The sequence below is a fragment of the Myotis daubentonii genome, chromosome 2 (genome assembly GCF_963259705.1).
Source record: "Myotis daubentonii chromosome 2, mMyoDau2.1, whole genome shotgun sequence".
NCBI lineage: Eukaryota > Metazoa > Chordata > Mammalia > Chiroptera > Vespertilionidae > Myotis > Myotis daubentonii.
The window spans coordinates 1,826,576-1,962,136 of record NC_081841.1 but is presented as its reverse complement, the minus strand read 5'-3'; the positions used below and the strand labels follow the sequence as shown (position 1 = coordinate 1,962,136).

At 61.1% G+C, this 135,561-nt stretch overlaps 5 protein-coding genes and 2 long non-coding RNA genes across 16 annotated transcripts; 5 read left to right on the top strand and 2 right to left on the bottom strand.

Annotated features, from left to right (window-relative positions):
- Positions 1-6,071: 6,071 nt before the first annotated feature.
- On the top strand, positions 6,072-12,501 carry LOC132226873 (uncharacterized). The gene is made up of 2 exons (XM_059681368.1): positions 6,072-7,270; positions 10,072-12,501. The coding sequence occupies exon 1, from the start codon at positions 6,273-6,275 to the stop codon at positions 7,182-7,184; it is 912 nt and encodes a 303-aa protein (XP_059537351.1). The 5' UTR covers positions 6,072-6,272; the 3' UTR covers positions 7,185-7,270; positions 10,072-12,501.
- Positions 12,502-32,716: 20,215 nt separating this feature from the next.
- LOC132225527 (collagen alpha-1(III) chain-like) lies at positions 32,717-48,151 on the top strand. The gene is made up of 5 exons (XM_059680625.1): positions 32,717-33,221; positions 34,360-34,735; positions 43,292-43,490; positions 45,132-45,211; positions 47,802-48,151. The coding sequence occupies exons 1-5, from the start codon at positions 32,717-32,719 to the stop codon at positions 47,986-47,988; spliced, it is 1,347 nt and encodes a 448-aa protein (XP_059536608.1). The 3' UTR covers positions 47,989-48,151.
- A 19,265-nt stretch (positions 48,152-67,416) lies between these two features.
- Positions 67,417-111,351, top strand: PPARA (peroxisome proliferator activated receptor alpha). 3 transcript variants are annotated; one of them, XM_059681365.1, is made up of 8 exons: positions 67,417-67,567; positions 68,567-68,723; positions 94,532-94,770; positions 101,097-101,257; positions 103,230-103,368; positions 104,755-104,957; positions 108,712-109,159; positions 109,851-111,351. In XM_059681365.1, exons 3-8 carry the CDS (start codon positions 94,563-94,565, stop codon positions 110,096-110,098), a joined length of 1,407 nt encoding a protein of 468 aa, XP_059537348.1. In that variant the 5' UTR covers positions 67,417-67,567; positions 68,567-68,723; positions 94,532-94,562; the 3' UTR covers positions 110,099-111,351. The 3 variants fall into 3 exon arrangements, with proteins under 3 accessions (XP_059537348.1, XP_059537349.1, XP_059537350.1); XM_059681366.1 differs by lacking the exon at positions 67,417-67,567 and adding an exon at positions 67,709-68,014; XM_059681367.1 differs by lacking the exon at positions 67,417-67,567 and adding an exon at positions 68,064-68,192.
- On the top strand, positions 102,329-103,194 carry LOC132225981 (uncharacterized). Of its 3 annotated transcripts, none has more exons than XR_009450992.1 (3): positions 102,329-102,455; positions 102,568-102,589; positions 102,881-103,194. It is a non-coding gene; the product is annotated as an uncharacterized LOC132225981 (long non-coding RNA). The 3 variants fall into 3 exon arrangements; XR_009450993.1 differs by having other exon boundaries at positions 102,859-103,194; XR_009450991.1 differs by having other exon boundaries at positions 102,329-102,477; positions 102,859-103,194.
- A 390-nt stretch (positions 111,352-111,741) lies between the features above and the next one.
- LOC132226871 (uncharacterized) lies at positions 111,742-116,502 on the top strand. Its single transcript, XR_009451078.1, has 2 exons — positions 111,742-113,766; positions 113,943-116,502. It is a non-coding gene; the product is annotated as an uncharacterized LOC132226871 (long non-coding RNA).
- A 223-nt stretch (positions 116,503-116,725) lies between these two features.
- Positions 116,726-121,813, bottom strand: CDPF1 (cysteine rich DPF motif domain containing 1). 6 transcript variants are annotated; one of them, XM_059681359.1, is made up of 5 exons: positions 121,790-121,813; positions 120,800-120,901; positions 119,108-119,220; positions 118,414-118,525; positions 116,726-117,463 (listed from the first exon to the last, which is right to left on the bottom strand). In XM_059681359.1, the coding sequence occupies exons 3-5, from the start codon at positions 119,218-119,220 to the stop codon at positions 117,317-117,319; spliced, it is 372 nt and encodes a 123-aa protein (XP_059537342.1). In that variant the 5' UTR covers positions 120,800-120,901; positions 121,790-121,813; the 3' UTR covers positions 116,726-117,316. The 6 variants fall into 6 exon arrangements, with proteins under 6 accessions (XP_059537342.1, XP_059537343.1, XP_059537341.1 ...); XM_059681360.1 differs by having other exon boundaries at positions 121,786-121,808; XM_059681358.1 differs by lacking the exon at positions 121,790-121,813 and adding an exon at positions 121,487-121,789.
- Positions 121,814-124,800: 2,987 nt separating this feature from the next.
- On the bottom strand, positions 124,801-131,992 carry PKDREJ (polycystin family receptor for egg jelly). The gene is made up of 2 exons (XM_059680617.1): positions 127,339-131,992; positions 124,801-127,224 (listed from the first exon to the last, which is right to left on the bottom strand). The coding sequence occupies exons 1-2, from the start codon at positions 131,886-131,888 to the stop codon at positions 124,980-124,982; spliced, it is 6,795 nt and encodes a 2,264-aa protein (XP_059536600.1). The 5' UTR covers positions 131,889-131,992; the 3' UTR covers positions 124,801-124,979.
- Positions 131,993-135,561: the final 3,569 nt, after the last annotated feature.

Here is a 135,561-nt window from a genome sequence, read left to right as displayed (position 1 = left end):
AACTTGACTCGCGCGCGCCGCGGGCCGCCGGACGCGCCGGGACGACCTGGTAAGCGGCGCGCCTCCCGCCCGCGCCCGGGGCGCCCGCGTTGGCCGGGCCGGGCCGGGGCCGGGCGGGGCTGGGGTTCGGGCTCGGGCCGGGAGGGGGCGCCCGGGGCGAGCGCGCAGGCCGCGTGGAGCGCACGGCGGAGCCCGCGCCCCCGCCCTCGGCGGCCCTCCCGCCTCCTCCGAACAAAGACTCGGGAAGTTGGGAAGGGAGTCCGCCCGCATTTTCCCGCCCCCGCGGCCGGGGCTGGGCGGCGGCCATCAGGGCTCTTAAAGGGGAAAGAAGCGCGCTTTCTCCTCTCCTCCCGTCGGGCGCGCACCCCCTTTGGTTTGTGGGGAGGAGGGCACCGGTGCCCATGGGCTTTCAGGCGTGACCCTCGGAGGCCTGGGGTCCCGGCAGGAAAGGGACCCCCCCCCCACACACACACAGAAGGGGCCTGGGGCCTCCATGCACTTTGCTCCTGACCTGCCTACCTGCCTGCGGGGCTCCCCCTGGCTGTCCTGGGTGACCCCCCTGAGCAGGACCCCAGGTCACCCCCCATCGCTGCCTGGGGCGGGCGTGCCCGGCAGCTGCGGTGCCCAGCCACCCTGAGGTGCGTGGGACACAGCATGGCACTGTGGTCAGGGCCTGGGGAGGAGGGGTGCCCAGCACTGTGGGCCATGGGTGCCTCCCCCGTCTCCTCCGAGTGGCCTCTGCATCCACCCCTCCCTCTGCCTGAGACAAGGCCTCTGTCCTGTGTGTGTGGCCTGACCCCTGGGGGACAAAGAGCCCCGGAGCTCTCAGAAGGCTTTGGGTTTAACTGGATGGTCCCAAACACAGCAGGGACCGCGTGGCTGGCAGTGGCTGGGTCCCCAGCCTCGCCAAGGCCATCCCTAACCCTCTGTGCTCAGTCCTCCTCAGTCGGGGCTGTAGGGCAGGGGATGCAGCGCCCACGCGGGATGGGAAGGCATGTGCCAGGGGGGCCTGGGCAGGGCGCCACCTCTGTCCCTCGGTCACTCTGGCAGGGCCTTGACGGGCAGCCGATGGGGCCGCCAGCCGGTGGGCCATGTGGAGAGATGGCGGGCTGTGGGACAGAGAGCCAGTCCCTACAGGGAGGCCGCAGGCCAGCTGCTGCCAGCTGCTGCCAGGAGGGGGAAGGCCTAGGGTTCCAGAGCTCGGGCTCCAGAAGGAAGTCCGGATTTGTGCCAGGTGTTCCCAAACCGGAAGCCCCGCAGCCACCCAGGAGACACATCCTGGGGTTGAACCCAGCCCGTGGCCCCCAGTTACACCCCCTGTACACAGGTTAGTGTGGAAAGAGAGGCAGGTTCAGGGTGACCCTGCTCGAGCTCTGAGGTCCCGTGGGGTGGGGGGCACAGGGAGCTGGCAGAGCTTACACCTCTGCTCCCACATGGTGCGGGGGGGGGGGAGTGCTCGCTTCCGCACGCTGCGTCCTCAGGTGGCTGAAGCTGGCCTGCCTCTTCAGACCAGGTCCGCGTAATGAAGCTGATTTGAAGCTAGACTCTCCCTAAAGTGAGGTATCCGATTGCTCCGTCTGCAAATCCTCTGGGAAGCCCACATGCGGAAAGTGGACCTGAACTGGAACTTTCCTCACCTCCCAGGAAGTGGAGTTGCTGCTAGTTGTGAATTGTTGCGCCGAAGGCCGCTCTGCAGGGAGCCCGACCTGTGCCCAAACCCTCTCTCGGCCTCCTGCCAGCTGGGGGCCCGCGGTGAGCGCCCTCACCTGCCTCACTCATCAAATGGGCTTAATAGTTCTGACTCAGTCAAATGATGTGAGACCTGTGTGAACCCTTCATGTGGCGCTAGCACCCAGTAGGCACTCAGTGTGGCGCCAGCACCCAGTAGGCACTCAGTGTGACGCTAGCACCCAGTAGGCACTCAGTTAGTGTGGCGCTAGCATCCAGTAGGCACTCAGTGTGGCACTAGCACCCAGTAGGCACTCAGTGTGACGCTAGCACCCAGTAGGCACTCAGTTAGTGTGGCGCTAGCACCCAGTAGGCACTCAGTTAGTGTGACGCCAGCACCCAGTAGGCACTCAGTGTGACGCCAGCACCCAGTAGGCACTCAGTGTGACGCTAGCACCCAGTAGGCACTCAGTTAGTGTGACGCCAGCACCCAGTAGGCACTCAGTGTGACGCTACCACCCAGTAGGCACTCAGTTAGTGTGGCGCTAGCACCCAGTAGGCACTCAGTGTGACGCCAGCACACAGTAGGCACTCAATGAATGCTGGCTGCAGCTGGTTTACCGTACTCTAGGTGAGCCCAGGCTCCTCTAACACGTCCCCTGCTTCTGGGGCAGCTCAGGACTTTCTCCCTCTCATCTCACGTCATTTCAGTTGCTGGCCTCTCCCCACTTTGGTGTTTCTTTTCTTCTCCTAAAAGAAACTGTCACTGCCCCTCCCCGTCCCAGGTTCTTCGAAGTCCCTTTCCGCTCAGAGACGGTGGCTTCTGCACAGTGCTCCCGGGGGGGCCCTGCCGTCTCTGCTGAGTGTCCCCAGAGAAGAGGAGCTCACCCCTCTCTGGCGCGCGGCTGCAGAAGCTGACGGAGGAAGCCCCCGGTGTGCCCAGGTCTCGCTGGTGGGACCAGATGTGGGGCACACAGGTCCCCTCTGGGCGGCAGCATCTAGTTTACTGGGGACGCCACCTGCCTGGTAAGAAGGTCCTGAGCGCTGGGTGAGGCGCTGCTTTCAGGCTCCAGGGAGAGTGCTGTGCGTGGCCGAAGCGTGCTTCTCCAGAGCAGGCCCCTGTCCCGTGCTCGCCGGCAGCCCACGTAGCCAGGAGGAGAGAGGGACTCGGAATGGGAGATCAAACACCTCCTACCACCAGCCGCGCTGCGTTTGGGACACTGGGGAGCCAGGCCGCGGCCTATGGAGCCTGGGGCTCTGGGCTGGACCCGCTACGGATGTGCAGGGCCCCCTGCCAAGTAGAAATTCGGAACCTTTTTGGTTCTTAATCAAAAATGATCAAGAATTTCAGGAGGGTCCCACTCGGCGCTCTGAGTGCAGGGACGTCCTGCGCCCAGGCCCACGTGGCTGCAGGTCACGGAGCCCCCACCCCACCCCCACCCCCACCCCCGCAGGCCCTGCCCTCGCACGTGTTCCTGCCGCGTGCGGCCCGGAGCACCACAGGCAGCTGCACTGAGGACATGTGACTCTGCTTCTCAAGGATTCTCCCCATCGCTGATGTCACGTGCTAATTTTAGAACATTTTCAATCCTCATAAAAGAAGGGAAAAAGTTTTCAGTCACCTGTGTCACCTCCCTCAGAAATCGCCGGTGCCAACATTTCCCTCCGCGTCTAGGAAGGGCACGATTTGAAACAAAATGAGCATCTTAGCATCTTATTATATGCATCCTTCTATCTTCTGCTGGTCCCACTAAATGCTGTACTACGGCTCATTCCCTAAGTCCGGAGAGCCTGTCCTGTGAGTCGATTTGTAATGACTGTTTAGTATCCCCCTGGATGGACTTCCTTAACTATCTTCTTACGATGGGACGTGGGCTCCTTCCAGCGACTTCCGGTCCTCCCTGTTATAAACAGCACTGGCAACAACATGTGTGTGCACGTTTCTGCTGATTTCCTCCGGGAGGGAAGGCTGATAGGGAGACCTATGGTTCCGGAGGCTTCCGGGTTGGTTCTGAATTCCACCTGGGCCAGGAGCTCAGCCCCGCCTGGCATCCTTTCAGTTTTGGAGAAAAAACCAACCCTCCCCCGAGCTGACAGAACTGGGAAGTAGTGAGTGCGAACCACGTAGGCACCTCCGGCTAGCCACGCTCACAGCCACCCCCTGTGGGGTGCTCCCCAGGCCCTTTACCCACCAGGAGCAGAGGCCCTGGCCCGAGGACCTCCGGCCGGTCCTGCTGGGGGCGGACACATTCACGACGATGAAGCGGACGCTAGCCCCGCGTCCCACCAAACGATGGCAGGATCTGGGTGGGCTGCCTCGGCCTGTCAGGCTGCGGCTGGAATGAGATCAGCTTAGCTCAGTGCCACTCATGGGGACGCGCAGTAGTGGTGGCGAGGAGAAGGGGGAGGAGGGGAGAGAAGAAGAGGAGGGGCAGCTGGGGGTGAGGTCAGGATTGGTCCCCTTGGGAGAGGTGGGCGTGGCAGGGCATCTGGCCACCCGACCGCAGGCTCCCGAGGGCAGGGATGAGGGCTGCTGACCCCAGCTCAGTACCACCCACTGCGGGCGAGCAGCACAGCCCCCCTCAGAGGCCTCCACAGGCTGGGGCTGGGGCTGGGCAGGGCAGGCGAAGCGCTGGTTTGCAGCTGCTACCTTAACAAAGTCCACCGATTTCGTGCCTCAAAGGTGCGAGCTGATGAGCATGTGTTCACGGAGGTTGGGCGTCTGCAGTGTCTTGTGGCAAAATCAAGGTGTTGGCCGACTGCTTCTGGAGGCTCCGGGGTGGAACCTGCTTCCTGGCCTCTTCCAGTGTCTGGAGGCGCCTGTATTCCTTGGCTCATGGCCCCTTCCTCCATCCTCAGAGAGGTGTCTCCTCCTCTGACCACAGCTGGGAAAGGTTCTCCACTTTTCAAGACGCGTGTGATTCGATTGGATCCACCTGCATCACCCCGGCTGCTCTCGCAGCTCCAGGCCCTTAACCTCATCCGCCGGCAAAACCAAGGAGGATTGTTTCTGAGGAACTTCCTGCCGGAGGCCCCTGGGGCCCCACCCTCTGCTCATCTTAAGGGCAGGGGTTCTGGGAACTCAGGCAGGTTCTCTGCTCAGCCAGGAGCTGCTCTTCCTCACCTCAACCCCACGGAGTAGGCACGGTGGGCGCCGTTATCCCCATTTCACAGGTGGGCAAACTGAGGCCCAGAAAGGCCGGGTAATTTGCTCAAGGCCACACGGCTGGCAAGGGGCAGGGCTGCGCCTTGGTGATAGCTGGACCCTAAATCTAGGGCTCCATGGTGCCACTGCCTCCTGCCTCTAGCAATACCAGAGTCCCTGGCTCTCCCTGGGCCCCAGCCCTTGGTTCTTTCCAGAAGGGTGGCAGGCCTTCCCGCCCTGTTCCCAGAGCAGGCCTCGATCTCAGGGCAGAGGGCGTGGGCAGCCCTGGGTGGGGGCTGGCTTAATGGGGAGGGTCTGGGAGCCTCCCCGGGGCAGGGCCTCCCTGCAGCTGCACACGGGGGGGTGAGGGTGAGGGTGCAAGGCCAGTCTGTGCCCGCGCGGGAGCGGCCGTGGGTCTCCTCGGTCCAGCCCCCCAGCGGGAACTTTGGGGCGTCTCTCCCAGCCCCGGCACGGCACCCTCGAGCCTCTGAATGAGAAACCAGGATGCGAGTGTACATGGGGCAGCATTTGAAGCTGGGGTGGCACTCGATACACGAAGGCGGGTGAGGGTGTGCACCCCGAGGCTGGGGGCAGGGGTAGTGCTCCCCCCCAGCGGCCCCCTGCAGCCCCACTCCCGCCCGGCCCGCGCCCGGCAGGGGAGGAGTTAAGCTGCGCGGGCACCTTGGCACAGCGCGCTGCCCAGAACATCCGGCTCCCACCCCCACCGCGTCTCTTCCTTTTTGCCTTTTCCCTCCTTAATTAATCATACACTGCTGCCCCATTTAAATATGGAAATGCACGGCCGGAGACACGCTAGCCCTGCGCGGCGGCTGTCCGGCTCCAGGGTGGGGGCACCGTGGCATCGCCGCCTCCCTTCTGTGTGTGTGAAATTACGTGCACAAAGGCGGCCGCTGATCTGAGTGTGTGAACTAAATAAATAAATAAATAAGGGCTTTTGTTGGGGCTCCGGCTCTCGCACATGACTGTTTTCGCTAAACCGCCCATGCTGTCTGTGTCTTTATGGGACTCAGGAGACGGGGGAGGCCCCGTGGGCCGGCCGGGCATCTGGGCCTCTCCCTCCCCTGGCACCGCCGCACCCCTCCCTCCTGCCCGGGCTGGGCTCCCAGGCAGCCTGGCATGGTGCCAGGCTCGCCGCGCGGGCAGCAGGGTGGGGCAAGCGGCGGCAGCGGAGGACGTGGCCGGGCGCCCTGGGCTCAAGCAGCACCCCAGCCGGGAGGCCGGGGCCCAGAAGGTGAGGGCACCCGGGTGGGCACAGGGTGGGCGCCGGGCGGGCAGCAGGCAGTGAGGCGGGCTGGGCCGGCCTGCAGGGGGAGAGCGCTGGGAGGGCTGGGCACAAAGCAGGTCAGTGCCAGGCCGGGCTGCTCTCTCCCGGCCGTCCTCCCTCCCTCCCGCCCTCCCTCTGGGCCCCCCGGGGCCAAGGGGAGGCCAGCGAGCTCACATGGGGCCCAGGCAGGAGGGCGCAGAGCTGTGGCCGCGGGCAGGCCCGGCGAGGCGGGGCCCAGGGCTGTCAAGGAGAAAAACATCCCAAGGCCTGCAAATTGCTGCTCTCAGCTTTTTTTTTTTTTTTTTTTTAACTCCTCCTGCTTGGGAGGAAAAAAAAAAAGCAGCGCTTCCTCTGGAGGCGGATGCAAAAAGGATGCAGAATTTTAACCATCTCCTGCACCGGGCTTCCCCAGCGGCCGGCCCGGGCCTGGCCTGGCGGCACACGGGAGGCACTGGCCTGAGGCCTCTCTCTGGGACCTGCTGCAAAACCAGGCCCACCCACTGCCCCGTCCAGAGGCAGGGCCGCTGCAGGGGCGTGAGGACCGGGGCCGGGTGCCCAGGCCTGCACAGAGCTGCCACGCGGTGGGCCCCCAGGCGTTGTCACGGTCACCTCTGGCGTCACCTTCAGGCGTGCTGGACCGTGTGGTCTTTTGGTGTTGACCGCGGTGCCTGGGCATCTGGTTGGGGACCCCAGCGCTGTGCTTGGGGGGTCCTGGTGCCCGCTGACTTGGAGCCCCAGCCACGCTGGGATCCTGGGCCTTTCTCGTGGCCGGTTTTGGTGTTTCAAAAATCATGTGGAAAGTGTTTTGGTGGCCGGTGGAGGCTCCACACACTGTGCATTCAGGGCAGAGCTTACGGGATAAGTTCCTGGGAGAGGGAGGCCATTAGGTCACCAGAGAAAAGATGGATGAGCCCCAAGTACAGAAGTGGGGGCGGGCCTCCCTGGGTTAGGGTGCAGAGCAGCGGGCGTGCGGGCACTGGCAGGTCGGTCCAGGGAGGCTCAGTGCCCCGGGCTCACAAATGTTTTCATTTTAATGTCTCTTCAAGTCAGAAGAAAAAACTGACTGTAATCATAATGAACACATAATGGTGAATTCTGCCCGGATTACACCCATCTGTCCACCGGTGCAGCCGTAGATGTTGTTAGTATAGTGGAGGCAGGGCCCGGAATGGGTAAATGCTGAGTCTACAAAAGTCGTGATGGGGTCTCGGGCTGGTCCGGTCTGTCCCGGGACCAGGAGTCAGATCTGGGGGCCATCTGGGTGCCCTGTGCATGTGGCCTCTCCGAAGGCCAGGACAGGCGGACACAAGGCCCTCTCCCGTGCGTGTTTCTGTGCACACACGTTTTCCAAAGCTCCCCAGACACGTGTGTGTGAGACCCAATTCCCGAGAGAGGGCTGTGGGCTGCGTGGCCGCCACGGCCCAGGACGCCTGGCCCTGGGTGAGGGTTGTCACTGAGTGCGGAGACAGGGTGACACCGTCCAGCTCCTGTCCCCTGGGAGAGAGCAGGCTGCGAGGCCCGTCCCCACCCCCGCACCCACATCCAGCACAGCTCCCAGAGAAGCAACGTGAGCCGCAAACACAGCCGCAGCCGAATTTCACATGTGCCAGATGCTGCGTTTTTTCAACAGTAGAAATAGGTGAAATCCACAACCCTAATACCATGTATTTAATCTAATTCACATCCAAAATAGCATATTTCAGGATGTAATTAATACCAAATTATTGAGGAGGCAGTTTACATTTTTTTTTTTCATGTCACGTCTTTGAAATCCGGGGTGTATTTTACACACGCATCACAGTTCCCCGCGGACTCCGCGCTGCGAAGGCCCAGCGGCCTGGTGCTGTGGGGGAGGCTGCGCCCTGGGCGGTGCGGGTCCAGCCGGTGCCCACGGCCCGGAGGCGGGAGACAGCTTTCTCTGCGTTTTTTTTTTTTTTTGCTGGTGGCCCTTCGGGGCCAGGATAGAGGATGCCCTCCCTGGCGTGTGCGCCTGGCCCCCCTCAGCCGAATGGGTGGGTGTTGAGGCTGCAAGTCTCCAGGGCGAGGGGGGCTGCTGCAGAGGGTTCTTTGCGGGGCTCCCAGACGCCAGGGGGACGGGCACAAAGGGCTGGCTTCAGGGCACAATGGTGGGGCGGTTAGTCACAGTGCGGCGGCGGCCAGGCACACAGAGCTCCCTGTGTCTGCGCCGCGGCCCCAGCGGCTGCTCCTCCCGGGGCTGCGGCCTTTTGTCTGCACCCTCCCCGCTGGCCCATTAACCCCCTGCTGCCCACGGCCTACCTGGCCCGCGGGCTGGGGCACCCTTCCGGGGCTCGGTTCCCCTTGGCCACGCCGGCCGGCGGCGGGCGGGAGAAGCCGGGCTCGGGCCTGCAGGCTGTCCCTGGCCTCGGGGGAAGGAGGCTCTGGGGCCGGGTCGCCCCGCGCTATCTGCGGCTCCGGGAAGGGTTTTCGGGTGAGCGCGAGCCGAGCGCCGGGCTCCGCGCACCATCTCCCGGGCGCCTGCGAGCGAGCGATCGCCATGCGCGGGCCCAGCGCGTCTGGAAACAATGAAAAGCCCAAACTGTGAAGGCGAAGGAGGGGCCCTGAAGAGGTGCCCTCGCTCGTGTTTTAAAGTGAACAGACTGATATAAATATTTGAATCCTGTGCCTAGATAGACGGAGGAGAGAAAATGAATTAGTCATGTCCCAGGCCCGTCTGGGGACACTGGGAAAGCAGCTTCTGCCCCCTTTGCTAGTGAGCAGCCACAATTAAAACCTCCGCGTCCGGGCTGCCGGCCTGGAGTCTCAGAGACGGAATTAGCTGTTTGTTGTGATTTGACAGTTAAATTATTAACACGTGGAGAAGGTAACTGCCCCCCCCCAAAAGGTAGAAAACACACGAACAGTCTCCTTAATTTAAAAATGATCTGTGCCGAGATTCCGCACTTGGGCCAGCCCCTGCTAAATTAAAGTGACATGTGGTTTTATTTTAGGAGGCAGGGATGGTTTGCTGTGCCCTGTGTGAGGAGGGCAAGTAAAACAGAGGGTTGTTTTTTTTTTTTTTAAATGTGACCATCTACTTAACGGCTTAAAAATTCCAAATGCCAGACATTTTTTCTTGGAGGAAATTAATGTCTCCTATTTATCCGTCTTACCTGCTGATTACATTCTATCATTCTTTAGTTTATAATTTAATCCTTGTTTAAAACCGAGGATGTCTTTGGAATCTAAAAAGCGTAGGTCTGTTTGCTCCGGGGACCTCGGTGCCTCCCTGCTCAGAATCCCAGCCCCGAGCCCGGGGCCTGTCCCCTCGCCCGCCCGAGGCAGGCGGAGCGGAGCGGGCCTGTCGGCAGCAGCCACCGCTGTCCGCAGACGGCGCGTGATGGGAGGCATATGCTCCGCTCGCGCCGTTTTGCTCTGATTTATTTTAAACCGGTTACGATGATTTTAGCACAAAGAGGGGTGTATCTGACTTGCATTCTGCGAGGCCTGGGATTTTCAGTCTGAGGACAATTCTTTTTTTTCTTCCCCCAAACCCAAATTTAGAAATTGCCTTTTAGAGTCGAAAACAGCACCCTGGCTCGCCTGGTAACTCACTTTAAAAGAAAGAGGCTTGGGATCAAATGCATTTGATTTGTAGATTTCTTCCCATCTGTTGTTCTCCTGGGGCTGTAAATGGCCCACTTAAAAAAATAAGATAAGGCAAACATGTTCGCTCCAGGCCACCCGGTCCTGCTGGGGACGTGGGCCCCCGGAGGCCCGCGTGAGTCACCGTCCTCTGCACGCCTGGCATTCGCCTGGCTCTCCTGTCGGCGTGGAAAAAAGACAGACCCTGCCTGGCTGAGGCACCCTCACGCCTCTGCCCGGCCACTTCCCCGGGCCGCCAAACTCGGGGGCATACGTCCCCGTATGTGAAACCTGGGCCCTGTATAAACAGCATTATTTCAAAGCAAACCCCACAAAATCTTCACTAATTGCAATTCCACCCTGGCTGCAGGCACCACCTCCAGGAATGGGGGAAAAACCCCTGGAATGCAGGAAACACACTTGCTCCCCCGGGGAAATTGTCTGCCCTGCAGGAAGGTGCCTGGACTGGAGGTCTAGAAGCTGCCGCCGGGACGAAGACGCCAAGCCTTCGGTTAGGTCCTGGGCTTGTAAGCGAGACCCCCAGATTTCAAACGAGAAGGAAAGGGTCTGCCCCGGCCCCACATCGGGGCTGCGGCAGGAATATCGCAGCGGCAGGCGGCCGACGTTTGCACAGCAGAGCTGCCCGGTTTAGTTTTCTGTCTGAAAGTGTTTCTCTAAAGAGGGGAAAGCGCTAGAGACACGCAAACTCCTGTAATCATCTTTATAACTTTCCTGGCAACACAGGATTGTAATTATTTATGTAAACTCATTAGCAGCAATTCACTTTATTCGCAGAATGGATTATATCTATTTGACGTCTAAGAAATACAGTTGTATCAGCAATACGATCGTTTTCTAATTATAAAAGCAATGTGGGCTCCTTGTAGGAAATTTGGACAAGGCAGAAAAAGGCATGGAAGGGGGAACTGTTCCTCCTCCTCCCAGGAAAGTTCTGGTCACGTTTGCGCGAATCGCCTCCCCTCTGCCCTGGATTCCCTCGGCCTCTGGTTTCGGATGCCTCCACGGTGCGCTGCGCTGGGCCCCCTACCCTCCTGGTGCTTCCGTTCTTTCCTGCCAGCTGCTCCTCTCCGGCCCTCAACTGCCTTCCTCGGTCCGGGGGTGGGTGGGGTGGGGGGACCAGGCACACTGCAGCATGGCCCTGAGGCAGGACCCAGCCCGCGGGCTGATCAGGGCGTGGACGGGAAGGCGCGCTGCACATGGCAGACTCCAAGCATGGAGATGGAGGGTACGGCGAGGCCTTCTCCACGCAGGACAGAGCGGAAGGGGGTGGGGGGGGGACGACAGAGTGACAGTCGGGCCTGAGGTTTTAAGTCTCAGCAAACAAAGAGGCTTGGGCCAAATCCCAAGTACCACTTCTCAGGCGAGCAAAGTCTCACCCGCGCTGCACCGCGGAGATAATGTTTCCCAGGTGCTGGGCCTGGGCCTGACCTCCACCCACCCAGCGCCCCCGGGGTTGGTGCCAAGCGGCTCGGAGGCAGGGAGGCAGAGCCGGGCCAGCACTGATTCCCAAATGCGCGCTGCAATCAGGCCTGTGCCTCGGCTGGTCCCACAAATCTGTCAGGCGAAAGTTCCCGGCCTCTGGGGGGGGTTGGGAGGGAAGCAAGCTGATTTCCATACGGCTTCCTGGACTAAGTGCGATCCGAAGGGAATTCTAGAATTTCCAAGTTCATTCTTGGTCGGATTAGTGGAGCCTACAGGGATCTGCCTTATCCCCCTTAGAATAACGCAATGGCTCCAGCATCCTAGCAACAGATAGCACTGCAGACAAAGTTTACAGGCAAAACCGTGGTTGTCATGTTAGTTATAGCGGGAAAAATACTTCCGCGAAATGAAAGCTGGAAGAACAGGGAAAGCCCGGCTAAATTTCATGTAACAAAAGAATGAAATATTGTGCCACTGTTAAAATGCTATTGACAAAGCATTTGTAACAACATGGGGACACAAAACTTTGCAAACTGTAAATGCAGGTGTGAATTATGTAATTGAATGCCCAGGTCAACTGTGGGGAAGGAATTACAATAGAATATTATTTCTGGATAATGGCACGTAGGTGAATTTTTCTTTTTCCGTGTATTTTATACTTGAATTATTTATATTTTACACTTACTACTTAAACGGTCTCTATCTTAAATAGCTATCTTTATATTTTACTCCAAATTACTTATACTTTAGACTTAGCTATGCCTTCTCTAAACACATGGTGTTTTTATAAGCGGGGGGAAATCTCTTTAAAGGCTTGTGAGTGGAAACATAGACAAATGGCATATTTTCCTTCAGAAGTTGCGGGTAGATGGCACTGAGCAGAAATATTCATTAGGCCCACAAATAGGTAGAGTAAGTAAATATCATACGTTCCCTTAAAAAAGATTTGCATATAGGTGGCTTATTCATCAAACAGGACATGGATTCCCTAACCAAACATACGTGTTTGCACAACCACAGCGTAAAAATTCTCAAGACGTTTTGTGAACTTAAGGAGAAATATATTTGTCCCCCAAACAATAGCATTGAGAAAGGAAAAAAAAAGAAAGAAAGAAAGAAAGAAAACGGCACTCCGCTTCTTGGCTCCGTGGTTAGACTTTGCTTGAATGCGAGTTTGTACTCTCCGTGTGACTGCTTGTTTTTTAGGGGCCATTTAAAAGTTCCTGTCGGAGAAGTAGATAGAACGTGAATTCATGAAGCCAGATGAAAAACTGTAGTCTTTAGGCGGAAATTGTAGTGGTTTATTTATATATTCATCATTTGTTTTCGAAAGAAAGAAAGAAAGAAAGAAAGAAAGAAAGAAAGAAAGAAAGAAAGAAAGAAAGAAAAAGTAATTTTTCCCCAGCAGCACTTCTCAGGACTTTCGTATCACAAAATATTATTCCGCACCCTGAAGTCACTCGCTGACTCACAGGGTGCCTGGCCGTGTCAAGACAAAAGGTGGGCATTAAAAAACAAAAAACAACAACCCATAACGCTACAGGATTCTGTGAAATGGAAAAATCTGTTTCCGTGTAAAATATCCGCCTTCAAGCAAATGGCCTTTGCTTCCCTGAAAAACGAACGCCCAGGACCGGCGGTGCTGGGAACAGTGCAACCTTTAAAAAATGAGGAGTCAGCAGATACCACACTGTCCCGGGCTGTAAAGGCCCGGCAGCGGGGGATGCTCTGAGCTGCCCGCTCGGCCGCCGGGCGGCGCAGGTGAGCGGTGCTGGGGCCCCGGGCGGCCCCCCAGTTTCCCCGCGGCCCCGGGGCACGGGGTCTGCAGCGGCAGGCCAGCCCGCCTGGGCGGCGCCAGGCTGGGAGGTCCCTCGGCCTCCGGGGCGCGACCCTCTAATCCGCTTTAGTCACTATATTGTGCGCTTCGTTCGGCAAAGTAAACAACACGGCCAACAAAGCAGCGGGCGCGGGCCCCCGACTCCCTGACCCTGGGTCGTGCCCTTTGTTCGCCCTCAATGCGGCCGCCCGCCCGCAGCTAATTGGGGCGCGTGCTGCCTCCGAGGACTGGGACCTGGACACGGACTGGGGTCCGACACGGGCTCGAACTCGGACTCGAAGGCGGAGCGCGGCTCGGACCGCGGCGCTGCCTCGGACACGGACACGGACACGGACCCCAACCCCAACCAGGGACACGGATTCGGGCTCAGACCCCAAGTTCGGACACGGACACGGACCCCAACCCCAACCACGGACACGGATTCGGGCTCAGACCCCAAGTTCGGTCGGCGGGTAATTGCGGCGCGTGCCGCTGCCTCCGAGGACGCGGACGCGGAGGCGGACCCGGAGGCGGACTCGGAGACGGAGACGGGGACGGACAGCGGCCTCCACCGAGGCGCTACCTGGGAAGCGGACCTGGACTCGGACACAGACCGCAGCCCCGGGCTCGGAGGTGGACACGGTGTCAGACACTGATCCGAGCTCGGACCCCAAGCTCGGATCCCTCGTAGTCGGCGGCTAATGCGGTGCAGACACGGACTTGGACGCGGATACAGACCGCGGCTCCGACCGAGGCTCGCCCCGGGACAAGCACGTGAACTCGGATACTGGCGGATGTGGACGCGGACTCGGGCCTGGACCCAACCACGGGCTCGGACGCGGATGCGGACCCCAACCACGGACGCGGACCTTACCTCCAAACTCGCACGCGGACCCCAACTCCGGGCTCGAGCAGGGACTCTGAGCCTAGAATGCGGCTAATCGCGGCACGCGCCCTGCCGCTGCCGACGCGGACTCGGAGACAGACGGACTCGGACCTCACTCCCGGACTCGAACGCAGACCCCAACCCCGGACTCGGGCACGAACCTCAACTCCGGACTCAGACGCGGACCCCAACCCCGGGCTCAGACGCGGACCCCAACCCCCGGCTCTGACGCGGACCCAACCCCGGACTTGGACGCGGACCCCAACCCCAGACTCGGGCACGGATCTCAACTCCGGACTCAGACGCGGACCCCAACCCCGAGCTCTGACGCGGACCTCAACCCCGGACTCGGACTCAGACGCGGACCCCAACCCCGAGCTCTGACACGGACCTCAACCCCGGACTCAGACGCGGACCCTAACCCCCGGCTTTGACGCGGACCCCAACCCCGGACTCGGATATGGACCCCCAACCCCGGGCTGAGACGCAAACCCCAACCCCGGCCTCGGGCACGGACCCGAAAGCTCGGATTGCGACTAATTGCAGCATGCGCGCCCGCCGCTGCAGACGCAGACGCGGACTCGGACTGGGACTGAAGCTCTACCCGGGACACGGACATGGACTCAGACACAGAACCCAGATCTGGACTCGGACGTGGACCCAGGGTCGGACACGGACCGAACCACAGATACGGATCCGAGCTCGGGCTGTGGCTGTGGTGCGCATGCGCGCGCGTCCCCGCCTCTGCAGACGCGGTCTCGGGCTCGGATACGGACAGCCGCTCCGACCAAGGCTCTACCCCGGACACGGATGTGGACTCGTATACAGACCCCAAATCCGGCCTCGGACGTGGACCCCAACCACGGACACGCCCACGGACACGCCCACAGGCACGGACTTAAAACTCGACCTGCGGGTAATCGCAGCGCGCGCGCGCGCCACCGCTGCAGACGCGGACTCGGATACGGGCTCGGGCAGCGGCTCCGACCGAGGCTCCACCCGGGACAGAGACGCGGACTCGGATACAGACCCCAAACCCGGACTCGGACGCGGACACAATGTGTGACAGGGACAGGGACACGGATCCCAACCACGTTCACGAACTCGGCACGGACCCCAAGCCGGGACTGCGCTCCTGGCGGTATGTGCCGCTGCCGCCGCCGGCGGACTCGGGCGCGGATACAAACAGCGGCTCAGACCGCAACTCTGCCCGGAACGCGGACATGGTCTTGGATGCGGCACGGCGTCGGGTCCCAGACCTCGGGTCTGCCCCGGACACGGAATCAAACTTGGACTCCGACACGGACCATAACCTCGGACCGCGATCTCAGCTGTGGTTCCGGGATACGTCAGACCCCAAGACCACGGCTCCGACCGCGGCTAATCGGAGCGCCTGCCGCGGCCGCCGCCACTGCTGCCGCAGACTCCGACGCGGACTTGGCCTCGGACTTGGACTTGGACACGAACCCCAACCGCGGCCTCGGACACGACTCGGGCACGGACCGCAAGCCCAGGCTGCGGCCAATTGGGGGCGCGCGCTGCTGCCGTTTTGATTTCGGATGCCGGCTCTACCCTGGACGCGTTGTCGGACCCCGTGACCACGTCAGACCGTGGCTAATTGGGACGCGTGCCGCTGCCGCCACTGCCTCCGTGGACTCGGACTCCAACGCGGACCGCGGCTTGGGCTGGGTTCTTCTCTGCCCGGAACACGGACTCGGACACTGATCCAGACGCGGACTCGCTCCGAGCCTGGCCCCGGGCTCGGCTCAGGATTCGGACTCGGGTCCTGGCTGGGAACCGCGATCGCTGCCTGACGCGCCCCAGCCTCAGACTCTCCACCTCTGTTTGCACTCGGGCCCCTCCCGGCTGCGCGGCAGACCCGACTCCCGACGCGTCGCACTTGGACCCGGGCCGCCTCCTACCCCAGAGCCCGGCTCTGCCCTGGGCTCGGACTCGGACTCGGACTCGGACTCGGATCCCCAACACGGACCCCGGCTCTACCTCGGATTCGGACAGGGATGCGGACTCGGACGCGGAGCGGAACCTCAACCTCGTCCCGCTGCGCAGAGCCTGACGCGGGTGCGGACTCATGCGGACCCTGCCCCGGGCTCGCCTCGGGATCGGATTCGGACTCGGCCCCCGCCTGGCCCCCGCGGCGGACCCAACACCGACACGGTTACACGGGGGGTCGAGCCACACGCTCGTGCTGCAGGCCACGCCCTCCGCAAGCCCCGGACTCCAGGCCTGACGCCCACCCGGGCCGCCCTGGTCTCCGCGTCCGCCGGCCTGCACGCGAGCCCGGGGCTGCCTGGAGGAGGCGTGCGGAGGCCGCTCGCCTGCAGAGCTGGAGCGAACCCGTCCCATCTGCAGCCCCGGCGGAGGCGCAGAGAGAACAGGTTTGCTGTGCCTCGTGTCTCTCTCTCTGGGAAGTAAAGGTCTTTATTTCTGCTGGAAACCCTGCAAACGACAAAGGAGAGCTGATGCAGCCCCGCAGACGCCACGGACCCTGTGCGGAAACCAGGGCCCCCAGACCCTCTGCAGCGGCTCTCTCCCCGCGACGCTTCTCTTCCCGAAGCACCGTCTTCCCGGACCCGTGTGCTGGGCGCCCCCACGCCCAGGTGTGTGAGGCCGTGGGCCCCGAGTTCAGGCCTGGACCATTCTGTGCCCTGTGTGCTTCGCTTTTGCCTCAGACGCTGGACAAAGTTATGCGTTTTATCCCCAGAAGCTTTTGAGACTTAGCTTGTGTAACTTTTAATTTACTTGAAAGGTTTTGTCTGTTTTTTAGAAAGCTTTTGAGACTTAGCTTTTGTAACTTTTTTTTAATTTTAAAGGTTTTTGTCTTTTTTAGAAAGCTTTTGAGACTTAGCTTTTGTAACTTTTAAAAAAAATTTTAAAGGTTTTTGTCTGTTTTTTTTTTTTTTCGAAAGCACTTTCTCATATAATTAGGCTCAAAAAAGAAGCCAGAGAAAAGAGCCTGGGAGGCCGCGGCCTTGGACGGCGGAACAGAGAGGCGCCCGCGTCCTTGGCCACGCCAGCCGGGCCCCTGCTCCGCTGCCCGCGTCTTTCATAGTTTTGTTCGCCTCGCTTTTCCAGGGAGACTTTTTAAAATGTTAAGTTTGTTTCTGAGCTTGTCCTTTGTGGAGCGGACTATTCTGACGCGGGGTCTGGCCTGGGGAAGACGCGGTGCTCTGTGGGGCCCGGCCCTGCGGTAATGAGGCTGGAGCTGGAGTGGGGGCCTGCGCGGAGGGGGGCTGGGCGCAGAGGGGCGCAGACCTTTGCTGCAGGGCAAGCTGTGCAGCTCTGCTCTGCTATTACCACCGCACAGAACTGTTTCCCAAGTTACCGAGTTCCCTCTCGCCTCACGTCCTTCCTCACGTCCTTCCTCCAGCGGCTGCAAGCACCCACCTCCCCCCTTTCTGCGGGTCAATAACTTGAGGTGATCAGCACACGGTTGCCCCTGCAGAATGCTGGTGCCCAGGCCCCCTCCAGGAGAGAACCCGCTTAGTGAGCCTCTCCCGGGGAGGCCGGCACGTCCTGGCTGATGGGAGACTGAGGTTTTTCAGGCCATTTTGGTAACCCGCTCGCCTTCTGTATGGAGACCACAGACAGGGGCCACCAGGTTCCCCGGGAGGGACCACAAGCAGCAGGGCGGCTCTGGGCGGCTCTGGGCGCCTGCCCGCTTGGCCGCGCAGCCCTGGTGCAGGGTGCTGGCTGGGCGGGAAGGGCGGTGGCCCCGGCACTGGTGACCCCTCCGCTCAGGTGAGGCGGCTTTGTGGGGAGGCCCCGGCAGGCCCCGCGGGAGCTGTGTCTGCGATTTCACACCGGAGGTCCATTCTTCCCGGCAGCGGGAGGGGGTGATCAGGATGCACCTGGCAGGGAAGGGTGGACGCCTCGGATGACCGAAGCCGGCTGTGGGGGAGGGAGGTCACAGGAGCTGGCCGGCGCTCCGCGTTCTGGGGCCCAGATTTCAATGAGGCTCTGTTTTTCTTGGGAACTGCTCTTACCTATAAAATACGCCTATGTGTGAGGGAGCGCGAGGAGGGGGGTGGTGATGTTTTTCTTTAAAAAAAAAAAAGCAAATATAAAAAATAACAGTGCTGTGTGTGCCTGCGGGGCTGGAGGCCCCAGGCCTGTGCAATCTTGGCCAAGTCACTACTCCATCCCCGCGCCTCCACTCCCTGGTCTTTAGGAAGGAATGCACTTACGGTGACAGGCTGTTCCATCTTCGTCTCAGGCTGTGGGATCCGGGGGAGGGGAGGGGTGGGGGAGAAGCCCTCAGTGCACGCACAAGGTGTCTGCTGACAACCTGCCCCCCCCCCCCCCGCCCCCGCGGCTGTTTTTTGACTCAGACTCAGCAACTCCTGGGGTACCTGGCACCTCCTGGACACGTGGGGTGTTTTTGCTGAGCTGCACTGTGTCGAAACCCCTGCAGGGGCTGTGAGGAGGGCGTGGGCCACGCCTGGTGAGAAACTGGGCAAGATAGAGGGCCCCAGGCCTTTGAACAAGACAACAAGATGGCCTCTCATGTGGGATCTTGGATTTGAGGGTTTGGAGGCCCTCCCCGGACCGCCTCATGTACTCCGGAGCGCCCAGGGTCCCAGGCCCGACTCTGTGCGGCGGGCCCAGCTGGCTGGGGTCAGGATCTGTGGGGCCCAAACCCCAGCCCAGGGCACCCGATTGGCTGTCCCTCCCGAGGGAGCGGGGCTGCTCACTCCCCTCTGGCCTGGCTGCTTTTGTCCTAATGATGGGGAATGAGGTCAGCGTTGGCCACGCAGCAAACACCGTTTTTTTTTGTCCTGCGGGGAATGGTTTGCTCTCTCTGAGAACGGATCTTGTTATCTCCAGCAGGTCCCCTGTTTGCTGGCTTGGGGCCTTTGCATGTGTGGGATGAAAAAGGGGGTGACCCCAAGAGCACAGGTAGGGCCTGCCCTGCACCTGGCTTGGGGCTCCCCAGCACCTCAAGTCGGTCCCACACCAGAAGGGCAGCAAAAACTTTTATTTCTACACACACACAGGCACGTGTGTACACACACAGCACACATGCACGCAGGCACATACATGTGCACACACTTATATTTTCAAGTGCACACACACACCGGGATGTTTCTCGTGTTGCTAACATTTAATGCTCTAATATTAAAGTTGGAGGCACCGAGGGGCTGTCTTGAAAGGCTCTTTCAGCCTGTCTGCCCGAGCGGTTTTATTTATGTCTTCTTGTCACGCACGTCAAAGAGGCCTGTGTTCCGCGCAGACTGTTCGGGTGGCTGAGTGTTTTGCTTTTTGGCTACAGCTGGTTAATTTTTCCGAGTTTGTAGATCCAGGTGTGCGCTGCGAAGTTTTTTCCCAGCATGAGGAGCTCCCCAGTGAGGCTTAGAGGCCTCCTAGAAATTTCCGGCGTCCTACGTGCAAGAGACGGCTAATTTCAGAGAAGTTATGAGTGTGGGGGACAGAGGCGCCGGTTTCTGTGTCCACAGCCTCCCCCTGGACGAGGGGGCTGGGAAGGGCCGCCCTGGAGCCGGATATTTAGAAGGCAGAGTTGAAAAACTGGTTACCAGATAAGATATCAGCAAAAGCACAAACGCTTGATGATAGTTTAAAAAATTCCTGCCTGTGAGCATCCTCTCAGCGAGCCCAGGAGGGAAAGTGCCGGCCAAGTTGCTGGGGGGGGGGGGGGGGTCGAAAAACATTTAAAAAATACATGTTCATCCTGTTTTTATTTTCTGCTCATTAGATTACTTCTTATTTTCAAAGTTCATGGCACCCCTCGTCAGATTGTTTAGATTATCATCGTCTTTTGGTTGGGGAAAAAAACCCCCACAAAACTTCAAGTTTTTTCACAATTAGGAATTACACCAAAAGTTGCTCTATGCACAGCAAGGAGCAAGACAGAACAAAAGCACTGCTTTCTTTTTTAGTATTTTTTTTTTTTTGCAGCCATTAATAGGATCTTGTCTCGCAGCCATAAATTTAGTTAAGACATTCTTCACTTTTTGTGGAAAGGGAATGTATGAAAAATCTGACCTTAACCTTGCCTTTTTGTTAGCGACCTAAAAGCCGCGCTGTTTAGACCGAGTCTGGAAAATGAAACTCATTATGTAGAAAGCAAAGTACTTACCTGTGCTGTCTGGAAATTGTATTAGATTAAAAAAAAATAAAATGGGAGTATTTAAATAAATAAGACCAGTGTGGTCAAATTTCAAACAACTGATCCTCGGCACCCCCATCCCTCATTCCGCATGTGTCCGTCCGGCAGGCAGCCGAGGCTGCTGCAATCATTCTAAAGAAGTGATCTGTGAAGCCTGTTTTTTTTTTTAAGTTCTTGCTGTCCCTTGCAATTTAACAATGCACCGTTTGAGTTTCAACTCTGGGTTTATTTTCTTTCCTGGCCCCCCTTTTTTTTTCTCCTAAAGGGCTCATACTTTACCTAGATCTCCGAAGAGCCGAGCAGCTAAGAAAGGATCCTAAAATTCTCATTCCATTTGTGGGGAAGGGGGGGAAAAAAATGTAACTGACTTTCAGGAGCCTTTCAGCATTGTTTAAAAATTTTTAAGTAAACATTTGACAGTTTTTAAAGTTTAAAATTGCTTTAAGTTTTTAATAGCTAAATTCTCCTTAGATGTGATTTAAAAAGCATATGTGGTCATTAAAATAACGACTCTTTCAGACCTCTATAAAGGATTAATAAGATCTAAAAATACTTCAAATAAATCAAGGCTTTCGGCTGCGAGAGGAAGGCATTCCTTAGACATTTGGGGAGTGAAATTCCTTTCACATTTTCTGATGTCCTTTCACTTTTGTGGAAATCCGTACCTTCTCCCAGAAACAAACTCCGCGCTCTAACTTATCTTTAATTGCTCATAAAAATTGGCTGTAAGTGGCACAATGAATTCTTTAGAAGAATGTTAATTTCCCAATTTGTGATGACTCCATTTTAGAAATTGCAGGACTGGGAGACTAACATAAATCCAGCGCCCACTTCTCTTTGAAAGGTAACTTTGAGTTTTCAAACGTGCTTTTTGCTCTCTCCGGCACAAATCCGAGGCGCTGGCGCGGCCTTTGAGATGCAGGCGCATGTGGACCTGAGGACCGGCCGGCGGCACCCCGAATTCCTGTTTTCTGGTCTGTGCTGTTGCCGCGTTGGAATGCAGATATTAATTGCAGCTCCTCATCTGCCAGGGAGGATTTTCACACTGGCATCTGTGTTTCATCTACGGCCTGTTCCCACATTTATACATGTGTATGATTGAACACACATTTATGGAGACTCCTAGTTGTTTTATGTTCTTTTATTTGAAAAATAATAATTAACTTCTTAGGAATGCTTCCAGGGTTGTTAGACTTTTTTTATATACACACGTAGGTAACACATCGTGGAAAGCGAATGCGTGGACTTTCCAAGGTGTGTGAAGGACGATAAAACAGCTGCTCGCGGAAGGTTTCTAAACAAACACGGGGCTGCGGGGTGTGGAGTGGCCGCTGTCAGTCGCGGGAGCGGAGGACGTGCGGCTGATCGCTGTCAGCTGCGGGCCCGCAAAGTCTGTTCTTTAGATATTTTTTTTAAAATGAAAGGACACCCAGAAACGGCCTGGGGCGCGGGGGGGGGGGGGGGCTGCCGAGGCAGAGCCCCGCTCTGCGCTGTGTGCCCCAAACATGCTCTCTCCACGGCCGGGGCTCCGTTTCTGTTGCTGGTTGTCACGCCAAGTTTGACATAAAACTGAGTGAGCGAAAGCAAAGGGTTTTGAAAATTGCTTCATTATGCTCAGAAGGAAAGACCCTTCCGACGGCGCGCGCTCACCTCTCCTTCCTCGGAGACCGTGCGCAGGGCAGGGCAGGGCCGGCCGCGCTCCTCCGGTTTTGGGTTTTGCTTCTAGCTAAACTAGCAGGCGCCCGGCCGCCCGCCGCCTCCCTCCGCGCGGAAACCGCCCGCCCGGGCCGTCGGTGCCCATCGGCGCGTGTGTCAATCACTGGGAGTCAACGCGAAACTTCCACCACGCGGGACAAGTTATTACCAAACCGGCCGGTGGGCAGGGAACCCCCGGCCTGCAAAGGACTCAGACAAAGACGGGAGAGCAGAATCCCGCGGCCCGGGTGTGCTCTCTCCGCAGCACCCCAGGCTCCTCCCGAGGACACGGGGGTCACGGAGGAAGCGGCGTCTTACCCAGAGGCCGGAGTGGACGGGGCCGGCCGGAAAGTCCGCATTTTTCTGGGGTGTGCGGGCTGCATGTTCAAAACCCCAGTGACAAATGTAAGTTTCCACTGACACTCGCCCCGCCGCCTGAATTAGATTAAAGGCATCTGTTCGCTGACTCCGAGGACGCCTGGGACACAGAAAACATTCAACTGGTGAGCATCCCGGCCCGGCGTGGGGAGAAGGGAAACTAAACCGAAGCGCGGGACCTGCCCGGGCTGAGCCGGGACCCTGGGGCCGCGCGCGCGGGCGGGCGGCCGAGCAGGAAGTCGCCGCTGCATTCCCAACAGACAGATCTTGGGAGAAATCAGGAAAAAATAACTGTATGAGGCCGATCCTATAAACATCCTGGTCTGGCGAGAGCTCCGTGTGACTGAGTTTTCACATATCTGACCTCGGGTCCGCGTGGGCCAGGGCCCGGCGGCTCCGCGGGAAACCGGGCCGTCATAACACAGAACACTTGTCGGCAAAGCAAATATTCGCCTTCTCCTCTCGGACCATTTACCTCGAATCATGTGGGATGATAGTGAGTTAGGAAAAGACTTTAAAAACCAACCGAAACCGCCCCCAACGGCATCACCCAAGTGCTGGTGTTTGATTTCCGAGTTTGCAGCCACGTTCTCTCTCAGTCCACGCCAGGTAAGAGGGGATTTTTAAAAAGAGTGTGTGTTCACGACTATTGCTCTGACTCACCCAGCTCCTTGTTTTACCAAATAATAATTGGGAGGAGAGAAACAGCATTAAGTTAACTTACGACTGTGTAAGCGTGAGAAAAAAAAAATGAGCTAATAAAAAGGTTAGCTGGCGGCCTGATTATACCATGATTTCAGGTGGAAATTACCAAGCTAATATCCTGGCATCTAGTCGCTGCCTTCTGTAATGACACAGTTGTCAGATGTGTACTTGTACCCACGGAGCAAAAGTTGGAAGTGGCATAATGGAAGATAATCTCTTTTTCTTTGTGGCTTTTTTTAATTCAATGTTTTAATCCACCCATTTAATCACAAAACATATATCACATTAGTTATAATATTCCGAGTGCTTAGCAAAGTGATTATAAATAGATTACAGTGTGGTTGTTGGGTGCGGAGTGTGTGTGCGCGCGCGTGCATGTGCTATGCAGCATTTCTCGGCTCTGCGTTTGGGGATGGTTTTACCTGAGAATAGGAACCATATATTTATTTGCAAAATCCCCATTCAGTTGTTACCCAGCTTGCTCCTTATTTCAGAAAAACAAGATTTGGTATTAAAAGGGCCGGCACCTACCTACGATGTTTTCACTTCTGCGTTCAGTCTAGTCCCGTGGTGGGCAAACTGCGGCTCGGGAGCCACGTGCGGCTCTTTGGCCCCTTGAGTGTGGCTCTTCCTAAGCCTTAGGAGGACCCTAATTAAGTTAATAACAATGTACCTACCTATATGGTTTAAGTTTAAAAAATTTGGCTCTCAAAAGAAATTTCAATCGTTGTCCTGTTGATATTTGGCTCTGTTGACTAATGAGTTTGCTGACCACTGGAAACTTTTTTTTTTTTGGTGGCTCTGCAGCCCCCAAGGTTGCTGAACCACAAATGTCTTTAATCTGTTTTTTTAAAGTAGTTGAACCATCCAGGAGAAAGATGGGGTGGAGGGGGTTTATAAGGGTGTCAGGGTGGGGCTCTTCCTTGGCGTGGCTGGCACAGGAGGGGACACACAGGGACTTGTGGCTGTGGAACTGCCCGACACACTGGTCTCATGGGGACGTGTTTCCTTACTGCACACACCCGTGTCCAGCGGGGGCTTAGGGCAGCGAAGACGATGATAAAGGCCTAGGCCGGACAAGAGGTCGTGTGTCCCCGCGTTGCTGCTAGAATGGGGGCAGCATTCCGAGTCTGGGCTGCCGAGAGCCGGCCTTTTTGGAGGAAGGGGCGCAGGATGCCCGCACTTCCAGCTCCCGACCCTGGCCCTTGACTGGGCGCCAGAGACCCCCTCCGTCCTCCGCAGGAGGAGGGGCGCACACCCCTCGGTGAAGTCACCGGCTCTGCTGGTTGTCAGCAGCGTGGAAAGTGAAAGTCGGTCAGGATTTCAATGAAAAGATGAACTGGGAAACGTTTCTGTTCCATTTTCTAAGGCTGCATGTCCTCTCAGGAAAAAGAAAAAATCCATCCCTGGAAAGAAGAGGCTACAGTGCGATTCTCACCCGGGAAGCACCCTCAGGAGGCTTCTGCATGTGGCCTGGTGTCCCCCTCCGCCCTCCCTCCCCCAGCACGTGTGTGTCACAGAGTGGGGGCAGCACAACTCAAGGCCAAGGCCATGGGGGTCTAGGGAGCCTCCAAGGTGGTCAGTGGGCAGCAGAGGTCCTTGGGGAGCTGCTCCAGCGGCCCCCGCCCAGCCTTGGCCAGGGCGGCCTGTTCCCCCTTTCCTGGGCAGTCCAACCCAACCTGGATGGAGTTTCCTGGGAGGAGGGCACGCGAGGAACTTTTGAATTTACCAATAGCATAAAAAGTATATATATATTTATGACAGCAGGCAAGTTTCCATTGGTTCACAGAAATGGCGAGATGTGACGTCAAGGGACACTGTAGTGAGAATGCCAAGGCCGGTGGGGGGGGGGGGCGGTGGGGGGGGGCAGGCAGAGCCATTGGGATGGGGCCCAGGGGCCTCCCTTCTTTGGGGCAGTCTTCATGGGTGCTTGAGGACAGCAGGCCCAGCTGGCTCTGAGCGGGGCAGGCCCTGGCGGGAAGATGGGGTTATGAGCACAGTGACCCCAGTCAGGGTGTTGGAGTGCCATAAGCTCAAGCTGACCCCTCTGGGGGTGGGGGGACACTCAGGCGCCCCCGCAGAGCCGGCAACAAAAGCTGCTGTGGCCTCGCAGGATTCTGACCCTGCCTGGACCCTGGAGCCTGGCCAGGAGCGACCCCCTGCAGGGGCGGGAAGGAGCCGGGGCAGCAGTGCAGTCCTCAGGCTCGGAGAGCAAGGCTGCGGCCTGTAACTTCTCCCGCAGCTTCTGCGCCCTGGGCCCGGGGAGCAGGAAGTTGTTTCTGTGGGGAAGGAAGAGAGCGAGCTCGGAGCTGGGCAGCGGCTCGGGCACGGTGCCCACGCCCATCCCACGCCTCCCCGGGCACTGTGAGGATTCTCTCACCTCTGCCAGGCACGTTTGACACCCCCTCCATCTCTGGGCACAGAGCGCTTCTCCCCTCCACTTCACCAGACCCCGAGCGCCCCACCCCCTACCCCGCTGCGCAAGGCGCCCCTCGCTCCGCCAGGCCCGCGGCGGTGTCTGGGAAGACCCGATGGAGTCCCACTGGCACCGCCTTGCCCTGGAGGAAGCCGTTCGCCACCGATGACCCTGAACTCTGTGCTGGAGCCTCGTCTAGAGCTCCATGGGGCTCACTGGCCCCCGCAAGGACCAGCCCGGCGACCCCGGCTGCGCCCCCTGGCGCGCACAGGGCGGTGGTCAGACCGGGGGCTGTCGGTCCGCCCGGGGTCCCCAAGCTGGGCCCGAGCGTGCGCGCGCGCCTCACTGCCCGCAATCATGGCAGCCGGGACTTCGAGCGCAGCCGCCGAGCGCGCTCCAGCAGCCGCCTTAGTGCCAGGGCGGCGGGGCGGGCTGGGCTAGCGCTTGCTGCCCACCCCCACCCCCCCGCCCCTTGGGTGCGCGGGCTCCAGGGCTCAAAGCAAAAAGCGGCTGGGTTCCCGCAGCGCGGTACCCCCTGCCTGGCGCGCGCAGGCGGGCGGGGCTGCGGGCGGGGGCGCGCGGGCGGGGAGCTCCCAGGGCGGCGAGCCCGCGGGGGCGCGCACGCGGGGCTGCGGGGCGAGGCGCGGGGTCCGGGCGGCGAATCCGCTGCTCGCGCCGCCGGCCCCGCCCGCGCGCTCGGGCCCTGGGAGGAGGGTGCATGGCGGAGGGGGGAGGCGGGAGGGGCCGCGCCCTGTCCTCGCCTGCAGTGGGCATGGCGGGGGCCCCGGGAGGCCTCGTTGGTATTCTGGGCACAGCCGAAGCTCTGACCTCTCTGCGGAACGGGGGCGTCGGGCTCGCGGGCACGGCCGTCGCCCCCAGGCGTTCTCTCGGGGCTGCGGGGCCCTGGGCGCCTGGCTTCCCCCCACCCTCCTTCCCCTCCTCCCCGGTCCCCCCCTCCCCCCTCCCCCGCCCCGATCCGGCGGCGAAGGGGTGGGCAAGGAAACGCGCTCTCTGGGACAGGTGCCAACTCCGAGACAAAAGACATAAAATAGGCGGCAACGGGGGAAGCGCGGCTGGCGCGCTCAGGCGGGGACGGAGGAGCCGTGGGGGCCTCAGCCTCGGTGCCGACCGGGCAAAGTTTGGGAAGTCGCCGGGCAGCCTCGCCGCGGCGGGGGAAGCGCGGGCCGGGCCGCCCTCCGCGCCGCGCTCGTTCTCTCCGAGCCGCTGCTGAATAATTCATGGCGCGGCCGCCGGCCATTAGCATGCACCGGGCGCGCGGCGCGTCTGTGCCCAGCCGCCGCCACCGCATTCGGCGCCCCGGCCGCGCCAGACGAGCGGCCGCGCAGAAGCCAGGCCCGTGCTGTCCCCGCGCCCGCCCGTCGCCCGCCCGCCCGGCGGCGCCCATTGTGCCTCCGGCCCGCGCCGCCGGCCGCCCCCCGCCCGCCCCCCGCCCGCCCGAGAGAAAGCCGCCGCGCGCCCGGTGGCCCGGCGCTGCAAGTTCGGGCCCTCGGCGCCCGCCCGCCCGCCTGGGGATGCACGTGAACTTGGAGAAAGTCGCGAGGCGAGCGGGCCGGGACCTCCGCGGCAGGGCGTGGGCGCCCCTGGCCCGGCGCGCTTTCGTTTTCGTCCAGGACAAAGGTCCCTCGTGGCGCGGGGCGCGGGCGCGAGGAGACCGGGTCCCGCGGACCCTCTTGGGCGAGGGTCGGGGTTGCAGAATAGCGAAGCCGAAGCCGGGAGGGAGAGCCGCGCAGCCCGCGGGGCCGGGGAAGTGCGGCCTGGCCGTGCGCTCCACCGGAGCCGACCTGCGGGGGAGTTTGGGGAGAGGGCACCGCTTGGCTCTCTGCGGTTGGGGGCGGCGCGGGGGGAAGGGAAGCGTCTGGAGCCCTGAACTCAGGCCGGCGGCCCAGGGCCTTGCAGCCGCGGGCAGGACCGTGCCGCGCGGGCCGCGTCCGGCGGTCTCCGGCAAGGGCAAGGCTGCCGACCTGCGCGCCGCGGGTCGCCGCGGGGTTCAGGGCGACTCCTGAGGACGGTAAGTGCCTTTCTCACTTTTGCTAGTTAGTGAATAATTAAATATTAATGAAGAGATTTCTAGGAAGAGCCCTTCTCCAGGACAGGCCTTCCGCAGAGGGCCGCTGGGAGGAGGTCTGCTCGTGAATCTGCAGCCTCCGCCGCTGGCCAGGACTCGGGACCTTCGCTAAACATTCTGGGCTTGGAATTTGGGACGCACGGCTCCCTGGCTCAGGTGTTCGGGCCATTTGCCCGGAGAGAACGGCCCCGAATCCGTAAAATAGCGCCAGCGCATCTACACCAGAGTAGGCGGGAAGGAGGAAGCGCCTTCTGAAAGGTTAGATGTGCTGGGGAGCGGGACTCGGGAGCCACCACCCTTTCTTAAAACGTGTTCCGCGGCGTCCTGCACCAGCGGCTGCCTGTTTTCCCCGCCGGCCCTGCACTGACGGAGAGTGGATTGGGGGGCCCTGGTCCCGCCGGGCCGAGTCAGGCCGGCCGCGTGAAAGGCCCTGGTGGGAGCTGTTGTTTATGGTGGCATAAAATGAAAAACAACTCATAACTCTGCGTAATAAATCCCCCTTTATAGTGGCTCACACGCGGGCCTGTCCCCGGCTCTGGCCAGTGTGTGGGGAGCGGGAAAGGGGTGCAGGAATGCGGGTTTGCCGTCACGACGGGGCTGGAAGGTAACGCTGGAATTCATTTCTGTAAAAGTGGGGTTTCAGAAGCCACGGCGGTCTCGGCAGGCCAGCCAGGCCCTCATTGCGTTTTAGTTCGCTGGCCCTCGCCGTTCGGGACTTTAAAAAAAATGCGTGTTGGGACTTGTGCGTGCCTTCCCTGTGACAGTGAAACCCGTACCTGTGGGGACGAAGCTGGTTTTATTAGGGTCACATCCCGGGTGCGACTTCCCCGCACTCCCCCCCAGCGTGTGATGTGGTTTGGGTAACCTTACGGGGTGCTGAGGCCACAGCACACTGGGGAGGGGCGGCCCGTTCCGTCACACCCCGGACTCGTGAGCTGGCACTTGGAGGCCTGTTTCCGGGAACTTGGGCAGAGGCCCGAGGAGCCCAGGTCTGCCTGTGCCTCCCTCCCCCGGGGCTGCCTGGCTCCCCGATCCTGATCCGATCCGATCCCGGGAAGGACCCTGGCGAAGGAGGGCGGTTCAGTGAGGTCTGGCCCACCTGGCTGCGAGGCTCTAAGTTTGCTTGGCTGCAGGCGACCCTGGCCGGCTGTTTGGCTAGGCCGTTGCCCCCCTCCCATCCCCCACCTCTCATTTTGAATTTTTATTTATGACTGTATCCGAGGCAGTTAGCAGACACGAAACCTGGGGTGGAACATTCGGGAGTGATCTCAGAATGGGGTGCCGCCGGCCGCCGAGAGCGTGTGCTCCGCCTGGGAGCTGTGCTCGGCGTGGTGATGGCGGTGACGAGGTTGGTAATCATAGGAAGCTCAAGTGCTGGGGGTTGCGGGCGGGAGGGGGGGGCTGGGGCTCCCCTGCAAAATGTGGGAGGCTTTTTCTCTGGGTCCACGGATGACCCGTAACAGCGCCTGATGGGTGGGAAGGGGTGGCATTGTGCGGAGGCCATTGGGCGTCCCCCAGGATTAAAACATCCCCCCTCACGGGGCACCCTCTGCTCCCCCACGGCCTGCGGGCCAGACACGAGGGACAGGGACAGGTCTGAGCACCCCAGGACGCACCCCCCCCCCGGGCCACTTTGTGGGGGGTTGCTATTTGGCAAAGCCCCAGAGGCCCATCTCCGGCCCTGGAGTGTGCCCCCGGCATGTGGAACCTGACAAAGTTGAGTCTCCGGGAGGGAGACCGCGGGGCCGCCTGCAGGCCCTGCCTTTGTCCTTGTTCCCTCGGGCAGCTCCTCCCAGCGCAGGCTCTCCCCGCCGGGCGTGCCGAGCTGGCATAGCCCATCCAAGCACAGTTTTATTTTTGACGACGCGCACACACAAAGACAAGGACCCGAAAACGAAACTACGCCTGTCTTCTTTTTTTTTTTTAAATCACTTCTGGATTCAATAGACTGTGCTAAGCAAGGGGATAGGTTCTCACGGCTGGCGGGCTGCTGGGAAGATGGCCCCGGTGGTCTTGGTTTTTTTTTTTTTTTAAACCAGGGCGGCTCCTTGCCTGCACTGCGGCCCCGCCATGCCCAGCCTCTGGCCACTTGTGGTCCCAGATCCTGGGTGAGGGGTCTCCGGGGGTGCTGGGGGAGGGAGTGGCTGCTCACGGGGGCGGGGGGGCAGGAGTGAGGAGCCTCCACCATGCCCGTCCTTGAGCATGCCACGTGGGCAGGCACACACAGATTTGCTTTGCTCAGCCGGAAAGTGGGGAGCTTTGCAGTAGGGTTACTTCTGGGTCCGCGTGGTTCACTCCCGTCTCACGTGCTCCCACCCTCAGAAGGCTCAGGGCCTGTTCCGTCCCGCCCTGAACCAGGACGGACTCCAAGGCAGCCCGTGGGGGCCAGGAGGGGCTGGAGGGCCTTGCCCACCCTGGCAGGCACCCCGTGTCTGGGGAAACCTCTTGGAAGACCCCAGCGTGTGCCCCCACTGAGGGCCCATGTTCTGGACGACAGGGAAGCCCTTCCAGGCCCGGCGGGAAAACATCTGGGAACCCCCCAAGCCTGGCCATTGTTGGGCTTGGGGATAGAGTTGCACGTTCAGGGAAAAGGGAGAATTCTCTTGTAGAAGTCCTGTTAAGCAGGGGTGGGCGGCTCGGGCGGGGGGAGCCTAGCTCACATTGGGGCACCTCCAACCTGGCCCCTGGCACAGCGTGTGGCCCTAGACAAGTCACCTCACCCCCAGGGCCCGGGCCCCGAGCTTGAGAGCAGGACTAGGAATGCTGACCCCAGAGGGCCGCTCCGAGGGCTGGGGCGGCTTCAGTCGCACAAAGCCCAGGTCCTGGCACGTGGCAGGGGCGCCGTAAATGGCTGCCCCTGTTGTAATTGTTATTGTTGTAAATGGTAATCACCGTTTCTGTTGCCAGTTATCATTATATTTTTGAGTTTGTGAGAAACAGGGAGCCTAGTTTTGGTTTCACTAGAAAGGGCCCCTGGAATGCACCCCCCCATCCTCACCCCCACCCCACAGGTGGCAGGACAGTGAGCCCCAGCGATGTTTTCAAGGGGTGTTTTCAAGGGACCCGTCCTGCGCTGGCAAAGTCTGGGCTCTCCTTCGTCACGGGGACTCGCGGGAGGCACTGGGCACCCCAGGTGCGCCCAAGTCCCCTGGGGGTCCCGGGGCGTGCCCACAGAAGCGGTACCCCTTCCTTTGAGCACCGCGCCTGCCTGGCTGGCCGGGCGGGTGGCAGTGTGGTGGGAGGAATTCAGGACGGGCGAGCTCATTCTTCCTGGGCCCGATCCGCAGGCACGCGGACCAGACGCCGGCCTCTGCCGCGGGAGGAATTTGTCTCCGAGGGTCTGGGAGACCCAGCGAGATCGCCCCGCTCCGCAGGTCTTGTTGGAACAAGGACGAGCCCTAAAAGGCACCGGCCATGCTTTCTGATGTTCTGGGGCCAAAGAGGAAGAAAAAGCAACAATTGTCTCCGAGCGAAGACAATGGACCTTTTATGTGAAATATTTATTTTCAGGGCCGACCCGGGTCCCGTCGGCTGGGACCGCGGCGCTCGAGTGTCTGGGTAGCGCAGGCCCTAGGAGCTCAGTCAGGGACAGAGATTTATAGAAAAGGAAGAAAGATGGTCCCCCGACCCGTGGCTGGGGGAAGTTTCGGTGGGAACGCCTGGCTTTCTTTGTTCGGTGGAGTTTAAACTTTCACAAGTTTATTTTGTTTTCTTCTGTGGCTTTTCTCCTGAAAGGCCGCAGGGGCACGGAGCAGCGGGTTGGGGTCGTGGCCGGAGGGGGCCTCCCTCTCTGCAGGCCCCGCTGGCCTTTGTCTGCTGGGGGCCGGGGGGGGGGAGGTGTCGCCGAGTGGACGTGGGGAAAACAGGGACTGGAGGAGAAAGGGTCTGTCCCCGGGTTGGGGGTGGCCGCAGAGAGCGGGCTTTGGACAGTATTTGTGATTCTCTGGTATTCTCTCCTCCTCCCCCAATCCCATTCTCTGATGAACTTGGGAGTGGCCTGCAGGTCCCGGAGAGTCTAGCCTGACCCGTGAAGCCACACGCAGCCCTCAGACCCGCTGCCCTGCTGGAGAGGCTGTGTAACCCCGGAGGAGCCTGGCCAGAGTTAGCGCTGGACGGAAGTTTGCCGCGTTCATAGAATGAACAGAATTCCCTCTGAGGCTGCCGGCCGGCCGGCCGGCCACCTCCCCACTCCTGGCTTGGCCCCTGGGGATGGTGCCGAAGCAGCTCGGCCAGGTTCCCGCTAAATCCACAGCCTCCACGCAGCAGGGAAGGCGCCCTGGGGAGGGGGCCGGGACCCCAGGCTCAGGTTAGGGCCTCTGGCAGGAATTCATCCAGACGGGGCTTGTAACGAGAGCATGGTGGCGGGGGGGGGGGGGGGGGGCACGGGGCCGGTGGGGGGGGAGACCACAGTGGACAATGGGACTAGACCCCGGCCAGCTTAGAGGGGCCTCAGTGTGGACGTCCCTGCCAGGCTGGTGGAGGGCAGGAGAGGGCGTGAGCCCGATGGGACGGGGGTCAGAGTCACCTCCCTGCCAAGACTCTTTCTCGCCCCTAAAGATTTTGTTGGCAAATGCTAATATTTGTCTTCAAAAACGAGGTTTTATTTTTTAAAAAAACTTCAGTTGCATCTTAAAAAAAAAAAAAAATCCTGGAACCTCTCAGCTGCAGTGTGTTCCCCCTTCTGCATTGCCCCCCCCCCCGCCCCCACACACTGTGAAGAGAGCTTGTCTTTTGTGGGGGCGGCCACCGCAGCCTCAGGCCGGGGTGGGACCAGTCAGCTGGAAATGGGGCGACTGAAATGTCGTGACACGGGACAGAGGGACCCTAAAACATAAGCTTTTATTCACCTTTTATTGGGGAGGGGGGTGTAGTTCAAAAGTAAAATTCCAAGTTTGGGTTGGAGACTTGTTTGAGTCGGGGTCCAGGAGCCTGGCCTGCCGGGACGGCTCAGAAACCCCGCGTGGACGACACAGCTGCAGACGGGGCCTCCGTTTGTTTAATCAGCGGCCGGAGAGGCTTTCTGGGCTGAGCCGTGACCCGCGGGCAGCGGCGGCCGCTCTTACGGTCGGCGGGGCTGGTCGCCGTGGTCAGAAAACATGTGCCTGAGACGGTCGGACGGAGCAAAGAGGCCATTTTTTTTTTTTTTTTTTTCCCAGGAGTAACAGCTTTCCCCCCTCAGGTTCATCAAGGAATGCGGCTGGCTCCCGTGCGGGCTGGCTTCCCGGGAAGGGCCCGCGCGGGTCTGGGATTCCAGGGGGCGGGAGGGCATTAGCTGAAATCTTTACCTGCTGATTTGGGCTCTTAAGTCTACGTTCGCCTTCCACGTGTTTCAGGGCGATTTGTCCCTTCAGATCAGCCGTTTGTAATTACGTTTTAAATGATAACAAGACGACGGGGCCGGGCTGCAGCCTGCGCGTGGTTTGACGGTAAGAGAAGCTGCCGCACATGGCGCGGGGGTTGCGCATCCGTCATCCAGACGCGCCTGGGCTCCGGGCCGGCCCTGGACCTGCAGGTTCGGGCCTGCGGGGACACACGTGTGTCCTGAATATGTCAGGGTCCGTGCGTGTCGTCTGTGGCGCCCTCCCTGCCCTGCCAGGGGGAGACGGGCTGGTTGAGGGGGATTCTGTGGCCGGCACCGCGGCGGTGCTGCCAAAGCTCTCGGCACATGGCCCATCGGAGAGGGACCCGATGCGGGCCCGGCTGCTGGGCCTCGTCCTGAGCCCCACATCTGGCCACCGTCGTCTGTGCGGCCTGCAGGGCACCGCGGCCGTGTGTGTGTCATGGGCTGGGGTGCCAGCTCCTCCTGCAGCGGCAACCCTGGCCCTGAGACGGCCACCTGGTTTGCAGTGGCTCCCCCGGCGGAGCACGGGGACCCTCTCCTCCCGGGGCCAGGCTGTTGGCAGCCCTGCCAAGCTCTGGCTGGAATGGCATTCCCGGCGTTCCTGGCGGGGTGCGTGGCATTGGAATCCTACCTGCTTTGTCTCTGTCATCAGCTGGCGAGCTGGTCACGTGGCCGAGCGGGAGGCCAGAGTCCTCGCTCCCTCCCTCTCTCCCCACCACTCGCACTCTGGGCATGACCGGCCCTGCCCGGGCATAAGGCGGCGTATGAAAGCATTCCCCTGGCAGCCTGGCCTGAGGTGTCCGAGCTGTCCCTCCCTCCATTAGTCACTGACGGGGAGGCCGGCGCAGCTACGGCCCCTCCACGCCATCCCCTCTACCCCGCACAGAGCCAGCCGTGGTCACTGTCTCAGCTCCCGGCCACATAAAGGGCCAGAGGAGAGATGGGGGCCAACGGGTTGGCCCTGAGGGTGCAGTTCCAGGGTCCACGTCTGATGGGTCTCCAATAGGAGCGCCCACAATGAAACCCCAGTTCACGGACCCGGGTCCGAGGGCCGGAGCACAGCGGCCACCTTTCTGCGCTGTGGCGGCCGGTGTTGGTCTTGGTGAAACGGAAGGATTGGTGTCTGTGAGAGGCTGTGGTGAGCGCCTGGACCCCGGACGGCCTCCTGGCCACCTTTGCGGCCCTCCTGGGCGTGGGGACCCGCTATTGAGCGCCTGCGTGCCTTGTTCGTTCTGTCGTCACAGCGGCCCTGGTCTTCACATGGGGAAACCGAGGCTAGGACAGGCGGTGTGGCTCGCCCAGACGTGGGTGGCTGATGGGACACAAGGCCAGAATCAAACTCGTGGTCACTGCCTCCCCAGCGTTGGCTAGGTGGGCCCCCTTGGAGTGCCGGGGGTGGCTGGGTTGGGCTGGGGTGCCCCATCCCGGGAGCACCCCGGCGGTCGGCCCCGGCTGCTCTGCAGGGCCACGCGTGGGAACAAAGCGCCCTCTATTCCCCGGCAGCCGGCTGCCTGGACTCCCAGGGCAGCCTGGCCCCGAGGCCGCCCTAACATGGCGCGAGCCTGGCCACGGGGAGGGCTGGGCCGGGCCGGGCCGGGCTCCCGGCGTCCTCCTCGGTGGCCGCTGAGTGGCCAGACGCTGCAGCTTTCTCCTCCCGCCCCCCCCCCGGCCAGCCCCCCCCCGCCCCCGCCTCGTTTGGGGGTCCGGCCCACCCGCCTCTGCCACGTCTGCCTCTGACACCCATGAGCATCTTTCAAAAATTCCCGGTGGGCGGGGCCGAGCGCGCCCGGCCCCCTCCCCGCAGCCAGTGCCAGACGAGCGCGAGCGCAGGAGACAAAAGTAGCATTTTCTCCTCCCGGGCTGCCAGCCGGGCTCCCAGCGCCACTCGCTCCTGGCAGCCCTGCCTCCGGTGGCCGAGGCCCAGGCCACGCCAGCCAGGAGCGGGGGCGGACAGACGACGGTGGCCAGAGACCAGGACACCCGAGGGCCCGTCTGACCGGGGCTGGCACCTGGGCCTGGCCTGGCCAGCGGGACCCGTGCTCAGCGGCCGCCGCCGTGACCAGCGGGCACGACGGTTCACGTCCTCACTCTGGAGAGAGAGCTCCTCGTTCCCCGGCGCCTGGGTAAGTCGCCTCTGGCTTCTCTTCTGGAGACGAGCTGAGGCTCTGCCATCTTGTGTTCGTGCTGTTCCGTTCCCTCCCTCTAATTGGTTCTCCGGAATTCAAATTCTATCTCAGAGCTCCCCCCGCGCCCCCCCCCCCCCCAGCTTTAGTGAAGTCAGTCCTTCCAGAAACTGCAGGGAAAATGTGGAAGCCGAGCCCATTTTTTCCTAAGACCGCAGCTTTAGAGATCACAATGAAAAGGGACGTTTTGCACAGCAGCCGTGCTCAGTCATCTGAGCGAACGTTCCGGGAGGCAAGAAAGGCACGGCCTGCTCTTCCCTGTTCGCGGTGTCCGCTCGCCTCCGGACCGTTATCGCTGGTGTTTTAATCTCTGGCAGCGTCAGGAGTGGCACAGGGACAGACACCGGAGGCGCCCACGCCCCTCCCGGCGGCCCCGCGGCCGGCGGCCCGGCTGGCACTCCGAGGTGGCCGCGCCTGGGGAACAGAGGCCCTTTATGTGGTCCGGCCTCTTCAATGCCGCCGTGTCCACAGCGTGGGGATCCAGTTCTCTTTCCCTTTCGTTGTATTTTATTTTTTGAAAACAGAAAGAAAAGGAAGCTGTTTTGGACTCTCAGCTCAGGGTGGGAGGATCTGTTAGGTTTGGGGGCTTTTCATTTTTTAAGCCCTCAGTTTAAGCACTAGCAGTGCCGGGCCGGCTCCTAGCCGCCCTGCCCACCGCCTGCATGCGGGGGGCACATGGGCTTGTCCACTGGACAGACCCTGGGGGGCCCTGCGTGGCCCCAATCCCGTGCTGGTGCCGAGCTGCAGAGCAGTGGCCGGCGGGGGTGGGAGTCCCTTACGGACCTCCCGCCGTGTCCCCGGGGCCCCGCCAGGACTCCTGGCGAGCTGGGGCCGGGGCTGCCTGAGTTTCTTTGTTGGTCCCTGACCCTTCGGAGTGGCTGAACCTTTTCCCTTAAAAGGTGGGCTTTGCAAAGTGCCGCTGCGAGCTCACCTCCGCCCTCGGGCGGGCTGACGGAGCGTGGCCTGCAGACGCAGCCGGCTTCCCCGCGTGTCAGGGCAGCCCGGGTCTTGATTTATGCAAAATGGCACGCTTGGTCCAGAAAGTTCTAGCTTGCAGCTCACAGGCAAATTCTCGTGTGCGTGCACCTTTGTTTTTCTAATTCGGAGCCGTGGGGGCCCGAGCAGCTCAGCCCACACGAGGAAAAATCGGCGGCTGCTTTGTTCTGAGACCAGACGGCAGTCCATCCTGGAGGACGTGGGCTGCGGAGACGGGTGCACGCAGCGGCGGGAATTAAAACATTTCCGCGGTGTGACAGCCACGTCCCGCTGCTGCAGGCGGCAGGCGCGTGCCACCCAAATATTTAGCAAGCCCCCCATGAAACACCGGTGACAAAATAAAAGTCAGAGAAAGAAACAGGGTGTCATACACTTTAAAGGCAAGTGAGCAAGAGTAGAGAGAGGCATTTGGAGGTGGGGGGGGTGTTAATCATTTTTAAAAGCACTTAATACTTTCAATAGCTGCCCACTGCTCATCTCTTTTAATTTGACTTTTTTGGTGTAATTAACACAGGTGAAAGAGATTTTTAATCCTAAATCCTGGAATGGTAGGTAGGTAGTCACATTTTCTGAGTATTAACTCATCTTCTTTTTGGACAAGGTGGGGCGAGTAGCATAAAATCAATTAATTTCCCTAAATGAGCGTTTTCGTTCTGAATTAGTATTTTGCACCGAGATGAGGCTCGCCTCATGGTTTTAATGTCTGTGGCCACCACCGTACCCAGCAGGAACAGTTAACTTGCAGAGGCGGCTGGTCAGTGACCATCGTAGCTCTTAACTTGGGTGAAATCAGTGAAATATACCTCTTCCCCAAATCAGTGAAAAATTCCGTAGGCCTTTTGTTTTTTCATTTTTGTAAATCAGGCAGAACCTCAGCGTTCTCCATGGCACCCGCTACTTTTCAGCAGGGTTTTTTTTTAAAGAGGCAGCACGCATAGCAGTTTTCACATCGTCGCTTCTGTATAAACTCTGCTGTGGACTGAAGTGGCCCGTTCTCACAGCACAGATGGGCTGGTCTGTCGGGCTCCCGGCCTCGGCCACACGGCGTATTTCGGTGGTGGGGCCGACGGTTTGGGAGATCGGAGGTCAAAACAAACAAGTTGCCTCCGAGTCCAGGAGCAGCCTGACCCAGTGACCTGCCTGCCCGCTCCCGAAAAATTCCGTCGGGGAACACGATCCCCTTCATTAGATTTTAATTTAAATTTTGGTCTTTATCTCTGCCTTCTGAGACAGCACATGACCTCGGCCAAAGGACCTGCCGTGTCTTAATGAGTTACCAGTTTTTATCTTGTTCTGCAGCGTGGGCCACGCTAACCCTGGGTTGAAACTCAGCGTTGTGGGGTGTGGGCAGGGTTAGATTGTGCTATCTTCACGGTGTTGCAGGACGGACATTGACTGTCTGGGTGTTGTATGTGCAGCCTTCCATAAAGTCATTTTGAGACTTTTATGAAAAAACAGCTGGTTAAATATTTGGCACGGTCTAAAGGTACTTTAAAACCCAAACTAAAAAAAAAAAATAAATAAATAATCAACAGGTAACTACAAAGAGTAGCCATAAACTTTAAAAAAATTTATCTTGCCAAGATAAAGTGCACCCTATATCGGTCCCTATCGCCACCCGGGCGGGCAGAGCACTTTTACAGCCTCAATCTTTGGCAAACGCTGGCGACTGTTTATTTTGTGAATTTGCTCACATTACGGTGTTGTAATCAGCTCCGAGGGCTCCTCTCCCCCCTCCTCCTCGTTTTTAAGTGTTTGCTGCTGCATCTCTAAGTTCTGGATTCCTTTCCTGTTTCCAGCCCCCAGCCCCGGGGCCCCTTCCCGGGGTGGCGGGCAGCTGTCCGTGCCTCCAGCAGGCCGGCTGGGCTGCGTCCTGCAGAGTAAGTCTGAGGTGGGCTGCGGCTTTTTTTGAGGCTAGTTTTAGGGAAGTACCTGTTGGTGGAGATGCTGGGGAAGGGAAGGAACAGTTAATGGCATTTGCCAGCCCCGTTGGGGAGCCAATTTCCCAGATTTTTAAAAACCCTTTCGTCCTTTCCGACGGGGGTCCTTTTAGCCTGTGGTCGACCCTGTCTCGGCATCTGAGTTGCATTTCTCGTCAGTGTCGGGGCTCTGGCCCTGGCCCGGGTCCGGGGGCTCTCAAAGATTCGGGTCAGTCTCAGTGATGGGGGCCTCTCCTCCCTGGTCAGGGGCGAGCTTCACCGCGCTGCGCCTCCTTCCCCATCTGTGCAATGGGCCAGGCCTCACAGTGACACGCGGACAGCACTTAGCACACGCCTAGCTCACACAGAGCCCCTCAGAAATGCCTGGACGCAAGGGCTGTCCTCAGGGCCATTCCTGGGGGGTGGGGGGGCACCAAGCTCAGGCGAGTGAGTTCCCCAGAATCAACCCGCTGCTGAGGGCTGGCACGGAGTTCGCACGCGGGCCTGCGTCCTCCAGAGCCCGTACTCATTCTGCGTTCACTGAGCGCGAACACGGGTGTCCACGTGGCGGCCGGATGCGGATGGCTTGCTCTCTGCACCGTGGCCCGTGCGTGGAGCACGTGTGTGTGGACACACAGGTGTCCTGTACTCCGGGGTACATGGAGGAACTTGGGTGCAAAAGAAACTTGGTGGGTTTGAACCATCACAGCTTCCAGAGGTGGACGGGCGATGGGTGGCCATGCGTCCGCCTGGGGTTGGCCGTGGGCCACCCTGGGGCCGCCAAACAGCCAGGGGGTGGACAGCCACCCCCGTGCGGGGCTGCTGGTGGGGGAGGGAGGGGCCCTTGCCCAGCCGCTGCACTCTGGGCTCTGGCCAGGCAGGGCCCTGTCCCCTCGGGGCCAGGCGGTGCCGGGGGCGGCCATTTGCAGACTGAAGCGAGGCTGGGGCCCGGGAGAGGAAATGGCGGCTGGGCAGGCGGGTGGGAGCGGCCAGAGCCTGGGTGGGCAGGCCGTGTGCATGTGTGCACGTGCGCCTACGTGCCGGGCCCCTGGAGAGGGGGAGGGGAGGGGGAGAGGGGGACGTGGTGGTGGGGGGAGGGCTGATGAGCCAGCGCGATTGCCCAGCCCGGCCTTGGACAGGAGGCCTGATAAGAACCATTCGCCCGCACGTAGGCTCACGTCTCTGCCGTTGACATGGGGGCAATGGTATTGGCCTGGGGGAAGGGCCCCATGCTGGGGAGGCCTGTTGGAGGCCCGGTTGGGTTTCCCTCCCTGTGGCCCCCTAGGGAGAGGCCTGGGCTGGCAGTTGACCTACCTGGGCTCCCCATCTGGAGAGGGAGGGGTAGATGGCAGCCACGGGTTTCGGGGAACTACATGTGGCCCCACATGGGACCGTGTGGGTGGGCTGGGGAGAAGGGCCTCGACCTCTGGCCTCTGGGACTTTGGCCTCTGAGTGCAGGGTCTGGATGGGAGGTGGGGGCAGGGCTTGCAAACCCCCAGGAGGCTTGGGGGTGGGGCCACCTCTGGCCCAGTTTCCTGGGAGCCCAGCCCAGCCCCGAGATTCCTGCGATGGGTGTGCCCAACTTCCGGCGGGGGTGTGGGCGGGCACAGGGCTCCAGGAGGCAAAAAGGCCGTTCCCGCCCTTCCCGCCGCCAGAGCCTGCTGGTGTGCGCCACGGTGAACTTGCTGGGACGAGGACTCCCTCCCAGCGCCATGTGCCAGGTCCAGGTGAGCAACTCTGCCCAGCGGCTGGGCCCAGAGGGGAGCCGGGTCCTGGAGAGGTGCCCGCAGCCGGAGCCTTTTTTGTGCACAAAGAGTGAGCCGTCCGGTGCCAACCCGCGCAGGCTCCCGGCCTGGATGGATGGGCCCCCCGGGCCTCGGGCCTCAGTCCCGGGTGCTCCGGCACCAGAGGAGAGCTCTGCCCCCCAGAGGGAGTCACACCCGGACGGACGGCGACCCACCGGGCTCCCTGGCCTTCGGGACCCACGTGGAAGCAGCCTTCATCCGGGCGCATCACCACGGCCCACACCAGGGGGAAAGGTGTGGCCGCCAGGGTCCGGGTCCGCAGCCGGCTGCCGGGGGAGGGGGAGCGGGACCAGCGGGGGCAGAGCCTGCTGCCTGGGCTGAGGGCTGCAGGCCTGTGGCTCTGAGTGCCTGCGGCGGGACCATGGACAGCGCACAGTGTGGCAGCAGCGGCGGGAAGGAGGGAGGGACTGACCTGTTCTCGGGGCTCCCCGTGGGAGGCCAGGGGGATGTTGGAGGTTGTGCCCAGCTGCTCTCAGAAGCTCTGCAGAGAGCCCGCCTTCCCGTCAGGGAGAGTGAAACTCCGGGAGGCTGGGGGGCACCGAGCAGGGACCTCTCGGCAGCCGGCAGGGTCTCAGAGCGGCCGCAAAGGACAGAGCCTGCGGGCGGGGGAGGGGGGTCTCCCAGATCCTTTCTGTGGGGTCTCAGGTCTCCTTGCAGACGTCCAACCCTCCCCCTTGGAGGCACTTATCTGAGGGGAAGGCGGGGGGGTCATGCCTGGGCCCGAAGCTGGTCCTTGTGCTGCAGATGCCTGGGTCTCAGTGTGCGGGCTCCTTCAGATCAGGGCAGCAGGAGGTGCGAAACCAGCCCTCCTGGGCAGTCAGGAGCCCTGCCGGTCCCCTGAGACTGCTGTGGGGCTCCTGGCCCCGAACCCCCGAGATCCCGGTGCCTCAGAGGTGCTCAGCGCTCTCGGGGTCCCCAGGGGGTCTCTGGGGAGGCGGGGGACCCCCTCCGGGCCGGCCTGGCCGGGGGGCAGGAGGAGAGCGCAGGAACTGGACTCAGCAGACCTGTGGGGCCGGGGCCGGGGCTGCAGGGCCGGAGGCAGGACGGTTGGACTGCCCCACACTCAGGGGCGGAGGGGCCTCCCTCTGCAAACACGGGGCCTCAAGGAGGCTCAGGCCAAGATGGCGCCCGCGGGGCTGGGCCAGCACGTGGGGAGCAGACATGTAGCCTGGAGCAGTCCGAGGCCGGACCTGGGCAACTTCCTGGAGGGGGGACCCGCTCCTGCCTCCAGCCCCTGCCCTGCCACGTCCCAGCAAGGGCGCGGCACCGCCCCTCCCCCTCCCCCTCCCCCGCCTCCTCCTCCCGCCTCCCCCCACCCCCACCCCACCCCCACGCCAGCCCTGCACAGGCCACATCTGCTGGCCTCGCCAGAGCTCTGCCTCCAGCCCCGTCCCCATGGAAACCATGGGGGCCCCCTGCTGCTGTGGCCGCGGACTGGTTTCCATCGGAGCCAGCCCGCTTTCCCTGAGCCCTGCCCCCCAAGTTCGAGCCCCCCCCCCCACCCCGGGTCTCTTCTCATTTGCAGAGCAGCAGCCTTCTGTGCCGGGACCCAGCGGCCGCTGCCCACCCCGGCCAGCACCTCGGTGCCCTGTCCCCGGGCGAGCCTTCCCTGGTCTTGGCTCCAGGCTCAGCCCCGTCCTTCCTCGACGACCAGCAGCCGCTGCGGCTCCAGCGCTGGACAGAGGCAGCCCGGCTCCCACACCTGCAGGCGAGCTGCTCTCTCGGCCTCAGTTTACCACCTGCAGAGCGAGAGCGGGGAGCGCCTCCCGTTCGGCCGGGTGCCCAGAGAGGAGGAAGCCGGGAGGGGGAGGAGGGCGCCGTCGCCCGGATTCTCCCTTGGGGGTTTTTGTGTTTTCAAGGAGAGCTTTTCTTTCCATTTTCTTTTCCTTTTCTTTTTTTTTTTGGTGAGGAAAGGGTTCATAGAATTTGACCAGAGATGCTGGTTGCCGAGGCCGAGCCCGTCGGAGTGCGCAGCCCCACGGCTCAGCTGTGGGCAGCGGTGCCCACCAGGCTCTGCTGGGCATCTGGGCTGTGACCGCGGTGAGCGGAGCCATGGGACGTGCCGTGAGAGCCCACAGGGCCCTGAGCCCCCGAGAGGCCCCGGAGGGCAGGAATGCGGGCAGACAGTGTAAGGGTCCCCCCCTCCCCCCGGGGGCTGGGCGGCTGCTGCTCCTGGGAGGTGTCGCCTCCCCTCCCCCCCAGTGAGGAGGCTGGCCCTCAGGACTTTACGTCCCACCTGCCAAGCGGTGATTATTTGGCTCCTCCCCATGGAAGCTCAGCTCCCGCTCTCTTATTGCGAAAGTCCCAGATGCCACAGCCTGGCTTCTGCCGCGGGGCGGGGCCTGCAGCAGCTTCAGACCCGAGCGACACGTGGTCGGGGCAGGCAGCTTTCCTCCTGGGCCTCAGTCTCCTCATCTGTAAAGTGGGGTGGAAACGCCAGGGTGTGAGTGGGAACTAGAGGGGCGGCGGGTCAGGGCTGGGTACGTGGTAGGTGGCGGCGTCAGAGCGGTGCCTACCCCGCTCCCGCATCACTGAGACCCACCGTGGGCCTGGCATCACCCGGCCTGACCCGGGGGCAGCCGCCCCCCACTCAGCTTGGAGCTGCCCCCCGTCCCAGGCCCCTCCGCAGATCCCAGGCGGAGAGGCAGGTGGAGGACCTGGGCACATGGTCGCCGCAGCCCAAGGTGAGGTGAGGTGGCACCTGAGTTTTCTGTTCCGGGCAGGAGAGACCTGGGTGGGTGTGAGCCATCGCCTGCGGGTACCCACCACCCCTGCACCCGGCCCCCCTCCCAGGTTAGCGAGGGAGTGAGCTGGGAGGAGCGGGCAGCGTGTTCCGGGTTGATTTAGACGTTCGGGGAGAGGGGATAATGTAGGAAATGAAGGAAATTTCCCCAGGGGGAGAGAGAAGAAAGAGGAGCTTAAGTGCCCAGATAATTACACCGCCGGGCGGTGATTTACGGCGGCCGCTCCTCCGCTGCCTCCCGTGCCCTCCCGGCTCAGCCCCGTGTGAGACCTGCCGGTGGGGGTGGCAGCGGGCGGGCCACGCCCAGACCCCCCACCCCGAGTCCCGCCAGCTCTGATGTCTCTTAGCCTGTCCCCCCCTTTGATCGGCCCCTGGGTGGTGCCCGTGTCGCCCACCCTGCAGGGTGCCAGCCAGGTCCCCTTCCTGGGACTCTGGGAGCCTGAGCCCCTCGGGCAGGGCAGGCTCTTGGGGGACATTTCACGACTGAACGGGGAGACGAGACAGCCTCGCTGTGCTCCGTGCCGGCGCGTGAGGAGCTCCGAGGCGCCAGCAGACAATTTTCCCACCAAGTCCCGTCCCCGCGAGGCCCAGGCAGGGCTCCGAGACCAGCGGCCAGCCGGGCACGGACCCTGCCGGAGAGCGCGGGCGTCGCTGTGCTGGGGCGGCTGCAGGCCTGGGAAGAGCAGCTGGGAGAGGGGCCCGTCGAGGACTGGGGCCTGTCCTTCCGGGGTGCTGGGGTGTCCGGAGAAGGGGAAGACGTAGACAGAGAGGGGGGCGCCCACCAAGTGCTCCTTACGGTGCGAGGACCTGGAAGCAGCCCGCCTTCTGCCGGTTCAGTGGTCGTGACCAGTTCCCCGATGGGGTGCCAGGGGCTCAGGCTGCGGGGGGCGCTCCAGGCCAGGTGGGCACGGTTCTGGGAGGCCTGAGCCTCCGGACGGTTACATGTGTTGGCTGCCTTTCTCCGTTTCCCAAACTCTGGCTTCATGAGGATCTGTTTCTTCAGCAATGACAGGAAAATGTCATTTAATTTCAGAACCAACCACGTGGCGAGAGTGAAACTGACCTGCCCGCCAGACCATCCCTGCCTGTTCCCCCAAAAGCCGGCTGTCCACAGCGGGCGGGAGCCGTGGTGGGGGTGGCCGGGGCGTCTCATCACCGTCAAGCACGATGGCCGTGGCTTTGCTGGTGCAGATCCTGCCGTTCGTGACCAGCCTGGCCCAGCGGAGCCCGGGGTGGGTGTGCAGACACGCGGCGGCGGCGGCCTGCTTCCCGGGGTACGTCGGCAGTCAGCGTGGTGCCCGCAGAGCCCCTGGGGCTTCCCGTTTGCTCGTTTTCTCTGATGTCAGCTCCGTACGGTGGGTGTCAGTGGCTCCTTTTTAAGAGACCAGACGGGGGTCATGTGGCGGGGAGGTTCTGGCAGCTCTGCCCGATGCCTGTCCTTGGGGACTCGAGCTCGCCTGTGCCCTGACCACACCGGCTGCTGGGGGAGCCGTCGGCCCCCCAAGTCCCCGCTGGAGCCATTCGGGCCCTGGCGACGCAGCCTGGTCTGTGTGTCTGGCCAACTCCGGCCGCAGGGTGTGGCCGCCCACAAGCTCACTGTCCGGCTCCCGCCCTCGGGCCCCTATGGCCTGGGGTGCCCGCATGGGGCCCGGCCAGGCGTCCGCCCCGCCCCTGGCATTCCTCGCCAGTCAGGAGCCTGCTCCATGCGGGCTGCGGGCGGTGGCGGGAAGGGTGACCCTGGAGCAGGGCCACGTGGCATTCCAAGGACAAGTGCGGGCAGGTCGGGGCTGAGCTGGGGATTGGAGTTCCTCCCGGGGCTCAGCTCCCGCCCATCCTGCCCCAGGGGGTGTCCACCCCGGCCCCAGGCGAGTTGTCAGGCTGGAGGCTGGGAGGAGTCTCCCGGCCGGGGGCCCCAGCCGTGTTCCCGCCCCCGGTAATCTGGGATCTGGGCTCTGCGCCCCCAGACTCCAGGTGAGGAGACTGAGGCTCCCAGAGGGGGAGGGGCTTGTCCAGGGCCACAGCGGGCAGAGCTGAGAAGGGAACCCAGCAACCTTGGGTCCCCCTGCAGGTGGGCACAGGAACGTTCTGGATGCTCATGGGCAGGGCAAGCAGTTCTGGGGGCTTGAGCACATCCTCGAAGCCGCCAACGGCCCCTCAGCCTGAGGGCCTGACCAGTCGCAGGAAACCCAGCGCTGGGGCCGGAGAGAGGAGAGTGGTGGGCGCACATGGTGACCCCGGCCCGGCGGCTGGCACAGCGCTCCGCCCGCCCGCCCTCCTGAGGGTTATGCCCGAGGGAGCCACAAGCCTGGGCCTGGGCGTGATGGGACCTGGGTGGGCACAGAGGTCTTGGGAGGAGGGACCGACACCTGGGGGCCCGGTGCCCGGCCTCCGCCGCCTCCTGGTCACTCCCGCTTGGCCTGGGCAGCGTCCGAGAAAGAGCTGGGCCCGGGTCCCTCACCCTAGCCCAGATGGGGCGAGGCCCAGCCGTGCGGGTCTGGCCTGGTGGGGTTTGTGGTGTGTCACCCTGAGCCACCCCTGCGCTGGGAGGCTGTGCCCGGCTGCGAGGCTCGCGTCCTCGTCCAGTGGGTCCCAGGGGTCCCCTCCCTCGCTCGCTCGGGGAGACCTAATCCCAGGTCCCGGGCCTTGTTCCGAGAGTGAGTGGGGTACTTCCTATCATCCTGGGTGCGCCCCGAGCCCCCCAGCCCCTCCTGCGGACACTGGAGATGGCGGGCGGGGCTGCAGGGAGCGGGCGGGGGGTTGGGATGTTCAAGTGAAGTTCCTGACCTCGGGCTGGGCCACCTGCAGGTGGCTGTGGGGTCCCTGAGAGACTCGGGGGTACTCCGCTGACTCCTTGGTCACCTTGTGTCTTGCAGGATGTGGCTCATCCCAAAGCCCCCCAGAAAGGGGGACCCGTCACGGCCTGCGGGAGGCCCCGCTGCACTGCCCGGCCCAGGTGAGAAGGACTCTGGGAGGCGGGTCGCCTGGCCGGGGATGGGGGGGGTGGGGAGTGTGGGCTCCTCTCTCAGGGACCCCAACACCAGGCCCCCTCGCAGCCTGCAGCCGAGCCCAGGGTACCCGAGGGCCCTCCTGGCCCCTCTCTCGCCAGGGCAGGTGGCTGCTTGCAGAGAGGACACTGCTCCCTGCAGCCGGGGACACACCCCTCCCCCCGCCCACCCCCCCCCCACTCCATCCCCGCAGCCTTTGTTTCCCGGGGGCGCCGCGAAATGGCCGCCTCAGCCCCGCGCCATTTTGTGTCTGGGCGGCGGCCGGTGAGGAGGGGGCACCATTGCCCGCCTACCCCGGTGGCAGGGCCGAGCCAGCGCCGTCCCCGCCCGCCCGCCTTGGCCCGGCCGCCCTGGGCTTGGCACCGGCTAGCGCGTTGGAGGGCGGCCCAGAAGCAGCCCTTCACCCGGCCCTGCCCAGCCTCGTGCACCCCAGAACCCCCGTGCCCAGCACACGGGTGCTGCCACCCAGGGCCGCAGAGCTGGGATTGAAACCCTGCTCCTGGGGGTCCTTGGCCACCTCGAGCCCCCTGGCTCCTCACTCCCTTCACCTGCCAGGAGCCTGCGTCCTCGGGGGGCAGGACGGGGGGCTCCCTGGAGGAGGTGAGTGCCACGTGGACAGGGCACTGGTCTCCATGGGGCTGCAGAGCAGGAGGGAGGTCCCCGTGGGACAGCGGCTGGCCGAGCACGGAGGCACCAGGTGGTCAGGGGAGGTAGCGACCAGGCTGTGTGTCCCACCCGCCAGGCTGGCCCAGAGCCTCCTGGGGGGCAGGAAAGGCACCCCAGAGGGAGCCGTGCCCAGGAGGGCCGCCCCGGGGCAGGTTCCACCGGCTTTTTTATGATGCCCCCCCCCCCCCACTGCCTTGTGACCCAGACCATGGCCTGCGTGGAGAATATTTTCAGATAAAGACATGCCTCTGAGGTTAGACCATTGCCTGATGGTCGGATGCCCGCTGGAGGCGCCCACGGGGCCGCCGCGTGCTTGCCTCCCCTTTGGACTCCAGGCAGGCCTGACCTTTGCCCCGGGCGCACAGGCAGCTGCTCCCTCGCTGCCACCTCTCTGGGCACATGCTGCCCGCGAGCTTCCTCCAGGTGGCTGAGGGCAGCGGAGGCCACGGGGCAGAGTGACTTGCCGAGGCCCTTGGCTCGTTGGCCAGACGAGAGGCCACACCTTGGCCTGGCCGTCCCTGGAACCAGCTCTCCCCGCCCCCCGGCCCCTGTCCGCCGCCCCCACCCCCCAATGTGGGTAAGCGTGTCCGCAGACAGGACCCCCAGTTTCTCAGATGCTACTCCTGTTCGCTCCCAAACTCGGCACCCGCTGGCCCTGCTCTGGCCAAGGGGCGTCCGACCCTGCACGGGAGCTCCGGGAGGTGGGGAGCGGCCAGGACGGGGCACCAACTCCCACCAAGGGGACACCCGGCCGGACCACCGGGCAGGTCCTGGGGAGGGGCGTCAGGAGGGGCCCGAGAAGGAAGGGGGGCCTGGGTCTGTCTCTGAGCCAGCGGCACTCGCCCAGCGGCTGGAGCCTGAGGCACAGGAGGAGCCGCGGCCACGGTCCACCCTGCCTTTAAGGCTGACTTCCCGTTAGTTAATTTTTTAAATTTCTCCTTAGTTTCGATACTGACTTGGCTCCATACACCGAGGGCCTGGCCCGCCGGCCCCGCGGCCACGCACTGCCCGGCACGCATGTCTCTCTCCTGCACGGCGGTGCTGGCGGGGACCTGCCCCCCATGCCGCCCCCGTGTCCTTTTCCCGACTCCATTGTTGGCCTGACGAGCAGGAACACTGGCTGCTTTATGGGGAGAAACCTAATCGGGGTGACAGTGGTGGGGCCCAGCTCCCGGTGGCCCCACGCCAAGCCTGAGGTGACTGCGGGGTGACGCCGTCTGTCTGCCTCGCTCACTCCAGACAGCCGCCTGCCTCTGAAAGCGCCACCTGCCCACCCAGCCTCCCACACACCTGTCCCCAGCGCCTGGCTCCTCCCCCTGGGCCTGCCCAGCCCCCACCCCTGCGGCCACCGAGGGCCGGGCAGGGCCTCCCCGCAGCTGGCAGATGGCAGAAGGAGTCCCCTTCACCCGTCCGGGCTGCCTGGGAGGGGTTCTGGGACAGCCCCACGCTGCCTGGAGGAGGCGGCTGGGGAGGGGGTTGGAGGGGTTTGGGGGGAGCTCGCGCCCTGTCCTCTCACCAGGCAGGACGGTCTGACCTCAGGCCACCATCAGCCGTGGCCTCGTGAAGTTCATGTGACCTGGCCTGCCGCCTCCCCTGGAAGATGGGTGGGCAGCGGTACTTGCCTCCCAGCTCCTCTCCGGCCCCAGAAGGCGGTGGTGGCTGTCCTGACGCCTGTCTGTCGAGGCTGATTTTGTCCCCTCGGCGCTGAGTGCAGAGCCCTGGGACAGGCCCTGTCCCTCTGTCCCTCTAGGGCCTGCGGTTCTGGCCCAGACAAAGCAGAGTCTGTGGGGAGGGAGGGAGGGAGGGAGGGAGGGAGGCCGCCTATCCACCAGGTGAGTAGGCGCGAGGCTTACATAGTTTATTGATTTCTAGAGAGAGGAAGGGAGAAAGAAACATCGACCGGCTGCCTCCTGCACGCCCTGCGGTGGACGGAGCCCGAAACCTGGGCATTGCCCTGACCGGACGGAACCAGCGACCTGCTGCATGGACGACGCCCGCCGACCGAGCCGCACGCACGCCTTTTGCCGCGTGTTGGCCTCCCCGTCCTGATGGGGCGTGATGGCCACTCCTGTCCTGATGGGGTGACCCAGTGCCTAGATGAGTTTCCCAAACACCACTCTGCACTCTCCCTCTCTCAGTCCAACCCCCCTACCGTCCTCTCCCTTCTTCCCTCCCCCCTCTCCCTTCCCCATCTCTCCCCCTCCCTCTCCCTCCCCTTCCCTCTCCCCTCCCCTTTCCTCTCCCCCCTCATTTCCCCCCCTCCCTTCTCCCTCTCCTCTGCCCCCTCTGGTAGGTGGTTTTCTCCTTGGGCTCCTCCCTGTGGAGGTGCTGCTCCTAGGAGCTGCCCCAGCAGCCAGAATCCTGAGCCCTCGCACTGTGGGCCTGGCCCCCGGCGGCCCCCTGTCCTGGCCCCTGCAGCCCCCCCCCCACCCCCCAGGAAGAAGCTCTGAAGTTCTCGCCGAGACTGACAGCCCTTTGGGGTGAGGTAGTAGGTTGTATAGTTTGGGGCTCGGCCCTGATGTGGGATAACTATACAATCTACTGTCTTTCCTGAAGCGGCTGTGATATCGCCGGTGGACAGCGCCCAGGAGCCGGGCTGGGGGCACGAGGGGGCAGCCTCGCAGGGTGGGGGGAGGAGAGGGGACGCGGGAGAAAGGGGAGTCTTCCCCCCTCCACTGTGGGCGGGCAGCGTGGGCTGCACTGCCCGCACGTTTCTCCTGCCCTGCGCCGCCCAGCCTTCCGCTCAGCCCAGGGCCACGGCCACGGGCAGGGGCAGGGGCGAGCTGGCGTGGGGCAGCGGCGGGCGGCGGGCCCTCCGCACCCAGGGAGCCGGCGGGGTGAGGTAGTAGGTTGTGTGGTTTCAGGGCAGTGATGTTGCCCCTGGGAAGATAACTATACAACCTACTGCCTTCCCTGAGGCCCCCAGAGACAAGCCGCGGAGGGCCCGCCCCCGGGACTCAGCCGGCGGGAGGGGTGGGGGGACGGGCGGGTGAGGCTGCGGGCGGCCTGTGCACTTCTCAATAAAAGCTGTTCTGCTGAGACTCTGGAATTGGCCCCTTTCATTCTGGAAGCCCAGGGCTGGGTGATGGGGGGCATGGGAGCGAGCTCAGGGCGCGTCTTGGGGGGGGGTGGCGTGTGCGTGGCCGGAGCAGGAGCCATGTCCAGCTGTGGGAGTCACCAGGCTCGCCCGTCCGTGCCCTGGACCCCAGCCAGTCCTCCCCCACTTGTGCCGCCTCTGAGCACAGTGTCCCTGAGCCCCCGGAGCCGAGACCCGGCCGGCAGCTCCAGGCCAGGCCCTGCTGCCCAGCACATGGTGCCTGACCAGGACCAGAAGTCCGTCTTCACAGCCGGCCCCCAGGACGGTTCCAGGGCAGCCTGTTGGGGTCCGGCCCCGGGCTGACCGCCCCCCACACGCTCACCATGTTTCTCCTCGCGCCCTCGTGCTGGCAGCTGCCGGCCTGTCCCCGGCACCTTAGCCCAGCATCAGAAGAGCCCGCTCGTGCCTGGCCAGGTGCCTGAGAGCGGCCTCAGGTGCACACGCCCCAGTGCCCGTGGTGCCTGGCACAGACCCTGTAAGACACCCCCATGGGCAGGAGGTCATGGTTCCATTCCTGGTCAGGGCACAGGCCCAGGTTCCTGGCTCCACCCCCAGTGTGGGGCGTGCAGGAGGCAGCCGATCCATGATTCTCATCGTTGATGTATCTGAAAACAATAAAAAAATATTTTTAAAAAGACACCCCCTTTCCCAGCCCAGGGCCTGCCCCCAGGTTACCCCACCGCCCCCTACGGAAGACACTGGGCAAGTCCAGGCTGCTTTGCCGACCTCATGGGCACGAGCCAGACACACACTGCACCTCCCAGTGCCCCGGGCCCACAGGAGGACAGACGGGACACAGTCCTCAGATGTGACCTGGGGTAGGGGCCCTGTGACAGGGACCAGAGGGGCTCCTGACCCAGGCAGAGGGGCCCCATGAGGAAGGACCAGCTGAGCAGGAGCCTGAGGCCTTGGCCGCCCTCCTCCCAGCTCCTCAGCCTCTCCCCCCACCATGAGGACTGTCCCTGAGCCACCATCTTAGAGCGGCTGCGGGAAGGGCTTCTCGGTCGGGCCATGCAAGCTGGGTCCTGGCGGTTGTGTAGGAGTTTGCAGCTGGAGAAACACAGGAGAGGCCTGACAGTGGAGCCCCTCGTCCCCTAGCCCAGAGTGGGGCCAGACTTGGGCACCGTCCACCTTCCCTTCACTCACCCCGCAGTCAGGGGCAGCGTGGCCCCTTCATCCCCCAAACCTCATTGCTGTCCCGCCCCTCACTCCACCCTGGCTCCCTCGCCAGATCCTCTCCGAGCGGCCCCTCTGCCCTTCCTCCGGGCACACCCCCCCTGCCCCGTAGGCAGCCCTGTGCACACCGGTGCCCCCCCTCCCCAAACCCTCCCTGTGCCGCCCCACTCATCCGGGCCCTGATGCACAGCCCCACCTTCTTACGGCTGTGGCTCGGGCGCTGCCTTTGACCAGGGTAGCTCCTGTCTGCCTGAGCCGTGCCCGTGCCTGAGCCAGGTCCGTGTCTGACTGTGAACTCCCCGAGGAGTCAGTCCAGCCTTTCCTCCTGGCACCTCTGCGGTGCCCGCCCTGCAATCAACACCAGGCTCTGCCCTGCGGAGCTCGTGGCCCAGCGGGGCAGCAGGGACACACAGCAGCCACCATGTGGTGGGCACCGTGGCGGGGACAGGCAGGGACTCACTCGGCACCTGGACCGGCTCTGCAGTCAGGAGGGCTTCCTGGAGGGGGTGGCACCTGGCTCACTTGTGTCCATTCCTACTGTCCAGCCACCCAGTTCCAGGCTCTCCACGGCCAACCGTTGGTGCCTAGAGATGGGGATTGGGAACGCTCCCCAAAGGTGGGCGAGTGGGGCGTGGGGGGCAGGGGCTCCCCACCATCTGGTCATCAGCAAGTTCAGTCCTGAAGCAATCTGGATGGAGCCCTCAGTGTGGCCAAAGCAGCTCGTTGCGTCCCCTCCCCCGCTCTGGGAGGCCGGAGGGTGGAGGGCCGAGCTTCTGGGCCAGAGGCCAAGGGCAGCCGCTCCACTCCCTGGGCCTCAGTTTCCCCACCCCACTCCGTGGGTGCTGTGGGGATGCCCGGAGATGCCAGCCAGAGCTTAGTCCGCTCGGGGTGGGGTGCGGGGTGGGAACAGGAAAAAGGCAGGGACCCAGGCGGCCCAAGCCCCATCCCCAGCTGGAGGCCTGGCGCCACCTGCTGCCGGATTCGGGGAGCGGCTCCTGGCTGGGCTCAGGCTGCAGGCCCTGCTCCTCCTGGGAGACTGGACAGGCTTCTGGGGTGTCCCGCAGGCCCTACGGTCTACAAGAGCCACCTCTGACCTCGGACCCCCTCCAGAGCTGGCCCGGCAGTCAGACCTGCGCCCACAGCTGAGCCAGGGCCACGCGGCACCACGGGGCCCGGCTGTCACCCAGGCCAGGACCAGGGTGCGTGGCCAAGGCCAGCATCTCAGATGCCCTCACTCTCGGGGACCCACGGCAGGACTGGCCTGTCCATCAACACGGTGGGCACAGAGCCAAGGGCCACACACTGTTTGGGGCCACGGAGAACTTTCACTTAAACCCCTTTTAAAACCCAGAGGGCAGCCCTGGCCAGTGCGGCTCAGCCGGCTGCTCACCGTCCCTGCTGGAAAGGTGGCCGGTTCAGTGACCACTCAGGGCCCGCGCCCAGGTCGCAGGTTCGATCCCCGGGCACGACGCATCGGGAGGCACCGATCGTTGTTTCTCTCTCCCAACAATGCTGCTCCCTCTCCCTTCCTCGCTCTCTGAATAAAACAGCTACTAACGCCCCAAAGGCAAGTGCACATAGGGACGGTGCATCTGTGAGGCAATGGCTGTGTGTGGAGCAGGCGATCTGCAGCGAGTGTGTGTCCTCACGGAGGAGGGATGTGTCCTTAGCAGTGACGCATTCCGCGGGGGTTGTACTCTGTCTCACCCAATCACAGCATCCGTGTGTGATCTGCTTTAAGGAGGAGAGACCCGCTGCCCGCCCCCCCCCCAAACCCGAGAGGGTGCACGGCCGGCCCTGCTCTCACAATCCCCCCCCCGCCCCCATCACCCGTCTCCGCCAGCCGGAGGGAGGCCTGGGCCACAGCCCACGGGGCTCTGCCATTGGATGGTGCACTTCCCGACAGCGACGCCAGGTGGCGGCAGGAGGCGGTGGCGGCCTGAAGCTGTGAGCTGCCCAGCCCGGGCACCTCTCCATGGGGGACTCTGAGCCGCTGGGCAAGCCCAGGCCAGCAGAGCTGACATGCATCAGGCCCGCCCCGGCCTGTGGCTGTCCGCCTCCCCTGGCTGCCCGGGCGGGGGGTGTGGGGCTGCAGAGGGGGGCCAGGTGGAGTCTGGGGTCCCTTTCCTGTGGCCCAAGGCCTCCTGGGTGCCCGGGCCGCCTGCTCTGCACCCGAGGGTCCACCTCCGAGAGAGAAAAGCCACCGCCCGCACACCACAGGGCTGGCCCTTCTCCCAGGAGGGAGTGACCGGGCTGGGCTCAGAGGTGGGGGTCTGTCCCTGGTGGCCTGGACCCCAACCCTCAACCTCCTCCTGGGCATCAGAGCAGTGGGGGGAGCAGGTGCAAGGGGGGCGGTCAGTTCCAGGCATGAGGAAACCCACGTCCACAGAGATCCCCGTGGGGCCCACCACCTTCCTGGCAGAGGGAGCTGTGGCTCCGTGCAGCCCTCCGCAGGCCCCCATGGGCTAGGGGTGGGAGGGAGCTATCCTGCAGGTGGCCTGTGGGCACCCCCAGATGGAGGCACCCCAGGGGCCTGTGGCACAGGCGGCCAGCACTCAGGTAGGCCCTCTGGTTCCTGGGTACTCATCCCAGCAGCTCCTGAAAGGCCATGGAGGGGCCCCGGGGGTGGGGTGGGGGGCAGTGGGAACACAGAGGCAGGAGACCACCCAGCAGGAAGGGGCTGTGTGGCCTGGGGCACCCCCTGGCCCTCTTTGAGCCCATCGCCTCCCAGGCTGCGGAGGAGAAGATGGCCTCCCCGGGTACTGTGGGCCCCTGGGCGGCACAGCTGGCAGGGCAGACAGAGCGGGCAAGGGCCGGTGACCGGGACAAAGCCCCACGCTTCCCTTCGGGACGCCCCAGCAGCCGTGGCCCCACGGCCCCACCCGACCCGCAGCGCTGCATCCCATGACCGCCACGAGGGGAGACAGTGCCCTGGCCGGCGTGGGTCAGTGGATAGAGCGTCGGTTTCAGACTGAAGGGTCCTGGGTTCAATTTCCGGTCAGGGCACATGCCCGAGTTGCAGGCTCGATCCCCAGTGTGGGGCGTGCAGGAGGCAGCCGATCCATGATTCTCTCTCATCATTGGTGTTTCTATCTCTCTCTCCTTCTCCCTTCCTCTTTCAAATCAATAAAAATATATTTTTAAAAAAGACGAAAGGAGGCAGCCCCATGGAGGAGAGAGCCTGAGAGGCAATGGCCATGGCTTGGGCCAAAGTGGCCAAAGTGGACGTGCCTGGACACGGTGTGAGCAAGGAGGGCAGTGACGGGGCCGGTTTGAGAATATTGGGAGGTGACACTGGAGGACGGGGATTGGCCGGAGCAGAGGTGGGGTGGTGGGGGAGCCCAGGCCTGGCGGGGTGGCTGGTGGACAGCCCCTGAAGCAGGGGAGCCGGAGGGCTGAGCTTGGGGGCCACAATGGCCTGGAGTCTGGGCCTTTGTCCCCAGAGGAGCCACTTGGGCCCGCTGTGTAGGGAGCCAGCCCCACCATCGTGTCCCCCCTTCCTGCCACTCTGCCCGTGGGACATCCAGGACACCCCGGGCTGCCCTGCCCCGGGGCCTGGCGTGGGAGCACTCCAGCACCTGGGTGCGAGGCAGGCTTCGGAGAGAGCTGGGCCTCAGGGGGCAGAGCGCGGCTCTGGTAGGAGCCTGGTCCCAGTGACTCAGGGTCAGGGAGAGGGGCCGTCTCCCGCGGGGTCTCGGCAGGTCTGAGCCAGGTTTGGGGGCAGCACGGCTGGGCTGGGTCCCTACGCCCTCAGCCACGTGAGTGGGGCCTCCCAGCCAGAGCCCTGAGCACAACCCGAGAGGAAATGGGCTGCCCAGCCCGGTCGGTTCAGGCCCTGCCTCCCTGAGGGACATGGAGCTGCTTCCCCCTCTGTGTGCCTCCGTTTCCATCAGGGCGCAAGGTGGGGGATCCGAAGGGGAGGGACCACTTTCAACTGCTGGCTCAGGGCGCCCCAGCTCTGGAGCAGCCTCTGCAGCGAGGCCGGGAGTGGCCACCAGATGGCGCCTGGCGCTTGCTAAAAGGGCAGCAGCGGCTGGACCGCAGGGCCCTCCATCCCTCACAGCACCCCTGGGTGGGGACCGTGCTTTAGTGGCTGTGGGGGAGGGGTGCCGGGGGACGTGGGCATCCCCCCTTCCAGCCACCCAGGAAGCCCGCCAGCCCTTGTCCCTGCCACTGGTCATTCGGTCACGCCTGTCCGCACTGGCCCCCACTGCGGCATTTGATCACATGACCCCTTCTCCCTGAGCCTCAGTTTCTCCATCTGTAAAACAGAAAATACCCCAGGGGCAGCTGGGCAGGTGCCACCCCTGACAGCGGACGAGAGCCGGGTACACGTAGGCGTGGGAGCCACTGCCTGCTGGCCGGCGCCCCAGTGAGGGGCAGGCCACCCGGCGGGTGAGATTGCCCCATTGCAGTGGGTGGGGGCGGCTGCCAGCAGCTCTGAGGGAGCCAGTGGGCGTGTGGGGAGCGGTGGGCGCGGCTGCTCCAGGGGCCCGGCGGCAGGCCAGGACCCAGTGGGGCAGTGTGTCTGAGAGGCCCGGCCCTGGCAGGGTCCACCGCCCAGGGCGACCGGCGACCGGGCCAGGCGCCCCTTGGTCCCTTCACCTGCTCACAGCCTCGACTGCCTCTCCCCCAGCTCCAGGGTCGCTTGCAGCCACTGGAGGTCATGCCCACCCCCACCCCACCCCCCGAGCATGTGGCACCCAGCCTCTGCTGGGCCCTCCTGCTGCCCCCTCTCCCCGTCCCCTCCACCAGGCCTGCCACTGGCCGCACCCAGCTCCTGTGAGCCGCTGTGTGGGCGCGTCATGCCACGCACCCTCCCGTGGGGTCACTTTGTTGTCCATCTTAATGAGAGAAACCCGCCCGCAGCCCGGAGGAGCCCGCCTGGAGCGCCCGGGGCCCCGGCCCTGGCACAAACGCGGCGCCCGGCCTCGCCTCCTTCCTGCATGGCCCTTCCTCTCTGCCCCCGCACTGTCCTCTACCTTCCCGAGCCCTGGCCTCGGGCCCTATGGCATCGGGCTGGTGTGGAGGGGGCAGCGCACAGTCCTGAGCAGCCTCAACTGCAGACCGGCCCCGGACAGGGTGGCCAGCACCGGGGGGTCGGCTGGACACACGCAGCAGCAGAACTCTTCATCCTTGCACGCGTTCCAGCTGGAGGCAGGGCCCGAGGGCAATGGCGGTGCTGTAGGGTTTGGGGTGGGCTGCCTGGGCCTGGAGGCAGAGGTCAGGAGAGAAGGGAACCCCCGCAGCAGGGTGGTGTGGGGAGGAGTTCATGGAGAGCTTCATGGGACAAGCCCTGAGTTGGGTTTTGTAGGATGAGTAGGAGTTTGCCAGCTACGGAGTCAGAAGAGGAATGAGGTGCTCCCACACTCCCACTCTGTGATGTATGTGTGTATGAGTTGGGGGCGCCGTGGGGGTTGCTATATGGGCTGGGAGGGTAAGATGCCCTGTGTGGCCATCAGGGACCACTGACGCCCCAAAGGGCAGGCCGATCCCAGCGTCAGTCTCAGGGTGAACTGGGAAGCTTTGTGGCAGGTGACAGAAACCTAAGCCAAACCCGCGGAGGCCCGCAGGGAATGTATCGGCTTATGTAACAAAAACAAAAAGCCCCAGGACTTGGACCAGTGTCAGGCATGGCTGGGTCAAAGGTGTCCTCTGGACTCTGCCTCCCATTTCTGCTGACTGCTCTCCTCTGTGACCCCCGCTCCCCCGGCTCAGGCTGGCTCCCCCGATGCCGCAGACAGGGGCGCATCTCCCTCCTGCGCCCTCACTCGGCAGGAGGCTCGCCCCTCCCCCACTAGTCCTAACAAGGCCCTCGGTTGCCTCTGCGCCAGGCCGAAGCCGTGGCTGTGGGTGCACACTGTGACCCAGCGCAGGGCAGCCCGGGTGGGAGCTGGACTGGCCAGCAGGATGGAGCTGCCGGGTCCTGCCCCTGCCCCCTCCTCAGCCCCTCCCGGGACGGGGACACCTTCCCCGGTGCCCATCCCAGGGCCAAAGGGCAGCAGGATACCAGCTCCACGCGGTCCGTGTCGGGGACGAGGCGCCTCGCCCTTCCCCACCAGGCCGAGTGCCAGGGCGGAGGCCGCTGGCTCAACCCGGCGGAGCCGCAGGCTGTGCACCCTGGACTCCCACAGCGGCCAGGCGGGTGCCGCGGCCTCAGCCTGCACCCCTCCCAGCAGGGTGCTCGCGGCTGCCCCCACGAGCTCTGACGCCCCATCTGGCAGGGGCTGAGGCAGACGCGGGGCCCTGCCCCACCCCGCGGGCTAGAGGAAGTGTTCATCTCCTGGTGCAGAGCACCCGGGCCGCCGCCCCAGGAGAAAGGTCAGGAGGTGCCCAGAGCCCCGCCCACACCTTCAGGCGGCCTCTCAGTGCTGCCACGCTGAGCGCCACACCCAGCGCGTCCAGGAGAGCCCCGGCCAGCGTGAGACCCGCGCTGTACAGGGGGCAGTCGCGTGGCAGCTGCAGGAGGAGGTGCCGCTGGGGGCACAGCCTGGATCCCTGGTGCGTTGTGTCCTGTGCCCTGTGCCCTGTGCCCTGTGCCCAGCGCAGAGCTGCTGCTCTGAGCCTCTGTCAGACAGACAAGTGAGGTAATGTGTGAGCTGGCTTTGAAGGGTGAATAGGAGTTCATCAGGGGAAGCAGAGAGGCACGTCCCCAGTGGAGGACACAGTGTGAGCCATGGCTCAGAGGGGGGCGAAGACCCTGTGTTTCCTGCTGCAGACCCCTTAGTCAGAGGGAACAGGTGGACCCTGGCCCGCCAGGAGCCCATGTCCGCTGTCCCCTGTCCCCGGCCTTGCTGGTGCCCGAGTCTTCTTCAGCCCCTGAGCCTGCCCCATGTCCCCTTCTCTCCCAGCACCAGCCCCTCCTCCAGAGCCTCCCCTGACTACCCCAAGCGCTGGCTGTCAGGACTTCCTGCCTCTCCCCCCCTGCTAGTCCATGTGACCCCCACAGCAGACTGGACAGCACCCACTGGGCAGATGAGGACACTGAGGCCAGGGAGGGTTCCAGGGTGACCCAGAGTGACACTTACAGCTGGGGTGGGTCCAGCCGGGCTCCCCTGCCCCACACCTGAGACCAATGCTGAGAACAAGACATGGGGCGTTCAGGCGGGCGCTGCCCCGGGGCCAGGCTGGCCCTGCATCGTCACAGACGGAGGAGGAGGCGCCCTCCGCTCTAAACGCTGCAGTTCCAGGGCTCAATGCAGACACACGCCCGGCCCAGCGCCGCGTTCGGCCGGGCCAGCTCCCAGGCCAGCTCAGTCGCCAGCCGTGGGGCCGCGGAGGAGGGTCAGCTCAGGAAGCTGGTGACCTTCTCAAGGGCGGACAGCCTGGCGAGGGCCGGAGGCACGTCCCCTGGCCCCTGGGGCTGCACCGTGGACCAGCCTCCTGAGGGGTGCCAGGCTCCCTGGGTGCTCGGGGGCGTGGGCCCCTCCTGTAGGCAGAGTGTCCCAGGCAGTGCCGCCCCTGGAGCCACCAGGCCGAGGGCCACGCTCGGTGGCTGTGTGACGTGGCCCGAGAGTCGGAAGGCTGGGCCAAGGGCACACCACGGTCAGGACCCGCTGGGGCCGGAGCCAGGTCCCTGCTCCGCGCTGAGCCTCTGCCCACGGCAGCCACGCTGTCCACCACCAGGCCTGGCCGGGTGTGGAGTGGCTCCTGAGGGGAGCCCGTGGCCACCCCAGCTCCACCACCCTAGCTGTGCGGCCGCTCTGCCTCCGTTTCCTCGCCTGCAGAGTGGGGTCACTGGCACCTGCAGGGCAGGGGAGGGTGGGACGAGCTGCTTCTTATGAAGCCTGCTCCGGGCTCCTCCCAGCCCTGCCTGGGTCTTTGCTGGAGAGACCGGCCTCTGCCACTTTGTGGCTTTGGGTGTCCCTGCCCCCCTCCACCCTGCCCCGCCCCACCCTGCCCCGCCCCACCCCGCCCTGCCCCACCAGGCCCAGCTCCCCTCGCTGTCCCACCGCCCACAGGACCCCAGCGTCTGCTCCTCTTGTTCCCACAGGGCCTTCCCCACCCCCACCTTCCACAGAGTGACCCTCCCTGGCCCCCAGCACCCACCCCTGGCCTGGCTCTCCTCGGGGTCAGGGCCAAGGTCCGCCACCTCCCTCCTCCCTGGGTGCTCGGTGACCTCCAGTTCCCCTGCGGGGACCTGGGAGACCCTTAGGACCAGAGACCTCCTCCCGCAGCGCGTGGAGGCCCCGGGAGGCGCCCTCAGAGGCGGGTGGGGGGCCCGGGCTCAGCTGCTCGGGGAGCAGGTGGTGACTCTGCTGTCCTCACAGGCACAGCGAGGAGGTGACAGCACAAGGGGGCCGGGGGGCAGGGCTCTCGGAGGTGACGGGTGTGGAGGGCAACGGGGAGGGTGTCAAGGTCAACTCCCAGTGTCCAGCGTGGACAGAAGTGGCTGGCAGGTGGCCCCGCTGCCAAGATGGAGAGCCTGGGGGCCATCAGGGCAGTTTGGGGGTTCCTGTGAGGTGGCAGCTGCACGCAGGCCGAAGGCATTGCCTCCTGTGGGGTTCGTGGAGCCAGACAGGGCAGGGGCCACAGGAGTTGGCGCACCAGCAGCAGAGCGGGGAGCACAGGGGACAGCGCTGAAGGCCGGACAGCAGCCACCCCCAGCGAGGAGGCGGCGGGAGAGGCCGGTGTCCCGAGTGAAGAGCAGAGGCCGAGGGCACAGTCTCGGCATCGAGGGACCGAACAGACACCCCGGAGGCACCTCAGGGTCAGCAGGAGCCTCGCGGGCGGTGCTGACCGGCCACCCACGCCGCCTGCCCAGCCCTCCGAGGCCGCCTCCGACCCCCGCAGCCCAGGCCTGTGAGCGGGCGGGGGGAGGAGGAATCGCTCCTCTGTGCCCCTCGCGGGGCCGGGTTCTCACGGGTACAATCCTGCCTTTGTTCCCCGCGAAGCAAGTGACGGAGGAACCGGTGCCGCTCCCACCGCGGCCGGGCGAGGAAGGAGTCTGGGGCCTGGCAGCAGGGCCGGGCGCAGTGGCCATGTTGGGGCAGCAGGACGGGGGCCGAGGCCGGCCTGGGGCAGACCACATGGTCACCCTTGGGTGGGGACGTGTCGTGAGACGAGCTCCCGCTGTGGGCGCTGCCGCAGGCTCTCAGGTCTGAGATCGGGCTCCGTGCCATCACCCGGCAAGATGCCCTGCAGGGGGAAAGGCTGGAGGCCAGCAGGGGAAAGGTCACAGGTGCTGGCAGGCATCGGGAAGTGCCAGCCTGCTGACCTTGACCTTGTGGAGTGCAGGGTCCCAGCGCCTTGGGCGTCGGAGCAGACTGGGTGGGAGGAGGGCAGGTCCGCCAGCACTGCTTCCCTCTCTCCTGCTGCCTCAAGCCCCCACGGCCTCTGGGCTGCCAAGGACTGAACAAACTCACATGTGTGCGTGCACACAGATCGCATATGTACACACAGAGACAGGAGTGCATGCTCACACGGGCACACAGACATGCATGCACATACAAACACACATATGTGTGCACATGCATTTATGAACATGCAGCTGTGCACGCACATGGGCATGCCTGCACACACTGACTCCGGTGACAGAAATGTGCACGTGCACACAGCCACATGCATGCACACAGGCGTATCTACTTGTGCACACGCATGCACAGCATACACACACACACACACACACACACACACACGCACGTGCTCTTACACGCACGCACCTGCCCATGGCGGAGGTGCAGCCCCGAGCTGAAAGCCAGGGACGCGGCCTCCACTCCCCATGCGATGGGCTGTTGGCGCCTGGGGCTCCCACAGTCCTGCCTCTGGGTGAGGAAGCAGAGCCATGGGTGGCGGCCCCCAGCTTCTCGTGCGCTCGAAGGCCGGACCTGCAGCGGGGGACTAGGTCTGGGCAGCGCCTGAGGCGGGGCGCAGGCTGAGCCCTGGCAGCGGCCGCCCCCCACCCTGGTGCTGGCTGTGCCCACCCTCACCCGTGGGCGTGACTCGCTCAAGGTCACAGCCTCTGAGACGTTCTCTTTCTGTTTGAGATGAATGCCGCTCACAAGGTCTGTTGGCAGAGAGCGATGGAGAAGCTGTGGTCCCGTCTCTGCTCCGTGGCCGGCCATTGGGTGACTCGTTGTCCCACGAGGGTGCATCCAGGCCCGCCACGCCCCTGTGATGTGGGAGGGCTCAGCGCTGAAGGAAACCCTTTCTTGTAAACCGGTTAAATCAAGAGAAAGCCTTGTGCGGCTGAGCGGCCTGGGCCACCTCGTGCCCTCCCACGCCCACTCCCAGGCTGTGCTGGGCGTTCTCCGAGTGGGAGGGCACCCAGGAAGGATGACAGGCAGATGGCTGGTGTCCGGCCACTGATCTAAGCTCCCCAGCTCCATTGGCCACGGTCAGGGGAGGTTCCCGAAGCATCGCCACTGCCCACAGCTCTCGGCCGGGGCCAGAAGGTGCTGCGGAGACTGCGGTGAGCCAGGGGGCAGGGGCGGGAGCAGCTGGGCCAGCCGGGCTGGTCCTCTCCAGCCTCCGTCCTCCCTGCGCAGTGGACTCCTCCCTGGAGATGGCTGTCTTGGTGCCGCCCCAGGAGCCTCCCGGGGGGACCCCAGGAAGCCCCTGCAGGTCGGGGTGGGAGATCATGGCTGGGCCCACGCCCGCGGGGATGGAGCAGCCGGGCCGGTGTGGGGAGGGCCTCCGTGATGGAGAGATGGGCCGAAGAGGGCGACGGGCCCTTTAAGAGGTGACTTTTATCTCACGTGAGCACACGGCAATAACACGTATGTTCAAGAAGGAAGGGAGCATCCAGCTGCTGGATTCGGGGGCCGTGACCGAAACCACTCTTGAACCACCCCTCCCCCTCCGCGGGAGGCTCAATCGTCTCCGCGGACACGGAGGGAAAGGATTGGCCGTAGAAGCAGACGCGCGACTCCAACAGCCCGCTAGCAAACCTGACACGGGAGAGATTTCACACGAATGTTTTTAAACACTGAGGGGGCTTTGCACACTAAGCGCATTTGCACACCTGTGACCTGTGCTGGCGTCTGAAGGCTGACGATTGCGGTTTCTATAGGAACGGACAAGTATTGACATCGGCCAAGTTCCCTGCAGAGACGGGGTCCGAGCTGTGGGGCCGGCAGGGAGCCGATGTGGCCTCCGGGGTCTTCATGGCAGGGCCTGTGCCTGCCCCTGGGTCCCGGAGAGGACCCCACAGGCCCTGCCCTTCAGAACCCTCAGCCCAGAAAGTTCCGGTTGGACCTCAGGTCCTGCCGGGACCAGAAGCGCCGACGCCAGGAGGCCCCGTTCCGACTGGGAACCCGGGACCCCGCCTTCTGCCTCCCGAGCCTCTCGGTGCGCGAGTGGAGGCCGCGGGCAGCCAGCCCGGGTTCCGTGGATCTGTCTCCCTCAGACGGCGGGCGGATCTCTCACCTCCGCTGGCTTCCAGCGAGAGGCCGAGGTATTTTTAGAGCAGAGCCGTGGGTGGGACCGGGAGGCCCTGGGAGAGCCGGCGGGAGGGCGGGAAGGCCGGCTCGGTCTCCCCCGCAGACACCGGGCCATCTGCCTGCTGCACGCGCAGAGGCCCTGGTGGATGACCTTCAGCTGACCTGCGTGGCCTGGGAGGCCCAGCCAGAGGGAGCCAATGCCCAGAGGCCGCGAGCTGGGAGGCGATGCCAGGCCCGCCGCACCCCCAGCGCCGGAGCACGGGACGCGAGCGTCACTCACTAGAGCTCAGCGGGAGTCACGTGTCTGTGCCCAGCAAGGCCGAGAGCCGCCTCCCGGGCCCTGGCAGCGGCTCTGGGGCATGTCACAGGCACACCCCCGGCACAACTCAGAGTCCGAGCTGGCAGGGGGACGCCGGAGACCAGCCAGCCCGCCTCTCAGCTTACAGTCGGAAAGGACACAGGGCGGTCGGGACGGCCCAAGGTCGCAGAGCCCGGGCGGAGCGGTGGACACCGTGCAGAAAGGGCGGACGCCCGAGCCAGGCCGTCGGGCACCGGGCCTGGGCCTGTGGCTCCCGGTATGCGGCCCAGCGCCACGGGCCAGCCTCCAGCCTCAGTTTCCACAGCCGGGAGCAGGGAGAGGGGCGCTGCCTGCAGGCTGCCTGGGGCTGAACAGTGCCCACACAGCGCCCGGCACAGGCAGCCATGCCAGAGGGAGCTCCAGGCACCGACCCTCTGCCCAGGAAGCGGGCAGGGACCTCTTTCCTCTCCCTTAAAGGGGGGTGGCGGGGGGCTGTGCTCCAAAATCCCTGTGCCAGGCGAGGGGGGACCCTTGGAGTAGGAGGGACGATGGGTCAAGACTCTGAGCTGCTTAACATCTGAACCTGGACATAAGTCAGTGCGTGGAGAGTGACTAGACCAGTGAGTGGATAGCAGGCCCGCCGCCCGCCCAGCAGTGCCGGCCTGGTCATCTGGACCGACTCTCTCTCCAAACAAGTGCACTTTGGGATTTGAAAATCATTAAAATCATGTTACGAGTCGCCAGGGTTGTGGGGAGCCTGTGGGCCTGGTTCCCATGGGGTGGCAGGAGCTCGTGTCTGCCCTGAGGGTCTTTGCCTCTCTAGGCCTTTACCTGGAGGTGGGGAGCGGGGCGGGGGGGGGCGGGGGGAGAGGCTTGGGAGGACAGAAGCCAAGGTCTGAGGCCTTCATGGGGGACTCTGCTTCTTATCAGGCGGGAGGCCCCGAAGGCCACACCAGGGAGGTGGGAACCGGGGTGCAAAGCCTGCCTTGCAGTCCTGGCGAGTCAGCGCTGGGCCGTGCAGTGGGGGTCACGCTTGGAAAACACAGCTCCGTCCTTGGCGCCTACTTAGCCATCACTTGATTGGAGATTGTTTTCGGGGGCGGGGGGAGATGTTTTAAAGTTAAACTCAGCCCCGCCGGCCTGGCTCAGTGGGTGAGCATTAGCCTTGAACCAGGAGGTCGAGGTTCAATTCTCTGTCAGGCTGCGGGCTCAATCCCCAGTGTGAGGGGGTGGCGGGGGGCGGGGGGGGCGAGGCGTGCAGGAGGCAGCCAATCAACGATTCTCTCTCATCATCAATGTCTCTGTCTCTCCCTTTCCCTTCGTCTCTGAAATCAATAAAAATAAAATTAAACTCATCACTAACTAGATGCAGTGATTTAACCCAGCGGTTCTCAACCTTTGGGTCGCGACCCCTTTGGCGGTCGAATGACCCTTTCACAGGGGTCGCCTAAGACCATCCTGCATATCAGATATTTACATGACGATTCATCACAGTAGCAACATGACAGTGATGAAGTAGCAACGAAAATAATGTTATGGTTGGGTCACAACATGAGGGACTGTATTTAAAGGGCCAGAAGGTTGAGAGCCACTGGTTTAACCTCATGCCTCCCCCCGGGAGAGGGAAGTGACAGGCTCACGGTCCCCCTGCCCGTCCTCCCCACCCGCCATGGAGCAGCCCCGTGTGCTCCTGTCCCAGGTCACCTTCCGAGGGCGCCTGTGTGCATCACCTTCTCCAGAATCAGCGTGGGCCCCGCCCGCTCCCGCCCCTGCCCACCCCGGCTCCCAGGGCCAGGGAACCTGCTCCCGGGCTAGGCTGTGAGGGGGCCCAGTGGCCCGCGAGCCAGGACCCCGAGTGGGTGTGACCCCTGCGGCCCCCAGGCGGCTGCCCGCACCCGGCTCCCTCGATGGACACAGATGAAGATCAGGCCCTCGCTGGGGCAGGACTTGTGCGCCACGCGGCAGGTCTCCACACGAGCCCAGTGCTGCTGGAGAGTAAACAGCGGGAGCAGGACTGGGAGGCAGAGCGGCCGCGGAGCTGGGGGCCGCCCGGAGGCCCCGCCACGGCCGCGCGCTCAGCAGCCGGGCCGGGCCAGCGGGCGGTGGGCGGTGGCTTTAGAAACAGCACTGACAAGGGGTCTCCAAGTCGAAGCCCACCGACCCCCACAACTGTCGCCAGCACTTCTGCTGCTGCGGCATTTTTATTCAGAAAAGGCACTTTCAGCAGCAAAAGGTGCAGAGGGAGAAAGGCTATTTCTTGAATCGCCTACATGAAGCTCACAGAAAACTCTCCAAGAAGTTCTCCCATCCAACCGGTTGGCTTAGTGGATAGGTGCCAGCCTGTGAACCAGGAGGTCAGGGTCCAATTCCCGGTCAGGGCGCATGCCCGGGTTGTGGGCTCAATCCTCAGTAGGGGGCGTGCAAGAGGCAGCCAACCCGTGATTCTCTTTCATCACTGATGTTTCTGCCTCTCCCTCCCTCTCTCTTCCTCTCTGAAATCAATAAAAATATTTAAAAAAGGGGGGGGGGGGGAGTGTGTACGACAGTAGCAGTTGCTGGGCCTGCAGAAGGTTCCAGACCCCGCAGACCTGGAGTGAGCCCGTGGCTTTCCCACAGCCACCCCGCTTCAGTAATGACTAGCTAACGTGCATCACGTAGGCTTGGCTTAGTCTTTGCTGCGATCTGACGGAGCCACGCCACCCTCCCCGCAGGCCACCCATTGCTGCCTGGCCAGAGCCCTGCCTACGCCCTCTCTCTGCCCTGGAGCGTGGCCCCTCCCTCAGGGCACAGGCTTCTGCACCTGCTACCCGCTCCCCCTCAGAGGCAGGGCCAAGACTGACCTCAGCACTAGGCTCCTGGTCTGCCAGATACCTCGGGGCTCAGGCCGGGACAGGCTGAGCCTCCGGACCAGACGGCGACCCTGGGGGTACCCCCTCCATTTCAAACAAGCGGCCGGCGGAGGCCTTGGGTGTTCCTGGGACAGGACTGCCTCGGCCGGGCACACAGACCGGCCTCGGGCTCCCAGGCCCCGGAGACACCGGCCCCAGAGGCTCAGGGTCAGCAGCCGGTTCACACGCTGAGCACATGCGGCTGACACCCCCTGCTTGCAGGTTGGGGTCTCCCCTGCTGCCTGGTGTCAAGTGGCAGGCCCCTCCCCTCCGGGGCTCCTCTGAGTGTCCCCCCTCTTCCTGATTCTCCCTGGGGGGCGGGGGGGGGGGCTGGGTAGGACTGGGCAGGTCGGTACGTACAGGGGTGGCTCAGCAGGGCAGGGGCTCCGCAGACCTGCCCCCTCCCCTGGCAGCAGGGCCCTCCCCCTCAGCCGCCCTCTGGGAATACGGGCACATGACTCATGGTCTGTGCAAACACCCCCAGGAGTAGAAAACGTGAAATGGGCCCCACCGGCGTGGCTCAGGGGTTGAGCATCAACCTAGGAACCAGGAGGTCACGGTTCGATTCCCCGTCAGGGCACATGCCCGGGTTGCGGCCTGGATCCCACTGAGGTGGTCTTGCAGGAGGCAACCAATCAGTGATCCTCTCTCTCTCTCCCTCCCTCTCTGAAATCAAAATATAATAAAAATATATTAAAAGAGAAGAAAGAAAACGTGAAACGGGGCCTGAAACAGCACGGCACGGAGTAAATGGAAGCCGTGGACTCAGGCCCGTGGGCCCAGACGCGCCCGGGACTCACGGAGGCTCGAAAAGGAACAGGTGCTGCGCAGACGTGCTGTCCAGGGCGCTGATTTTTCCGGAAGTTATGGGGACACTCCGCCCAGTCCCTGCTCTGTCGCGTTGCCCGCACCCCATCCACGCTAGGGGAGGTCAGCGGGGGGTGGGGGGCGGCCTCCCAGGAGCCGGGGGCAGGGCGGGTGTCCTTTGTGCCACTTTCTCCTGGGCAGACTGTGTGGCAGGTCCGCGTGGCGAACAGGACCCGCAGTCCCAGGGCGGCAGGGACGGAGCCGTTTCGGCCAGAATTCTCCCACGAGAGAAGGCTTGCCCTTCCGTCCACTTTCTACCTGGGGGAGGGGTGGGGGGGAGGCTGAGCATTTATTCCGAAGTGACAAAGTTCAACACATGCACGAACAGCACATGTTCACTCCCTGACAGCCGGGGGCCCCAGGCACGCAGGCACATCGGCCCTCTGTCTGCTGGGGCGCCCACCAGCCTGCTGAACCCTGGCCAGTGGTCCGCCAGGTCTCTCCAGCTGCCGGCTGGACTGGGATCGTGGCCATCGCGGTGCATCTGGGAAAAGGCGCCAGCACCCCCGCGTTGGACTCTGGGCCCCACAGCCTGGGGTCCGAGCCTGGGTGTGGCGGCAGCTCCTTGGCCCAGCACCCTGGGCCCCTCCGTGGGTAAATGAGTAACAGTGGGGGCCCCCCACCTGCACCAGATCCAGGATGTCATGTCCACGGCTCACTTTGTAAACTCGGAGACTTAATATAAACACTGGCAAGTGCAATCAGCGTTGGGCTTGTCAGTGTGGGCGTGGGTAGGTTCTGTGGGTGTCTGCGGGGGCGGGGCGGGGGGCAAAGTTCACAGGAGTTTCAGGCACCAGGGAAGGGCAGGCGGCCGGCTGGCCAGGGACCCTGCCAGTGCAGGACTTTTCAGAGGGGCGTTTCCTGCCCGAGTCCGGGGAGCTGGCCGCTGCAAATAGAACAGCGAGGGGGGAGCGGGAGCAGGTCAGCAGGAGTGTACGTTCCGATGCGCGGGGGGCTCCGGGTCGCTGCGCGGACAAAGCCGCTGTGCACCCCGTCTTCTCCCCCCGGGGGCGGCGGCCGCGACCTCCCCCTGCGCGGCACAGGCCCAGCGCCTCGGCTGGGCAAAGGCAGCCCCCCACCGGACGCCCCGGGGAGCGGGCGCGGCTCTAGTTGACAGCGCGTCCCCGCGCCCCAGTCGCCCTGCACCCACCTCGGCCCCTCGCCCACCGCCTGGCACCGCCACCACCTCCACCTGTTGACGCGGGTCCCGGCTCGCTTCCCTTTTTCCTACGTTTTCATCCTGGGGCCCCGGGGACAAGGTCCTTCCCCGCCCGCCCCGCACCCCGCGAACCCCCGAAACTCGAGGGCACGGCGCCTCGGCCCGGGTCTAGAGCGGCCCCCCAGGAAGGTGGGGCCGCGCCAGCCTGGACTCCAGCCCCTCCGGGTGCGCGGGTGGGACGCGCGCTGAGGCAGCTGCACGCGATGTCCCATCGCGGCGCGTACTCGCCCCCCGCCCGTGACCTTGCCGTTCCCCGCCCCCCGCCTCAGTTTCCCCTCCCGTGCAGCCACTAGGGTCAAAGGGGTGGGGGGGGAGAGCCCCCGAGAGCGGCCCCGCCCCCGCCTCGTGGGAGCCAATCGGGCGCCGCCATCCGGGGGGTGTGTCCCGCGGGGCCGCGGTCGGGGGCCCGGGGGCGGGTCCGGAGGGCGGGGGCGGGTCGGGGTCGGAGCGGGGCCGGGGCGGGGCTTCCGGGCCGCCACCCGCGCGAGCCGCCGGCGCTGCGGGCCGGGCCGGGAAGCCGAGGGGCGGCGCGTGCCGCGGGGGCGCGGCTGGCACAGGCGCGGGAGGCGGCGCCGGGCATGGGCTGGGGACGCGGCGGCCCCACGGCGGGGGCGGCGGGCGGCGGGGGCGGAGGCGGCCGCTAGCGCCGGGCCCGGTGCCGCCTCCCTGGGGCGCTCGCCCGCAGACCCGCAGGCGGCGGACCCGGCCCCAGGTGCTCGCGGGTGCACGGGCGCGCGCGGGGTGTGCGCGCCGGGCCTCCCCGACCTGGGGACCCGGAGCGACGGCGACGGGGGAGGGGCCGGGCCGGCGGCGCATGCGCGGGGCCCGGGGGCGCGGGTTTGTGCGGGGGAGCCCGGGGCCGCCCCCCGCCCCGCCTCCCTCCGGACCCCGGCGTCCGGGGCTCCCCTGGGGCTGGGGGCGCGCGGAGGTCGAGGCCGGGACCTCAGGGACCCTGGTCCTTCGGTGGTTCCCGGAGGGAAGGCCCACCAGGCGGGGCGTCGGGCGCGCTCTCCACTTGGCCCGGTGGAGACTGGGCGTCACCGACGGGAGGGGGCGTTTCCCGAGGTCCCGGGGTCCCCGAAGCTGCGAGCCCGAGGCCCCGACAGCCCGACCCTCAGGGCCGCGCGCAGCGGGGAGCAGGCAGCCGGCGGGCGGGTTGGTGCGTGGCTCTGGCCCCTCGGAGCAGCCGTCCCACTTGCCCCCGGGCGCAGCGGGCGCCCCGGCCGGGCGGCGAGACCCGGGCAGCCTCCGCCGCGGGACACCCCCGGAGCCGGGGCCCGGCAAGGCGTCCGCGCCCAGGTCTCCCGGCCCCGGCTGCGCGGCTCCGGGGGCGCCAGGTGGTGCTGGCGAAAGGGGAGGGTCGGGGCTCCCCACGCGCACCCCGAACCAAAGGGGACTAATGCACGCCCTGGCTTCCCTCGCTTTTTCGAGTTTCCAGGAGGGACGGCGGCCCCCAATGCCAAGGTCCCTGTAAAGAAAAGTCCGTGGTTGTCCCATGTCGCGGGTTTCACGGGGCTCCCGGGGACCTCGGGGCGTCGCGTTCACCCAGCCCCAGCCCCCTCCCCAAACCAGAGGGCCCCCTCCAATCCCGAGGCTGCTCGGGCAGGGGTGGGGGGTGGGGGTGGGGGGAGGGGCCCAGGGCTTCCTGGGAGCGACCCTGCCACCCCGTTGCCTTTGAAGAAGCGGGTCAGGGTGACATTCCTCCTCCAAGGTGGCGAGCCGCGCGCTGGGGAGAATCCAGAGGACGCCTCGGAACCATTTCCTCCTCCGCCTGCTCGCTGCCAGGGCCGCGGCCCGGGGCCCTGCCTCCTCCGCCAAGGGACCGTGTGTGGCCGGACCTGCTCGGGACCCAGGCGCTGTCCTGCCAGGTGAAGAGGTTTGCTTCCCTCCTGTTTCCAGACCAGAATGTTGAGTGGGGACTCCCGGGGCCCTGCAGACCCGCCAGGCGGGCGATGACTGCCGGGCTGCACCCTCGGCTGTGCTGTGGGCTGTGAAGGGGAGGTAGATGGGGTAGATTCCCTTTCGGGCGCTGAAAACTTGCTGGTGCCGGTCCCGCTAGGAACTCGGCTTCTGTGTGCCGGGCGGTCCGCACTCACAACCGGAGGGTGGGACAGGGGGAGCGTCCTTAGGTGCCGGCGCTGAAGGCACAGCCGCTGACAGGTGAAGAGCTGCTTTGATTCCCGTTTGAATCTCAGGCGGACGGCTTGCCGAGATCGTGGACAGTGGGCCAGGGGGAGAACGGCCGCCGGCTCGGGCAGGGATGCCAGGGACTGCGGTCACTGCCCATGGGCGCCGGGCAGCGAGCCTGGCAGCACTTACCCGACTTTGAAGCGAAAGCCAGTTAATGGATGGTCGGGAAAAAGTTCCTCTTTTCTCATATCATAGACATATAGCAAGTTACTCCATGATCGTAAATAGTTCTTTTTACTGTCATTTGTAAACAGACTTCTTTAAAAATATATATTTTTATTGATTTCAGAGAGGAAGGGAGAGGGAGAGAGCGATAGAAACATCAATGATGAGAGAGAATCATGGATTGGCTGCCTCCTGCACACCCCCTACTAGGGATTGAGCCCACAACTTGGGCATGTGCCCCTGACAGGAATCAAACTTGGGACCCTTCAGTCCGTAGGCCGATGCTCTATCTACTGAGCCAAACCAGCCAGGGCTGTAAACAGGCTTTTAAACATTGTATGTGTGCAGGAGAGAGGACAGGGGAAAAAACCACGTGTTTCTTCTATGTAAACTATGTTGTAATCTGAGTTAACTATGAGGTTATGAAAAATGTTTCCACGTGAATACATGTGGTTGTGTTTCACCATTTAAAATGCCTATGTAATATTCCATTGTGTTAAGTATTTAGCCAACCCATATATATGGATATATAAAAATTTATGTTTTTAAGTTCATTTATTCTATGAATATAGGGCGTCCCCAAGAAGTATACACATGCTTTGAATAATTATAAAGGCAGTGCTTGTTAAAATACATTTAATTTTCAAAATGGAGCAATCAGCTGTTACAGTGTGCATACGTTTTTTGGGGACCCCCTGTATTTACTGAGTAGCTGCCACTGAGCAAGGCAGCTGCAGATCTGCTCAGGAAGCCAGAATATGAAAAAGAGAGCGGCCCCGCCATGTGGCTCAGCGGGTGAGCGTTGACCTACGAACCAGGAGGTCGTGGTTCGATTCCCCCTCAGGGCACATGTCCCGGTTCTGGGCTCGATCCCCAGTAGCGGGTGTGCAGCAGGCAGCTGATCAGTGATTCTCTCTCGTCATTGATGTTTCTCTCTCTCTCTCTCTCTCTCTCTCTCTCCCCCTCTCCTCTCTGACATCCGTAAAAATATTTAAAATGATAAAATAAATAAAAGATTAAGAAGAGAGTTAAAGTTCGTCGTCATCATCTTAAAAGGTGCAGCTGGGGTGCGGGGGGGGGGGGGGGGGAGAGCCGGTGGCCACGGCGCCTCACCGGGGAGTGCTCTGTTTCTGGCCTGCTGTCCAGGAGCCTCTGTGTTTTACGATGTTGCTTAAGTAACCTTTTTAATAATTGTAATTAAACTGTCTCTTTGCTTAGCGTCAGCTCAGCACCCCCAGTGCTCTTCCCTCTGCCCCTGTCTCGCAGCCTCCGTATGGGAGGGTCTGTTTGTTCCTAACGGCAAAGGGGCCGGAGGGTCTTCACTTCCAAGTGGATGTTGGTTGAGCGCTTGTGTGGATGGATTGGTTGCACTGCAGTCCTAGGACGCGGCCCGTGTGGTGTCTGCTCTCGTGGGAGTTGAGAGCCTGTTTTTATGTTTGTTTCTCGGTGGCACGGTATAGAGTCCGTCTTAAATGTTTCATAGACGTTTCAAATAAAGGCGTGGCTTCTGCCTGGAGGGTGGCCGTCTGCCCGTCTGTTGTTCCTGCCGTATTGGTCACACAGGGCGAGCTGGCTCGCCTCTAGGCCACGCGGCTGGGGAAGATTAGGCAAAGGATTTTGATTTCCTGTGAGGTGTTAGGTCAGTGGTTCTCAACCTTGGCTGCACATTAGAATCCCCTGGGAATCTTTTTAAAATCCTGATTTCCGGGCCTCATCCTCCGGAAAGTCTGTTTCTTTGTTATGGGTGGGGCCACAACATTAGTAACAAAGAAACAGACTTTCCGGAGGATGAGGCCCAGAAATCAGGATTTTAAAAAGATCCCCAGGTGATTCTAATGTGCAGCCAAGGTTGAGAACCACTGTGTTAGATTGTTTTAAGGAAGTGGTTCTCAACCTTCTGGCCCTTTAAATACAGTTCCTCATGTTGTGACCCAGCCATAACATTATTTTCGTGGCTACTTCATCACTGTCATGTTGCTACTGTGATGAATCGTCATGTAAATATCTGATATGCAGGAGGGTCTTAGGCGACCCCTGGGAAAGGGTCGTTCGACCCCCAAGGGGGTCGCGACCCACAGGTTGAGAACCGCTGTTTTAAGGTAAGAAGCAAGCAGGAGGAGCCTGGAGGCCCATGGACTGTGAAGTCGCTGGCTTCTTCCTCCCGGCTCTCTGTCGCTGGCAGGCGGTGAGATTCTTCCGGAAGGAACACGTGCGTTCGAGTTTCCCGGGCTGTGCTGGGGCCACACGCATGCCGTCCGATTCGCTCGTGGCCTGGAGGTGTGTTCGCGACTTGCTGCGGGAGTTGATGTTAATGACCTGGCACCCTGTGGCGGTGGCTCTGTGCTGACGGGAGAGGTTTGCGCACTGGGGAAAGCGAGGAATGACTCCAGCCTGGCCAGGTGCTGAGCTGCGCTGGCTGTGAGGTCGGCATCCAGCACAAGAAAAGGGGTGGCGACCTGTGGTTCGCATCAGGGAAGCCGCCGATGAAGGAGAGACCAGGGTCCCCGCCCTTCGCTGCCGCCTGCCCGGCCTGGGCGCCCGGGGCCACCTCTCTAAGCTGCTGTTTGCACATCAGGAAAAGGAGGTCCCCTCCGTTCCCCCCTCAGAGGCTCAAAAGTTGGGCCGCACAGGAGGATTCTTGTCAAATGCGGAAGCCCGCAGGTAAAGGCCCCGCCCCGCCCGCTGCACCTCCCGCGTGGCCGCATCCAAGGCCTGCGTTGTGGTGGCGCTGACCGTTCTGTGGTTTTCAGAGGCTTCTAGAGAGAAGCACCCCTCCCCGTAGACACGCCGGACGCTTCCGTTTTTGAATCGATAGGCAAATAGGAATCCTGCGCCGGTCAGAACCGAACCGTCGCGAGCGGTTTGTGGTGTCCCTGAGCGTGGCCATGCCCTTGGGTTTTGGTGGCCATATGCCTGGCGTGGGTCCTTCCCCGGCATCTCTGGTCCCCCGGACCGCGCAGGGGACCGTCCCCATCCTGAGGGCCTGGGAATCAGGCTCGGTGCAGTCTCCCCGGGCGGGGCCGGTCCTAGTGAGTCCTGGCCACGGTCCCTGTTACTCTGACTTCCCCACGGACTGGAGCTCAGCCCAGGATGCTCCCTCTGCCAGCGGGCCCGTATGCTGAGCAGGTGCTCTGAGTGTTCGCGGAACAGATCAGTGAGGAACAGAGTTTAATTCAACAATATTTGCTGATGAGCCTCTGTTGGGGCGGCAGGGGGGCGAGAAGGACCGATAGCGGGCCTGCCCACAGCAAGAGCCTGTCCCCGTGGCATTTCCACTCCCGCCGCCCCTCAGAGCGCACGCGTGAGCGCATTCTCCCATCAGGACGGCGCGTCCTGCACAGCAGGCCGGGCGTCCACATGCGGCCCCAGCGCGGCCATGTCACCCGGGCGGCGGCGGCGGCAGATGAAATGCGCAGAGTTGTCACTGGGTGTGGGGTATATTGTGCGTTCCGTGGACTGTTTTAGGAGACGGCCTGGGAACCGAATCAAATAAAAGGCTCTTCCTGTAAGATCATGGGTTCAAACTCAGCGGGGAAGGGGTGCGTCTCAACCCTGGGGAGTTGGGGAGCGCTTGTGTTCCACAGCGCGAGGGTCCTGCCGCCCCCCCCCCCCCCCCCGTGGAGATGAGACCCGAGCAGCGGGAGAAGTCAGACACGGGCTGGGGGGTCAGGGGGACGTAGGGTGTTTGGCGTCTCCGTGTCCCGCCTCGGGCTGCCTTTATTCCGCCCTGTCCCCCGAGACGCAGACCCAGGAGCGCTGGTTTCTTCCTGTCAACTTGCTTTGCACTTTGACCTTGGAGACCCCGAGTCGGCCTCCCAGGAAGCATCCCCTTGAACCGTAAGTAAGAGTCGGGCGAGCAAACGCAGACGGCCGGCCGCGGCCTCCCAGGCCTGAAGCTGCCTCTGAGCGCCTTGGAAGAATGGGGGAGTCGCTAGCCTGCCGGCCTTCCCTTGCCCCCATTTTCTGAGGGACTGAGGCCCCCGGCTTTCTTGCAGCCACTGGTAACTGAATATGCCGGCGGTTAGGCCGTAACCGCACCCGGCGACCTGTCCCTAAGCTCCAGAGAGGGAGACCCCGTTACTTAGAGGTGGACGTGTGGACACGCCCCTCGCGAAACGCTGCTGAGCTGCTGAGCGATGCCCGCCTGCGGGGCTGAGCGCTCAGACACCATCGGCTGCGGCTGGTCGGGCCCAGGCGTTGGGTGGGATGTTTCCAACCAGAAGGACTTTTGGAAGCACTTCCGGCAGCCGTCCTCTCGGACAAGCTGACATCCATTCGGCCGCCCGCTCCGGCCGGTGTTTCTCCGTCCTGGATGTGAGCAAATTCGATACATTCCCGGCGGCGGCCTCGTTCTAGCTCACGCGGCAGGGCAGCCCGACTCCGGGTTCGCGTCTCCCTCGCTGTCCCCTCTTCCTGGTTCCCGCCTGTGCCTTGGGGGTGGGAGTCACGGGGATGATGTTTCTCGGGAGTTCTTCAGGGAAACGTGACATCGGTGCCAGAGAGAGCCGGCTCGCGGCGTGCGGCGTGATTGGCCATAGAAACGTGGTGGGACGGGTGCGTCAGGGTTGGGGGGAGGGCTCGGCTTGAGTCTGATGGCGGCCTTTCTCCCCATTTTGAACCGCGATGGTCTGTCTGTCACCAGCGCTGCCGGTGGCGCCCGGGTGGCCTCTGCAGGCGGCGGGCGCCGAGACGCAGGAAACGCTGCGCTCTCTCCTTGCCGGGCAGCTCCGTGTGTGTGTGTGTGTGTGTGTGGCGGCCCTTTCCGGAGAGGAGGGGCGCTGGCTGCGTCCTCAGGTCGTGACCACGATCCGCAGCCGTGTGGCCGGCAAGGCCCCAGAGGCAGAAATGGTCTCAAAGTTCAGTTGTGCAAGGCTCTGCAGGGGCGCTTCCCGGGCTAGCCGGGCGGAGGCGGGAACAGAGGCTGCGAGGACAGCTCCCTCGGGACCCAGTGCTGGGAAGCCGCGCTCCCCGAGAGGCAAGACCCGCACCGACAGGTTGAAAGAACCTGTGTGACAAGTGAGAACAAGACGAGGTGGGGGCGGAAAAGCTGGTGCCCAGAGCGTTCGCCCAGTTCAGGGAAAAGGTTCTAGAAGCGGAGAGAAGGTGGGGCAGGTGCATGCCAGGGCCGCAGGCGGGAGTCTGCCAGGGAGAGTGGGGGGGGAGGGCGGGAAGGGCTCCCCGCCCACCGCCCAGCACCCGGGCGCCAGAGGTTGTCGCCGTCGGCCAGGCAACAGGAAGGACGGATCTGCTGGGGTGCTGAGCGGGTGGCGGTGGCGGGAGGGGGGACGTGGACAGCGGGCCCCGCGGGCCGTGTAAGTCTGTCCAACCCCAGCTCTGGAAACGGACAGTTACTACCTTTTCCCCGTCGCCTCTCCGCCCGGATGAGGGAGGAGCCTGACCGCGTGCGCTTCGGTGTCCAGGCCAGAGCCGGAGTGGAGGCGGACATTTAACCACTTCCAAGGCCACGGGTGACCTTTAACACCCACAGAGGCACAGACCCGAGGGAGAGAAGGATCTCGAAGGGAAAGAGCAGGCCCGGCGCTGACTCGCGGACAGAGGAGAGGGCCGCCGGGAGCGGTTTGCCGTTGGGAATGAATGAAGCAGCCTTGGGCTTTGTGGGCCCGGGAGCCGCTGTCCGGCGGGGGCTGCGGGGCGGTCGCTGAGGATGGAACCCTGGGAGGCAGGAGCGGGCAGCGGAACTAGAGCTCAGGGGGATGGAGATGAGGGTCCGGCCGGCGGCCCTGCGGTGTGACCACGTCACTGCGTTTCTCAGCCGCCGACCTGGCGTTCATGTGCACGGCCCGCGGCCTGGGCCCGGGCGCGGCGCTCACCCCCGACGCGTGTGCCTTCCCCGGCCGCCTGGCGGCCCCTCCCCGGGCCAGCGCCGTCCACCGGTGCTGGATGCAGGTCGCGTGCCACCTCCAGAGGTCCCTAGCCTGGTCGCCGTTGTCATGACCTCAGGCCCTACAGCCTGACGTCGCCCGGCCCTCTGACCCGGGGGACTCGGGTTCATCACGTTGGGTCTGAGCTGCCCGGGGTTTTCCCGCCCCCCCACCCCACCCCGGTCTTCCTCCCTGTCCCGGGAGCCGCTTCTCGCGGGGGCTGTAGAAGTGGGACAAGTGCAGACGGACGGCTGGTCAGGCCTGCGCCTCAGTTTCCCCATCTACAAGTGGGTGGCTGTACCCGGGCATACGAAGAGCCCTGTAGCTGTTTCCATGCTCATGGCTACCTCTCGGCCTTCCCGGCGCCCCAGGGGGTGGGCAGGCGCGGCCCCAAGTCTCAGGGGCCTCCGTTCTTTCTCCACCGGCGTGTCCAGTTTCCCTCATGCATCCGGGACACTCCCGAACCCTGACCCTCAGTCCCCTTCGCCCCATAATCTCTACCGTTGAATCTCAAACTAAAATTACTTTCTCGGGGAAACCTCCCTGAGCTGCGAGGCAAACACCTACCCTCGGCCTCTTCATCTGAAACCCGGAGCATTGGGTTCATGTGCGCGGCGGCGGGTGCAAGTCCCTGCCCTGTGAGACGCAGACCCCCGAGGTCGGAGGTCGGAGGTCGGAGGTCGGAAGCCATTGCTGCCTGTCTCGCCCGTGTCCCCCAGCGCACTGCCAGCAGGTGCTGCGGGACTGGCTTTGTGAGCCTGCAGCTCCCGTTGGCCCACCCTCCGTGTGAGATTGCTTCAAGGCTTACCCTCCTGCCCTGGCCGGTGTGCTCAGTGGTTAGACCATCGCCCGTGCACAGAAGGGCCACGTGTTCCATTCCCGGTCAAGGGCACGTGCCTGGATCACAGGTTCGAGCCACGGCCCTGGCCAGGGCGCGTGTAGGAGGCAACGAGTTGATGTGTCTTTCTCACATCGATGTTTCGCTCTCTCCCCCCTGCCTCCCCTCCCTTCCATTCTCTCTAAAAATCAATGGGGAAAATACCCTCCGATGAGGATTTATAAAAACAAACACACAAAAACCCCACCTCCCTCAGGAAGCCTGCCGGGACCCTGCCCTGAATCGCATGCGGAAGTTTTGTCTCTGCTTCTCCTGCCTTTGCTGCGGCCGTTCTCTGCTAAGCGCTGTCATTTCTCCCTGAGCCCTGCCTTCCGATGACTTCCGACCTCCGACCTCCAGGAACTCACTCATTCTGCAGAGCTTTCCTGGGCACCGACTCTGTGCGCCAGGCGGTGTCTGGGTGCTGGCGCAGGCGCTGCGGGCCCCGGGGGCGGGGGGGCGCCCAGGCTGAGAGGCCGGCAGCACTGTGGGCGGGGCTTCCTGTGCACCCCGCTGTCCCCGTCCCCTGAACCTGTGGCTCAGCTAGGATTCGTCTTTAAATTCGGCATTTCCTCCCACTGCAGGAGCCAAGTTGGGAGCGCGAACGAAAGTTACACAAGACATTTCAGAACCCAGTTTAATTCTGTGCGTATCTTAAGGGCATTAAGTGCTCAAGTGAAATCCTTTGACCCACTTCGGGCGGCAGAATTAGGTCTTGGGTGGCAGTTCGCGCGTACGTGCCGTGACCTGTTCCGGGCAGCCTGTGTGCCAGGGCCGCCCTGCCTTCCCTCCGTCGCCACAGTTCCCGCAGGAGAGGCGGGCAGGCCCTCCAGCCTGAGTCTGTCTTGTCAGTGTGACGATTGCTCTCCGAAAGGCAGGCTCCGGGGACCAGAGCTGGCCGGTGTGCCCTTAGCTGGGCTCCGTCTGGGGAGAGGGAGGCGGAGGAGGCCAGTGCTTCCTGGACTCTGCACACTCCTTTCCTAGGATCACAGACCGCGAGGGAGGCAGGGCCTCAGGGGCCGGCAGGCTGCGCTCTGTGGCTGGGGTGACGGGAGGGAGGCAGGCAGCTCTGTCCTGCCTGGGGCGTCATGGGCCTGCGAAGAGCCTGCGAAATCCTTCTGCCCTGGGCAGGGCCGCCGTCAGCCCCAGGCTCCTTCTCTCCATTAGGCTCCCTAAAACCAGGCAGGGGGGCTGGGGTGGAGGGTTTTTTTCAGTCACGTTTACTGAGTATGATTATTTTTTTTTCTAGTTTTATTTTTTTAGTTTGTCTTTATTGAACTTAGAGAGAGGAAGGGAGAGAGGTAGAGAGATGGAAGCATCAATGAGAGAGAAACATCGACCATGCCCTTGACCAGGAATCGAACCCAGGAACCTTTGGTGCTAAGGCTGACGCTCTAACCACTGAGAACACCGGCCAGGACCGGTGTATGGATGTTTTTGAAGAGCACAGAAATGTTCTTTTTTGTAGGAAGTAACAAGGAAAGAGAGAAATAGCCACTACAGGCTGCAGAGCTGACAGGTACTCAGAGTGTGAGCAGTTTAAGCACCATGAGCTGCGAGCCCGCTTCTGACGACGGCGGAGTCGAGTGGAAGCCGCCTCGGAAAGGTGGGGGGTCTTCAATGTGCGGCGGCATCGGCAAGCTCCCGAGACGGCTGGCAGGCGCCAGGCTGCGGTCCGGGCCGTGGAAACGTGACATCCGGGGACATTTCGTCCCTGGGATACTGGCCAGAGCAACGCCCCAGGGACGAAGCAGTCCAGAACCCACGCACTCGGAGCGCTTCCGTGGGGCCAGGAGTCAACGCCTGGGATCGAGGGCCTTTAAGAGGGGAAGGCCCTGGTCGACACCCCAGACTTCGGGGTGGAACCTCGAAACGCTGCCCTGAGGAATGCAGGTGGCCTGGGAACTGACCAGCTGCTCAAGGCCCGGAGCCCAGGCGTCTCAGTCCTGGTGGCTGGACGAAGGTGACCCCGGATGGGATGGCTGAGCCCTCGGATGCCAGGCAGAGCCACCGCCTCTCCGAGGGACAGCCTCGCACTCGGCCTCTATTTCCAAGAACAAACTTTCAGATACAGGCAGCCCCCACTTTGCTCGGTTCTGCGATGCACACAGTTGAAATGCCGCGGAAAGTTAAACCACCGCAGCCCCCCAACAGCCCGGCTGTGTCCCAGTTACCGCGCAGCTGTGGCTGCTCCCCAGCCCACCAATCACCACCTAGACAACATGCGCAGAGGGACCGGCGGCCAGTCCCCTCGCTGCTTTCAGAGTCGGGCTGTGATCATCCCGGTGCCTCTGCCATTCAGGCCACAGCAGAGCCGGTAATCACAGCCTCCTTGCCTCCCAGTAAAAAACCCACCTGACGTTTTATAGAGATGGGCGCGCGCAGGAGGAATGGGCCGACAAAGATGAAAACGCAGAAAATAAGTGAGACATGATGATGCTGGAAATAGAATTCTAATCCAACTTATTAGAAAAAATAGCTGCCCCGGGGAACGTGGACGCTCTGCCTGCGGGAGGCGCTGGACCCACCACGAAGGACCTCGGTAGAAGCGACTTTCACCGTAAACGAGGGAAGTGGAAAAGACGAAGGTGTCCTGGAGGGAGCCCGCCACTCGGTGCAGGGCCGACGCCAACCAGCTGAGCCACAGCGGCCAGGGCCACGTGATGCCTTTACGGCCTGGCACCGCCATTCACATCCAGACGGTGCAGCAGGACACACAACACAACCAACCAAGCATATGAGGCAAGAAGACCTAATGAGCCAGCAGAAATAACAGGTGATAGAAACAGACCCTCATGATTCTAACTGTGAGACTTACGACATGCAAACTTTGAAAGAAACTTGCTTACCATATTCAAGAAGAGGAAAGATAAGATTGGGAATTTGGTAGAGTACGAGAAATTGTACTTTCTACCAAGGACATTGATTTGGAAAATCAAGTAGAAATTATAAAACTGAAAAAACACAACTGGAATCACGTACTCTGCAGATAGATATTACAGCAGAGTAGACACGACTGATGAGGGGATTGGTGAACCATGACAGGTCAGAAGGTACTATGTAAAGTGATGCACGAAGGGACTAAGGAAGGACTGCGATGACAGTCTCCAGCGAGCAGTTCCAATGTGCATAGATTGGAGGCCTAAGGGCATGAGAGAGAGAGAGAGAGAGAGAGAGAGAGAGAGAGAGAGAGGGAGGCAATATTTGAAGAGATAGTGGTTGAAGTTTTTCCAACATTGGTGACATCAGATCACAAGTTCAAGAATCCTAAAGAACTCCTAGCCGTTAGAAACAGAAAATCCACACCTAGACACATCATTGTAAAACTGCTGGGGGGAAAAAGCAAAGGCAGAGGTAATCTTTAAAGAAGCTAAAGGTAAACAAAACAAAACAAACACACCCAATATTTCCCAAGGAGCATCAGTTCAGAGAACATTTCTCAGCCAGAACGGGAGAAGCCGCAGGAGGACGAGAAGGCGTCTCCGTGCGCTGAGAGCTGGGTTTCTCCCAGGAATACAAGGTTCGCTCAACATGTAAAAGCAGCAGAGCGTCAGTAAACACGAAGTGCTTTCGGACAAAAATGCACGAGACCCGTACAGTGAAATCTGCGAAACATTGCTGAGAGAAATGTGAAAAGACCTGGATCGAAGGCCGGCCGTGCCACGCTCGGGAACCGGAAGACTCGTATCAGTAAGCGGGCAGTTCCTCCCAAGACGGTTACGGGTTCCAAGCGATCAGGATTGCGCCTCAGTCTGCCTGCTGGTAGAATTCTATGAGCTAATTCTAATGTTACATGGAAATGGGCGGCTCTCATGTGGTTAAAACAGCTTTGAAAACGAGCATCGTTGGAGGACTTAGACTACCTGATTTCAAGAACTATTATAGAGCCCGCCGGCGTGGCTCAGTGGTTGAGTGTCAACGTGTGAACCAGGAGGTCACAGTTTGATTCCCGGTCAAGGGCACATGCCTGGGTTGCAGGCTCTGATCCCCAGTAGGGGGCGTGCAGGAGCCAGCCGATCGATGGTTCTTTCTCGTCATTGGTGTTTCTATCTCTCCCTTTCTCTCTGACATCAATAAAAATATATTTTTTTAAAAAAAGAATTATTGTAGAGCTGCAGCAATCAAGACCATCTGGTACTGGTGTGAAAGTAGCCACGTCGGTGAATGGAACAGCATAGCAAGTCCAGAAATGGGCCTCGCGTAGATGGCCCGTTGATTTTCTACAAGGTGACGAGGGATAGCAGTGGGGAAAGGTAATCTTTTCGGCAAACAGTGCTGGGGTAATTGGATGGCAATGTGCAAAACGGACCTCACCCCTCATCTCACACCAGATTGAAAAAGAAGAAGAGGGAAAACTTGCAGTGGCTCATGCACCTAATTGTAAGAGTTGAAACTGTACCAGAAATCGCAGTGATTGGGGGTTTGGCAAAGATTACTTCTATATGATGCCAAAAGCATGAACGATAAAAGAAAGTGGGGCTTCATCAAAATGATAAACCTCCTTATCAAAAGACACTTAAGAAAATGAAAAGGCAAGCCACAGACTTAGAGAAAATATTTGCAAACCCTATCCGATAAAGAACTTGCAGCTGGAATATATAAAGATCTCTTGGAATTCAGTAAGACGGAGATAACCCAATTAATCATGAAAGCAAAGATCGGGAAAAATTGGGGTAAACTATTTAACGAAGGGCATTGGCTGGCCAGGAAGCCCATGAAAAGATGGCCCGCATCACTGGTCACTAGGAAAACGCACCTTAATGGTGTAGACGTCACTGTTGGCAGAGAGAGACCCGGGCACACTGACCGGAACGGCTAACATCGAGACAACCGACCGAGTGTGGCTGAGGAGGTGGGGCGGCAGGAACTCTCGTACACTGACGGTGGGAACGTGACAAGTACAGCCGCTTGGGAAAACGTTTTGGCAAATGGTACCGCTGATATCATTATGAAAAGTATCGTGTACCTGAAAGAAGCCAGTGGGAAAAGGCCGCGCTGTGTGATTCCAGCTTGAAGACTCTCTGGAAAAGGCTACACTATGGAGGCAGCACAAAGATGTGTGGTTGCCCGGGGTTAGGTGGAGGGATGAACAGGCGGAGCCCGGAGGGCGTTAGGGCAGGGAGCCTGCTCTGTGTGACACGGTGGTGACGGGTGCGTGTCATTATACATTTGTCCGAACCCACAGGATAAACAACACTGCGAGTGACCTGATACAAACTCTGGACTCTGGTTAATGACAATATTGACATTGGCTCATCGATAGCAACCACTGCCCCAGACTAACGCCAGTTGCTATGAATAGGAAAACTATGGAGCGGATGGAGGAGCGTCACAGGGACTTTTTGTACTTTCTACTCAATTTTTCTGTAAATCTACAACTTCTCTAAATAATCTGTACGTGTAAAAGCCTAATATGCAAACTGTCCCCTCAGGAGTTCGACCAACCAGGAGTTCGATTGCTCGCTATGATGTGGGCTGACCATCAGGGGGTGGTGCGGAATGAAGGAAGGCCCCGGCCGGCAGCTGGCAGCCAGGGAAGGGAGGCAGACGCTAGGGACCCTACCCATGCACGGATTCCGTGCACTGAGCCTCTAGTAGTCTCATAATTAAAAATTAAAGTTAGGATGTATATATTATACTAGAGGTCCGGTGCACGAATTCGTGCACAGGTGGTGTCCCTCCCGGCCGATCGGGGCTGTCTTGCCCAGTCCCAATTAGGGCCAGCTGGGGGGAGGGACCGCGGGATGTTGGCTGGTCGCTGGGGAGGGACCGCAGGAAGTTGGCTGTGAGAGCGCACTGACTACCGGGGCAGCTCCTGCGTTGAGCATCTGCCCCCTGATGGTCCGTGCACGTCATAGCTACTGGCCGGTTGTCAAGTTGTAACAGTCACTTAGGCTTTTCTATATATAGATGCCTCAGAATAAGTCTAAAGACCTCTACTCAGAAAACTGATTGCATTATTGAGAGACATGAAAAAGAGCCCAAATAAATGGATGGATGTACCATGTTCATGGAGGAGACAAGCTGGCATTGGAAAGGGACCTGTTCTCTTTAGAAAGGTCTCGCGTGCCACACGAGGGATGCTGGCACCCAACACGGGACGTGTTTAAGTGAAAGGTGTGGACTCTCAGACCGATTACAGATGGTGTCGGGGACCCTGCGGCCCCTAAATGCACCCCATCGATGGGCTGCCTCTTGCACGTGCCCCAACCAGGGCCCAGACTGGGGAGGAGCCTGCAACCCAGGTACGTGCCCTTGACCAGAATCGAACCCGGGACCCTTTGGTCCGCAGGCCGACGCTCTATCCACTGAGCGAAACCGGCCAGGGCTTAGGTCCACTAATTTAAATAATGCGAGGGTTTTTGTGTGAGAAAGGGAACAGCGCTCAGAACGGGTGCTAGACTCAATCGGTCGATATTTACTGAACACCCGCCCGTGTGGGAGCGGAGGGTGGGCAGCGGGGACTCTTGTTAAGGAGAGAGATCTGTGGGCAGAAAAGGCCTGGCTGAACCCGTGCTGTGAGCTGTGGGGACACAGATGGACAGGGTCCTGCCCCGGGTGGATCCGGGCAGGCTTCCCGGAGGCAGTGGTACCTGGGCTTCCCCTGAAACGTGTGGGGATAGGAAGGGGATGGAGTGCGGAGGCTGGAAGGCATGCCGTGCAGTTGGCGAAGCCAAGCCGAGTCGTCTCTTTTGGCCGGGATACAGGGTCTGCCCAGGGAAATGAGGGAGGTGGGTCCAGGCGCCGTCAGACCTTGGGGGGACACAGAAGCGGGCACAGCACTTCCCTTTCCCACAGCTGGTGGGACAGATGGGAGCCTGGTGACCCTGTGCGTGGCTTGTGTGTTGAGGATGCGAAGTGCGGGGTGGCCGCGGAGGGTGGGGGAGCTGGTGAGGTGCCCGCGGAGGGTGGGGGAGCTGGTGAGGTGCCCCCGGAGGGTGGGGGAGCTGAAGGGTGGCCTCCGAGAAGGTGACGACTGAAAGGCGAGAGAGTGGCTGCGACACCAGGTTGGAGAGCGTCCCGGCAGAGCTGAGTGGGCAGCCAGCGGCCCTGGGGAGGGGCCCGGGCAAGTGTGACTGCAGAGGAATGTCCCGAGAGGAGAGGACAGGAGGTCCCAGGAGAGAGGTGGCAGCCGGTCACCATGGAGGCCCGGGGGCGTTGCAAGGGCTCCGGGTGCCCGTCCTCTGTGAGAGCCGCCCTGGGAAGGCGGGTGCTCGGGAAGTGACACGCATGTGACACACATGTGACATGCTGGGTTTAGCTGCGAAGTCGCCCTCTGGCTGTCGTCAGGGGCCGGGCAGAGCTGCAGGGCGTCTCCAGGCTGACGGGGCTGGTGGGGGTGTGAGGGGAGGACCCCACGGCACGGGCAGGGACACCGTGGTCCAGCCTGGCCTTGGTGGAGCCGCGTGACCTTGGGTGGTGTCATCCTTGGTCTGTTTCCTTACCTGAAGTCCAGGTGTTTGGAACTGAGGTGGCTCAGAGAGGCCCTAAGGACGGGGCGGGAGGACTGTCCTTCAGGCTGTCCTCGGGGAGAGCTGGTGGGGAGAGCAGGTGAGGCTGTGGCAGGGGTCCAGGTGGGAGGGGGCAGGGGCCCAGGTGGGAGGGGGCCCGGGCCCAGGTGGGAGGGGCCAGGGGCCCAGGTGGGAGGGGGCAGGGGCCCAGGTGGGAGGGGCAGGGGTCTAGGTGGGAGGGGCCAGGGGCCCAGGTGGGAGGGGGCAGGGGCCCAGGTGGGAGGGGCCAGGGGCCCAGGTGGGAGGGGGCAGGGGCCCAGGTGGGAGGGGCAGGGGTCTAGGTGGGAGGGGCCAGGGGCCCAGGTGGGAGGGGGCAGGGGCCCAGGTGGGAGGGGCAGGGGTCTAGGTGGGAGGGGCCAGGGGCCCAGGTGGGAGGGGGCAGGGGCCCAGGTGGGAGGGGGCCAGGGTCCAGGTGGGAGGGGCAGGGGTCTAGGTGGGAGGGGCCAGGGGTCCAGGTGGGAGGGGCCAGGGGTCCAGGTGGGAGGGGCCAGGGGCCCAGGTGGGAGGGGGCCGGGGCCCAGGTGGGAGGGGGCCGGGGTCCAGGTGGGAGGGGCAGGGGTCCAGGTGGGAGGGTCCAGGGGTCCAGGTGGGAGGGGCCAGGGGCCCAGGTGGGAGGGGGCAGGGGCCCAGGTGGGAGGGGGCAGGGGCCCAGGCGGGAGGCGGTGATGCCCTGTGCCAGGTGGAGACCGATGGCCAGTGACTTAAGAGGCAAACGGACTTATTCAGCGCAAACTGGCTGCCCGCAGGGCCCCACGCTGTCACTCTGCAGCCGAGGGAGGCCAAGGTCACCCCAGGGCGTGCTGGACAGCTGTTCCCGCCTCCCGTCCGCGCCCGGCTGGCAGGGTGGCCGGGCGCCTGCGGCACCGAAGCCCGAAGCCGGCGGCCCAGGCCCCTCCACGCTCCGCACTCGGCCCGGTGGGAGCGCAAGTCAGTCCCGGAAACAGGACGGTCCTCCCGCAGCGGGGCTCGGAGCAGAGCCCGCCGGCCCCTCCTGGTTTCACCGAGAGCCGCGGGGAGCTCACTCCTTTTGTGGCAGATGCTCTGCTCCCCATTTCTGTAAAAATGGGCGTGTCCCCCAGCGGAGCGGCTTCCGCAGAAGCCCCCGGTGTGTTGTTAGCGACGGTCGCTAAACGTCTGAACTGTATCGAGCTGCTTGGCATCCGCGCGCAGGAGGTTTTGTTTCTGTTTGTTTCTTAAAAATGTATTTATTGATTTCAGAGAGGGAGGGTGGGAGAGAGATAGAAATATCAATGATGAGAGAGAATCATGGATCGGCTGCCTCCTGCACGCCCCCTACTAGGGACGGAGCCTGCAACCCGGGCCTGTGCCCTTGGCCGGAATCGCACCCAGGACTCCAGTCCGCAGCCGACGCGCTATCCGCTGAGCCACACCGGCCAGGCCTGCTTCTGTTCTTTCACTGCCTGTTCACTGGGTGCTCCGTGTTCCTTCCTGGGTCGTGGTGAACGGGGTGGAGCCGTGTTGAGCTGGGAACCTCTGCTCCCAGCAGGAAGGCGTGGGCTGGTCCCTGCTGGTCCCCGACACAGCGAGGCCCGGTGCTGCCCGCAGCGAGGCTGGGAGCCCGGGAACCAGCCTCGGACGCTGCCTGGGCACCTGGAGGCAGGGGTTCGATTGCCGGGTCTTCCCCGCGGGGTCCCCCTGAAAGGAGGTGCTCAGGTCGGAACCCCGAGCTCCCACCTCCCATTTGGACACGGGAGGGCGTGGACACGGTCCTTGAAGTCTCGTGTCAGAGAAACACAGGAACGCCGTGGGCTGTTTCAGACGAGAGGAGGAAGGAGGGCCGCACAGCACCCGGCCGGGGCCCGGGGCGGAGGGCCAGGCTGTCCGGGCGGGACCGGGCCTGGCGGATCTGAGGGCGATTAGCATGTCTGGTACAGTGACTGACCTGACAAGGGGGCTGTGTGTGAGAGCATGTCCTACTCACAGCACACACACACACACACGCACACACACGCACACACACGCACACACACGCACACACGCACGGGCTCCCTGCCTGTCGAGAAGACGCCAATGGTAGGCCAAAGGGTAGAATATTGTGAGTGAATGTGGGTAAAGGGGTGACAGTGTTCCGTGTACTATTGTGTGTGTGTTGCAACTTCAGAGAAAGTTCTTCCAAATAAAAAGTTAAAAAGCAAACAGCTGAGCCACCAAGGCAGTGTCGACATCTGGATCCGAGCCACGCCTGTGGCCGCGTGTGAACTGGGGAATGAGGAGCAGCTCAGCTGTTCTTAGGAATCTCCCCCGACTGACCTCCTGTTCGCACGTTTTTAAATGAAGCTTTTTCAGTTTCGAGAAAATTGTGGGTTCACATGCAGCTCTGAGAACTAATACAGGGGAACCCGGGCCTTCACCCCGCTCCCCCGGCGGCGACGTCCTGCAGAACTGAGACCGACATCCCAGCCGGGGCGTGGGCTCGGGCCACGGACACAGAACATGGTCCTCACCCAGCGGCCCCTCTGTGCCCGCCCTCCCGCAGCCCTTCCTGGTCCCTGGCCACCCGATCTCTGTCCATCACCTCATCACTTCAAGAAAGCTGTGGCCCTGCCAGCGTGGCTCAGCGGTGGAGTGTCAGCCTGTGAACCAGGAGGTCACAGTTCGATTCCCGGTCAGGGCACAGGCCCAGGTTGCGGGCTCGATCCTGTGTGGGGCGTGCAGGAGGCAGCCGATCCACGATTCTCTCTCATCATTGATGTCTCTCTTTCTCTCTCTCCCCCTTCCTCTCTGAAATTAATAAAGGTATGTATAAAGAAGAAAAATTTTTAAAAGTTACGTAATGAACCACAGGGCAGGGGCCTTCGGGGTTGGCGTTTTCACTCAGCGTCACCCCGTGAGCCCCCCGGGCCGTTGGTTGTATGGACGCCCCGAGTTGGCTCGACCCCTCGCCTATCGGAGGACATCGGGGTGGTCTCTGGTTTGGGGTCGTTACGGATGAAGCTGCCGTGAGCATTTGTGAGGCTCTCGGGTTTTGTGCTCGTGTCCCTGTGGCGAAGTGGTCGACACACCGTACATCGCTGGTTGCAGTGCACAGTCCTGTGGCTGCTGGACGCCCAGGGCTGAGCCACCACTGCCACGGCCTCAGTTTAGAATGTTTTCGTCGCCCCTGAGAGAAACCACACACCCAGCCCTCCAGCCCCAGCCCAGGCGGCCGCCAGTCTCCTTTCTGTCTGATTCGCGATCTTAGACATTGCGTGTGAATGGACTCAAGTGGCACGTGGTCTGTGACTGGCTTCTTTCACTGAACATAACGATCAAGACTTCATTTCCTTTCATCATCAAAAATATTGTATGGAGCCCTTGCCGGTTTGGCTTGGTGGATAGAGCAGCAGCCTGCAGACCATAGCGTCCCGGGTTTGATTCCGGTCAAAGGCAGATGCCTGGGGTTGTGGGCTCAATCCCTGGTAGGGGCATGCAGGAGGCAGCCGATCAATGATTCTCTCTCATTATTGGTGTTTCTCTCTCTCTCCCTCTCCCTTCCTCTCTGAAATCAATAAAAATATATCATATATATAGACTAGAGGCCTGATGCACGAAATTTGTGCGAGGGGCTCTGCCCTTGCAGCTGCGGCAGCTTGCCTCAGCCCTCCCAGCCCCGGCTTTGTCCGGAAGGTCGTCCGGAAGGACGTCTGGAAGGTCGGCCGGCTGTCCGGTCTAATTAGCATATTATGCTTCTATTATTATAGATATGTGTATATATATGTATGAGTATGTATTACATGTGTATGTATGTATGTATATTGTGTGGAAGTCGCACACTTTACCTTCCCGTCTATGCTGGCGCACATCTGGTGGCTCTGACTGTTCGGCTGTGGTGAAGCGTGCGGCTGTGAGGGCTCATGGGAAGGACGTGTGCTTCCGTCCCCCCAGCGGTAGGATTGCTGCGTCCCAGGGTGACTGTGTGGCCTTTCTGAGGGGCTGCCGGACCGTTCTGCAATGACTCCGTCTTCTTGGTCTCGCCGACCACGTGGGAGACTCCGTTCCTCTCCGCGTCTCTGCCGGCTCTGGTGACTGCCTGTCCGTGGGTTCCCGCCATCCTGGGGGGGGGGGGGGGGCGCCGGTGTCTCGCGGTGGTTCTGACGCGCATCTCCCGAGTGGCGGACGCTGAGCGTGGTTTCCCGTGCCCGTGGCCGTGGGTAGGTCTCCTGGGGAGAACGTCTGTGCGAATCCTCCGCCCGGTTTTCAGTCGGGATGTTTGCCTTTTTGGGGCGGAGCTGCGAGAGTTCTTCACAGGCTCTGAATGCCAGTCTCTTGTCCGATGTGTAACTTGCGAGTCTCTTCTCCCATGTGATGCGTTGTCTTTACTCTCGTGATGGTAGGTGCCCCGGCGGGGGGCGCTTGTGTTGGGCACGGTCGGGGCTCAGGCGCCCGCCCATCGGCTCCCTGGTGGCGGCGGGCGCTGCTTTCGTCGCGGGCGCAGGACTCCTCTGCCCAAGGAGGTGGGTGTGTTCTGCTGGGTGGGACTCCCCCTCCTGACGTGATGGTCCCACCGGTGACCGTCAGCTTCACCCGAAACGAAGGCCCAGCCCGTCGCTGGTGTCATCTGTTTCCGCCAAAGCCGGTGGGGCCTGCCTCGTTCTGGCCAGGCCGTCGTCCTCCGTTGCTTCTCTGTCACATGCCTGGCAAACGCTCCGGCGGCTCCCCCCCCCCCCCCCCGCATCGCTGGGGTGCCGTCCATACGGGCCGTGCTCCCGTGAAATGTGAATCTCGCCTCCACCGACTTAATCTGGGACAAGCTTAGCGCACTCGCATTTCTCTGGGACCGACAGTGGCGGCTTCCTCTGGGTCCCTGTCGCCTCTGCAGAGCGATCGCTGTGGGATTTAGCGCGCTGAGCCGCTCTCAGGAGGAGGGAGAGGCGGTGGGGAAGGAGGGACACATCCCAGGGCGGGGCCCCGTGCGGTTGGCGGGCGGGCGTGTTCCTGGGAACCGGCTGGGAGCATGCTTTTTGCACATTTAGAGAAAGGGACAGAGGCTGTCCGCTCCTCTCCTGTGCCATCCGGCTTGTCACCCAGTTCCGCGTGCCAGGTTCTTCCGACAGCATGTCAGCGCCTCGGGCATTGCTGGGAAGGTTCTAGGTAGCGTGGCCAGGCCCTCGTGCTGGGCGCAGAGTCCACGACGCGCCTGGTGTGACTCACTCAAACTCGGCGGGCCTGGTTCGCACCGTGCCCGCTCTGGCATCCCCTCTGTTTTCCGTGTGTCTCGTCGCCGTTTCTGCGGTTTGTGGGCCTGTTAATCATTGGGCCGTGGTAATGATTAATCAGGTTCCGCGAATTCCTGGTGCCCGGCGAGGGCACAGGGGCCGTTTGGCATTTTTCTGTGGATGTTGAAATGTTACTTTAAACCCTAGGCCAGCACATTAAGCTACAAGGCTCCTAAGCCTTAAGCCTGACGTCTAAGACGCACCCGGAGAAGCGTCAGGACTGGGACAAGGCCGTGGTGCGAGCAGCGGGAAAGGGCTTCGGTGCCGGCCGTCCCGCCTGCCGCGCACACGTCCTCCCGCACGGACGCCCGCCTCGGCCCCCATCCGCCGGCGAGGTCTCCGGGGCCAGCGTGGCAAAGCAGGGGCCATCGGTTTCTACGAGACGGCACTGCCGAGCTGCGAGGTGACAATCCCACGGGGTTTACAGGACAGGAAACGAGGGCGGGCGACAGAGCCACAGGAGCAGAGGAGCGCTAGCGACCGTGACCTTTACCTGACCTGTGAGCGAAATGCGGGATCTGAGTGTGAACCTCCGTCCGTGTCCCGTGGCATCTGTCCTCCTCCCGGGGGTCGGTCGCAGGCGCAGAGCAGGGCTCCACAGCTGGGACAGTGCCGAGCTGTTATTGAACATTTTTTTTTAAATATATATTTTATTGATTTTTTTACAGGGAGGAAGGGAGAGGGATAGAGAGTTAGAAACATTGATGAGAGAGAAACATCGATCAGCTGCCTCCTGCACACTCCCCACTGGGGATGTGCCCACAACCAAGGTGCATGCCCTTGACCGGAATCAAGACCGGGACCCTTCAGTCCGCAGGCTGATGCTCTATCCACTGAGCCACACCGGTCAGGGCTTAACATTTAATTTCAGAAAAGCCTTCGGGGTCCCAGGAAGCTCCCGTGGGGAGACAGAGCGGGCAGAGGCGGCGCCGCCCACTAGCCGGCCCTGGGGGCTCTCTCCGTCTTCTGGTCTAGGGGTGGGGAGCCTTTTCCGCCCAGGGCCATGTGGGTATTTATAACATCATCCCGGCCATGCCCAGGTACCACCTTACTCGCTCGCCTGCTCTGTGTGGTCAAACAGCTCATTCACTCACCCCTGATGCCGTGGCAGGGCCAGACCGCATGAGGCCTGCGGGCCGGGCGCTCCCCACCCCTGGTCTCTTCCAACCAGAGGGTGAAACTGCCTTCCTTTCTTCAAAGCTCCTCACTTCCTTTAGCGCTGAGCCTTCCCGGCTTCTCTCTGCGCTGCCCCGGTGGAGAGCCCGCCTCTGCGCAGGGCCTGCGGTGACGTGTGCGTGCGGTCCCGTGGACCAGGCCTCTCCCCGCGGATAGAGGTGTTCATCGGGGTCACCTCTGCCCCCTCCCTGCCGGGGCGGGACTTGCCTCGCTGTGAGGCTTGGGTCCCCGCCCTCTGCCCCTCCAATGCTTTGTTTTTCACTCCCGCCACGTGATGGTCACCCCGCCGGTGTCTGACCGCCTTCCCGAGGTGGACGCTGACTTCTGCTCCGGGCGCCCTCTCTGTTGTCTTTGGAGGCTGAGCCAGGGCGCGTCTGGGTGAGTCGCAGGCAGACCTTCGCCTGGTTCTGGTGGCGCAGGCACTGCTGGGCGCCTCTGTGCCAGGCACGGCGCAGCGCCAGGAGCCCAGCGCCCGCTGCCTCGCGGGGATTGTCCCGGATGCGAGCTGACACCATTGGCAAAACATGCCCGCCCCCGGGAGGGAACGCAGCGCACGGCCCAGTGGAGACGGACGTGGACCCCGGCCAATCGGGCTCTCCCAGCATGGAGCTGCGTGGGAACCAGCAGAGGCTGCCCCGCCCTCCGTGGCTGCAGCCCACGGGCCTGACCTTCCCGACAGCAGATGCCTCCCTGTGAAAGGTGACCCCTCGATGTTAAGTACGTCCCCTGTGCTCCCCTTCCCTGTGCTTAGGGGACAGAGAGCGGGAATCAGTCTGTCTCTCTCTCTCTTTTTCTTCTCTCTCTCTCTCTCTCTCTCTCTCTCTCTCTCCCTTTCTTTCCATTTCCCTTTTTTGCTTTGTTTGTTTAATCCTCACCCGAGGACATTTTTCCATTGATTTTTAGGGAGCGTGGAAGAGAGAGGGAAAGAGAGAGGAACATCGATGTGAGAGAGACACGTCGATTGGTTGCCTCCTGCACAAGCCCCAACCAGGGCCTGGGCCAGGGAGGAGCCTGAAACTGAGGTACGTGCCCTTGACCGGGATGGAACCCGGGACCCTTGGATCCGCAGGCCGACACTCTGTCCACTGAGCCGCACCGGCCAGGCCAGGGCTGTTTCCTTTCTTTGATGCTCTGGAGTTCTGCGTGCCCTGCTTGGTGGTTCTCAGAGGAGCTCTTCGGTGGGTCAGTGTTCGACCACTAAGACCTACAGCAGCACTTCTGAGGCCCACGCTGCGTTTCGGGGGCGCAGGGGCCGGCTCTGACGCGGCTGGCCGTGGCGGCTCAGGAAAGCGGGCGGGGAGCCCTGGGCCTCGGTCACGGCAGGAGTGCCGGGAGCAGAACGCCCACCGTGGCCGGGACCGGGCCGCGGCCAGCTCCCCTGGCGCCCCCTTCGCGGCCCTGGGCTGGGAGAGCTCCGTGCTCGCCGAGGCCCGGTTCAGCCCCATTTGCATTCAGGATTCTCCTCCAGCCCCTGGGCTCCAGCCTGGGCCGCCCGGCGCCGCTGAGAAAGCCGTCCTGTGTCGCGCTGCTTGGTGCCTCCCAAGCGCTGGGCCGGGACCCAGGGCCAGGCCGGGTGTGCCCTACACATGGGCAGGGGCGCGCTCCCGGTGGTAGACGCAGAGCAGGCGGCCCTGGGATGTTCCTGCGCCCCAAGGGGAGGCGAGAGCCGCTGGGAGCCGGGGCCCAGGACAGGCGGGAGCGCGGGGAGGCGGTGGCTGTGAGCCAGGCTGCTCTCACCTGGGCCCTGCCTGCCCCCTCCAGAAGCACCGGGGCCGGAGCAGAGGCTCAGGGACGGCGTGGCCGCTCTGCCCGGGGTTTCTCCGTCTGGCGCTTCTTCCGCAGTGAGGCCCACGCGTCTCTAGCTGAACCTCGGGTGGGCTTTCAAAGCCACGGAGCCCTGGCTGGTGTGGCTCAGGGGTTAGAGCATCGGCCTGCAGACAGAAGGGTCCCAGGTTTGATTCCGGTCAAGGCCACATGTCCAGGTTGTGGGCTCCATCCCCAGTTGGGGATGTGCAGGAGGCAGCCCATCAATGATTCTCTCTCATCACTGATGTTTCTATCTCTCTCTCCCTCTCTCTTCCTCTCGGAAATTAATAAAAATATATATTTTTTTAAAAAGCAACAGAAAGTAGCCCTGGCTGGTGTGGCTCAGGGATTAGAGCGTCGACCCACACACTGAAGGGTCTCGGGTTTGATTGCCAGTCAAGGGCATGATCCTGGGTTGCAGGTTTGACCCCCAGCCCCAGTCGGGCGCATGCAGGAGGCAGCCAATGGATGTGTCTCCCTCACATCCATGTTTCTCTCTCTTTCCTCCCACCCCCTTCCACTCTCTCTAAAAATCAATGGAAAAAATATCCTCAGGTGAGGATTCACAAAAAAATAAAAAGCAACTGATTCTGGCCAGTGTGGCTCAGTGGTTGAGCATCAGCTTGTGAACCAGGAAGTCGCAGTTTGGTTCCCGGTCAGGGCACATGCCCAGGTTGCAGGCTTGATCCCCAGTGTGGGGCGTGCAGGAGGCAGCCAATCAACGATTCTCTCTCTCTCCCCCTCTCACTTCCTCTCTGAAATCAATAAAAAAAAATATTTTTTAAAAAGCAATTGAGCCCTAACCAGTTTGGCTCAGTGGATAGAGCGTCGGCCTGCAGACGGAAGGGTCCCAGGTTTGATGCCGGTCAAGGGCATGTTCCTTGGTTGCGGGCACATCCCCAGTGGGGGGTGTGCAGGAGGCAGCTGATCAATGTTTCTCTCTCATCGATGTTTCTAACTCTCTATCCCTCTCCCTTCCTCTCTGTAAAAAAAAAAAAAAATCAATAAAATATATTTTAAAAAAAACACGCAATTGAAAGTGAAATGATGAGAACTCAGAACACCCGACTCCCGGAGCTGCAGTGGCCGGGAGCCTCACACTGTCCCGTTAGTCAGCGACCAACTGGTCTGACGCTCCCGGCTGGACAAGTGTCCGCACTGGACGCTGCGAGGGCGCAGAGGTGGGTGGAGCCGGCGAGGTCTGGGCGTCCCGGCCAGGGCCGCTGGTCGTCGTGGGCACAGGGGGCGGGGGCACTGGCGAGGTCCGGCTGGAGACAGGTGCGCGGGCCAGAGGTCCCGAGGTGATGGGCCGTCGGTCTGGACGGCGCAGGGCGTGGCTTCAGTGTTTGAGCAGAGGCTGGCCGGCCGGCCCCGGAGACACGCTGTTCGACTTTGTCCCCGTGTTCCTCCGCTCGGCACCATAACAGGACCACGGGGCCGGCGGCTCGGGCAGCAGGCAGGCAGCTCCTTCACGGCCGGAGGCCCGAAGTCCGAGACCCGAGAGTCAGCGGCCTGGTGTCCCCGGAGGCCTCTCCGTGGCTTGCAGGCGGCGACCTCGCTGCCCGCCCACTCCCCGGGGTCTCTGTGAGTCCGATCCCCTCTCCTAAGCACGGCGGTCAGATTAGTCGGGGTCTACGCGGAAGACCTTGAATCTCGCCGCCGCCTCCTTGTCACCAAGTCCGGCCACGGTCTGGGGCCGGGCTGGACCCCAGCGCGTGGATCGGGGGACACTGCTCAGCCCTCGCAGTGCCCACGGGAGAACGTCCTTTCGCTTGTGAGTTGAACCCGTCTGGCTTTGTCGGGGACTCGCCTACTTGGACTTTTCTAAACTCTGACGTGTCTGTTGCTGCACAAGCATTTCTTGGGCGTGCCCACGTGACTGACCGAGGGTGCCGGAGGGCCTGTCATGCTGTGCTGACCGCCTGCCTGTCCCTCCCGCTGTCCCCGGGCCCCAGCCTCAGCCCGCTGACCTGCCTGTGCCCAGCAGGCTCCGACCCGCTGCTTCCCCCCTGGACCTTGGCACTGGCTGTCGATTTCCTGGGACACTGTCCCCCGACCCCTCCACGGCTCACCCCGCCTTCCTTCAGCTCTCACTGTCCCCATCGGCGGCCGCCCCCGGGCGCCCGTGTGGACCGGAGTCTGTTTCCCGTCCGCCCTCCTGCGTCACCGTGTCCCTCCGACCTGCCGTCCACGTCTGTGTTTATTTGCTCGCCGTCTGTGTTCCCGGAGAGCAGGGACTTTGCCTCAGATCCGCGGCTTGAGCTCAGCACGCGGCGTGACTAGTGGTGAATGGCTGATTCCCGGCCCGGTTGGCAAAGGTGCCTTAAACATTTTGTGTTTAAAGATTTTCATTTTCTTGGCTTGTCAAGACTCAAGCCGGGACCCAAGTGAGACACAGCCCAGCTCCTCCCCCCCCGCTCCCCGCCCCCCGCAGCCCTTTCCGAAGCTGGGAGAGCTTTTCCAGAAACAGTGCCAGAAAGTCCAGGTCCACCGGCCGGCGCGGCTCATGGTGGAGCGGAGACCTGTGAACCGGGAGGTTATGATTTGATTCCCAGTCAGGACACAGGCCCAGGTGGCAGGCTCGGTCCCCAGTGGGGGGCGTGCAGGAGGCAGCTGATCCATGAGTCTCTCTCATCATTGACGTTTCTATCTCTCTCTCCTTCTCCCTTCCTCTCGCTCTAAAAAAATCAATAAAAACATTAAAAAAAAAAAAAAAGGCTGGAGCAGAGGCAAGGAGGTCCGCCCGTCAGTGTGTGGAGCTGGGTCCCGGTGTCTCCCTTGGCAAGTGACGTTTCCGTGAGCGGACGCCGCGTCCCCCGGGTCCGTCTCACCGGCCGCTTCTCTCTCCTCCAGCTCCTCGCAGCGGGTCGGCGCCGCCGGCAGGATGGTGGACACCGAGAGCCCGATCTGCTCCCTCTTCCCCCTCGAGGCCGACGACCTGGAGAGCCCGCTCTCGGAAGAGTTCCTGCAGGAAATGGGCAGCATCCAGGACATGTCCCAGTCCCTCGGGGAGGACAGCTCCGGAAGCTTCAGCTTCACCGACTACCAGTACTTAGGCAGCGGCCCCGGGTCCGAGGGCTCCGTCATCACGGGTGAGTGCGTGGCTCCGGGAGCGCCTGTTTCTCCGCCGAGAAGAGGTGCCTTTAGCGGGGGGCTGGGCGGGGGGCGCATCTCCTGCCACGACAGTGACATCTTTCCTGCGACGACTGTAGCCCTGCTTTTGCCCCTCTTGTATTCCCTGAGAACAGACACCCCTAGTGTGATAAAAATGGCTCCTTTTCAAAAAAAAATATTTTTATTGATTTCAGAGAGGAAGGGAGAAGGAGAGAGAGAGAGAGAAACATCAGTGATGAGAGAGAATCATGGATCAGCTGCCTCCTACACGCCCTCCGCTGGGGATTGAGCCCACAACCCGGGCACGTGCCCTGACCGGGAATCGAACTGTGACCTCCCGGTTTCTAGGTCAACACTGAGCCACGCCGGCTGGGCTGCTCCTTTTTAAACCTGGACGGTACATGAGCCAGCTCCCGCTTCCTGCGTTAAGAGCGACAGGCCCCCCCGCCAGCATGACTCAGTGCTTAGAGTGTGCCCTGCGGGCTGAGGAGTCAGGGGCTCAATTCCTGGTCAAGGGCACATGCCTGGGTTGCACATTTAATCCCCATCCCTGGTCTGGGCGTGTGCAGGAGGCAGTCAATCAGTGTGTCTTTGTCACATGGATCTCTCTCTCTCTCTCTCTCTCTCTCTCTCTCTCTCTCCTTCCCCCTTCCCCCCCCCCCTTCCACTCTTTCTAAAAATCAGTGGAAAAAATGCCCTCCTCCTTGGCTGAGGACTAGCAACCACAATAGAAGTAGAACTCGGGTCTGTCCGGTGGCCTGCGTGTTTGCGGGCAGGGACCTGGGGAAACGCCTCGTTCCGTAGGCAGCGGCGAGGCCGCCCCAGCGCTGCTGTGAGCAGCTGCTGGTTTGAAGGGCCGTCGGGGCTGGGCTGGCATGGGGCTCCCTGCGGAAGTGGTCTTGGGTGGGGACCGGAGCAGGTGGACTCGGAGCAGCGAGGAGCGGCAGCTGTGGCTGGGAACGGGTCTGGGTGCGGTTCCCGCCTGAGAGGGGGACACGGGGGCCTGGGGGAGTCGCGAGAAGGGTCTCCGTGGCCACGTCTGGGGAAGGTCTTGGGCCCTTTCCCTCCCCAGCTCCTCTGCTGAGTTCTTGGCCTGGAGCACGCTCCCCGACGGTCTTCTCTTCTCGCTCATTCCCGCTCCTGGAAGGTGGTTTCCGTGACCTTACACGCGGGAAGTGCTATTCGCGGGGAAGACCTGCGTGCAGACGGCAGTGGGGAGTGCGTGCTCTGAACCCCCCCCCCCCCCCCCCCCGGCTCCCCTGGGCACTGGGGGCAGACGCTGCTGACAGGAGCGGCAGGAGGGTCTGTGGGGCTGCGGGCGGGCGGGGGTGGGACAGCCGGGAACAGGAGCAGGGGTGGGGGGAGCGTCTTCTCATTCACGCACCTGCCTTGCATCTCCTTTGGCGAAGCTTCTGTTCAGATCTCAGCCCGTGTTCAGGCTGAGCTGTCTTCCTGCTCCGGCTGCTGCGGGCATATTCGGGGTCTGAGTACTCTCATTAGCTGCGGGATTTAGACCTTTTCCCTCCGAGTCTGGGCTTGTCTTATCGGGGCCTTTCCAGGAGCCTGACGCCCTGGATGGGACCACGTCCACCGACCAGAGCTGTGTTCTGCACGGACCTGCTCTGCGTCAGACCCGAGGAACCCGTGTCTGCCCCACAGCCGCGTCCGGAAGTCTGCGTTTTTAGGGCCGCGCTGGCGTGTGAGACTCCCAGGCTCGTCCTCGTATCTGATCTACGCTCTTTCCTCTCCTTTCTCTTGCATCTGTCATTGTTCCAGCGCCTCCACTCGGTGACCTCTGCACCTTTGTCCAGCATCGGCCGCCCATAGGTGTGGGTCTATTTCCGGACCCTCTGTTCCGTTCCGTGGATGCGTGTGTCTCATTTGACACCAATACCACAGGTTCCCGAGGTCGGGGAGCAGAAGTCCTCCAGCTTGATTCTTCTCTCCTGAAGACGTTTGAGGATCCTGGGCCCTTTCCACTCCCATATTAACTCTAGAATCAGCGTGTCCGTTTCTCCCAAAGCAGCCTGCAGAGGCTTTGATTGGGGTTGCGTTGAACCCGGCGATCGCTGCGGGGAGGAGGATGGGCAACTTAAGAATGCTGGGTCTTCTGAGCCAAGACTTGATTTCTCCACTTACTTTAGGTCTGTAACTGCCCGCGGCGATGTTTTGTAGTTTCTCGTGTCAGAGGCTTTCGCCTTTCTTGTCAGATGTATGGCTAGGCGTCTCATGTTTTTTTGATGCAGTTGTAAGTACTTTTCAAATTTCAATTTCTGATCATTTGTTGCTGTTGATAAAGGTACAGTTGATTTGCCCTTGATCTTATATCCCACGCTCTTGTTGAACGGATTAATCCGTTCTAGTGGTTTTGTACGCATTCTTTGGGGTTTCTACACAGATAATTGTGCCATCGGCACAGAAAGACCGTTTTCCTTCTTCCTTTTCTAGCTGGACGCCTTTATTTATTTTCCTTGTCTTATTACACTGGTTAGAACCTCCAGTCCAACGTTGGATGGACTTGAAACATCCCCGCCTTGCTCCCGATCTCAGAGGGAAAGCATCCACTCATTCCGTCTCTTGCCACTACGCATGATGTTAGCGATAGTTTCTTACAACTGTCCTTCAAGCTGAGGAGGTTCCCTGCCGATGCTAGTTCTCTGTGAGTTTTTATCAGGAATGGATGTTGGGTTTTTTCCAATACTTTTCCTGCATCAAGTAAGAGGATCGAATTGTTTTTCCTTCTTAGTTTGTTCATTTAGTGAATTGCACTGTCCGATTTTCACAGGTTAAGACAACCTTGCGTTTCCGGGGTAAATCCTACTTGGTCTTCGTGTCGTACCCTCTTCATATACTTGCTAACATTTTAGGAATCTGTGCATCCATGTACACGAAGTGTATTGGTTCTATTTTCTTTCCTTGTAGTCTTTGTCTGGTGTTGGTATTAGATTAATGCTGGCCTCAGGGGTGAGTTAGGGAGTATTCCCTCCTCTTCGGTTTTTTTTTGGATGTATTTCTGTAGAATTGATTTTATTTTTTAAACTAGAGGCCCCCTCAGCCCAGCCTGCACCCTCTCCAATCTGGGACATCCCTCTCACAATCCGGGACCACTGGCTCCTAACTGCTCATCCGCCTGCCTGCCTGATCACCTCTAACTGCCTCCCCTGCCAGCCTGATCACCCCTGACTGCCTCTGCCTGACAGTCTGATCGCCCCTAACTGCCCCTCCTGCTGGCCTGGTCGCCCCACTCAGCCTGCTGTTCGGTCTTTGGTCCAGTTGTTTCGGTTGTGACGGCCCCAGGCTTTTTATATACTGGGATGCTTGATAGATTTCACAGATGAAACTATGTTCTTTCTCCTCCTCCTCCTCCTCCTTCTCCCCCGGTCTTATTTTAATCTGTGTTTTGTTTTGGATAGTTTATTATTTTTTATTTTTTATTATTAGTTAAGGTATTACAAATGTGTCCTCATCCCCTGCATTAACCCCCAACCTCCCCGCCCCCCCCCCCCCCCGCCCGCACACTCATGCTCCCATCCCCCTGTTGTCCATGTCCATTGGTTTGGCTTATATACATGCATACAAGTCCTTTGGTTGATCTCTTCCCCTTACCCCCGCCCTCCCCTACTTTCCTTCTGGGGATTGATAGCCTGATCGCTGTTTCTCAGTCTTTGGGTCTGTCCCTTGGATAGTTTATTTTGCAATGTCTTTGAGTTTACTGATCTTCCTTCTGTCATATCTAATCTTCTCCCAATCCCATTCAATATATTTTTCATATCAGATATTATGATATCATGGCTTATATTTTGTTACCCCTCTCTCTACCTAACATGTTCAGTCTTTCATCTGGCTTCTTGGACATTTAAAAAATCTCTTGTCTACAAAATCTATCACCTGTATGAGTCATTTCTGGGTCAGTTTCAGCGCATTGATTTTTCTCCTTATTATGGGTCACATTTTCTGCTTCTTTGCTTGTTTTGTCATTTTTTTGATGTCGTACATTGTGTTGGTGACGGATATTTCTGTCTTCCTGTAGATATTCTTGAGATTTGTTCTAGGATGCAGTTCAATTGCTTGAAAAATGTTTTATCCTTTCAGGCCTTGTTTTGACGCCAGAGGTAATTTTGCCCGGTACTGGGGCAAAGCGCTTTGCCAAGTGGCCCATGAATTCTGAGGCTTCCCACTGTGAGTGGGGGACCAGCGCCGTGTCCAGCTCCTGGGAGCCCCGGGGTGTCCCCTCGGGTCATCTCAGGTTGCTCCTGGGTCTCTCTTCATCTCTCTCGGCCGACAGAGCAGAGACATAGCAATCGCATCTGTGCACATCTGCTCTCTGCGCCTCGCCATCTCCGCGGGGGCATTCTGGCCTCCTCCTCTTGTCATCCTACTCGCCCGGCTCCGCCCTCCACACTCCTTCCGTCAATTGTTGGTTCCCAGTACGTGTGTGCGCGGCGGTTTCAGACGTGTCAGCCCAGCCCGTGGCTGCTTCATCGGCTCGCGTGCAGTGCTCCTGGCGCTGCAGCCTTGAGTCTCCGACCCACTCATTCCCCAGGTTCCGAGGGCAGCGCCTCTCCCCCTCAGAGAGCTTGTTCCGTGCCTGTGGAACCCCGCGGGGTTCTTGGGGGGTGGGGGAGGCACGCTGCCTTCCATCGGGCTCCCCAGACCTCCCGCATCAGTTTTGCTTTATTTGCAACATTAAGGACCGCTCGTTACTGTGAAGTTGTGTGGATTTTGACAAGGGCGGAGCCTCGCGCGTCCACTATCGCGTTTTCATACGAGTGGCTTCCCGACCACCAGAGAGCCCCTGTGCCCCCGGCCTGCAGCCCGGCCCGCCCGGCCCCACCGAGCCACGATTGTCTCCGAGCCACGATCGTCTCCCCGGCCTGCAGCCCGGCCTGTGCCAGAACTTCCGGCTGAGCGCGCAGGCCGCTCCCTCTCCACCCGCTCGCCAGCCGAGGGCACTGGGTGCGCGAGCTCCCTTTCTGCGTGGACGTCCGTTGTCAGATGGCTGGGGTGAATCTCTGGGAACGTAATTCCTCTCGCGTGTGGGATTCTGCGACCTGTCCTCCGCCTCCGTGCCTGCACACGGAGGTGGCAGGGTTTGGAGTTAGCCATCCTGATAGGCGTGTAGTGACGTCTCACTGTCGTGTTCATTCCGTTTCCCAGCGACCGGCGACGGCGCATCGCGTCGTTCCATATGCTCCCTTGCAGCCGGTCCGCCTTCTCCAGTGGGCGTCCATTCAGACCTTGGCCCATTTTTCAATTGGGTAGTTGTTTTTGTTTTGTTTTGTTTTTAAATATATCTTATTGATTTTTTACAGAGAGGAAGGGAGAGGGATAGAGAGTTAGAAACATCGATCAGCTGCCTCCTGCACACCCCCAACTGAGGATGTGCCCGCAACCAAGGTATATGCCCTTGACCGGAATCGAACCTGGGACCCTTCAGTCTGCAGGCCGACGCTCTATCCACTGAGCCAAACCGGTCGGGGCGATTGGGTAGTTTTATTATTGTGACAGTTAAGTCTCTTTGCATACTTGAGTTACGAACCTTTTATCAGACGTGTGTTTTGCAGATGTTTTCTCCTGCTCCGTGGCCTGTCTTTCATTTTCTTAACGGTGTGTTCTGCAGAGCAGGCGTTTTAATTTGAAGAGAGTGCAGCTTAGACTTGTGAGGCTAAGTGAGCATCGACCTGTGAACCAGGAGTCACGGTTCGATTCCTGGTCAGGGCACATGCCCAGGTTGCAGGCTCAATCCCCACTGGGGGGCGTGCAGGAGGCAGCCAGTCCATGATTCTCTCTCATCATTGATGTTTCTCTCTCTCCTTCTCCCTTCCTCTCTGAAATCAGTAAAAATATATTTTAAGAAAAGAGAGAGTCCAACTTGTTTTTTTCTTTCCTGGGTTCTGCTTTTGGCGCCCACGTGGATTTTTATGCTTTGTCCTGGTGCAGTTTGCCGAGTTAATGCAGAAGAGCTGGGAGGAAGCAGGCAGAGTAACGGGTTCTGTAGGATGCATCGGGGGCGGGGGCTTGGGGAGACGGTGGGTGGAGGGACCGGCGAGACAGCCAGGTCTGCGGGTCCAGAACCCAGGCAGCTGGGCGGGCCTGTGGGTGATGCCAGTGCATAGCAGTCGTAGGGGCACAGGAGGGGGTGGGACAGCCCAGGACAGGGGCGCCTCAGCCCGGGAGCCCCGCCCACAGCTGCCGCTCCTCACTCAGCCCCTCCCCTGTGACATCAGACCCTCATGACGTTAATGGAGACAGACGGTGGGGGGGATGCTGTGAAAATTCACCAGTGTCTCCTGTCTGTCCGCAGACACGCTTTCCCCGGCTTCGAGCCCCTCGTCGGTGTCTTACCCTGTGGTCCCCGGCAGCGCCGACGAGGCCTCCAGCACAGCACTCAACATCGAATGCAGAATCTGTGGGGACAAAGCCTCGGGCTACCATTACGGGGTTCACGCGTGTGAAGGCTGCAAGGTACGTGGGCCCCCGAGGAGCAAGCAGGCGGCCTGCTCCAGGGACCACATGTGGTTCATTTTATTTTATTTACTTACCAGAGGCCTGGTGCACAAAAATTTGTGCACTCGGGGGGGGGGTCCCCTCAGCCCGGCCTATGCCCTCTTGCAGTCTGGGACCCCTCAGGGGATGTCCACCTGCTGGCTTAGGCCCACTCCCTGGGGGATCGGGCCCAAACTGGCAGTCAGACATCCCTCTGGCAGCCTGGGAGCCCTCGGGGGATGTCCACTTGCCAGCGGGGAGCAGGCCTAAGCTGCAGTTGGACATCCTTAGTGCTGCTGAGGAGACAGGAGAGGCTCCCGCCACCACCGCTGTGCTGGAAGCCATCAGGCTGGCTTGTGGCTGAGCAGAGCTCCCTGTGGGAGCGCACTGACCCCCAGAGGGCAGCTCCTGCATTGAGCATCTGCCCCCTGGTGGTCAGTGTGTGTCATAGTGACCAGTCATTCCCAGTCATTCTGCTGTTAGGGTCAATTTGCATATTACCCTTTTATTATATAGGATTTTTAATCCCCACCTGAGGGTATTTTCCCATTGATTTTAGAGAGAGAGGGAGAGACAGAGAGAAACATCGATGTGAGAGAAACACATTGATTTGTCGCCTCCTTGCAGGCATCCCGACCAGGGCCTGGGCTGGGAAGGAGCCTGCAACCGAGGTACATGACCTTGACCGGAATCGAACCCGGGACCCTTTGGTCCACAGGTTGACGCTCTACCCACTGAGCCACACCGGCGAGGGCCCTTTTATTTTACACACAACGTTTGTCATGGCAGAAACAGATGTGCCAAAGGCAGTCGATATGAAACGGAGCTAAGCAACAGGATGTCTCTCTTCGGAGAGCTGGGCAGGCACCCACTGGCCTTGTAAACGCCACAGGGACAGTAAGAAGGACACGTGCCGACACCTGCGGCTCCCAGGGCAGCGCGTCCCTTTACAACTCCATGCACACGTCAGGGCGGCCTTCCGCGCCGTGAGGCACAGCAGAGCTGGTCGTCTGAGTGTCGGTTACACCAGAGTCCACTTTCACCTGTAATGATATTTAAATTATTTTCAACTCATCCCAATTACATCAGACTTTTCAGAACTATGTCTCTGAATTTAGTTCATGCCGAAAGAGGTAATGCGTGAACAGGGAGGAGGTAACGCGTGAACAGGGAGGAGGTAACGCGTGAACAGGGAGGAGGTAACGCGTGAACAAGGGAGGAGGTAACGCGTGAACAAGGAGGAGGTAACGCGTGAACAGGGAGGAGGTAACGCGTGAACAAGGGAGGAGGTAATGCGTGAACAGGGAGGAGGTAACGCGTGAACAAGGGAGGAGGTAACGCGTGAACAGGGAGGAGGTAACGTGTGAACAGGGAGGAGGTAACGCGTGAACAGGGAGGAGGTAACGCGTGAACAGGGAGGAGGTAACGCGTGAACAGGGAGGAGGTAACGCGTGAACAAGGGAGGAGGTAACGCGTGAACAGGGAGGAGGTAACGCGAGAACAGGGAGGAGGTAACGCGTGAACAGGGGGAGAAGTAACGCGTGAACAGGGGGAGAAGTAACGCGTGAACAGGGGGAGAGGTAACGCGAGAACAGGAAGGAGGTAATGCGAGAACAGGAAGGAGGTAACGCGAGAACAGGAAGGAGGTAATGCGTGAACAGGGAGGAGGTAACGCGTGAACAGGAAGGAGGTAACGCGAGAACAGGGAGGAGGTAACGCGAGAACAGGAAGGAGGTAATGCGTGAACAGGGAGGAGGTAACGCGTGAACAGGGAGGAGGTAACGCGTGAACAAGGGAGGAGGTAACGCGTGAACAGGGAGGAGGTAACGCGTGAACAGGGAAGAGGTAACGCGTGAACAGGGAGGAGGTAACGCGTGAACAGGGAGGAGGTAACGCGTGAACAGGGTGTGGCTGAAGCCTGACGTCCACTTCACGTCCCCGCCTCCCGCAGGGGTTCTTCCGGAGAACCATCCGCCTGAAGCTGGTGTACGACAAGTGTGACCGGAGCTGCAAGATCCAGAAGAAGAACCGGAACAAGTGCCAGTACTGCCGCTTCCACAAGTGCCTTTCGGTCGGGATGTCCCATAACGGTAGGTAAGGCTGCCGTCGCCGTTCCCAGCCCGGCCGCTCCCTCTCTGGGCTCCGGCGGAAGGAAAGCACGTGCCGCAGCCGTGAATGCCCGGGTCATGCCGCAGCCCGGACAATGCCCGGGTCATACCGCAGCCCGGACAATGCCCGGGTCCTGCCGCAGCCCGGACAATGCCCGGGTCCTGCCGCAGCCCGGACAATGCCCGGGTCATGCCGCAGCCCGGACAATGCCCGGGTCATACTGCAGCCCGGACAATGCCCGGGTCGTGCCGCAGCCTGGACAATGCCCGGGTCATACTGCAGCCGTGAATGCCCGAGACAGGAAGCGCCTCAGGTAGCTGCGGCCAGCCCAGCGCGGGAGTCACTGTTAGAAGCGTCAGGCGCTGAGACTCGGTGATGTGAGACTTTAAACCGATTGTCAGTCACCAATGGCAGGCAGTGCCGTAAAGTTATCACACGTAAGTGTGTGCCATCGTCAGCATCCTGCTCCATTGTGAGTTTAATTGCATTAAAACCTATCCTCATTTTAGAACATGCCAGTTATTATGTGAAAGTGAATTTAAAATAACGAGTTCAGCCCTACCAGTGTGCTCAGAGGTTGAGCGTGGACCCATGAACCAGGAGGTCAGGGTTCGACTCCCAGTCAGGCACAGGCCCGGTTGCGGGCTCCATTCCCAGTGTGGGGCGTGCAGGAGGCAGCCGATCCATGATTCTCTCTCTCTCTCCCTCTCCCTTCCTCTCACTGAAATCAAAATAAACATTAAAAAAATAAAATAACGAGTTCATAGAAGTTGCAGCCTGCCTTCTGGAAAAAGAAAAAGGGGCGCTATAAACGCACCCCCAGGCCCAGCTTCATCTCCTTAATCACAGGCCGATGACGCACCGTGACAGCAGCCGCGAGCCCGTCCTACCAAAGCCGCGATTCATGCTGTTGCCTTTTATTTTAACCTTGAAATTTTTTTTAAATAGATAACTTTAGTGAGTTCAGAGAGGAAGAGAGTTCAGGGAGAGAGAGAGAGAAACATCAGTGATGAAAGAGAATTATTGATCAGCTGCTTCCTGCACGCCCACAACCCAAGGCATGTGCCCTGACCTGGAATCTAACCGTGACCTCCTGGTTCACAGGTCGACGTCCAACCACTGAGCCACCCTGGCCGGGCTATTTTAACCTTTTGAAAAGGGGCGGGACCCGGGGAGCCTGAGTTTCACTTTCATCTCCAAAGCAGAAAGTGGAGTGGGGCTGAGAGGCGCCTCTGACCTTCCCTGTCAGTTTTCATTCTGAGTGTAATTCCCGCGCGAACGTTCCGTGCCGCGGTCAGCCCTCCTTCTCGCCACGTGCTCACTTCTGTTTGTCCCCGTCATTTCATCCCCCACCCTGCCCCCCCCAGCAATCCGTTTTGGACGAATGCCAAGATCCGAAAAAGCGAAACTGAAAGCAGAAATCCTTACGTGTGACCACGATGTGGACGATTCGGAAACTGCGGACCTCAAGTCCCTGGCCAAGCGCATCTACGAGGCCTACCTGCGGAACTTCAACATGAACAAGGCCAAGGCCCGCGGCATCCTCGCCGGCAAGGCCAGCAACAACCCGGTGGGTGTCGGCTGTGGTCCCCTCGTCCGCGGTCCCCTGGCCGGTGTCAGCCTGGGTGGCAGGAAGGGCTGGAGACAGGCCTTAGGTGGTGGGAAACCATCTGCCTGGAGGCCCGGGAGCCAGGGCAGGGGGACGTTTCAGTCAGAGGCGCTAACGTGTCGCTCACCCGCTGTCCTCGGCTTTGATCTGCCGCAAGCTCCCAGCGACCACGTTCTTAGAATGAGTGTGTAAGTGGCACACTCACAGCTCCCTGTGACCACGTTCTTAGAATGAGTGTGTAATTGGCACACACACAGCTCCCAGCGACCACGTTCTTTGAGTGTGTAATTGGCACACTCACAGCTCCCAGCGACCACGTTCTTAGAATGAGTGTGTAATTGGCACACTCACAGCTCCCTGTGACCACGTTCTTAGAATGAGTGTGTAAGTGGCACACTCACAGCTCCCTGTGACCACGTTCTTAGAATGAGTGTGTAATTGGCACACACACAGCTCCCAGCGACCACGTTCTTTGAGTGTGTAATTGGCACACTCACAGCTCCCAGCGACCACGTTCTTAGAATGAGTGTGTAATTGGCACACTCACAGCTCCCAGCGACCACGTTCTTAGAATGAGTGTGTAATTGGCACACTCACAGCTCCCAGCGACCACATTCTTAGAATGAGTGTGTAATTGGCACACACACAGCTCCCAGCGACCACGTTCTTAGAATGAGTGTGTAATTGGCACACTCACAGCTCCCAGCGACCACGTTCTTAGAATGAGTGTGTAATGGGCACACTCACAGCTCCCAGCGACCACGTTCTTAGAATGAGTGTGTAATTGGCACACACACAGCTCCCAGCGACCACGTTCTTAGAATGTGTAATTGGCACACTCACAGCTCCCAGCTACCACGTTCTTAGAATGAGTGTGTAATTGGCACACTCACAGCTCCCAGCGACCACGTTCTTAGAATGAGTGTGTAATTGGCACACTCACAGCTCCCAGCGACCACGTTCTTAGAATGAGTGTGTAATTGGCACACTCACAGCTCCCAGCGACCACGTTCTTAGAATGAGTGTGTAATTGGCACACTCACAGCTCCCAGCGACCACGTTCTTAGAATGAGTGTGTAATTGGCACACTCACAGCTCCCAGCGACCACGTTCTTAGAATGAGTGTGTAATTGGCACACTCACAGCTCCCAGCTTAGAAGGGCCTGTGCTGACGGGCTGTTGTGGGCAGTTCTGGCCTCTGCCTCCTCGGGAGCCTCTGTGAGTTCCCTGGGGTCCCCCCCACACACACACACACACACACGGCCTCCCCTGCCAGCCCGCGTCCTGCTGCCCCGCCCCCTCCGCAACCGGGTCGCCTCCGCTGCAGAGCTCTCCTCCGAGCTGCCCTCAGAGAGGGGGCGGCGAGGTTGGCGATGACCACGTGGGCCTTTCCCTCGGACCTGGGGCCCGGGTCCCATGGGTGCTCGTGAGTCGCTTGAAGCCGCCTCCTTGGGAATCACAAGCTGGAAGTTGCCGTCACAGGAAAGGAAAGTATTTCCCAAGCTCTGGCTTTCATGAACAAACCAAACCTCTTTTCTTACGGAGCCTTTTAATTCCCATGGGCTCTCCCCTTAAAGGGGCTGAGGCGTTGAGGAGGGTTCAGGCAGCTGTTAAACAAGCCACAGCCGCGCCCGGCAGCCAGGGGCGCCTGCAAATTAGACCCTCTCTGGGCCACAAGGGTTAAAGCCAAATAACCTTTAAAAATTTTTAAATTGATTTTAGAGAGAGAGGTGGGGGAGGGAGGGAGGAGAGAGAGAGAGAGAGAGAGAGAGAGAGAGAGAGAGAGAGAGGAGTTGCAGCACGTATTCATGCATTCATCGGTTGCCTTGTGGTGCCCTGACCGGGGATTGAACCGCAGCCTGGGCGTATCGGGACGACAAGCGAACCAGCTGAGCCACCCGGGCAGCCTTTCCCCTTGGCATTTCCGCCCTGGAGGTGACCAGTGAGTGCGGCCCGAGGTAGAGGAACCGACGCCCTGATCTCCTTCACGTCGTCTTAGGTCTCTGACATCTTCGCTCTCTCCCTGGGATTTTCAGAACTTAAAGGAAACTTAAAAGTCATCTTTACTCTTTTAAAAAAATAGGTTTTTATTGATTTGAGAGAGAGGGGTGTGGGGGACCGGGAGAGGGAGAGAGAGACATCAATGTTGACCCATGGAGGTCACGGTTCGATTCCGGTCAGGGCACAGGCCTGGGTTGCGGGCTCGATCCCCAGTGGGGGGCATGCAGGAGGCGGCTGACGGATGATTCTCTCATCATAGATGTCTCTGTCTCCCTCTCCCTTCCTCTCTGAAATCAATAAAAATATGTTGAAAAAATAATTTAAAAAATAAAAAGTGAAGCAAGGGGACTACCTCTTGACATGTGGCTGAGAACGGGTCTCAGACTAGTTGGGGAAGGAGTTCCCCCATCATTCTCTACATCGGGGCGCCCGGGCGAAGCTCCCGGCACCCCAGGACCTGGCACCCCTGGCACCACACCGCGCTTTCCTCCTGCTCAGTGGGAATACGCATGCGACTTAAGTTGTCCCTGGATTGAAAAACAGACCTAATGTTTTATAGCATCTCTAGAAATGTGTCGTGAAACCCAACCAGAAGTCATAAACTAATTCCATCCAGAGCGATCCTGCCACAACTCACAGATGTTCCCTAAAAGATGGCGCTGCCTCGCTTTCCACAGGAAATGCCATTTCTCTGTCCTTTGGGGCTGGCTTGTCCTAAGTGGCATCGTCACACACACAGGATGGCGTGGGGTGTGAGCAGAGGCAGCCTGCGGGTCTTGGCGGGGCGCCGTCGGGGGCCGGGCGCTGTCAGACGTGAGCAGACTCAGACCTGAGCGTCAAGGGCAGGTTCCGAAGGGAAGGCTCAGCTGCACGGGTTTTTTAAACAGTCTCACCACGAATGTGGAAGTTGGCTAAGTTTCAAGGTGTTTTAGCTCCAGTTGCTCTAGCTTTTTAAAAACATATAAATATATATATTGCTCGACTTCAGAGAGGAAGAGAGAGGGAGAAAGAAACATCGATGATGAGAGAGAATCATGGATCGGCTGCCTCCTGCTGGGGATCGAGCCACAACCCGGGCCTGTGCCCTGAGCAGAATCGAACTGTGACCTCCTGGTTCACAGGTCGATGCTCAGCCATGGAGCCAGGCTGGCCGGCACCTCCACCAGGTCTTCAGAGAGGGCAGGCCCCGGGGGTTCAGGAGGGAATGGCCGGGGGGTGTGTGGCCTGTGCCACGGGGCTGGTCAGCTGGTCCAGGGCTGGGGCTCTGACGGGAAGGGGCAGGAAGGGGTCGGGCCCCACGCTTTCCCGTTACCCCAGAGCCGGGCTCTGACGGGCTTGTTTGCTTATTTCCCACGAACGCCGACCTTCTGAGTTGCGTGTTCTTGGCGTCAGATCGCTTCTGTGAAGTCCCCGGGCGGTGCCACCGGGCAGGGCTGTAACCAGCGGCTGCAGGAGCCGTCAGGATCCGGAGAAGGTTCTAACGTAGTGAAAGCGCTTTGCCAGTACTGTCTCGTTAGCTTTCGTGCCAAGACCCAGACCTCACTTTCTGAGCAGTGCCACCCCCCCCCGCCCGGGTCAGGCGGTGACACGTGTCCCACCGACCCTGCTGCTGAGGACCGCGCGCTGTCCCCGCCGCGGCTCTCCCGGCGATCGGGGTGCACGGCAGGAGGGCGGGTGTCGCCGGTCCCTGACTGGGCCCTGCTTTCCTTGGCAGCCCTTCGTCATCCACGACATGGAGACGCTGTGCATGGCCGAGAAGACGCTGGTGGCCAAGCTGGTGGCCAACGGCATCCAGAACAAGGAGGCGGAGGTGCGCATCTTCCACTGCTGCCAGTGCACCTCCGTGGAGACCGTCACGGAGCTCACGGAGTTCGCCAAGGCCATCCCCGGCTTCGCGGGCCTGGACCTCAACGACCAGGTCACGCTGCTCAAGTACGGCGTGTACGAGGCCATCTTCGCCATGCTGGCGTCCGTCATGAACAAGGACGGCATGCTGGTGGCCTGCGGCAGCGGCTTCATCACCCGCGAGTTCCTCAAGAGCCTGCGCAAGCCCTTCTGCGACATCATGGAGCCCAAGTTCGACTTCGCCATGAAGTTCAACGCCCTGGAGCTGGACGACAGCGACCTCGCCCTGTTCGTGGCGGCCATCATTTGCTGCGGAGGTGAGTCAGCGGCGCCACCTGCTCCCTGGACTCACAGACTCCCCGGGGGTGGGGTGGTGCCGTCGTGGAGCGGGCACTGGAGGGCGGAAAGGGGGGGCCTGGGCCCCCATGTTGCCACCAACCAAAAGCAAGTGAGTTACACCAACAGAGCACCGCGTATTGTGCGTGAATACGTGCTGTCCATTATGTAGCTCTGGTTACAGTTATGACACGTGAATACCGGTATATGTCCTGCTTGTAATTAGCACATCACATATGTCGTTCCCTCCTGTGCTTCATCGAACCCCTGGTTGTTGTTTTGTTTTGTTTTTAATCCTCACCCGAGGATATTTTCCCACTGGTTTTAGGGAGAGTGGAGAGAGGGAGAGACAGAGAGAAACATGGCTGCGAGAGAAACACATCGATTGGTTGCCTCCTGCAGGAGCCCTGACCAGGGCCCAGGCTGGGGAGGAGCTCGCAACCGAGGTACGTGCCCTTGACCGGAATCGAACCCGGGACCCTTGGGTCCGCAGGCTGACGCTCTACCCATTGAGCCACACTGGCCAGGCCCACTCTGGTCTCTCGTGGTCAGGTCTACAGTGTCTGGAGCCTGGCGCTTCCAGGGAGAGAGGCCTGGCAGGAAGGGAGCTGGTGTCTTGGGCGTCGCCATGGTGACCATCAACTCAGCCGTGTCTCTCTCCTTTGGGGACAGATCGCCCGGGCCTCCTGCACGTGGGACAGATCGAGAAGATGCAGGAGGGCATCGTGCACGTGCTCCGGCTGCACCTGCAGGGCAACCACCCCGACGCCGCCTTCCTCTTCCCCAAGCTCCTGCAGAAGATGGCGGACCTGCGGCAGCTGGTCACGGAGCACGCGCAGCTGGTGCAGGTCATCAAGAGGACCGAGGCGGACGCCGCGCTGCACCCGCTGCTGCAGGAGATCTACCGCGACATGTACTGAGGCCCCGAGCGCAGGAGGAGCCGCTCCGCAGCTGCGGAGAGGGGAGCGAGGCCCGCCGCCGCGCCCTGGGCCGGGACCCGTCCCCACGGCCGGCCTCCCCGGCCTCGCCCGCCGTAGCCGGGAGTGGGCAGCAGGGGCGGCGGGAGAAGCCTGCCCGGCATCAGTCCATCAGATGTCCTGACAGCGCCCTCGCGACTCCCACTGAACACCCCGACCTCACAGCAGCGGGCTGCCTGCCGGTCCCGCGCGGACTGCTGGCTCCTTTGTAACTGGGAAAGCTAATCGCACTTTTTAACGTTCGTAATCCTGTGTTTCTAGAGGTAACCAAAGGGTAGGGGCTTCACAAGCAGCAACTATTTATTCGAAGGCTTCGATTCTGGTTCCCGAATTCGAAGAGACGTGCTCTTTTCTAACCGTAGGGTTTAGCGTTCCGGAAGTTACTGATAAGCTATCGCGGTGCGGGCCCGTCGCTCGGTTCCCTGGGTGACGGGCGGTCGCTGGACCGCGGAGAAGCCCGTGTCCAGGTTTGGGGAGAGGGTCCCGGGAACCGCGTCTGGGTGCCTGGTCTGGACCGCAGGCCTGTGCGAAGCCGGCGTCGTGGGCAGGATGGTGACGGACTCGAAAGTGCCTCAGGGTCCCGGTCCGCTCGCCTGGGGCCCCTCAAACCGGCACCGCCCCGGCTGCCGGGGCCTGGTCGCGTGTGCGGGGCAGCCTGACAAGCTGCCCGCAGCTGTTCCTCTGGCCCCGCGCCTCCGGCCGCTCCGTGGTCCTCCCTGTGGCTGTTAAATCTGCAGCTTGTGTGTGTGACTCTCCGGCAGTGCTGCCCCCGGAGTGGAGAAGACGCGGCACATGTGACTTGGGGGGCGGGTCACAGGAGGACAAAGGGGAGGGGAGGGGCGAGGTCCGTTAAAAGGCTGCACCTAGAACAGGACTCGCCAAGCCTGGCGGCTGTGACGAAGGCTGACAGTAAGCATCCTCCAAACACCACGTGCCTGTTTCAGCCCTAAAGGTCCACTGCTCGGCCTCGGTCTCCTGAGAGCCACGCTGACCGTGGCCACAGCACGTGGCCTGCAAGCACTCTCCTCCGTCACCTTAGCGGGCCCAGTGTCCCCTCATTCCAGCAGCCCGCCTGCCGTGCGTCACCTTCTGTCCCCATCCCCACCTGCATCCCTCCATCCCCTACCCCTCCATCCCCACCCCCATCCTCCATTCCCCACCCCCATCCTTTCATCCCCGACCCTTCCATCCCCACCCTCCATCCCCCATCCCTCCATCCCCCACCCCCACCCACCATCCCCCACCCCCACCCTCCACTCCCACCCCCACCCTCCATCCCCCACCCCCAACCTCCACTCCCACCCCCACCCTCCACTCCCACCCCCACCCTCCATCCCCCACCCCCACCCTCCATCCCCCACCCCCACCCTCCACTCCCACCCCCACCCTCCACTCCCACCCCCACCCTCCATCCCCCACCCCCAACCTCCACTCCCACCCCCACCCTCCACTCCCACCCCCACCCTCCATCCCCCACCCCCACCCTCCATCCCCCACCCCCACCCTCCACTCCCACCCCCACCCTCCATCTCCCACCCCCATCCTCCATTCCCCACCCCCATCCTTTCATCCCCCACCCTTCCACTCCCACCCCCACCCTCCATCCCCCACCCCCACCCTCCATCACCGACCCACGCCCCTGGAAAACCTGGCTCGTCAAGGCCGTGAGCATTTGTGGTCACAGAGGATTCGGGTCGGTGCTGGTGAGGTCCCCAAGGCCAGCACTCGGAAAACCAACAGTAAAACGGAGGCCTCAGCCAGAGGAGAGCGAAAGCTCCACTCGCCATCCTTCTAAAACGGCCGCGCGGCTGCTGTGTTTGAAGATCCCACCAGAGGGTCAGTTGGAAGCCAGTGAACGCATCTCCACACAGGAGCCACCCCGTCGAGGGAGGTCCAGGCCAGGACGGGCCACGCTTCCAGGCCCACGGAGTGCTCTTCCCTGGAGGGGTCCCTGCAGAAGGCGTGCATCCGTGCAGACGGCTATGCGGATCGGCTGAGAGCACCCGGTCCCCGGTCCCCGGTCCCACGCCTCCCGCAGCGGCCGGCGGAGGGCGCTGGTCCTCCGGGGCCGTGTCCCTGGTGCGGCGCAGAGGCGGCCGCAGGTGGCGTCGGCTTGAAGGCACTGGCGCCGCTCACCTGGCGACGGAGGAAGTCACGCTCCCATTCGTTGTGGTGCAGCCTCTCTAACGGCCACTCACACGTCCGGGTCCGCGCACCCGCGTTCTCCCAGCGGCACAGCCACCCAGCAGCTCGGCATCCTGTGGCCTTTCACGTGGGCTCGTGGAGGCGTCAGGCGTGCTTGCTGTGTCCGTGGGCTCACCCGCCTGCACAGAGGACAGCCCGCGCGGCCTAGAAGGTTCCAGAAGCCGCCAACCAGAGTGTGAAGCCGCCTCCTCCGGGGGATGCCCCCAGGACCCGCGCCAGCAAGTCTGTTCAACCGGCGTCTTCACGGCCTTGACTTGCCATCGCAGAGGGCAGCCCTCGGCCACAGTCACCGGCCGCCTGGTCCCGCGCTGAGGCCACGAAGGAGACCGGCCTCCCCACCTCCCAACTGCAGCAGCTCCAGCTCGGCTGCCTGGTCCCTCCGCCCATCCCGCACCCCTTGGCATCTCTGCAGCTTGTGGGCAAGGCCCTGCGGGTGCCGCTCCCAGTGCTGGCGACAGCGGGATCCACAACAGTGACTGCCGGGCCGGTCCTTCCTCCCGCCCTGCTCCCCGGTCCCTGCGACCTTCCCCGGCGGGGGTGCAGCTGCGCAAGTCATGCCAGGGAGCCCCGAGCGCACCCCCATTGGACGGGCCCCTGCTTTGCACTTCAGGGCCCAGGACGGCTCAGCCGGAGCTGCTGTGCTGCTTACGAAGGCAAGGGCGGCCAGGACTGTGGCGGGTCCGGGACCGGCAGAGCCCGAGGCACAGGCCCCTTGTGTGCTGTGAGACGGGAGGGAACTGTCGGCCCGGCCACTGGTGTCCCAGAGCCACCGCAACTCAGCTACCTCAACACAGAGTCCGCAGGCGCCGGCTCAGCGAAGGTGCTCGAACCCCTGCGGCCCGACCTGCCGATGAGGACTCCAGGCTGCAGGCCGCCCCGCCCCCACCACACGCAGACACGGCAGGACAAGTGACTTTTAAAGGAGCTTCTGTTGTTTAAAGGGAGCATCAGACGCGTGTGCAGAGGCTGCTGTGGGCGTAGTGGGGCCGAGCGGGGGCGAGACGGGGCTGGCGCAGCAGGAAGGCCAGGCCCGCGACACCCAGGCGAGGCCGCCCACAGCGCCGCCTGCCGCAGCCACGCACAAGCCGGGCTGGGGCTCCTGCTCGGGCTCTGAGAGAGGGGCCTCCCCCGGGGTCTGCCCGGGCTCACCTGCGCCTCTCTGCCCGGCTCCAGGCGCCTCCCGCCTCCCGCTCGCTTTGCAAACCAGTGACACGGGCACAGGGGCCGCCTTTCCCCGTGGTCCCGCCTCGGGAGTGTCTCAGGAACGCTGTCTAAATGCGGGTCCACTGTTTCAACCAGCGAGGCCAGCACGCCCGGCTGACACGGACTCGACCAGTGGCCTGGCCTGCGGTCGGGGGCTTCCAGGGACCAGGGAAGCAGCCCCTTCCAAGTACCTCTCACCCCACGTGGCCTTTCACGATGCAGACGCCACCAGGAAGACAAGTGCTGGCAGCTCCCCTGGGTGGGCTGCCTCAGGGGCTCCCCCCGTTAGCGATTCCGCTCGGGCCTGCGTGTCCACGTGGCTGCGGACGGCGCCTGCAGCGGGAGGCTCAAGGACAGGCGCCGGGTGTGCTGGGAGCAGTGCAGGTGTGACAAGCAGCGTGGACTCGCGCCTGCAGGGCTGGCCGCGCCTCCTGACCGCGGGCTCCGAGGCATGGAGTCCGCGCTTCCCTCCAAGTCCAGGGGCGTCCCCCGGGCGGGTCCTCCTTGGAGCGAAGATCAGGCTCCCAAGGTCGAGGTCCACGTTTCTGCCGAGACATACACATTTTTAGGTGCCATTTTAATCGACTTCAAGAAAATGGTCACTGACCCCCCACCTATGGAGCAGGAGCAGGAGACAAAGGCAATGCATTTGGTCTGAATCGGGCGTTGTATTTCCCTGGGACAGTGATGGCGAACCTATGACACGCGTGTCAGAGGTGACACGCGAACTCATTTTTTTGGTTGATTTTTCTTTGTTAAATGGCATTTAAATATATAAAATAAATATCAAAAATATAAGTTTTTGTTTTACTATGGTTGCAAATATCAAAAAATTTCTATATGTGACACGGCACCAGAGTGAAGTTAGGGTTTTTCAAAACGCTGACACGCCGAGCTCAGAAGGTTCGCCATCACTGCCCTGGGAGCTATACTCCGTCTAACAACTAAAGTGTGATACTGGGCGCTAAAAGATGTCTCCTTGGTCTCGTTTTAATAATTCCGTAATGCTTTCCGTCACGCTGTTTTTGTGGAATGCAGCCATTTCTTAAACTTTACTTCGGTAGGGCGGGCCACAGGCACATTAAAAAGTAAAAACAAAAGAAAATGGCCCGAGAGCAGGAGGGAGGCCGCCCCGGCCCCTCCGCGCTGCTCCCCCCGCGCGGGCGCCTTCTCCCATCTGGCGGGGGTCGCCCCTGACCATGTGCTTCTCCAAATTTCAGCAGGAGACACAAGAAATATCACCGCTTCCTCCCCCCAACGCCCCAGGCGAGGGGGTGGCATGCCAAGTGACTGGCCCAGCGGGAATGCAGCCGCGTCCCGTGGGAATCTTGGCAACGGCACCCCTGGGCAAGGGCACATGGTGACTGAAGCAACTGGTGACATCAGGGACTTCGGTGGCCCCGGTTGTGAAATGCATCGCCTGCAAAAACACCGAAGCAACATCCGTTTCTCACATCAGGGACAGCACATTCAGGCCTGGGTCTGGTCTTCCTCTCTCTCTCTCTCTCTCTTAAAATAGGTTCGCTATTTGAGTCAAATGTGAGAGGGCTCCATGTTTTCCTCCAGAGCAGGGAACACCGCGGCCTCCTCGCCCACCCACTGCCCTACCCCATCACAATGCACTACAGTGCCCCACCTCCCGGGACAGGAGCCGGGGGAGGGCCTCACTCCCCTGGAGACAAGTGACTGGCCCGTCCTCTCCGGTGAAACCACTCGCTTTGCGGGAATGTCGTCTCGTTTCAGAAGCACAGTCGGCCTGGGCCTCCTTCCAGGCCTAGGAGAACGTACCTCAGGAGGCATGGCGGCCACGCACTCGCTCGGCCCGACAGCAGTATGTGTGGTCCCGCATCACTGCCTTTTCTACACTGTTCGGTGGAAAGAACCATGTGACTAGCTGTATCTTCCATACTGTGATTTGAATTTTTTTAAATCCTAATATAAATATTTTACTAACTTACAATCATGTGTCTAATAAGAAATGTCTGGGTTTTTTGGAATCAGTGTTAATGGACGTATCCTCTTCCTGGCCTGGCTGGGGGTGGAGCTGAAGCGTCAGGACGGAGGCAGACCCGCGCGCACATGCCCCGAGCCACAGAGCTTATGTCGCGTGAGTCTGTCCCCTGCCGCCCGGCACGTGCAAGCACAGCGGCCACCCTAGCCCCGGGCGAGACGCCACCCACTGCACAGCAGTGTCTCGCCAGGCCGGGCCTCCGCAGGGAACTCGGGCTGTGGGTTTTTACCAAAGAACTGCGCCCTCTCCCGTGTCCTGGTGGAACATGGGCACCGGCTGGTTGCCTGGCAGCCTCAGGTGGCCCAACCCGAAGCAGAAAGCAGGAACCGCGGGCCAGGAGTCCCCCCCACCCCCACCCCCGTTTTCCCAGATCTTGGCTAAGTTCCCCCTGGGGTGCACCTGTCCCGCCCGGGGCCCGGGTCCAAGTCAGGCCACACAGATCTCCACAGGCCTGAGCTTCGTCCCCTGGCGCGGGCTGTCGCCACCGTTCCTGGGTGCCTTGTACTCAGCCTTTGGGGGCTGCTGGACCCTGGTTTCTGTGCTGCACGGAGACGCTCCCACACAGACCCTCCCAGCGGGCAACACGTCCACCCCGGGCACTCGCTCTCTGGTCTGGGTGGGTCCAGGGCCCCGCGCAGCGGGGTGCAGGGAGCAGCCAAGGGCACAGGGCATCCTGCTCACCGCGTCCCCTGATCGTGGTGCCAGGCAATTAGGAAACGGCTATAAAATAACTAATTTTTCAAAATCTTGGGTCCTATTCACTTTCCCATTAGGAAACTGAACTGGTCATGTATATTGACTTATATCCTGACTCTGTGGTAACTTACATAATTGGAATGTCCTACTGTAAGACTGATGAATGTAAAGAGTTAATTTCAGGGTACCATTTGCCTTAATGGTTTTAAAAATAAACTATTTTTAAAAATTATGTGTTGCGTTCGAGTGATGCTGTGGGACGCAGCGCTGGGTCTGAAGCCAAACCCCTGGCAGTGGGTGAGCCCTCCGCCGGCACGTCCCCCACCGCGTGCCGCTCGCACAGGGTGCGCCCCGGACAGCGTGGCCCCGAACAGGGCGTCCATTTGTGTAAAATGACATGAAGCAGGGAAAGCTTTTTAAGGCGTGGGCATCTGAGAATAAACCCGGCACACGGATCGATGGAAACGGCTCTTTATTCACATTTCTCACTCAGGGCTGGGACGGTGGCCGCGCAGCAACTGTAAGATGACTCGGGGCAGCGCCTGCCGCCAGGAACCGGCAGACAGGAGGCGAGCTCCCACGTGCAATGCTGAGGCTGTGGGTTTGGCCTCCGCAGGCCTGAGGCTGAGTTCTCTGGGGAGAGGGGCAGGCAAGCAACAGAAGGCTCCAAGGTGAGGGCGTGAGGGGAGGGAGCCGGGGGCCTGGGGCTGGAACCAGAGCCAGAGGGGACAGCTCCACAGCAGCGGCCCTTGCCCCGCGCGGCTGTGTTCAGGGCCCAGCAGAGCAGCGTGGCGCGTGGAGACAACCCCTGGATCGGACCCCTCGTGGGAAGGACGCAGGGCCCTCCAGCCCAGCCATGTGGAGCAGGACACAGCCGGGAGGACCTGCAGAGGGTGGGGCCCCAGCCCCTTGAGAGCCTGGGTGCCCCTTGGCTCCTGCCCGCGCTCAGCACTGAGCGAGTGAGCTGTGGAGTCGGGGCGCGGCTCCAGAACAAGGCCACACGGTGGCTCCCAGCTCAGCGCCCGACCGGGGCCTCCGACGCCGGCTCAGGCCTGCGAGCTGGGCTGGCCGGCCGGCCTCTTCGCGGGGCCTTTCCTTTTCTCCAGGTCCTGCCGGATCTCCTGGGGGAAGGCCTGGAGGTTCTTCTGGACACAAGGGAGGCAGAACCTCTTGGAGTAGAACAGACTGCATTCCTGGAGGGGGAGGGCGGGCTGAGGACGGGCACAGGCGCAGGCGGGCAGGGGCTGGGCAGGCCCGAGGATGCACGGGCAGCTGAGAGGAGGTGGGGAGGGTGCAGCGGAGCCAGAAGAGCAAGAGGGAGACCGTGGCCCAGGGGCCTGGCCAGCCGCCTGAGAGAAAAAGAAATGGGGGCGGGGGTGCGCGCCAGGGGCAGCCCTGCAGGCACGGGTGTCGGGGGCTTTCAACACTTGGCGAGGCCTCATTGCCGGGGCCTTTGTGCCTCTGAGGGGCTGGGAGGTGACCACCCCCAGGCAGGACGCGCAGGGCCCCCTCAGGGTAGGGTCACTCGGATTACAGGGCCACACTCAGCTGCACCACCCACTGCGCTGTCCGTGGGTTCTCAAACACTAGGCTCAGCCGTGCTGGGCACTGGGCCCACAGCCTCTGGGACCTCGGCTCCCTCACCTGTCAAATGGGCGCAGTCCTGCTTCGCCTGGCTGGGTTTGGGGGGAGGGGACTGAAGGACGCCCCAGGGTTAAGGCCGCTCCAAGCACAGGGCCTGGCACACGCATGCTCGGGAGAGCATGGTCCCTTGCTCTGTGGGTCCCCAAGGACAGCCAGAGAGAAGGTCAGCACCCGTGGTGAGGGGCCTGTGAGGGCCACTGGGGTGGTGCAGAACCTCCCAGAATCTACTTGGACCCCTCGGACCCCACAGGGACCCTGGCTGACCCAGGGTGCCCTCTGCACATCTTTCGCCCTAAGATGGCGGAGGGACCACCCAAAATGAGGTAGACCAGCTGGTGACTGAGGGTCCGGGGACCCCATGGAGAGGAAAGCTGGTGCTCACACCGCCCTTGGGAAAGGCTCACATGCTACCTCTCCCAGTCACGCGTGTGGGGTCCCAGCGCGGGAGCGGGGGACGGGGCGTGAGGGTGGAAGCGAGGCAGTCGTGTGGCTTACCCACCGGGCCCACACACACCAGCCGGCCGCAGACACTGCACCTGGAGCCCAGGATGAGGAACCGGTCCTTGTCCGGGGTGAAGGGGTCCTTCATGACGTAGCTCTCCTCCAGGAGGCTGTGGGACAGGAAGTGATGCCGCTGGAACCCCTGCTGCTGGGAGCTCAGTGGGGGTGGGGCTGGCCCCTGCTCCGGGCTCTGAAACCACGGCGGCGGGGCCACCACTCCTCAGCCCACAGAGGGGCCCTGACCTGACTCACAGGATGGGGCCGGGGCCGGGGCCTCCATCCACGCCCTCTAAGCCCTCCCCTCACCCGAGCAGGGTGATGCCCATTCCCAAACTGCCTGCTTCCCCGCAGGGAAAACAGGTGCATCGCACCTGTGTCGGGTGCTGGCCTCACACCGCACACCGGGAGGGAGACACGGGGTTCCGAGAGACACCCCTGTCCCGTCAGCAGAGGAACCCCGCCAGCAGGAAGGAGCCTTGCCCTGCCACTTGCCCTACGTGAGTAACTACTGGTCCGCTTCCCCATGATGTGGCATTTGGTGAAGGACAATTTGAAGGTCAGGAATCAAGCGCTGGGACCCACTGGCTCTCCTCCAGGCCTCCCCGGGCAGTCACAGGAAGCTGGACCTCAGGACTCACTCCCACCGGCGCACTAGCTCGCCCACTCCTGGGCCCCTGGGCACGGATACTCACACGACAGACTGGGTGTCGGGGGGCTTCTGCCCCACATAGCTGTATGGAGCTGCCAAGGCACAGAGCTGGCACTCAAACACACCCAGGGGACGGTGCTCTGCCTCACACGCCATCTGCAAGATCAAGATGCAGGGCCCGCCACCTTCAGAACCAAACCCTACCCACCTCTCGAAGCCCTGGCTGCATGCGCTAACGGAGAAGAGGAGAAGACGAAGGGCGCCCCTTAGACCAGGAGCCTCAGGTCAAAGTCCGAGACCTCCTCAAGGTCACACATTGTTTTCAAGTGCACGTGAGACACTTACCAAGAGAGATTCTATGCCGTGCCACAAAACAGGCCTCAGACAATAAAAAATACTTGGAATTGCAAAGTACGTTCTCCAATCCCAAAACAATTAAATTAAAATAACAAAAAGATACCCTAAAAACCTCCAAATACCTGGAAGTTAAACAATATAATTCTAACTAAATCACAGTTCAAAGAGAGAAATTAGAGGATATTTTCACTAAATGAAAACTGAAATACAGCATATCAAGATACACAGCTGAGACAGTGCCTGCCAGGAAATTCACTGGCTTTAATATTTAAAATGGGAAAGGTCTAAAACCAGCCATCTAAGTTTCTACTTTAAGAAGCTAGAAAAAAAATTGAACCCAACATAAATCAAAGAAGAAAATAATAAAGGACAGAAACCAAACATATAGAAAGTGATAAGCAATGGGGGGAAATCAGTACAACCAAGACGGGTTATTTCAAAACATCAGTAAAGTTGATGACCTCTAACTAGACTGATCAAGAAAAATGGGAAGATGCAAATTACCACAATCAGGAATGAGAGAGGGGACATCACTAAGACTACAGACACTAAAAGGAAAATAAGGGGATATTGTTAACAACTTTTTACCAAATAAATGTGACAATTTAGCTGACATGGACAGATTTCTTGGAAAAAAGAAACCTACCAATTATCAAAAGTGACTCAAATAGAAACAGAAAACCTGAATAGCTCTATATCTATTCAGAAATTTCATAATTTACATTTTTCCTAACAACTGAAATAACCCCCCCCCCAAATATGCCAAAATGGCTTAACCTCAAATTGTTAAACATTTAAAGGAGAAACAGTACCAACATATAGAAATTATTTCAGAATGCAAAGAAAGAAACACTTGCTCAGTGATTTTATGAGGCCAGTACACCAAAACTGCCAGGATTGCCTTGATACCGTTAACCAGACAAAGCAATTACACAAAAACTACAGACCAACATCCTTCACGAACCCAGATACAAAAATGTTTAGCAACATCTTAGCAAACTGAATTCAATAACAACATATAGGAAGCCTAATGCATCATGCCTGAGTGGATTCAATTCCACTAGGCTCAAGGAATGCAAGGTTGGTTTAACACTCAGAAGCCAACGAATGGAACTTTTCAGAGTAACAGAAAAAAGCCAGTACTCATCATTTCCAAAGACGTACAAAAAACAGTAGACATCATTTCAACAGATGTGTAAAAAGCATGACAAAACTCAGCAGGATTTTACAAAATTCAAGGCTCTGAGTGGCGCATCCAACCCAAGGGGCTCCCCTACTGACTACAGAACGAACTCCCTTCCTTGACAGTGGAGACGCTGTAAGACGGGGATTATCTTTTCCCATCACGGCCCCTCACACACCAGGCTCACGTACTAACCTTCAGCTGCCTCTGCTCTTGCTGCTCCCTCCACCAGGACGGCTCCCCCACATCTGCCTATGGAGTCTCCCTCTGGCCGCCTTGGAGATGTTTTGTCTTTGGCTTTCAGCAGTTTGAAAAAAAAAAAAAAAAAAAATATATATATATATATATATATATATATATATATATATATATATATATATTTATATTTTTTTTTCTTTCTTTCTTTCTTTTAAAGTTTTTTATACTGCTTGTACTTTAAGCAGTCTTTGGCCTGTGTTTTGGTAACTTCCACTATTTTGGGGGAAAGTCTTAACCGTGATAGCCCTGTTCTTTCTCCCTCTTCTCCTATTGGGGTTCCAAGTGCCATTGTAAGGTGTCCCCCCAAGATGTACACACACACTTTGAAGAATTATAAAGGCAGTGTTTACTAAAATGCATTTCCTTTGCATCGTGGAGCTGCCGCTGTTGGTGTGTGCCCAGTTTGGGGTCCCTGTGTGTTGGGCTGCTCGCTGTCCCACGGGGCTTGCCCCGCTCCTCTGGGCCCGTTGCTTTCGCCCCTTCCCCGTCTCAGCGCGGGGCCTCCTGGGGTCTGGGGTCCAGTCCATTCATCTTTTATTCCTTGGCCCGTGGGGACCTGGCTCCACCACCCTTCGACGTGCCCTCTGAAGGCATTCTTCGTCCCTGCTGCTGTTTATTCCGAACCCCTTCATTTGACTCTTCCTCGTGTTTCCTAAAATGCCCCTCTCCGTGTCCGGAGGGCCCCGCACGTCCAGGACCGGCCGCGGGGGCTCTGAGCCCCGGGCTCCGCCGTCACCCCGTGGCCTTTCCCTAGACCTCCGGGAGTCCCGTCCCTGGCGCCGCGGGGCAGCGACTCCCACCACTGGCACTCGGAACCCCGCGGACCTCCGCCGAGGGGCCGAGGTCGGCGGGCGAGCAACAGGCGCTGGGCAGGTCGCAGCCAACGCCTCGCACGCCCCCGCCACGCCGTCCGGCGGCTCCACTCACCTCCACCGCCACCCGCAACCCCCTCCCACGGCGCCTGCGCGGCCCCGCCCCGGCCCCGCCCCCCAATTGCCCACGGCGCCTGCGCGGCCCCGCCCTGGCCCCGCCCCCGTCCCGTGACCGCCCACAGCGCGTGCGCGGTTCCTCTCCTAGTCCCAGGAGCCCGGGCGCATGCGCAGCGCGGGAGGGAGCTTTGGTCGGACTTCCGCCTCCGCTGTGTCCTCTCTGTCCCTGGCTTTTGGGGTCGGCCTAGCCTTTCTCCGGCCGGGGGTCGCCTACTTGGCCTGCGGTCTGGCTGCTCTACTGTTCTCGGCTTCTTCCCGAGCTTCCCACCGGGTTCTGCAGAGCCGAGGCCGCCGGGGCACGGCTGGCAAATAACCTGACTGCGCGGAGGTCCAAGGCCGCTGACCACGCGCTGGAGCCTGAGCGTCCTGGTCTGAGCGCGCAAGCTTCCTGCACCCTGTCCGCGCCCGAGCCCCTGGCCGCAGGCAGGGCCGAGTGCGCCCCGTAAGGCAACTGAGTGATGGGTTCCGCGCGAGCCCTGGTGTTACCTGGGCCTTTGTGAAGCCGTGTGCGCTTGTGCCGTGTCACCGCGCGCCTCCGGAGCCCTTGTGGCCTGCGAAGCCCCGGGTGACCTGGGCCCCTCCATCCGTCAGCTCCCAGGCTCTCCTCACCCTGCTGCCGGACCCCCCACCTCACTCCTGGCCTCCAGTCCCGCGAGGCGCCGAGTTACACAGCCTCTCCTGAGTCATAGTTTGTCGCTAGTTCTTAATGATTGCGCCCGGAAGAAACTTCACTCTGCTGACTATCCACTTGAATGGTCCATAAAACCCTTGAAGCTTTAGGTTTAGAGTTGAGCCATGAATATCGGTCACGCTCACCCACACTCACTGTGCCTGGGGCAGGTGAGACAGGCCAGGGCGCCTACCAGGCACATTTTCGGCCCTGGGAGGAAATGAGAAAACCCACCCAGCCTGGGGGCACACACACTTCGCACAGGGGCCCCCACCAGAATCGGAATTGATTTATTTTTCTTCCCATCAATGTTATAACAACATGACGTTGGGCAGAACCATGTTATTTGAGGACCTACTGTGTGGCTAGTGGATGAAGTGCCTTCAGTGTTGTGTAGTTTCTAAGTAGGTGTCTTAACAGTATGACACACAGAAGCAGGCCTTAAAGCAAGTCTTCGTCATTAACAGATGGAGGGCACGGCTCGGCTCCCTGAGCCACAGGGAGCGCTCTGCATGTCAGACGTGTTCCGAGGGGGCTGAATTGGGAATATGTGTCTGTGTTCCTGTGCCGTACAGACTTGGGAAGGAGTTGGTTTAGAACTGTGGACAACGTGTTCTGGAATATACCCACCCTCTTCCCGGGAATACGACAGGAAAAGGGGAGTCCCGGAAGACGCTTAGAAATTGTCGCCACGTCCTGTGAAAATGGCCTTCAGAGTTTTGATTTGTGACCCTGGTCCCCTTACTTCCCTGATAAAGCTCTAATTCCACGTCTGTTTCTAAAGGACGAGAAGTACTGGCCCTGGCTCTCCCCGACCAGGGGCCCCGCAGCTCTGCTCTCCCAGGGCGTGGAAGGCCCCCCACTGCTGGACTTTGCCTGGAAATCTCACAGCACCTCCGCCGCCGTCCTGGTCCTCACTCAGACCACATGCTGGGACCAGCCCGATCCTGGACCCCCAGGGACTCCGCCTGGGCCTGTGTTTGTGACCCTGTAACTCCCTCTCCTGCGGCACAGCTCTGAGTCCCGAGACACTATGCTGACCTGGGCGGGAGGGTCCTCCCACCCCTGGAGCTGTCTTCCTGGGAAGGGAGGCCAACTAGTGTGCCCCCCAGGCCTCCGGAGCGCCCAGAGAGAGGCCATCAGTCTCAGAAGCCTCTCAGAGGGGCCGGCCCTGCACGGCCCTCACCTGGGGCCGAACCTCCCTCATCCTGCAGCTCAGTGGGCAAGTGCATCTCAGAGAGCGAAGCTGGCTCCCATCAGTGAAGAGTCGTTTGCCCCTCCCACACGGTCACTCTGTCTTTCAACCTGGTCCAAACTCAGGTGGCTCAGAGAGGAGCTAAGTACAAACATGCCCTGCAGCCAGAAGCAGTGGGCAGTGTGAACCCCGCGACCTCCCCAAAGGGCACTTAGGAAACCCAGATCTGACCTCTGACCTTAACCGTGTGAGGGGCCGTGCTGGGGCCACTGAACCTCTCTGTTTCTTACCTGGCAGAGAAGACCGCAGCCGCCCCAGGCTCGCAGGCAGCCCCCCAGGAGGAGCCCCTGGGAGCTCCTAGGTGCCTCCAGGGTTGCAGGGCCGCCTGGCGAGTGAGGAACACCTGGGACCAAATGCCCACAGGCTGACTTCCAGGGCAGGAGCCGTGTCGGTGCCTCGTGCAGAAGCCCCTGCACGCCTCCCGGAAGTCACGTAATTCTGATACAGGATCTACACGAAGGAACGTGCTTCTGAGGGAAATACAACCGCTGCCAGGCGTTTCTCTGAAACAAACATTTTCTTTATTGTTCCATAACCATCCACCAGGCCGTAGACAACAGAAGGCCCAGACCCTGGGTGTACGACACACAGAGCAGGTGCCTCCGCTCAGAGTGAGCCCACACTCACCCCTTGTTGTCTAACGAACACTGTCCCGTGGCCAGGAAATATTATGGTTTTACATCTTTAATTTGAAGGAGCCTTAGGGAGTCGATGGGAAGCTTCAGACTTCTGACCACCCTCCTCATCCCTGCATGGCAAACTCAGGGCGCATCCAGAACTCCCCACAGGCCCCTCCGGCCCTGGCCCAGCTGGAATGTGGGGGCTGCAGGGGACAAGGGTCAGGAAGCTCTGATCTGTGAAAAGAACTCCCAGCGAGGTGTGTGGGGCGGGAGGGGGGGGAGGTTGGGGAGATCTTTAGCTCCCTCCCCCAAATCTGGGTCTCTAACCCTCTAAACTGCTATGGGCTCCAAAGACCCTCAGTGCCCCTCATCCCAGGATGTCTGGCGCCACCACCCCCCCCCCCCCGCCCCGGGTGTGTGCTATACTCCTTCCTGTCACGTTCCTAAAAGTGGCGACCGAGAGTGGGAACCCTGTAAAATGTGGGGGTGTGCACTGTGCAGGACACAGGCAGACAGCAGGACGGAACCTCTAAACTGAACATCAGGCGGGAGAGCCTTGCCTGCAGCCCGGAAACTATCCCAGTCACACCACCAGGTACACCATCTTCTTCTCGTTGATGTTCCTGGTCTTCAGCCCCAGGTAGTGGCTGCTGTGCCTCTCCGGCTTCCCGTACAGCATGTCCACGAAGAGCTCCCGCTGCTCTTGGGCCTTGGGCTGGCAGCACAGGCAGCCAAACACCGTCCGGAGCTTGCCGCACAGGTAGGCGATGGCCTCCGCTTCGCCCGAAGGCTCCTCATACACGGGCTGCCTCAGGGCCTTGTAGGCAGAGAGGATCACAGCCGTGAACAAGTGGATCAATACGCAGATCAGCAGCAGCACGAACGCCGCGAGGAGCAGGACCCCGAGGGCCCTGTGGCTGGAAAACGCCGCGTCCCGGAGGGCTGCCGTGCAGTAGGAGAAGACGGTCTGCGTGGCGCGGATCGCGGTGCTGTAGCCCCACTCGTGCTGACCGAACACCAGGTGGCCAAAAGCCACGAACAGAAAGAAAGACACGAACACCAGGAGCGCCACGTGGCAGATGCCGGGCAGGGCGGTCTGGAGGACCCGCTCCGCCAGGCGCACGTGGTACAAGAACCTGAAGTACCTGAGGGTCTTCAGAATGGTCAGGAACAGCAGGAGGCCGAGGACGGTCCCCAGGGCGCGGTCCGCTTGCGCAACGGCGTGAAAGGGAATGAAACCCACGGGGTTCGATGAGTAGAACTGAGTGATGCCAGCGGCCAAGGAGTATTTCCTGAGAAACAGCACAATCAGCACGGCGAGGGTGCACTTGAGTGCCAAGTTGAACAAGTTGTTCGCATTGGCCAGGTAGGAGGCCGCCTTCTGCGTGATGACGTAGCCCTCGTACACGACGTAGGCCCCGAAAAACGCGAGAATGGCCACGTACAGGTAGATCTCTGCCGACGTGTCTCTGTTCAGATCCGCCAGCGAGAAGGAGTGCACGGATATGCTCGCGTTCACGACCCCTAACGGAGAGACCTCGAACAGGACGGAAGTGCTGCCGAGCAGCCCCGCGTCCGCGTTCAGCGTGGTCAGCTCCAGGATCACAGCCCACGTCTTCTCGTCCAGCCAGCGGCCGCTCTGGAGGTCCCTGAGCCTCAGCGTGGAATTAAACTGCTGCTGGTCTGGGAAGAAATAGAAAACATACCCCCCCGACCCGTAGGTGTGGAGAAGTCCGTAGGAGTAGTACACCCACCTCCCCTCCGGAGGCTTATAGGTAAACCCGTTGTTCTTGTCTGCCTGCCGCTTAGCAACTTTCTTCCAGGAGCCGGGGTGGTCGCTGGTGTCCTCTGGGTCGGCCCCGTACTCGGGATGGCAGCGAATCTCCCCTTCGATGCTGTTGGGCGGAAAGCGCTTGGCCGGCCGACAGGCCCTGGGGCCAGGCGTGGCCCTCACCTGCCTCAGCAGTGGGAGGCCGAGGATTTTGGAGGAGCTGTCGGGAAGAAACGTTGGGTGGAGGTCGTTGTGAAACAAAGGCAGCAGCACGCTGTGGAGCCACGGGTAGATGTGGTCCAGCTTGGTGACCGTAGCAAGATCCACGGAGAAGCGGCTGCGGATGAACTGGTTGTAGCGGAAGCTGTCCGTGCGGCGGAGGAGGGCGACGAGGCCCAGCAGGAGGGCCAGAAAGATGCAGTGAGTGAGGAAGTGACCCAGGAACAGCAGGGCTCGCCTCTTGAGCGCCCTCTTCCTTCTGAATATCCCGACTTCGTCTTGCGTGAGAGGCTGGTACATGCGGCTGCCTCGGAGGCGGGCGACGTCCTGGTGCCGCTGGTGCATCTCCTTGGGACGCAGCCTGCGGTCCTGCAGCTGGATCTCGGTGTAGCGATAGTTGCTGACCCAGGAGAGGTTCTTGCAGTACTTGAGCCTGTTGGTTCGCATGCCTGTCACGAGGATAATTTTCGAGGGCTGCACCAGGAAGACGGACTCGCAGAAGGAACAGAGCGATGCAAAGAGCCACTCAATCGACTTCTCATAGCCGTAGGTCAGGCCGTAAAACACAATGAAGAACGAGGACACCCCCGAAGTGGCGAAGACCAAGAACCACGCGACCCACTTCCACCACCCAGGCAGGGTGGTCCTGGGCTTTGTGGGTGGGGGCGGGGGTGCAAGCGGATCCTGCGGTTCTTGGTCTTGGGGCGGGGGCGGCGGCTGTGCGGAGGGCACCTGGGGACTGTTGTTCATGTTTTCGTTGTTGGCGTTGGCGTTGGTGCCAGGGGTGTGTGGGCCTTTGCTGTCTTTTTTCCTAAGCGAGTGCCCTGCTTTGGAGGTCCTCTTGGAAAGAGACTTATGGCGTCCTATGAGCTTCCTGGTGAGGGACTGCTGGGCCTTGCGGGTGCTCGCTTTCTGGGAGCGTGACTCCTGGGCATGCGCCTCTTGGGAGCGCGCCTTCTGGGAGCGCGCCTTCTGGGACCGCGCCTTCTGGGCACGCGCCTCTTGGGAGCGCTCCTCTGCAGCCGTCTCCTGGGCGTGCCACCTCTCCAGCCGCTCCTCCCAGTGGCCGCTCACCTCTGCCACCTCGGGGTACTCCTGAGGCATCACCTTGTCCAGGGTCACCTGCGGTCTCCGCTGGGAGTAGGTGAACAGCCCCGTGATTATGACCTGCACCGGGAGGGTGATCATGGCGCTCTCCAAGCCGATGATCATCGATCGGACATATCGGTTCCCTTGGTCTTGTTTGTCTTGCTTCTCCGTGTCCAGGTTGAAGAACATGATGTTGCACAGGAGGGTGGACAGCAGCATGGCCAGGCAGCAGGACAGCCGCTGCAGCCGATTGAAGCCGTGGGCAACGACGCCGGCAAACACGGAGAACCACAGGTGATTCTTCGCCAGGTTGTCCGTCGCATCGATGAGCAAGAAGTCCATCCTCTGCAGCGGCGCATCGGGGTCGGTGACGGGAAACGTTCTGTCCAGAGAGGTCTCGATAGAAAGCCACTGGCGACACATGAACAGCCAGATGTGCCTGCTGAACAGGTTCTCCACTTTGATTCGACTTAAGTACCAGCCGGGGGCATGGCCCTCGTTGTTGTGCCACACGCGGACGGACTGAATGTCCCCCAAGTCCCTGCTGGTCGTTAGGAGGAAAGTGTGGACGCTTGCCCGGTAGAGAGTTTTAAAATGTGGGTGGCTTAGACAATGCACATCGCTGGTGCTCTGTGTCCCCCTAAGTTGGACAAAAACATTGGCCCTGGTGCCGGACCCACAACGGCTTCCTGTGAAAAAAGTGATGAGGTAACATATGTTATCGTAAGGGTCGTTATCAGGGAGGACTATGGTGTGGTCCCGAAGGTACTGGTCTGTTTCGTCTCTGTGCAAGGCCCAGAAAGCTAGGACGATGTACGTGACCAGAATGAAAAGGACGGCGAAGAGTGTCACGGGGTTCTGGGTGACATTCTTGATGACCTCTAACCGTAGATCCACAGGGTTAGGGGGCACGATCACCTTGGCAGTCAAGTAGCGGAAGTGCAAGGGAATGTTGGCCAGCTGCCGCCGGGCCCGCCTGGCCTTCCTGCAGACACAGTGCACTCGGTCCCAGGTGGTCTTCTCCCCGAGGACACAGGTGTCTTCTGTCCAGTCGCTCTGGACCCCGTACATGTCCAGGCAGCGGACACTGAAAAGAGAAATCCTCACCAGCTTGTCACTGGGCTGCATGACAAAATGAGGTGCCTTCAGAACCATGATTATGACACACTCAGGCGAGTGGCCCCGCTGAGCTATGACCTGTAGCAGGGACAGCGGGAGGCAAACCAGGCGGGGCACGCTCACTGCACAGCCCGGGTCGAACAGGCCGCTCTGGTTGGCAATGGGAGGGATACCGTGGGGCACAAGGAAGGTGGCGACCAAGGCGGAGGGGGTGATCCGCCCGCCGGCGTACACCAGCGCAGTGAACTGCACGGTCACCTCCGTCACGATGTGAACCAGCAGCTCCCGCACCGCATGGCTGTCCACTTGGAAGCGGAACGCCCCCGTCGTCATCCTCGAGGACTCGTCAGCGTTATCAGGCTCGTGGTCGGGGCCCACGGTGAGGTTGAAAGCTGCAGAGCTCAGGTTCCTCCTGCTGACATACACGTCCACTACGTCGGGGGTGACCTCCAGCTCGTCACCGTTGGCCGCGATTCCCGTCAATCTGAATCCAACCACATCTGCCGCAAGGCTGTCCTGGTAATTTAACCAAGGGAAGGGGTCGTCTGCAAACTCACAAAACACCACAGAAACAGGAGTGTTGGCAGACAGACGAGGAATGCTGCTCACATTTAGTGTTGGTTGGAAACAATTTCGACAGCGTCTCTCGTTGCCCAACATGCTGTTGGAAACAGCCCACTTTTCCATCTTGCTGGCGTACATGGTAAAGCTGGCGGAGCTCATCACGGTGCTCCCATCATCCGGCACTTTGCCGGCCAGGATCGTGTCTGCTAGGGACTGTATGAGCCGGAAAGGGTCGACAGAAATTACGTGAGGATCGGCCATTTTTAGGATGTTCGACACGCTGGTTAGGATCCCGGTGCTGATGATCTCTATCTGCTCAGAGTGCAGGCTTTGGCCTTTCTGCTGATGCTGCTGGAAGGCTCGATTTGCTTGCCACATCCTCTCTGTGGCAGACTGCCGAGCAACCGGAGGAAATTCCGACGTTCTCTGGGTTAACTTGGCAACCACCGTGACCACCTGGTTAATCGCCATCAGGGTGTTCATGGGGAGGAGGGCAGACTGGTTGACCAGGTGTTCCCGGAGCCTGGCTTTGTCCGCCTGCAGGGCTGGTTCGGGTTTCATGCTGTTCAGAACGGAGGCCGCTACGTACATTAAGTAACCCGCGAACAAAAACTCCTGCTTTTGAAGCGAAGCAGAGATCTCTGAATTTTGTCCCACGGTGAAATTGACTAACTGCTTCAGTATGGCCTGGGGTGAGGCTTGGCCGGTAGGAGCTTGTACAGTGGCGTGAAGAGTCACCTGAGAAAAAGCTGCCAGAGAGTCATACACCTGGACAAAGACCTTCAAGGAGTAATGACTGTCCCCGCCACCGATGGGGAGAAAGGAAGGGGGGCATTCAGGATCATTGCCCACATACAGGATGGGCCCCAAGGTGTTCTCTGTTAAAGAACTGATTTCGCCAAAGCCATCGTACAAATCAGACACGATCATTTTATATGTCAGAGGGATGTTCTGATCCTTAAAATTATTACACTGGACAACAAACTTAGTAAAAAAGGCAGTCCCACTAGTTGGATTAATTTTGCAATCTCCAATTGCAGGGGCGTAGTTAACAGTAAAGGAATGCCTGAGGTTCAAGTTCACTCCACCCCAAGTTTCCAGATCTAAAGCAATCCAGTACTGAGCTTCAGAAAAATTCCTAAAAGCAAAAGTTTTTATAGACAAAGAATCACTGTCCCTCCCCGTTGAAGTCTGCCCCAACCAATCAAATGCGACCTCATCCCCTGAAGCCCGCAGGATGGACCACTTGTACGCTTCCCGGCTTCTGGCACAATCGGGGCAATTTAGAGACAGAGAGAACCGATCTGATAGAACCAAAATCCTGCCACAGTTTTCAATACACGAAATACTTGCTTTCGGTGCCGGTGCTTGGAGCACGTGGACCCTTTTATCAGCATATGCGGATCTGGGGGCCTTCTGTATCACCATTCTGAAAAAATACACGTGGCCCCCTCTAAGTGTTTCTGGGGAAATTGTCAGTACAGGGTCAGAGGCCCAGGTCAGCTTGAGATCCACCTGCTTTGGGAGGCAAACTTCCTTGCTTATCACGTTTATTTTGTCTCTGTTGTAGTTCTTGGAATTTGTGGTGCAGAACCAGGAGAACTGGACTCCCTCTAACGGGTCGTCGACATCTGGGTCCATGGACGTTGATCCGTCCAGAACCAGCTGGTCTGTGAACTTAATTGTCATGTTGACCTCCCCAAGAAGAACCGCCTGCAGGAAGTCACTAAGGATCGAGACGTAGATGCTATCTGAGCCTTTGTCCACTGCAGCTTGTGGCAAGGAGGGGACCAGGGTCACTGAGAAATTGAACACGTACACCCCCAAAGATAACGTTTTCTTGGGGATGTGCATGACTGTTGGATCGTTCCCTAACTGGAAGCCGGGCACCACCAGAGGTTTCGTCCAGTCCGGCTGGTGGCGGAAAGAGCGCACGGAGAAGATCTCCCAGTTGGGCTGAGCGGTGTGAGCCACGGGGCAGTCGTACTGAAAGGTGGCATTTAGGGAAATGTCCATCCTCCTGGTCAGCAGCACAGCGGGCAGGCCCGGGTTCCTGTTGATCTGCACCTTCTTGATGCTGCAAGTCACCTGTCTCGAGAACCGGCAGGAGGGGGCGGACTCCCCGGCTGGCCAGCCCGAGCTGACATCTGTCGGACACTTGGTTTGGGCCTTGAAGCCCGCGTCGGGGTGAAGGCCCCTGGAGGCTGAGGAGGCGTCCTTGGGGCTGACCAGCCCGAGGTGCAAGGTCCGTTCCCGAGGCCGGAGCAAGCGGCGCAGGGGGGCGGGCCTCCGCAGGGAGAGCTGGCCCCCGCGCGCCAGCAGGTGCGGGTCCACGCGGGTGGGCGCTGCGCGGCGGGCACGGAGCGCGCGGAGCAGGACGCGCACGTGGCGGCGGTGCCAGCGCGGCCGCCATGCGGGGCCGCGGGAGGAGCAGAGGCCGCGGCCACTTCCACTCAGGACGCCGCCGCCGAGGGCCACGCGTGGCCGCAGGCCGAGGCGAGCATGGCCGGGGAGCGGACGGAGGCCCTGGGCGAAGGAGCGCAGCGCGGCCGCCTGTCCGGGAGCCGGGAGGCGGGGCCCGGCCGGGGGTGAGCCGCCCGGGGCCGCGGCAGGCGCTCCCGGAGCCCGGATGGAGACGCCGGTCCGGGCCCCGCGAGTGGCGGGGGGCGGAGGGAGGCCGCCGCAGCGCAGGCCCAGGCCCAGGAGCAGGAGGAGCAGCGCCGGCCGCATGGAGTCCGCCGGGAGCTGCGAGCGCCGCGAAGGCGGAGGCGCGGCCACTGGTGCGCCAACTGCCGCCTGAGCACGGGCCGCGGGGGTCACGGGGCCGCGGGGTCACGGGGCCGCGGGGTCACGGGGCCGCGGGGTCACGGGGCCGCGGGGTCACGGGGTCACAGGTGGGGGGGCGGATTGCGGGATTCAGGGGGCCTCCTGCCTTGACCCACTGAGACGGCCCCTTGGCAGGGCCCCGTCGCCAGGACAACGGGACAGTGGGGACCAGGGACGGTGAGCACCCAAGGAGGGCGGACTCGGGGTTTCTTACTTGGCTTTTCTTTTTCTATTTCTTATTTTTTATTGATTTCAGAGAGGAAGGGAGAGGGAGAGACAGAAACATCCATCATGAAAGATGATCATGGGTCGGCTGCCTCCTGCACGCCCCCCACTGGGGATCGAGCCGGTGCCTGTGCCCTGACCGGGATCTAACCCGGACCCTTAGGTCCACAGGCGGATGCTCTACCCATGAAGCCACACCAGCCGTTCTTTTTTGCTACTTTTTAAATGTGAAACCCCGAGTCTTTCATTTTAATCTCTCCTCTGGCGAGTGGAAGTGTTTACCGCCCTAAGTTTCCTTCCAAACACTGCCCCATCCGCAGGTGGCGTATTTTAAAGTTCCATTAAAAGTGTCTTTGAGTCCCCCGCTTGGGTTGGAGCCATGAGTTAAAAGTGCGCTGTTTAATTTCCCCAGATTGGGAGTGTCTGTGGAGCTGTCTGGGCACGGATTTCTGACTGAGTTCCGTTGTGGTCAGAATATGTTCTGTGTGATGTGTTATTCCTCACGTTGGTGGAGGCAGCTTGAGAGCCCGTGGCGGGTCCGCCTGCCTGTTCCGCGTGCCCGGGAAAATGTGTGTTCTGCTGTTGCTGGGGAATGTTCCGGAAACGCCATTGCGAGCCGGGTGCTTGTATGAGGGTAGTCTTTTTTTAAATTTTTTTTTTTATTGATGAAGTTATTACATATGTGTCCTTATCCCCACGTTACCCCCTACCCCCCAAGCGCAGTCTTCCTGAACTTCTGTCTCGTTCTATCAGCTGCTGCGGCGGCGTTGGTCCCTCCTGGTAGGACGGCGAAACCATCCGGCTCAGCGTCCGGTCTGTCAGTTTCGGCGTGTCGCACGCGGAGCTGGGCTGAGTAGGGCGCACACATTGGCGTTATGCTTCCTGATGAGCCGCCCCTCTTATCATTATGAAATGTCTCTATTGCTGGTAATAATCCTTGGTTTGAAGTCCATTTTACCTGATATTAAAGTAGTCACCTAGCGTGTCAGTTATGCTCGAATAAAATGGGGTGGGTGGGGCGGGATGAAATAAAATAGCCACACGGGCCCTCTCACGCTTACTGTCTATATGACATATCTTTTTAGATTAATTTCGTCTTCATATTTAAAGCGTTTTTTCGGTAGGCAATATTTAAGAGGGTTGGTTTTGTCTTATCCGCTCAGTCTATCTCAGCCTTTTAATTGAAATATTTAAACCATCAACACTAGGTGTAATTATTGAAATGTTTAGAGGTAGGCCTACCCCTTTATTATTCGGTTTTTATCATCCCCTCTGATTGTCTTCTTTCCCTCCTCATTCACTAATTTAGCATCAGTTCCTCCACATATATTTCTTGAATATCTGTTATGTGCAGGCGTTTTTCTAGGCATCAGCCCTGGTCCCGTTCGCAAGGGGCTTCCATTACAGCGGGGGTGAGAGACAACCCTAACCGACCAGGGCTTGTGCGGCCGACTTCCGGTGTGGCCAGGGTGTGAAGGAAAATAAAGCAGTCGAAGGGAGAAGGATTGAGGACGGGACGGGGAGTCAGGGAAGGCCTCTTGGAGGAGGTGCCCCCCCCCCCCCCCCCCCCAGCCAGCAGATCTGCATGAAAGGAGGGAACGAGCCTCAGAATGAGCCACTAGCAGAGGGACCTGTAAGTGCAAAGGCAGGGAGGCGAGAACGAGACAGGAGGTGAGTCAAAACTCGAAGTTCAGGTACGTTGGCTGTCTCCCCACCCAGCTCTGACCTTCGCCCTTCGCCCCAGGCCACTTCTGAGCCCACAGGTGGCAGTGAAAGAGGCACCTGTGTGGAGGCTGTGGCTGCAGCTGAGCTCACTGAGGGCGCACTGGGCTCCCTGGAGGTCCCCCGCCCACTGCCAGCCTCTCGCCCGGCCCCTCAGGCAGGGTCTTTCCCTGACCGACACCCTTCAGCCCAGGCATGTGGACGTTGTTAACAAGCCCCCCACTCTCCCAGGGGCCCCTCTTGAGTAAAGGCCTGTTCCTGGCCCCCCTTTTCCCTCTCCCCACCCTGACAAGCCCACACCAGGCTCCGTGTGCTCTGACCAGCGGGGCGGGGCCTTCCCAGCATCATGCTCAGAGCTGCCCCAGCCAACGGCACCAGCTTCTGAGCCTCCAGGAAGGTCCCGCCACCTGCAAGGGGTGTGGTGGGGGGGAGGGGACACACCACATCACATTTGGGGGTTCCCGAGGACACGCTCCCACCCACCTCCATCCTGGAGAGGGTGCAGGGCACGGCTCGCCCACAGGCCCTCAAGGGTGACCCAGCCGCCGCTGCCTGCCACCCTCGGTGCTGTCCTGGGCCTTGGGGCCTCCTGGTCGTGTAGGGCTGCAGGCCAGAGCCTCGGGGTCTGGTTATTTCACTTGTACCAGCCAGACCTTTTCCAACGTGGGCACCAGGCTACAGTGGACTGGGGGGGGGGGCAGGGAGGCACTCACCTGGGGTGCAAAATGTAAGGGAGGGGCAACCAAAACCTCAGTAAGCAAAGACAAATCATAGTTTTTATTGAGGTGAAGTTCACATAAAATTAACCGTTTTAAAGCGCACAATTCAGGGGCATTTAGCACATCCACAGTGCTGTGTACCCGTCACCGCTAGGGGTTCTGAAGCCTTCCTGTCACCCCGCCAGGAAACCGTCCCCATGGCAGGCGCTCCCCTCAGCTCCCCCAGCCGCCTTGCCAGCAGCCGATTTACCTGTTTTTCCTGGTCAACTTACCCGATGGGAAGTGGCACTTCATTGTGATTGTGATCTGCATTTCCCTGTTGACTAATAATGTTGAGCATTTTTTTTTAATCTTCACCTGAGGATATGTTTCCATTGATTTTACAGAGAGGGAGGGAGGGGGAGGGGGAGGGGGAAGGATGGAGGAGGGGGAGCGGGAGAAACATCAGTCAGGTGCCTGACCAGGGATGGAACCTGCAACCTGGGCATGTGCCCTATCCGGAACCAAACCCGAGGCCTTTCCATGTACCGGACTCTGCTCCACCCGACGGAGCCACACATGCCAGGGCAGAGGGGCAGCTTCTCAGTGCTCGCTGGCCATTTCTAGGTTTTCTTTGGAGAATGTCTGTCTCCTCACATGCTTTGCTTGATTTCAAGCTGGGAGGGTTGCGTTTGCTGTTGCGTGGTGAGGATTCCTCGTGTGCCCCGGACACTGGGCTCTTGGCCGTCTGTGATCTGCAGGGTTCTCTCCTGTCCCACAGTTGTCTTTTCACTTCCTTGATGACGTCCCTTGATGCAAGAAGGTTTTTCTAATTTTGGTGAAATCCAATTTTTCTGTTTTCTTTTGTTGCTTGTCCTTTGGTGTCGTATCTAAGAACCCACTGTCTGATCCAACCTCACAAGGGTTTACCC

Coding starts and splice junctions, on each gene's coding strand:
- CDPF1 (XM_059681359.1), bottom strand. CDS start 119,220: ATGGCGTGTGAGGCAGAGCACCGTCCCCTGGGTGTGTTTGAGTGCCAG. Junction 118,526..119,107: donor CCCGACACCCAGTCTGTCGT/GTGAGTATCCGT, acceptor CCTGTCCCACAG/CCTCCTGGAGGAGAGCTACG. Junction 117,464..118,413: donor GGCTGGTGTGTGTGGGCCCG/GTGGGTAAGCCA, acceptor CTCCCCCTCCAG/GAATGCAGTCTGTTCTACTC.
- PKDREJ (XM_059680617.1), bottom strand. CDS start 131,888: ATGCGGCCGGCGCTGCTCCTCCTGCTCCTGGGCCTGGGCCTGCGCTGC. Junction 127,225..127,338: donor AAGGCGCGCTCCCAGAAGGC/GCGCTCCCAAGA, acceptor TCTTTCCAAGAG/GACCTCCAAAGCAGGGCACT.
- LOC132226873 (XM_059681368.1), top strand. CDS start 6,273: ATGGGGCCCAGGCAGGAGGGCGCAGAGCTGTGGCCGCGGGCAGGCCCG.
- LOC132225527 (XM_059680625.1), top strand. CDS start 32,717: ATGGCGCGGGGGTTGCGCATCCGTCATCCAGACGCGCCTGGGCTCCGG. Junction 33,222..34,359: donor TTCCCGGCGTTCCTGGCGGG/GTGCGTGGCATT, acceptor GACACCCATGAG/CATCTTTCAAAAATTCCCGG. Junction 43,491..45,131: donor CTGGCCCAGCGGAGCCCGGG/GTGGGTGTGCAG, acceptor TGTGTCTTGCAG/GATGTGGCTCATCCCAAAGC.
- PPARA (XM_059681365.1), top strand. CDS start 94,563: ATGGTGGACACCGAGAGCCCGATCTGCTCCCTCTTCCCCCTCGAGGCC. Junction 94,771..101,096: donor CGAGGGCTCCGTCATCACGG/GTGAGTGCGTGG, acceptor GTCTGTCCGCAG/ACACGCTTTCCCCGGCTTCG. Junction 109,160..109,850: donor GGCCATCATTTGCTGCGGAG/GTGAGTCAGCGG, acceptor CTTTGGGGACAG/ATCGCCCGGGCCTCCTGCAC.